The following is a 144,179-nucleotide window of genomic DNA, read 5'->3' as shown; positions in this document are numbered from 1 at the left end:
ACCGGAAAAAGAGCGCAGGGGACAAAGCCGCAGGGGCCTGGTCTGAGGGTATGCTAAGGCCCAAAGCAAACTGTGAATAGATAATTGTAAATGGTTTGGGGAATGTAAAATATATATGCCAACAAAAGGGGGGGACGGGACACAGCCACAGTTGTAATGAAGACACTTGCTTGTTGGTGTTTTTTGGCGTGGCTTTATAATTTGTAATTTATGATTTTTGGATATAAAATATGAAAATTCAATTTTTAAAAAAAGATCCTGAGAGAAATTCATAGAGGCGGGATTCTCTCAGCCCGGGGCCGGGCCGGAGAATCCTCGCGACTGGGCCACGCTGCCCCGACGCCGGATCGCGATTCTCCGCAGAGCAGAGAATCGGCACCATTGGCGCCGGCGTGGTTGGCGCGGTGGCGGTCGCGGACCGCTCTACGCGGCCGGCCCGCCGATTCTCGGCCCGAGATGGGCCGAGTGGCCATCGTGAAAACGCTGAGTCCCGCCGGCACTGTCCACACCTGCTCGCAGCCGGCGGGAACTCTGCGTGGAAGGGTCGGGTGGCGGCCTGGGTCGGGTCGGGTGGGGGGGGGGGGGGGGGGGGGGGCTCCGACCCCGGGGGGGCCTCCGATGCGGACTGGCCCGCGATCGGGGCCCACCAATCGGCGGGCCGGGCTCTCAGTTCCCTGGCCTCTTTTCTTTCGCGCCGGCCCCTGTGGCCCTACGCCATGTTGCGTCGGGGCCGGCGCGTTGAAGGAGGCCACAGCACATGTGCGCGATGGCGCCACTGCGCATACGTGGATCCCGCGGCGCCCAGTTCGCGCCGGGATCGGCAGCTGGAATGGCGTGAACCGCTCCAGCGCCGTGCTGGCCCCCTTTAGGGGCCAGAATTACTCCTGGCAGCGGCCCGCGTTTACGACGGCGTTTACGATGGCGTGGGATGGGAGAATCCCACCCAGGACCTCTACAGTGCAGAAGGAGGCCATTTGATGTATCGAGTCTGCACCGATCCTTTGAAAGACCACCAACTTAGGCTCAATCCCCAGCCCTATTCCTGCAACCACACCCTAAGGGGCAATTTAGCATGGCCCATCCTCTAACCTGCACATCCTTTGACTATGGGAGTAAACCGGAGCACCCGAAGGAAAACCCACGCAGCCACTGGGAGAACGTGCAAACTCCACACACACAGCCACCTGAATTTGGGATCGAACCCGGGTCCCTGGTGCAGCGAGACACCAGTGCTAGCCAGCGTGCAGCACTAAATTGATTTGTGTTCCTTCAATCCTCATTCAGGTAAATGGACATCACAATTTGGCACCACTTTAATGATATCCAATGAAATTAGAAATACGGCTGGTGTGTTAAATGGGTGTCAACTGGTATGTAATAGGTACCCTCATGAGCTTTGAGTTACGACATATACACAAACCAATTGGGCAGAGTGGAGGGAGTATCACATTGTATTAAACCTGTGCTGTTCCAGCACTGACATAGTGTAGGTATGCATTCCACATGAACTGCACAACCCTGTGACATTTTTAAAACCTTAAAAGTCTGTTTTCTCCCCAGTCCATTTGAAGTCTGTGTTTTGCCCTGTTAATTAGGGGTGCCAACATTCCAGAATTGGCCTGGAGTCTCCAGGAATTGAAAATCAATCTCCAGGATACTGCTTTGTGCATTCCTGAAGAAAGATTATCGGGGTATTTAACAATGATTGTTTTCATTTCCATTTTCCCGGAACATTTTCTTTACCAGATGTAGAAATATTGAAAATGGGCGATAAGGCGGTGTGGCTGATAGTCAAGCTGACGATTAAGCATCATCCAATTTGGGAAATGAGTCTTTTTGCTTTCCAATTGGTGTAGGAAGGCAGTCCGCACAAGGATGGATGCGTTGGAGACTAATGGTTGGAGTGTGGCAGCAAATCATGTGATGATACCTCCAGAAATATATTGAATCTCAGTTGGCAACACTTTTGGTGATTGTTTTTCCTCTGATAGCTGCTGACATCTCTGAACACCAGGTGACCATTTAATGAAAGCAAATAGCCTCGAAAGGGTATTTATAAATTTCCCATTCCACATCTGAGCTTTTATATTGTGAGGAGCTGTGGCAACAGATGGGGTCACTTCTGCATTGTTCAAAATTTGAATTCCAATTTAGCTGGCTGCAAACATTGTGCAGGCAAATTCCATCAATAAACATCAAGACAACCAGAGGCAATGGTTGCCAACAGGGAGTTGTACTGGATTGCCAAGTATCAAAACAATGGCAGTTACACAAAATTAAAAATGCTTGCTAATAGGGGAACATTCCGAAAGCAAGTAATTTGAATAAGCTCGCTTTCGTAAATTGAGTCACTTTTACAAATAATTCAGCTGAGCTGTTAAAGCAAAAATGATAATCAATACAAAATGGATGCCAGCGAGTTAGCTGCTAACTGTTTTGCAACCATCCTTTCTGTTTTGTTTTAGGCCATTGCTCTATCTTGGTTTAAAAATCTTTACGCAGTTTGGAGCATGCGAATTTTTAAACTGTTCAAAAAAGACTCTAAGATCATGGCTGCAGATCATCGAGACCAATTATCATGCATCGAATTCATATCACAATTCAACACACGCAGCTGATGTATTGCACGCCACAGCGTATTTCCTGCGAAAGGACCGAGTCAAGGTAACTCTTTATACTTACTGATCAAATACATTGGGATCCTAGAATTTTGTTACAATGGACTACAATGGAACATAGAAATATTTTGATTTCATTTCTTTTTTAAAAAAATATGTTGATTAAAAAATGTTCAGAATAAACACAATCATTCAAAACAATTAACCAATTTTACACAATAAAAGAACAAGACTAACAAGCAAATGCACAAATTAACTTAACCTCCTAACAGTTGATGGTGATTAGCTCCTCAAAAGAGGAAATGAATGGCTGCCATCTTAGGCAGAATCCTTACACCGATCCTCTCATGGTCTACTTAACCTTCTCTAAATGTAAGAAGGGCATGAGGTCACACAACTGATGTGTTGGGTGTTCTGGATCACAAACAGGTCACCAACACTGGAAGTGGTGCAACTCTATTTTATTATAAGGTTAACTATATTAACATACTTGAACTGTGGGTAAATGCAATACCAGCTTTAACTGTTGACCCTTGCCTAGTCCTAACCAGGTGATGCACTCAGCACATGGTGAATGTCTGTGTTGCAGGCTGTGAGCTCTGTGCTCCGAGCTGGCTGCTACTAGAATGAGCGGGAACTCTCCTGTCCCCTGTCGTTATAGTGCGTGTGCTCTCACTGGTGATTGGCTGCGGTGTTGTGTATGCTGATTGGTCCCACTGCATGTCCATCAGTGTGTGTGTGTGTGTGTCTGCACCATAATATACTGGTGTATATCATGACACCCACCTCACTCCGGAGTCAGCTATTTTCACCAAGAGAGATTGCCCAACAGATACATAACAGATACAGCAACCAGGCCCACCCAAGATAGCCGCCAAACCAAATCACAAGACTAAACAGAGAAAAATCTGCAGCACCATCAGCACTGACCCATTAGCTAACTCTTAGGTTAATAGGGAGGCTCGCAACTTGAGTGAAGTGAAGAAAAACAGTTACAAACAACAAAACACTAAAACCATTAGGCTCCAACAGGGAACTATACATTTTCATATCAGAACATAACCCCATATGAAACTAAACCCTAAATCTAAGCCCAAACAGAAAAAGCTCAACCCCAACAAGTACAGGAAAATGCAAAAATAAACATGGAAATCCAATTCAATATACCCGTCCCCAACACCCAAAAATGTAATCATACCACGCCCAACTTGCGCTTCTTAACAAAGGAGTCCACCTCTCTTGGCACATCAAATAAATAGTCCTGTCCCTGGGTACAGCCCACCAAATCAGATCTCACTTTTGTACAGAGTGGCCTGGGCTTTGTTAAACGCAGCCCGCTTCTTTGCCAGCTCAGCTCCTACGTCTTGGTAAAACCTAATGGCATTGCCTTCCCATTTGAAGTCAAGGTACTCCCTCTCCCATCTCAGAACCTGCTCTTTCTCTTTGAAGCTATGGAACTTCACTACTACTACGCATGGTGGAGCCTCAGGACAAGGCAAGTGTCGGAGTGCACGGTGGACTCGGTCCAACTCAGGAGGTGAATCCAAACCACCATCTTCCTGAACATCTCAGCAAAATACTCTGTGGGCATTGGGCCTTCCATCCCCTCTGGCAGCCCCACAATTCGAATGTTTTGCCTCCTGGACCAATTCTCTAAATCATTTACCTTGGCCTTCAGCGATTTATTTGCTTCAGCCACCAGTGACATCTCCGCTTCTCGTGGGACAATGTGTCTAGAAAGGGCCACTTCCATATCTTTTATCGTGGCTCCATGGGCTTTCACTGTTTGTTGGTCTTCTCCAGAGCCACTAGGCTGGGGGCCAAGGCCTCCTCGGCCATTAGTGGAGCGGCCGAAGGTCCAGAGGCTGCCTCCACTATTTTTATCTGCCGAAAAGCTCTCAGAGGCCTCCAATTCTGTCGACGAACGTCTACTGTCTGCCTTTTTTCTCCTGACCTTTCTCTGGACATTTCACCTATATAGGATCTTTATCCCATTAATTGTGAGGGTTTCCAAAGGAAAATACCCCTGAAACTGAGAGGAAAGGGGCAAAAAGTGCAATATACTAGTGGGAACTGCCTCGTGCACGTCTTCCTTCTACATTTTGCCACCATAAATCCATTTTGATTTCATTTCTACAATGTGCAATCAAGACTTATTTGAATGACTCCCTTCCTGCATTTTTATATTTCTTTGGATGGTCTAATTCAGCATAATTGCTGATTATTTTGACTTTTGGATGCTCTAATTCAGCATAATAATTGCTGATTATTTAGACTTTTGGATGGTCTAATTCAGCATAATAATTGCTGATCATTTTGACTTTGGCTACACTAAATCAACAAAGTTTCAACTAATGAGCCAATGGGTTATGGTAAGGTGGTGCGGAGGTAGCTGGAAGACAGATGGAGGCAGTGGCATATTGTGACTGGACTAGTAATCCAGGGACCCAGAGTCAGGCTCTGGGGACCCAGGTTCAAATCTCGCTATGGCAGATGGTGAAATTTGCATTCAGTTTAAAAAAGAAATCAGGAATTAAAAGTCCAAAAATGCCCATTAAACCATTGGCAATTGTTGTAAAAACCCCATCTGGTTCAATAATGTCCTTAAGGGAAGGAAATCTGTCGCCCTTACCTGGTCTGCCCTGCATGTGACTCCAGACCGAAATGTGGTTGACCCTTGGGCAAAAAATGCCAGCCCAGCTAGTGACGCCCACATCCCATGAACAAATAAAAAAAATTACCTTCAGAGCAGAAATCAGTGTCGTGAGACAAGGAGGACATGGGAGGAGTCAAAGGACACAGGAGCATCATATAGCATGGGGAGCAAGCTGATGGCTCAATGCCTAGTGAAGTTTGATTTACCTTCATTTACCTATAAATCAGAATTGTATTTTCAATCAAAAGAATATTTCATTTGTTAGCAGCATTGTTCTCTTGGCCAGAGATAATTTATTTGCCGTCAATTTAAGATTGGTGAACTAGAAATTCATTTTCTTCCATTTTTGGACACTGGTGCTGCTATTTGCCAGCTTCCCACGCCTGATCCCATTGGGGCAGGCACATTTGGTGCTGTCTCTTCACTTGCCTGGCCGTAGGGTTCGGCTGAGTGCCCCCATGTTACATGTCTGCAGGAAAGCTCAAGAGGGGACCATGCATTGTGTGTGGCTTGTACATGTTCCAGCAGGCCTGTACCACTCAAAAGTAGCCTGTCTGTCTAGAAGGGGAGCTAACTCCATATAAGGAAGTTGTTTTGACTGCCGGTAGTGCAATGAGAAGCTGCAAAAAACATGAATTTGAGGGGAGCCAAGGGGCCCTCTAGGGACACCTGCCTCAACAGCAGAGTCTAATCTGGAGAAAATGGCAGCAATACCACAAGAAGGTCAAGAACCTCATGCAGCTGGTCAAAATCAGTGATTGCATCTTTAAAGGGCATCCCACACCCATCAAACCGCCAACTTCTCAAGCTGTTTACTGCACCAAAGCTACATTACTGCCATCAGCAGTCCCCAGCAATCAGAATTCAGGCCCATCATTAAGATGCTTCCTCTCACCATCATGTATACACCTTCCAGTGTTGTGAACCTCACACCCACTTCTCGCAGCATCCACGCAGCTTTGGAGAGCACATTACCCATGCAAAGTGCAATACAATCACTGACATTTTTCCCTTCCATTTATGGGCAAGGTAACGCACAACCATAGGGAGTGGAGTGGAACCAAGAGAAGGAAGGTACACCTGCATCACCTGAGACCTCTGCAGGAGATCATATTCCACATCATGGGCTGACTGCGAAAAAGCCCAGGGCATCTGGCCGCATTGTGAACACTGATGATGACAGTACGTTATACCCCTTTTCAGCTCATGGCTCACCCTCAATGTGCTACCTGGTGGAAAGGGCAAGCAGCAGTGACCTGGACTTCTTGCTTCCCACTGTATCCCCATAACCCCACCCCCAATCCTGCTCTGCTGATTTATTTTGCTGTCAAACACTGAATGGCTGCCTCCTGGCCAGCTCCATCAGCCTCAGGAGGAGGAGAGGAGCAGCACCATAACTCCGATGAAGAGACAGCATCACCTGACCTGACACTAACAACCAGCATTAAGATATTTCCCCAATCGAAACTTGAGAAGGTAGTTTAGTGTTGTGATCTCTGCATAGAACATAGAACAATACAGCGCAGTACAGGCCCTTCGGCCCACGATGTTGCACCGAAACAAAAGCCATCTAACCTACACTATGCCATTATCATCCATATGTTTATCCAATAAACTTTTAAATGCCCTCAATGTTGGCGAGTTCACTACTGTAACAGGTAGGGCATTCCACGGCCTCACTACTCTTTGCGTAAAGAACCTACCTCTGACCTCTGTCCTATATCTATTACCCCTCAGTTTAAAGTTATGTCCCCTCGTGCCAGCCATTTCCATCCGCGGGAGAAGGCTCTCACTGTCCACCCTATCCAACCCCCTGATCATTTTGTATGCCTCTATTAAGTCTCCTCTTAACCTTCTTCTCTCTAACGAAAATAACCTCAAGTCCATCAGCCTTTCCTCATAAGATTTTCCCTCCATACCAGGCAACATCCTGGTAAATCTCCTCTGCACCCGTTCCAAAGCTTCCACGTCCTTCCTATAATGAGGTGACCAGAACTGTACGCAATACTCCAAATGCGGCCGTACCAGAGTTTTGTACAGCTGCAACATGACCTCATGACTCCGGAACTCAATCCCTCTACCAATAAAGGCCTTCTTCACAACCCTATCAACCTGGGTGGCAACTTTCAGGGATCTATGTACATGGACACCGAGATCCCTCTGCTCATCCACACTTCCAAGAACTTTACCATTAGCCAAATATTCTGCATTCTTGTTATTCCTTCCAAAGTGAATTACCTCACACTTCTCTACATTAAACTCCATTTGCCACCTCTCAGCCCAGCTCTGCAGCTTATCTATATCCCTCTGTAACCTGCTACATCCTTCCACACTATCGACAACACCACCGACTTTAGTATCGTCTGAAATTTACTCACCCACCCTTCTGCGCCTTCCTCTCGGTCATTGATAAAAATGACAAACAGCAACGGCCCCAGAACAGATCCTTGTGGTACTCCACTTGTGACTGTACTCCACTCTGAACATTTCCCATCAACCACCACCCTCTGTCTTCTTTCAGCTAGCCAATTTCTGATCCACAATTTCTGATCCACATGCATGTGGTAAGTCATCAGGCACTAGTGGCTACAACCAGGCCAGGGGGAAGTTAATTTATGTGAGGTTGCACAGAAGTTCTTCTTTCTTTTTTTAATAAATTTAGAGTACCCAATTCATTATTTTCCAATTAAGGGGCAATTTAGCGTGGCCAATTCACCTGCCCTGCACATCTTTGGGTTGTGGAGGTGAAACCCACACAGACACGGGAAGAGGGTGCAAACTCCACACAGTCACCCGAGGTCAGAACGCATCTGGGACCCTGGCACTGTGAGACAGCAGTGCGAACCACTGTGCCACCATGCTCAGATTGTGGAGGTACCCATCAATTCCCAACATCATGTACGGCTCAGGGGAAAAACTGTAATTTAAAGTGGAATCACATCACAAAGGTATGCAGGTTGTCGAAAAAGAAGACTTCATCAGTTCGACGAATGGAGATGCCTCTCCCGGAGAGTGAGGTGTGAATTGTGTATAGCATTATTGATGGTAAAGGTCATTCTCAGTTGAGATTGTGAGCACCTCAGTTCACTTTTCATTGCTGTCAGTGTGAAATTGAGTGACAAATTCTACCATTTTTCTTTTGCAACTTTTTCTCCCTCCTGCGCCAGATTCTCTACAAGCTTGCAATGACTCGTTTCTAGCAGTTCTGGGAACAATAACAGTGCTAACACCCTAGACAGGTTCATATTCAATGTAACCAAAACCTGTTCAAACTAGAAGACCCCACTGGAGCACACAAAATGCACCCATGACAGACTCTACACGATGGTAGTCTTCCTTATTTATCAGATTTGGGTAAATCAAAGACTAAGGGGTACTGTCATGTTTCTTGCATCAGTATGTCAGTTCCACCAGGATTGCAAAATATGAGATGGTTGCAGCTTGCAACCTGTGCCAAAGTGCCACAGGAGTTGAAACGACCTGAAACAGATGGTATCCTTGAGTAAACTGACTCATCACCATGGCTGTCACACCGAGTCATTTCCCCATGTAAATATGGCAAAAATAAACACCGCCGACCTTAAGGTGGCTAATAAAGCAATAATTCCAGACAAGTATTGACTTACTACAATCTGAGAACTGTCAGCATAATTTCCTGGATCATGAATATGCAAACATGCAAAATAGGAGCAGACGTTGGCCACTCGGCCCCTCGAGCCTGCTCCGCCATTCAATAGGATCATGGCTGATCTGTTTGTATTTTGCGTTCCTCATTTTCATCCACCCCCGATAACCTTGGATTCCCTTGCCTAACAAGAATTTACCTACCTCTGCCCTAAAAATATTTAGTGACCCCGCTTCCTCCGCCTTCTGAAGCAGAGAATTCCAAAGTCACGCAACACTCTCCTCATCTCTGACCTAAAAGGGTGACCCCCTTATTTTAAACAGTGCCACCTAGTTCTGTACTCACCCACAAGAGGAAAAACCTTTCGACGTCCACCCTGTCAAACCCCCACGTCCACCTTGTCAAAACCATTCAGGATCTTATATACTTCAATCAAGTCACACCTCACTCAACCGTTGGCAGCACAGTGGGTAGCACTGTTGCTTCACAGCTCCAGGGCCCCAGGTTCGATTCCCAGTTTGGGTCACTGTCTGTGTGGAGTCTGCACGTTCTCCCTGTGTCTGCGTGGGTTTCCTCCGGGTGCTCCGGTTTCCTCCCACAAGTCCTGAACGACACGCTGTTAGGTGAATTGGACATTCTGAATTCTCCCTCAGTGTACCCGAACAGGCGTCGGAATGTGGCGGCTATGAGCTTTTCACAGTAACTTCATTGCAGTGTTGATGTAAGCCTACTTGTGATAATAAAGATTATTAATTAATTAATTAATTAATTAATTAATTAAACTCGTTTGTACAATTGTGCTGTTGGATGAAGATGTAATGACAGGGTTTTTTCTGGTGGCTTTTATTGTAAAGTGTTGTCCAAGAGGACTGTTGTCTGGTGAATCTATCAGACATTTTGACCAGTTTATTATTAAAATGTTTATCCATGTGCTCTTACTTATGAGACGAACAAAGGGCAAAAATAGGTTCGCAGGTTAACCCAATTTTATTCACAAGCAAATCTCAAATCTCTTGTACAAAACAACTCTTAATTCTCTTTCTCACAGCTACTCTATGCAGCTGGCTATTACTGTAGCCTTGTTATGTAACTCCATTTTATTTGGGTATTACAATCCTCAAAATTAATCACACAGGATGTAAGTCAGACTCACTGCTGAGCTCTAGGTATTACCTGTACTTAGTGAAGGAGACTGCCCAGGCTATGATCACTCGATACAGATATCTTCTTCTCTGAGCTCCAAGCTCCGGGCCCCTTCTTCTGTGATGGTTTTTCTTGGGATGCCCATGTTGTCGTTGATGATGTGTTCTGATGTTCCTTCTTTTATGCAGGTTCTGCTAGCGCTGAGTCATAGATATACACCCACACCTGGCCTGCGTTTTATTGTCCCATCAAGACTTAAATTCATTAATAGAAATAAACAGGGTACTCCTGTTCAGCCAGGGTGATTGAATCAAGATCCATTGTCCTCTGAAACACTCTTGTCTGACCAACTATTAGCCCATTATGGAGTCTGATTGCTTCTTTGTTTACTGTTCATTCAGCTGCAGAGCTGATCTCCTCTACTTCAAAGTTAGTGACGTATTCATAGCATGATCTTTTGTCCTTTAGTGTTAATGTGATAACTACTGTAAGTGGATAATCACTACGTTCCATATAGCGATAATGAGTTCCTGTGTTGACTTGAGTGCTATGGCAAGTGGCCAGTATCGATTTCAGCCGGGGCCTTATTTGACAGTTCCTATTTTTCGGCCAATGTATCTTTTCCCCTCTTGTCAGCCTGTTCCCAGCGCCACAGGACACCGTGATGTGTTGTCCCAGAATAGTGAAGCCATGCTAATGAAGTGATGACTTCCCAAGGGAACCAGAGTTTGCAGAATTGCTTGTGGACAGCCCACCTGGAGCAAGGAGTTCCTGGATGCCTCCGACCTGCCTCCTCCTCCTCATCATCTTCTTTCTCTTCCCTCCCTTGCCACTGAGCCGGAATCATGATGCCTGGTGGCAGTGGCTGTGCTTCCATAAAGTACCATGAGGATACAGCAGATCATCATGGACTTAGAGACAGTCTCTGGAGAGTATTGTTGGGTTTCTCCTGAGCAATTTAGGAAGTGAAACCATTGTTTAATAATGCTGATAGTCCACTTCACAAATGTTTCTGGTGACTGCATGTCTTTTATTGTTTGCCCATTTTCCTCACATGATCAGATAATAAAATGTAGTCTTCAGCCATGTGTGGAGGGAGGTTATTCCTTGGTTACGAGCAGCCAGTCGCTGGACCTTCATTGTGACCCGGTAGCAATGCGAATAGCAGGCTGTTTCAGCTTGAGGGCATTATGGCTGTCGCCAGGATTGTGGACATTCACCAACATGTTGGTTTGTGCGTGATCACATACCAATAGCACTTAAATGAAGTGAAACACATTGTGGTTCCTGTCCCTCTCTCCATTGGCATCCAAGGGGTGGCAGTGGCATTGTGGTATAGTCACTCGACTCTTATCGAAAGACCCCGAGTAATGCTCTGAGGATCTGGGTTTGAATCCCACGTCGGCATATGGTGGAATTTGAATTCAATAAAAAATCCTGAATTAAAAGTCTCATGATGATCATGATTCAAATCAACTGTTGTAAAAACCTAACATCGTTTAGGGAAGGATACCTTTACCTGATCGGAACTACATGTGACTCCAGGCCCACAGCAATGTGGTTGACTGACTTCTGAAATGGCCTAGCAAGCCACTGAGTTGAAGACGGGAGCTCACCACCACCTTCTCAAAAGCATCCCATAAATGAATTTTTAGAATTCTATAAGGCCAACAAGGTCACATATTAGGAAATCTAATATCACGGCAAAGCCACATGGCATCTCTGCTTGCCGGCTACTTAGAGAGGAAACAATTAACTCTGTTCTCTTGCATTCATGGTCTCTTTCACCTGGTGTCATCTGTACAGTGAACTGGGATATGTTCGCTTAGTCACCTGTTCCTGCCTGGAAGGATACAGTCACAAAGATGTTTAGAAAGGACAAATACTCTGCCCTCTCTTCACGGATGCAGCAACATTCCCTGCCAAATATAGTAACTCACCACAACATCACCCAAAACACTCCACAGCACTTGCATAAACTTTCTGGTAATGTAAATATGTCATATTTCACTGCCAGACCCTCTAAATAGCACTAATTTGGGGTTCTCCGTGTAGCTGAAAGCATGTTTAGCTGAGGGTGATTAGAATGGCTTTCCGTAAACCTGCACAGTTCAAGTGTCAAAGGCATGCATCAAATCAGCCATTTGACATTGTAGTCTGCTGAGGGTTGAGAGCTCTGGTGTATTCACAACATACGCCTTCCCAACATGGAGAACCATCTGCGCCTCCTCAGAAATTGCCAAAGAGTATGGCACGTACCATTTTTGCCATTCAGGCCTTCTGTGGCATTGGCACCAGCAACACGACAGAGCCCAATTTCAAGCCTATATGCTCAACATAGACATGTGTTGTACTTTTTAAAGCTATTTTCCATTGTATTTGTGAGATTTATGTACTATTGCTCACTGAATATGTGCACGAAGGAGTTCTACATCAAGAAGTTAACAACGTGCTGATCTTGAGACATAAAGGGTTAAAAGTAGGGATGATGGAACATGATGAGTGTAGTTGTTAAAAATGGGTTCTCAGAGACAAGCTGCGATTTAGGGCAAACAATGATTTGATCATGAGAGGACAAACAAAGCATTTAAACGTCACCGCACAGTAAAGAGGATTTTGTTCATTATCTAACAGACTCTGTAACTTCTTTAGAATCCAAAGGGTAATTCCCTTTCTCATTGCATTTTTTGAATATATTTTATTTTGGTATATGACAATAATTAGACTTCATATTACTATTTACTATTTAATTGAGGGACACGGTGCGTAATGGTAATGTGATTGCACTAATAACCCAGAGACCCAAGGTAATACTTTGAGGGCATGTGCAAATTCCACCATGGTAGCTGATGGAATTTAAATACAATTTATGAATATGGACTTTTTTAACGTCTCAGTAACGGTGACCATGAAACAATTATCGACTGTCGTAAAGATCCATCGAGTTCATTAATGTCCTTTATTGAAGAAAATCTGCTATCCTTACCAGTAATGTGGCTGACTCTTAACTGCCCTTTGAAATGGCCTAACAAGCCATTGTTATGGGCGATGGGCTATGTTATGGGCTATGATTTGCTGGCCTTTTCAGCAATGCCCACATCCCATGAAAGAATGAAGAAAATAAATTGCTAACAAAATATTGCTTGCGTTGATCTATAAACTTCTGCTCTGTGCAATGAAACCTTCCATTTGAACGAGAAGCAGTGTAGTGCAACACTACTCCAAATCCAGTGAGGAAATGAGATGGCAAGTGAGGTAGGATGTTAAATCTTCAGAAACAGAGGCCACAATATTATAGCCCTGCCACAGTGTGTCTTCCCCGCCCCGGCTATTTAAATTGTCATTTACTTCAGGGGACCATAATATCCTGCCGGGACGGAAGGGCTCTAAAGTCCTGGCCAAAATTCTGCAAAGACATAATATAGCAGAGGTACAACCCCTGGATAGGGAAAAATTAAAATTGCCCTTTGACGAAGGGTAAATACGCTTAGCAGTTTTAACAAGTTATCATGTGTAATTTAAATTATTGTGACAAGTCCTTCAAATACCTAACAGTATTTTTATCATTATTTTGGCAGTCTTTTCTATTTTTAGGTGCCTTGCATCTCTTATGGAAATGGTAATATTTTATTATTTGCATCAAGCAAATTACTAATGCTTTCATTTATAATTGTCTCAGGAATTGCTCATTATTGTATAATAGTTATAATTCCGCCAGGCCCCAGCTAACGTTTTCTTTTCATCTTGGTTTTGTACAGTTGTTCATTTATTGCTGTGTTTCCAGGGGAGTTTGGATGAGTTGGATGAGGTTGCAGCCCTCATTGCAGCAACTGTGCACGATGTGGACCATCCCGGGCGCACCAACTCCTTCCTGTGTAATGCAGGAAGTGAGTTAGCCATACTGTACAACGATACAGCGGTTCTGGAAAGTCACCATGCCGCCCTGGCTTTCCAACTTACAGCTGGAGAAGACAAGTCCAACATCTTCAAGAACATTGAAAGGTTAGATTCACTGATCAACAGATTGTCAGACAATGGAAAGCCCTCAAAGTCAGTATGTTCATTTAGTTTGCCCAATAATACAATCTCTATTCTCTACTGGTTTGAATTTAAGAGCTACTTTCCAGAGGAAGGCCAAAAGTTCACATCATAATATCAACATTTTGCATTTATATAGCACCTTTAATTCAGCAAAATGTCTTAAGGTGCTTCAAAGGGATGTAATCATTCAAACAGTGACATTAAGTCAAAGAAGGAGATTTTCAAAAAAAAGTAACTAAAAGCTCCCTCAAAGATGTAAACCCTCAAAGGAGGGGAGAGAGATTTAGGACGGACTGTTTTATTTTTCTTTCACGGGATATGGGTGTCTCTGGCTGGGGACCAATAATTAGAGCCAAATCCATGGGAAGGAAAAGTTGTCCGCCAATCATAATTGATGGAGCATCACAATTCGACATTAAAAGGGAACCATAATAATTAGATATACATGTTAAATGCACTGTTGCTGGAGAACAGCAGCAAGACTTTGCCACAAGATTTAGCAACAATAAAATATCAGTAAGTCATCACACATCCATTTTCTTTCCCTCCAGGAATCAGTTTCGAACGTTGCGACAAGCAATCATTGACATGGTCTTGGCGACAGAAATGACAAAGCATTTTGAACACGTGAACAAATTTGTGAACAGCATCAACAAACCTATGACTTCTATTGAGGAAACAAGCTCAAATGTAAGGTCATCATGATGTGTCAATGACATGAAATACACTGCCAGTCAGAATTAAGACTATCCGCGGTGATAGGGATAACAGGCCCAAAAAGTCAATCTATTCCATAAAATGTATCCACATTATTAATGTACAAGTGCCATCCTTAATTGATTTCTAGGCAGTAATTTAATCTCAAGGCTCATTGGCATTTTGATTATAAACTGCACAAGCTTCCTGCACATAGTAGATGACATTAGTTGAGCCTTTTTATTAGAGTAATGTTCTATGAATTTACCCAGGCTCACATCATTCCTCGGTTCTGACATCAGTATCTTAGAAATATACAAACATTAAAAAAACCACTATTTATGCCTTGGATGTGGGCGACATTGGTTTCCGTTGAGAAGATGGTGGCTGGCCTACTTATTGATCCTACAGTGCTGTTGGATAAGGAGATTGACGATTTTGAGCCAGGAGCAGTAATAAATGTCCAAATCAGCGTGGTCTGTGGCTTGGACAGGAAACTAGAGCTGATGGTTTTCCGATGAATCTGCTTTCTTCGTTCTCTTAGACAAAAGTTATGGACTTGGGAGTTGCTGCAGTCTGTCTTGTAGATAATATACATTACAATCAGGATAGGCCAGTGGTGGAGGGATTGGATGTTCAAACTGATGGTTAAAGTGCTCATCAAGCAGACTACTTTGTAGAATGTCCATTTTCACTCGCATAATATTTCTGATTGACCATTCTGCAGTCAGGTGGCAGGGACAGACACTAGTCTTCAATAATTAATTCTAGAAATTGTAACCATCAACATAGTACAATAAGATAATTGTGTTTTTACTGGTATTCTCTGAGCAAATTAGTTTGCTATGTATTTCATTTTATGGCAAGAAATGCAAGTTATTGTTCTGGATATAAATGCCACAATTTACAAAAGATGCAATCCTGGCAGAAATGCATGTTTGTTTATGTTACATTATTGGAAAACGATACTTGTGCAAATGCAATGGGAGTTGTTCCCCCCGCCACCCCCCCCCCCCCCAAACTCAGGAGAAAGTGCCTGAAAATATGGCATTTTCATTCCAGGATGGTGGGCACTAATTAGAGTTGGGTTCTCTGCCCTGGAAACAGTTTGGAGGCAGCAACGAGTCTGCCTGATGCCAAGGCAGGCTGTTTAAAGGACCTACTTCAGTGCTCTTTGAATTCATTCCAGTGTTTTATTTAATATTGGGATCTTAGCCAAGTCTCACTGGCTGAGAGCCCAGGCATTCATTCGTCTGTTGAAATAGCTGTGCCCAAGAGAAAACATTGTTTAATTGGCAGTCCACATCATCCCAATTCGGGGCATATACGTTTACCATGACCACTGGCATCCCCTCCAACTTGCCACTGACCATCACATTCCTACCCCCCCGGATCAGCCACAATGCTCTCCACCTCAAACACCACCCTCTTATTGATCAACACCGCCACTCACCTCGTCTTCATATCCAGCCTCGTGTGGAAAACCTGACCCACCCATCCCCTCCTCAGCCTCATCTAATCCCCCCAAATTCAGGCGTGTCTCCTATAAAAACACCATGTCCGCCTTTAGACTCCTCAGATGCGTGAACACACATGACCATTTAACCGCCCAGTCAATCCCCGCACATTCCAGGTGACCAGCTTGGTTGGGGGGCACCCTGCCCATCAGCCATACCCCTTCTTGGGCCAGCCCCCGGCCAGTGTCACCCGCTCCTCCAAGCCTGCCCTCAGATATCCACCGCCATCTCTCACTTCCCAACCGCGCCACACCAACCGCACCCATGTCAGCAACCCACCCCCCTCCACCCCCAGACAAAGAACCAACCCCCCCCAATGCCTTCTGCCTGATGACCCCCCACTTCACTTCCGTTAACTAGCCCACCCAGCTAGCATGGTGGCCCCTGCCCAAAGCCTCTAACCTCTCCATCCCCCGCCAGTCCACCCCTCCCCCTCCAGTCCACCCCTCCCTCCCTCCCCCTAACCACCAACCATCAAAGGAGAACAAAAGGCACACTCATCATCACCGCTCCCCCATCAAAACCCACCCTGAACTATCCACCCCCAACATTCTACCTTACGGTAGAAAGCTCCTCTCCAAAGTTCAATACCCTCACACTCCTCCCAGTCCATGGTCTCTCATAAAGTTCATCGCCTCCTCTGGCGAGTAAAAAAAACCTCCTGCTTCTGATGAGTCACTCACAAGCGCACAGGGTACAAAACCCCAAACTTCCTGAAGAGGGCAGCCTTTACCCGGTTGAACCCGGCTCTCCTCTTCGCCAACTCCGCACCCAGGTCTTGGTGGACTCACAGCTCACTCCCTTCCCAGGTGCACCTCCTGGACTGCCTTGCCCATTTCAAAATCTTTTCCTTGTCCAAGAAACGGTACAACCGCACCACCATCGCCCTCAGCAGCTCCCCCACCTGTGGCTTCCTCCTCAGTGCCCTGTGCCTCCAATCCACCTCGAGCGGCCAATCAAAGGCCCCCTTCCCCATCAACTGCTCTAGCATCCATGCCACATATTTGGCGGCCTCCGCTCCCTCGATGCCTTCAGGCATCCTAACTATCCTCAAATTCTGTCGCCTGGAGTGATTCTCCACGTCCTCCAACTTCTCTCTTAGCTTCTTCTCGCTGTCCACCACCTTCCTGAACTCCATCACCAGTGAGGCCATCCACTCCTCGTGCTTCCCCATCACCTCCGCCACCTTCTGTATCGCCAGGCACTGAACTTCCAGCCTCTGCCCCAATTTCTCAATCGCTGCTCTAAGCGGCTTCACCCCCTTAGCCAGGTATTCCAAGGCCTCCTTCCTCTGCTGCAGGAACATATTATTTGAAAACTCCACCAGCTGCTCTGTCGACCTCTGGGCAGGCAGCGCTGCCCTCTCGCCCTCCGCCATCTTAACCTGTGTCACACCACGAAAACATTCCTGCTCCAGTTGCTCTCTCTTTCTCGCCACGCTCCCCGTCCTCTGATCCATATGCCAATCTCACCAGAGGAGTATTACCTTCCCTAGACACTCACAAATCTCTGGTACTCAAACCCCCCCCCCCATACGGGTGGGGAAGGAGCAACAAAATCCACCTTGAGTGGGAGCCACCAAATGTACGACCACTCACTCCATGGCCACCACCGGAAGTCCCCATTTCCCCAGAACTTCTGCCTGACTCCAGTTGAAGGTACAGCTGGAGAATGGGTCACCCCCAGAACGTCAGGGTCAACCAATGAGAGGGGAGCAGTATTAAAACCTCAAAAGCAGCTTTAACCTGCAGTCGGGCCAACATGTTGACAGAGCAATAAGAAGAAACGCAAGATAGTTCTTTAAAATGTGGGTTTAACCTTGTAACCTAAATTGCTGCAACAGATTTAAATGGTTGGCAATTATATAAATGACTGATTTTTGTTCCAGAGTGAAGGCAGTGATGGTGAATGTTCGTCCAGTATAAAGAACTCAATTGACGACAGACTGCTCATTAAACGCATGTTGATTAAATGCGCTGATGTCGCGAACCCTTGCCGCTCTGTGAAGTTATGCGTCGAATGGGCTGGGAGAATTTCTGAAGAATATTTTGCTCAGGTAACATTGCAATATTTCCCCATTGTTTCAGGTTGGGTGGAATCAACATGCTTAAACTGAGCCCCGATGAGTGGAAGCTGATAGAAAGAAGTTGATCTGTTATGTTCTTCTTCTTGATGTTATAACCTTTCCAGTTTACCTCAAGGTTCTTAATGTATCCCTGTTGGAAGTATGTTTTCACAGTGAAATAAGTGTAACTGTCAGCATTATTTTTTAATGTTTCCACACTCATGTGGTTGGGAATAAAATGCTCAACTTTATTTAAATTTAGCCATAAGGAGAAAGCCCAGGTTCAATCCATTTGTGCTGACTGAGGTAATCTCAGCCAGGGAAGCTGTTAGAACACTGCGGTTGGCCTCAGTGCCCAAGGGATAGGAAATTGCCAGGGTCCCCATTCGTGATTGATATACAATGCCGGTGTGCATGTTCAGATGCTGGCTGAGAAGGGCCAGTTAACACTCACTGTAAAATGACTTGAACAATGGCCACAAATAATGGGCCAACTACCAGAAAGAAACTGGAGCCCATAAAAATGCCGAGGGAGGGGGAAAGAGTTAAAAGTATAGACAAAGGCATTTAATCTGTATTAAGTGGTGTTAAGAACGCCGCTGCTGTTAAATGTTAGGGTATCCCAACACCCAGAAGGGTAACTTAGAACACCAGTTCTCAGTGGTGTATATTTTCAATGTGGTATACTGTTAGAAAAGATATGCAAACAAGGGAAGAATAGTCCAGTTGTTTTGTGATCAATTAATAAACAATAGCTGGTTAGCATCGCTGTCTCACAGCGCCAGGCCCCGGTTCGATTGCAACCTTGGGTGACTGGCTGTGTGGAGTTTGCACGTTCTCCCTAGTATGCACAGATTTCCTTCGGGTGCTGCGGTTTCCTCCCACAGTCCAAAGATGTGCAGGTTAGGTGAATTGGACATTGTAAATTGCCCCTTAGTGTCCAAAGGTTAGGTGAGGTTAATAATCTAATAATCTTTATTAACGAAACAAGTAGGCTTACATTAACATTGCAATGAAGTTACTGTGAAAATCGCTTAGTCGCCATACTCCGGCGGGTACACTGAGGTCAAAATTCAGAATGTTCAATTCACCGAACAAGCATGTCGTTCGGTACTCGTGGGAGGTAACCAGAGCACCCAGCGGAAACCCACGCAGACACGGGGAGGATGTGCAGTAACCCAAGCCGGGAATCGAACCTGGGACCCTGGTGCTGTGAAGCAACAGTGTTAACCACTGTGCTACCGTGCCGAAAACAGTATGGTTATGGTTACGGGGGGTATTGTAGGGGATTGAGTCTAGATAGGGTGCTCTTTCAGAGGGTCGGTTCAGACTCGAAGGGCCAAATAGCTTTCTTCTGCACTTTACGGATTCTACGAGTTATTAACTTAAAAGAAAAAAGGACAATAATACACTACAACAGTACACATAACAACACTGATGGCTATACACACACATTACATGAAGCTATACCTTTGTTCCTACGTTTCCTGAACACTGGGATGCCCCTTGTTCCAAAATATATAAAGTATTTTATAACTTAATGAGCTAAATCCAGCAGATAATTACCACACACAGGTTGTTTGTCCATGTTTAGAAAAACACCTTCAGTTTCAGCAAAGGAACAATCTTCTCGGTTCGGGTTTTGGATTTTAACTAACTGCTCTTTTAGAAATAACCTGTTTTCAGGGGAGACTATTTTTGGCAGCTGGGTGTGGCTGTGATAGCAGTGCTGCTACTGTCTCCCTTTCTCCAGTTATTGTGCTTTGGAGATATATCATTCTTTCCCTTTGATGTTGCCCACCCTATAAACCCAGCTTCACTTATCTCTCTACTTTGAAGTTACCTCTTCTATGCCCCATTGTTTTCCCCTAGTCACATGGGTAAACACTTGCTTTTCTCACTGGTATTCTAACTCGCATATCAAAACACCCCTTCGGACAGCTGCCCTTAGCAATTCCACTTTTTATTCTGTTTTAGCCTAATTTTATTTATTAACCTTAATTTTCCCCAATTCTTAACAGTGGAATTATCTGTGCATCTGTTTTAATTGGAAAAAAGGCCAAGCGTAATTTTCTCATTTACACGTTGAGTGGGAGCCTTGCCTACTCGGAGTGCATACCAAATATTCGCTTTCCAATATTTACATATGCTGTATGGGCGAGTGGGGCTCCCTTACCCTTATAGGACATCAAAGTCAGATTGTTTAAATCACCATGTTTGAACATTTTAACCTTCCTCACATTGGCCATTAGTCTTTAGTTTAGTTTTTATTACACAAAGCTAAATTACAGGCTTGATGCCCGATGCATCATTATCTGCTTTATTCATGTAACAATTAATATTAATGCAACAATTACTATCTTTGTCAACAGACAGATGAGGAGAAATGCCAAGGTCTGCCAGTTGTGATGCCAGTCTTTGATCGGAATACCTGTAGTATTCCAAAATCGCAAATATCGTTTATCGATTATTTTATAACTGACATGTTTGATGCTTGGGATGGTAAGAATGTCATTTTGATTTTTTAAAGTAATTTATATTGCATTTTTAAGTTGATTTTAATACTCCGGGTTGTATACTTCTAAATTTCAATCTTGTTATACTTCTAACAAGGGGAGACAGTGGCACAAGGGAAGACGGTGGTACAGTGGTAATGTCACTGGAGTAGTAATCCAGAGACATAGTGATTAGCCAGAGCATTAGCTCTGGGAACCCTGGTTCAAATCTCACCACGTTAGAGGTTTGAATTTTTAAAAAAATTTTTTTTTAAATCTGACCATGAAACCACTGTCGTAAAAACCCATGATTCCCTAATATCCTTGAGGGAAGGAAATCTGTCATCCTTACATGGTGGCCTCCTGAAATGGCCTAGCAATCCACTCAGTTCAAGGACAGTTAGGGGTGGGCAGCAAATGTTGGCACAACCATCAATGCTCACATCCCATGAAGGAATAAAAAATAATGCATTCACTGCAGCTCAGAGAGAGAATCTGAATTTTCCAGGAATTTTGACCCTAAGACTTGGTTATTGGTGGGGTGGAAACCCTGTTCATACTTTTTAAATAGGGTGTTTGCACACTTTTGGAAAGTTATGTCAAAGGAAATTCAGAACCATCATTTACCTTTTTTTTATTTTAGAGTACCCAATACTTTTTTTCCAATTAAGGGGCAATTTAGCGTGGCCAATCCACCTACCCTGCAGTTCTTTTTGGGTTGTGAGGGTGAGACCCACACAGACACGGGGAGAATGTGCAAACTCCACACAGACAGTGGCCCTGAGCCAGGATTGAACCCGGTTCCTCAGCGGCGTGAGGTAGCAGTGCTAACCACTGTGCCACCGTGCTGCCCTAACTATAATTTACCTTGATTGTAGTGTCCACCTATTATGCATCTGGGAGCAATTACTATTTAGCGGAATAACTTTAAAATGTTTCTTCTGGAATGCCACAGGTTCACATCAGGGTGATTAGTCATGGAGATTTTGTCCACTTTTAACAAAACATTAAAATATTCAGTTACGACCCTGCACAGAATCACAGAACGATCACAGCAAACCTTGGGCACGTATGCAGCCACATGCTATGAAGGAGGGGAAAATGAACACAAACATTTTGCACTTTCTTTCATAGCTAGTTTACTTCCTATCGGCAGGTATTCGATTTCTGGTACATATGAGTATAGTGGAAATTATACACAGGTGTATAAATGCTAAATGAAAGACCTAACATTGGAAGATAATGCAAAATACCTTACACATGCAGTAACTCAGAGTAATACACCAAAGCTGTGTTTATTTAAAAAGGCCAGGTTGCCTTTGTTCACTATATTACGTTTCTGTGTTTTATTTGAAAATATGATCTTGTGCTTGTTGAATTAAGTAATTTTCAATAATTTAGAAATTATTTTCATGTCATTTCAACTGTCTGCTTTTCAGCATTTGCAAACCTCCCCAAGTTAATACAGCACTTAGCTGAGAACTACAAGTACTGGAAAACCCTAGATGAATGCAAGTGCAAAGGTCTGCGACCTCCACCTGATCTTTGAAGGAAAAGGTGAAAGGACAACATATTTTGTTTGCCATCCTCACTTCAACTCGTGACTGAAGCAAAGCCATTAAGAGATTCTATTTTAGTTCAAGTGACTGTAAATTTGTAATGTAACCTAAATCCTCCACAATGCAGGGACACCTGATGTACAGTGTGCAGGAAATTATATTGAATTTTCATGGTGGGGTCCCACTTACAAACTGAATAGCACAGAACTCTCGAATTTCTACACCGACTTTGTCATGGTTCAAGTAAATTTTAGTAACATTCCTGAAGAATATCCGCAGAGTATGGAAAAGAAGTGGTACATCTTTGTTGAGGGAAGGCACAATGAATGCAATTATCACCCCAAAACCGCACGTGTAAGTAAGCCTTTCATTTCCTATAAGAGCTAGGAGCAATGGTCTATCGATATTCACCAATTTGTCATTGTTTTTAATCAATAACAGTCGGGACATTAAGGCATCTGTGAGCAGTGGTAGGTTTACATATTCTATAGATACTTAACATGCAAATAAATCTTTTCCCCAAGTGAAATGGAAAAAAAATCAGTTCAACACAATATTGTGAGAGGGTGATCCCTTAATTTATGTCACACTGTATAGTCTGATTTGATATTTTAAGTTATACTTTTCAAGGCCTTACTTAATCTGTGCCAAAAACCTGACGCCAAGCAGTTGAGATCAATTTATTTTCCAGAATGTGATTGAATGTACCAACTAAATTATTTCTTCAATCCGTACTGATTTATGTGGAAATATGCACTAAAACCTGTGGGTTTCACCTACATTAGTTTTCAGTTCAATATGTGCAACAACCCCTACATTTATGTATTTATGAAGTATTCTGAATAAAGCCACAAGATAGTTAAGAATGAGATGGCCATTTCTCTCATCTTAGCTCACTCATCCAGGTGTATGTTAACGTCCCCCTATTGCTGTACCCATATTGTTTCTTAAATGATTCCTGGGCTTTTGCCTCCACTATTGGAGGTGGGGGTGTTGTGGTTCAGTGTGTTACATCCCTGCCTCATAGCCAGAAGCTCTGGGTTCAAATCCCACTCCAGGACTTGCTGGCCAAGGAAGGTGTGTTCATAAGGTGGTCAAACAGGTTGAGTGTCAGCCAATCAGGTTGTAAATCCTTCCAATACATCGATAGCAGATGGTAAGAACAGGAGAGTTTCTTGTTCAGCTGTACCAGTGTGTGGTGGTGCCCCTCAAGCTGTAGCTGCTGGTGAACTGTTCCAAGGGAATGTGAGCCATGGAAACAAACATAACTGCGGGCTTTGGCTGCCTCGTGTGCCACTAGATACGACAAAACCAAAGTGTTCTATCAAGGGGCATGTTCCATGTATTAATCACTGTGACAAATACAGATATTAATCCTGAATTTGCCTTGTACTAGTTGGAGGTGGTGGGGCTTGTCACGTTCATGCAATTTATTTGAAATGAATTTTATAGATTTCGATTTTCCATATGATTAACTGTCTTAAGTATGTAAAATCGGTTTGATGCCACCTGTCAAAGCTGAAAAACTCAGATTTCTCCAAACCTTCTTCTTAACTCTGGCCTCTGACACTATGGATCAACCATATAGTTCTTCTCTGCACTGCCTCTAATACTTCCTTGGGTCTTGATATCGAGAACAAGACACAGTACTCGAGATGCAGCCTGACCAGAATACTGCAGTTTGATCATGATGCCATTTGATTTCTATTCTGCTGTTTTCGGTACATGGTTTGGGAATGTATTGCTTTGTTGACTGCTCCTCTGCATTGTTTGTATGTTCAGAACTGCAGTTACTCAAACACCTCCTTCGATATCATTCTGAGCTATTTCAATACTATTCACAAAGCACATCAATCATTTTTTGCCCTTTCTTTCAAGTTGAAAGTGGATGGAAATGCAATGTGTGTATACAGAAGTATTCTATCAGTTGCATTCAATGTGAATACATTGGCAGGAACTGTGGGATAAAAGAACATGTGAGAGAAAGACCCATGTGGAATGGGGGCTGGATATTCTGAATCTGTTACAGTTAATGGGGTGACCAGGCAGCATGCTGTAGTCACAACTGCAAACAATCTGAGACTGAATTCACAATGAGAAAAGTAAACACATGAAGGACCAAAAACAAAATTACAGGTAAAGCAAGTGTCAACCTCTAATTAATGTGAAGCATACAAAAACTATTGTGTATGTACATAGAAAAATTGCAACAAATATATAATTGGTTATCGACAGTGCCATAGTAATTGTGTTCACTATTGGGACAATATGTACAACAATAAATATAAATAAATACAATGTTGTTTTATCAATGTATCTTAGTGTGCTAAAATTGCTACCTTTTACCATGCACTGGTTTGCATCATATTGGCGATGAGGTTTGGGTGGCCCCATCATTTGAGGCATGCTCCATCGGGTAGTATTCTGGCTCAGCAGATATCATTGTTGCACAGAGCTTCAGAAAGGTCTCCAGAGCACTTGAGAGAGCTCCAGGTGGTTACATCCCGGAGCAACATAAAGCAAAGTTGCTGACTTCCCCTCAATGTGGTTGAACTGATTGATTTGAGAGTTTACCAGTTCTTTCAACTGTTAGTGACCTAATTGCCCTAACATAACGCAAAGAAACACAGCTTCTGCCCTGTTTTCGGATCACAGATCTATGTAGGCATTTGTAATGGTAATTTCTAATCTAGAAGGTGAATATTCTTCCATGAAACCAGAGGTTGGCAGTGGGGGCCTCATGCAGCTACATGTCCCCCAACAAGGATAGCTTGTATAGCGTGTCTTGGAGAAAGCCTTAATGAGGATCCAGTAACAAGAGATGGACCTTCTAACCAAGTGGCAGAATGGCGATGATGGTTTCTATTCTTCTCCTGCTGCCCAGAATTCAACATCCCCTGATCATCCTCTGCCACTGAGTTAGTTTAAACCTGTAGGTTGGACACAGCAGAGCTGCTGAAAGTAACTCATACATTTGCATGAAGGGCGCTATTCAAATAATAACTTTATAGAATTTACAGTGCAGAAGGAGGTCATTCAGCCCATCAACTCTGCACCGGCCCTTGGAAAGAGCATTCCACTTAAGCCCTCCACACTATCCCCATAACCCAGTAACCCCATCCAACATTTTTTGGACACTAAGGGCAATTTATCATCGCCAATCCACCTAACCTGCACATCTTTGGACTGTGGGAAGAAACCGGAGCACCCGGCGGAAACCCACGCAAACACTGGGGGAATGTGCAGACTCCGCACAGACAGCGACCCAAGCTGGCATCGAACCTGGGACCCTGAAGCTGTGAAGCAACTGTGCTAACCACTGTACTACCGAGCTGCCCTTATTCAGCTAAATGTTATGAAGACTGTATTCAAATTATTTTTTTTCTATAAAAGAGAAAAATCTTGCATATATACAGTGCCTTGTTCCACCATAGGATGTTTCAAAGAGCTTTAAAACCATTGATATAATTATTGAAATAAAGCCAGAGTTGTAATGTAGGAACAAAGAAAAGTGTTAAAAGCATCTCTGGATGGATTGAGTTTATAATAATAATATTATAATTATTAGTCACAAGTAGGCTTACATTAACAGTGCAATGAAGTTACTGTGAAAATCCCCTAGTCGCTACACTCCGACGCTTGTGCGGGTACACTGAGGGAGAAATCAGAATGTCCAAATCACCTAACAGCACTTCCTTCAGGACTTGTGTGAGGAAACCAGAGCACCCGGAGGAAACCCATGCAGACACGGGGAGAACGTGCAGACTCCACATAACGGGAATCGAACCCGGGTCCCTGGCGCTGTGAAACAACAGTGCTATCCACTCTGCTATTATGCTGCCCCTCTTGGCAGGAATGGGATGGGCAGGAAGTGGGTAGGTTATTATGTTAATGCTGGTCTTCCACCCTCCCGTTTTAACGTGGATGAATTAATCGAGGCATTGAAAGGACATCCATACCAGAGAAGCTGGGGCCTAATTTCAGTGGCAAAGTCATGTCCTGATGACATGATTCAAGATGTGCTCACCATTTTAACCATGAGCCTTACTAGGGCATCACAGTCATGAACCCGATAATGAAAGCAGGCAGCAGCCACGATCCCGGCCACAGGCGGCTGAGATAAAATAAAATTTGAACTAGGCTCCTTGTGGACTGCATGGGAGGAGAAGCAATGATACTCCTGGCCTTACAGGGAGTAAGGCCTCCCCTGCTCCAGGTTATCCCCTACTCCTTTCATATCTTATGATTCCCCTTACCCTCACCTTTTAATGCATAACTTCCCCTGCTGGAGATCATATCATTGGCCCAAAATCCCCACCCACTGCACACCATCAGTGATATCATTCCCAGAAAATTTGGGTTGCGAGCGGTATCAGGATACAAATGAGGTCCAGGAGTTAACATTTCCCTAGCGTTGATCTCCCAGGATTGGACAGTTAGTTGCCTTCTTTGGCTCAGGTTAAAATCTCTTACCAAAATATTTGGATTCAAAGAACAGGAAAGTTTGAGGAATGGAATGCTACTGTTTTCTGATCATGTATGTACTTAGACCATTAAAAAAAAGTTTGTTTGCATCTTATTTTAGAGCTTGCTTCCTTATCTTCAGGTATTAAACTATTTTAGCAGTCATTTTGGAGTTTATGTCAGGTTTTCACACAAGATGAATTTAGAGACTTGATACTTCAGTAAACAGGATGAGAATGTTTCCTCTTGTGGGTGAGTCCAGAACTAGGGGCCACTGTTATAAAATCCAGGATCGCGCTTGTAGGACAGAGATAAGGGGAAATGTTTTCTCTCAGAGGGTTGTGCAACTTTGAAACTCTCTGCCTCAGAACGAATGTGGAACTTGAAACACAAACACCAGCCATGATCTGAATGATTGGTGGAGTAGGTTTGAGGGGTTGAATAGCCTACTTCTGCTCCTATTTCATGTGCTCATAATTGGATGGATAGGATTGCGCATCATCATAGCAGCTCTTTGCCAAGAAAGCATTTTTCCTACTGACCTTGTGGCAAGGAAACAATAGCATGAATTGATGTAGAACTTATTGCAGTTGGCAGGGCTATGCCAAGTACAGGATCTATTCAATGGCACATATAAAACCCTCAAGGAACTTAAAAATAACTTATGGCATATCTGACATATATAACACATGGCTTTGATTCCATGAGTGTGCAAGTAGTGTCAGACCACAGGAATTGAATCATGTAGGTAAATTTGTGATAAGCAGCAGTCATGATGGCTTTATTTTACACCAGACGAGCATCCCAGCACCATTTCCAAGATCAAGCTGTCAGAGGATGGAACAGCAACCAAGACAACTGACCAGAAACTAAAGGTAAATTCATTGAGGCTCATCCCTCCCCGGAATGCTATCAGAACATTGCAGGTCAGTATTCCACTGCTTGGACAGTACAGACGGGGACCTGCACTGCAGTCCTGAGAGAAAGTGATAAAAATATATTTGCGCCATTTTGAGTTTTGTAATTTAGGGATAGGAAGGGGATCAATAGGAAAGTAAGCCAACAGGCTCTGAAGAGGAGCAGAGAATGTCAGGAACCTATGATTCTCCGATTTTCAGGCTATGTCCAGAGGATCCGTGGCGTTTTACGTGGGAAAAATCAGTGGTGCCCCAGCACCGATCCTCCAACTGGTGAGGGGCTAGCAGCCATGCCGGGTAAAACTCCAGGCCTCCACGAATTAAGTGGCCGAAGAATTGCCGAGTCCGTGGCCGCACAGGTGCATGGTGACAACCAGCAGCGGTTGCGGCGTAAAAGATGGCGGCAGCCGTGCGCAGACCCAATAGTGCCCTCCGGGACACCCCCCGGCCACCCCCCAACAGTTCCCCCAGCCCTCGCCGAAGCTCTCCTGCCCAGCAGCACGGCTCCCACCCGACTATGGCGGCACTGGACACACTCCGCAGCCATCACACTGGGTTCCCGCACGGCTAGGACCATGCCTTCGTGAACGCAGCTCTTCGGGTGCGGAGCATCAGGGAGGGCCTTCAGGTGACGTTCTGAGGCCATCTCAACAGTGTGAGAGTGCCAGGAAACACACAGCTAAACGCGCTTGCTATGGGACTTTGTCCCCACTGAGTTAAATCGTGCCCAAAGTAGTTGAACAAGGTACTGTTCAGGAGAATTCAAGGGAAAAGCAGATACAGTATTCTGAGTTAAAGAAGCAGCTACAGTAACCAGATTTTATGTGGGAAAGCAGACCTCCGAGGTAATTCAGAAGTTTGGTGTCATCTTAATATTCTGGGAATTTATAGTTAAAGCAATTGTGAAGAGTTTGTGCAGCAGTTGAGACAAAGAAATCCTGGAGGGGGCTGTGTAAAAACTGGATGTGGTATCTCTTGTTAAAAGTGGAGCAGAAGCTTTATTTGACAGCATTGCTGGAAACCTGGAATGGATTCGTAATGCAAACCACAGATGGAAAGCATTGATGGGAAAGAAGATTTTCAAGCATGTTCTTTTGGGAGTGGAGTTTAGAAACTCTTGTGACAAACATCTGGGGGGGATTTTGTGGAAAAATTCACAGAAAATCACTTGGGTTCAGAGTGCAGTGTCTTACCACAGCCAGCCAACGTGTGTTTAAAAGGAATTTGTGCTACTGAGACTATTATAGCCTAAGATTACTTTGTTAGCTGTGTTAACCTTATCTGTGAACAATCTGTGTATATTTGTGAAGCTAAGTTGGGGATGGGGGGACAGGAAAGAGTGAAGGAACATTATATTATAATCAAAACTTTCATGTATGAGAAATGTTGTTTCTTCTTGTTAAATTAGTTAGCGGTCCTATGACTGTGTTCCTTCATGTTTTATGAAAAATGTAATTCCTTTGAGTCAGCATTACATTCTGGGATCTTCCTGTCCAGTTATAACATCACTGGGATCGTAACAAGAGAAATGAGCATGACTGATGTGTAGAATGATCAATTTTAAACCTGCTCCTGTGGTCTGTATTGTGTGTTATTTCTCAGTCTGTACTACAGTATCCTCATTAACAACTATGCCCTACCTAACCGTTGCTAGTACTATTAAGATCACCTGCATCCCACCACTTATAGCTATCACATGTTCCTTGCTATAATAAATATACACAGAATATTCCAAAAGTGTAACCAGTTTAGTTCCCGAGTACACAAGTTTGGTACATCTGATTCATTGACTCTTTAACCTATGATTTTTCTATTGCCTACTGCACGCAAGGTACCAGCAGTAGTAAATATTTTACTAAAATTTGGATCCCGATCTCTTCTTTCTTTGCTGCACCATGTAGGATGTCATTATCATAAGCCTAACCAATCAGTAAACACAATGCACAACAAAACTTGCATAGTTGTTGAGTGGACAATATCAGAATGAACTTACCACTATATAACTGCCTGTTGTGCCTCATGTCTAAGAACAACAAACAAAGAACAAAGAAATGTACAGCACAGGAACAGGCCCTTCGGCCCTCCAAGCCCGTGCCGACCATGCTGCCCGACTAAACTACAATCTTCTACACTTCCTGGGTCCGTATCCCTCTATTCCCATCCTATTCATGTATTTGTCAAGATGCCCCTTAAATGTCACTATCGTCCCTGCTTCCACCACCTCCTCCGGTAGCGAGTTCCAGGCACCCACTACCCTCTGCGTAAAAAACTTGCCTCGTACATCTACTCTAAACCTTTGCCCCCTAGTAATTGATCCTTCTACCCCGGGGAAAAGCCTCTGACTATCCACTCTGTCTATGCCCCTCATAAGAGTTCAAAGATGCCTCCAGGTCTGGGTTATTGAGTCTAAGTAAAGTGACATTTTCCCAATTTGACAATAATGGACGACTTGAATATTTGCTGGGCTAGATAGTTGCCAGTTCCAATACTATTTGGATATGACTTTCATTACAAAAGTATTGACTGTGCCACCATCTTTTGGGTAGTTGTCACATCAGCCAGTGACTGCGTCATTTCCCTCTGGGACTGAGCCATCTCCCTCTATGACAGCCAGCACCAGGGCAATGCCGTTGACATTCAGCCATGGCCTGCTGTTTCACCCCCAACCGTGTCTCCCCCCCCTTCCCCCAAGCTACACCGCGCACCCACACGAGAAGTCGGTCGTTGTCAAACCTGTCCCTAGCCCCTTTAGGACTGCTGCTGAATCGAAGAGGCTCCTCTGCTCTGTTGTTGCCACAGCTATGTAATAGTGTTTTTTCTTACGTTAATTCTCCATTTGGAGAGAGAGTTTTGGGGGTGGGGGAAAAGCAAGGATGCTCCTGCATATTGGAAAGCGTCAGTTAATTGTGTGCATATTGTGTGCCCCCTGGTTGTCCTGCCACCCCTTATGTTTTCCTCCGTTCCCTACCTTGGTTAAGTATGTGTGTGTGTCTGCGTGCGTGCCCACGTGTCTGGGTGTACGCACGCATGCCCTCGTGTGCACGCGCACTGATCCAGCTCTGTTCAGGGGTGGGTGTGAGCGAGCAACGTTTGGTGGGCTTTCTGGGGGAAGCTGAAGGAAGGACTGTGTACTTTGAAGCTGATTGGAGGGAAATGCAGACACACAAACTCTAGGCAACACACTTAGTCCATGGCTGGTGTAAAATAAAATAAAGATGTTTAGATGAAAAAAAAGATGTAGGTTGAGATGTAGGGACATGGATAGAATGGATGGGCAGGCACTCTTTCCCAGGGTGGAGGGGGTCAGTCATCAGGGGGCATAGGTTTAAGGTCCACGGGGCAAAGTTTAGAGGAGATGTGCGAGGCAGGTTTTTTATGCAGAGGGAGGCGAGTGCCTGGAATGCGCTGCCAGGGGAGGTTGTGGAAGCGGATACATTAACGGCATTCAAAAGGCGTCTCGACAAACACATGGATAGGATGGGTATAGAGGGATACGGCATAAGGTAGTGCTGAGGGTTTTGGCAAAGATTAGTATCATGACTGGCTTGGAGGGCCAAAGGGCCTATTGCTGTGCTGTATTGTTCTTTGTTTATCTATAGTGACATAGGATGCCATTTGTGGCTTTGATGCTAAGGTTTTGGTGCTAAGGCGGGGAAGAAACCTGATTGGGGAAATTCAAACATGGAATTCCAGGAAAGATGTGAACAGATTTGGGAGGTTACAACATGTTTAAGTACTTGAGGCTAAGGAAAGTTAGAGATGAGATAATAGTTTTCAAGAACAGAGTTGTCAAGTGCTTTTTTACAGAGAGGAGAGCGGGCCAACACCCGAAGAGAGGGAACCAGTTACAATTTTGGTTAACCTGGGGCCAGGAGGGGATGTTAGGTAATCAGTGGTTTGTGTGAACAGAATCCTGAGAACAGGAGGTGGGTTTCATGGACAAAATGAGCTAAAAGAGGACACGAGCCAAGATAGGAGGGAAACTAGAGAAAGATGCAAGTTCAGGGCTAGCACAGGGAGTTTGGCCTAGTGGAATAGTGGAGGGGAATGGCATGACAGAGGAAGCAGATTTGTATTGTAGACGACTCCCACAGGGAATTCTTTCCTCACCTTCACCCAAACTGATTCTACATCCTGATCTCCTGAATCAAGGTCATCTCTAACTATTGCACCAATGCCATCCTTGATTAACAGTGCTACCCCACCACCTCTCCATTGCTTCCTATCCTTCTTGACTGTCATTTACCCCTCAATTTTCAGGACCATTCCTCCTGCAGCCTTGTCTCCTGAGTGGCTATCTGACTATATTTATTTACTTCAATGTGTGCTATAAACGTGATTACTTTTGTTATGAATGCTATGCATATTTAGACACAAAGCCTTTCGTCTTTTTACTATCTTTAACATCTAGTCTTGATTTTTTGGCATTCTTAGTTTTTTTTTCTCTGTCCCATCCTGCCATTCTCCAATCCTCATTTCCCATATTACTGTGCTCCTCTCTTCCCTTATCTTTATTGCACAATGCAGACGTTTCTGTGCTACCATGCTGCCCATAATCGAAATAAACTCCCGCCTAACCATTGATTTGACGTTTCCGGAGCACCCCGCCACCAAGCCCCACAAAACGTCAAAAGGGGGTCTCCAACAACCACAGAGAGAAAAAACAAACACCTCTTCCAAAGTTCAATGCCCTCCTCCTCGTGTCAGTCCATTGCCCCTCAGAGATTCTGTCACCTCCTCTGGCGTTCTAAAATAATGTTCCCAATTCTGGAAGGTCACCCAAAGGCGGGCTGGGCACAACATCTCAAACTTAACCCCCTTATTAAAAAGAGGGCAGCCTTGACCCAGTTAAGCCTGGCCCTCCTCTTCGCCAGTTCTACGCCCAGGTCCTGGTACCCCCGCAGCCCGTTCCCCTCCCAGGTGCACTTCCTCGTCCATCGCAAAATATTTTCCTTGTCCAGGAAACGGTGCAGTCACACCACCATTGCCCTTGGCGGCTCACCCACCTGTGGCCTCATCAGCTCGGTCGATTGCCCCCTCCCCCATCAACTTTTTCAGCATCTTGGCCACATATGTGCCAGTGTCCGTTCCATCGATGCCTTTGGGTATCTCCACAATCCCAGGTTTTGTCTCTTGGAGCGGTTCTCCAGATCCTCCACCTTCTCCTTCCGATGCTTTCGGGTCTCCCCCATCTCGACCACCAACAAGGCGAGCTGCTCCTTGTGCTCCCCCACCATCTCCTCCACTTTCTGAATCACCTGGCCCCGGGACTCCAACCACTGCTCCACGCAGTCAATCCCACTCTACCACCCTGGCTAGGTCCTTCTGGGGTTCCCTTCTCTGCTGGCTGAACTTCTCGTTCAAGAAGTCCACCAGCTGCTCCATCAACCACTGGGCTGGCAGGACAGGCCCTTTACCCTCCGCTCTCTTGACCTGTGGTGCACAAAGGTTTTCCTGCTCCACCAGCTCCCTTCTTCTCAACCACATCTGGTCCATGGATCCATCCACCAACCGCATCAGTGGAGTCTCACTTTCTCCAGTCATTCCTGCACATTTTTTCATCCAAACGTCCACCGTACGAACGGGGAAAAGATCAAAAAAATCCACCTTGAGCGGGAGCTGCCAAATGAGCGACCACTCACTCCATGGCCGCCAACGGATGTCCAATATAGGAGTGACTTGATAGGTCAACACAGCAGGTAGGCAATAGGGCTAAAGAGGCACAATGATCCAGGTGAACATTCATCATTTTAATTCCAGGTACATTACACAGCAGATCTTCCAAGACTTTTGCCACCAAAGACAATGCACTCTCAAATTTCAGATACGCACCAACAACAGGTCAAGCTTTGAAAAATTTACCATGTTTGCAAATATTTTGTCAGGCCCCTGACTTTTGTAATGTGAAACGTGGACAATGTTACATTTAACATTCATGTAACAATTTCAATGATGATTTAACATTCATGTAACAATTTCAATGATGAAAAATATTTCAGCCAAATGCTTTAAAACATACCACTATTTTATGCCAAAAGATTATTACCACACAGTACAAATTTTCTATTATGTACAGTTAATAGATAAATATTCTGAAATCATGGATAAGCAAAATGTAATACTCAGTAGACTATTTGCAACATTTAAGATTATGCAAACCCAGAACTAGTGACAGAGGTAATAGTCAGTGCTTAACAGAAAATCTACTTACAATTTTAGATTTACATAATCACTCCACAAGTACTCTGTTAACATCTCGGCAAGTCTTTGAAACCTTAATGTCATGCAGATATAGAATTATACTTGCTGCAGGTCACTTGGGGACATTTAGTGCAGTCATATAATATTTATATTATACACTTCACAATGAAGCAGCATATTGCTCTTCCTGTTCTAATTTTTGAAATAATTTCTTGCTCCGAAACTGTGACTCCATCTCTCCATCTTTCCATAAAATTATGAGGTGATCTGTAGAACAAGTTACCATTCCATGATCTTTAAAATATAGGAACATCTGCGAATTGATCAAAAGAAAAAACATAATTTAAGAAGCAATACAGATGGTTAAAGGGAAATCAGCCAAAGCTTTAGAATTGATTTTAAAGGTACTTTCTAAGATAACAGTATGATAATGCTGTCATGTATTTACTTTCATTTTAGAACAAACACTTTACATTTTACTGGAATACACTTTCCCTAATATAGGTTTAAGTAAATGGTGGAAAAGATGGAATGAATGTAATTGGCTGGCTGGCTGTACTGGAACACATATAGTCACCGCAAAAGTTGAGTATCGACAAGACTTTTGATCTGAATATTTACTACTCATAGATATGAAGGAAACAATAGTAGAACTTGTGATAAAGACTGACTGTTTAAGGATATGAATTGGTGATTTTACAGACTCAATTGATAAGTTCATAAGAGAACAAGGGCGGCACGGTGGCACAGTGCACTGTTGCTTCACAGCACCAGGGTCCCAGGTACGATTGCCGGCTTGGGTCACTGTCTGTACAGAGTCTGCATGTTCTCCCTGTGTCTGGGTGGGTTTCTACCAGATGCTCCAGTTTCCTCCCACGAGTCCCAAAAGACGTGCTGTTAGGTTATTTGGACACTCTGAATTCTCCATCGGTGAACCTGAACAGGCGATGGAATGTGGCGACTAGGGGCTTTTCACAGTAACTTCATTGCAGTGTTAATGTAAGCCTAGTTGTGACAATAAAAATTATTAATTGGAGGCCGAGACAGCAGGCCTGAGGCCAGGGCACTATGAAGGGAGGGTGCTCCATGTCAGATGGCTCCCACCTAGGAGGAAGAAAGAAGGCTGAAGCCTGGTCCCAGGGGAGCTCTGGGTGAATGCAGAGGAGAAAGAAAGAAGGTTTAAGAAAGTTTGGGGAAAGTTTTTTTTTCTCTCCCCTTTTTTTTTTTCAAAAAAAGAAAAAGTCAGATTGATGAAGGACTGGAGGGTGAAGGGGGAGCGAGGAGAAAAGAAAGAAGATAAAAAACAATAAGCCGCTAAAGGATGCGAAGAGCAGCGTCGAAGAAAGGAGGAAACGCGGGTTCGCCGCTGAAGGAGAAGACAAGCAAAAGTGTTGACAGGATGGCGGAAGCCGAACTGCGAGGCAGGGCCGCACTGCTTACAGTGGAGAAGATGACCGAGGTGATGGCGGTGGGGCTGGTAAAACAGTTTGCGAGGCACATAGAGGCCTTGAGGAAGGAGACGGCGGTCGTGTTGAAGTCATTAGTGGAGGAGGCAATCGGCCCGGTGAGGGTGGCGGTGGCAAAGGCATCAGCCGAGGTGAGAGAGCAGGGCGAGAAGATGAAGGAAGTGGAGGAGGCCGTGACACGACACAGTGACCAGGTCACCTTGATGGGGGACGAGCTGCGGAGGGTGGTGGAGATTAACAGAGGACTCCGAGCAAAGCTGGAAGACTTGGAAAACCGCTCAAGGCGGCATAATTTGGAGGTAGATAGGAGGTATGCAGAAGATGGGGACCCAGCAAAGCTGGAAAAGAGGAAGGAACTACAGGCGAGCTTCGACCGACTGTCCACCAGGAAGGCGGTGCACCAACTGAGACGAGCAAGGGGTGTAGTTTATGAACAGGCAGGTTAGCTCCGGAGGGAGGCAGCAGCAAGGGAAATTCTTCAGGTGAGGGATAGGGCAGGGACGTTGGTGGTGGCTCAGGTGCTGATTAACAAGGTTTTTGAGGAGTTTTATGAGAGGTTGTACAAGTCAGAGCCACCCGGGGGAGACCGTGAGATACAGGAATTTCTAGATGGGTTGGAGTATCCGAGGCTAGGGGAGGGGGACAGGGCTACATTAGAAGGAGCAATAGTGGAGCAGGAGATAAAGGATGCGATTGGGAGGATGCAGTCGGGGAAGGTGACAGGGCCGGATGGGTTTCCGGTGGAATATTATAAAAAATTCAAGGACAGGTTGGCACCCCTGATGGTGGGGATGTTTGAGGAGGCGATAGGGAAGGGGGTGTTGCCGCAAACCTTGAGGCAGGCATCGATTTCACTGTTGCTAAAAAAAGATAAGGATCCGACGGAGTGTGGGTCGTATCGGCCCATATCACTTCTGAATGTGGACGCAAAAGTGTTGGCGAAGGTACTGGCGGGTAGGCTGGAGGAGTGCCTCCCGAAGGTGATAGGGGAGGATCAGACGGGGTCCGTGAAAGGGAGGCAGCTGTTTTCGAACATTAGGAGGGTTTTGAACGTCGTTATGGCACCGGCGGAAGGGAAGGAAACAGAGGTAGTTGTGGCATTGGACACCGAGAAGGCGGTGACCGGGTAGAATGGGGGTAACTGATGGCAGTGCTGGAGCGGTTTGGGATTGGAAGTCTACCTCCGGGGTCTCGCTTCCACCTTGGCTGACGGCTCCGGGACCTGTTCTTCTCCGGAGGCACACGAGGAGCCATAAAACGGACCCCCTGGTCGAGAAGGTCCGATTACTACACGCAAACCCCAGTTACGCCTACGTCGAGTACCCCGACGGCAGGCAAGATACGGTTTCCCTCCGGGATCTGGGACCCGCTGGTTCCCCCACTCCCTCGCAGCTCCCATGCAGGACCCAGCACCCACTACAACACAACCCCATCCCGGCCCCACTCCCCGTTGGTGGGCACCTACCACGCGCCCCCCCCCCCCCCCCCCCTACACACCTCGCCGGCGCCGGCACCGCTACCCCCAGCCCCAACTATTCCCCCTGCGCCCCGATCCCCTACCCAGACTCGGACCAAGGCTCCGACCACCGTGCTCCCGGACATACCCTCAACTAAGATGTCTCAACTAAGATGTCCGTGTCCGCCGCACTACCGCCCGAGCACAGGAGGTCGATAAGGACGATCAGGCCACCGAGACGAATGGACTTATGATGGCACTTCACCCTCGCCGGACTTTTTTTTTTAAAAAAAGGGGTGAATGTGATGAACGGTTACTGTATTACTGTACCCTTATCATGTACGGTGATGTCCCCTTTAAGACCGGGCTTGGAACCCTGGGGGACTCCGCCTCTGGCTCCGCCCACCTGGGAGTCATATACAAGGGGCCGTCTTGTGGGCGGTACCCAGTTAGCACCCGTCTCGGCACCAGGATAGTTCTTAGCTTATTAAAGCCTTCTTTACCGTTTTACTTTCTAAGCGTCGTTATTGAGGGTACAACAACAGGAAACTATGCAACCATACAAAACCAAAACCACTCCAACTTCAGACATTGAGTTTCAGCATGCAGAGGGCACTTGTTGTGCAGCTCACTCTGAAATTGGGCTCCAGGTCATTGTAGACTCCTTCGAAGCATATATGAGAAATATGACCTTTCATTAAACACCTAGAACAGCTAAGGTCCTCTTCCAACCAACTCCCATAGCAAAACAACTCGCCCGTCAGGTACAACTCGCCTGGCAGGTAAGGTAAACTGCAAGTTCCTGGTAAATGTGGACCATTTTTTGTATCTTGGGAACCTCCTCTTAATGAAGAGGGACAATACCAAATCAATAACTTACAGCAGTGGACATTTCCTAATTAACATTTGAAGTACTCCATCAGTTCTCCTCTTAACCTGCTTTGAAATAATGAAAAGTGTGCAATTTCTCCACGTTTATCTTTAAAATTTCTAAATTCAGGAATAGCAGCTCATGTAGCAAAGGAAGCAGAAATCAGCAGGCATTCCAGCAGAGTGGTCCCATAACTCCAGCAGCAGTCTGCCAGAGTAGTCATGCATCAAGGATTCCAGGAAAGTCTCCCATGAAACTGTAAATATAAGCAGGTCGGAAGATATAGGTACAGCACAGGAACAGGCCCTTCGGCCCTCCAAGCCTGTGCCGACTATGCTGCCCGTCTAAACTAAAATCGTCTACATTTCTGGGTCCGTATCCCTCTATTCCCATCCTATTCATGTATTTGTCAAGATGCCCCTTAAATGTCACTATTGTCCCTGCTTGCACCACCTCCTCCGGCAGCGAGTTCCAGGCACCCACTACCTTCTGTGTAAAAAACTTGCCTCGTACATCAACTCTAAACCTTGCCCCTCGCACCTTAAACCTATGCCCCCTAGTAATTGGCCCCTCTACCCTGGGGAAAAGCCTCTGACTATCCACTCTGTCTATGCCCCTCATACTTTTGTAGACCTCTATCAGGTCGCCCCTCAACCTCCGTCGTTCCAGTGAGAACAAACAGAGTTTATTCAACAGCTCCTCATAGCTAATGCCCTCCATACCAGGCAACATCCTGGTAAATCTCTTCTGCACCCTCTCTAAAGCCTCCACATCCTTCTGGTAGTGTGGCGACCAGAATTGAACACTATCCTCCAAGTGTGGCCCAACTAAGGTTCTATACAGCTGCAACATGACTTGCCAATTCTTATACTCAATCTTATTGCCAATGAAGGCAAGCATGCAGTATGCCTTCTTGACTACCATCTCCACCTGTGTTGCCCCTTTAAGAGTAAGGGAGGAGAATGTGGCTTCTCCAACAGTGAGCTTTGTGCATGAGCAGTGGGCGAGAATACATCCACAGTGAGACACAGCCAAAGTGTGGCTATTGGGAATCTAAAACAGAGTGAGAATTCGGTGCAGAGCGGGAAGAGGTGCTTTTTGCTTTTTCTCCTTGCTTTGTTACTTTTAAATCTTCAATGAGTGGTCCTGCCCTGCTTCAGCAGTTGAGGCACCAAAGGAGAGAGTGGATTGGTAAGTAGTGGGCAAAGTCGGTAAGTCTTCACTACTTTTATCACTTATGGTTTGAAAATACTTTGTGGTTTATAATCTTTAAGGGCTATAATTGGTAGTAACAAGAGCCATAGAGAATTGGATTTAATCTAATACCAAGCATCTGGGTTTATAATCTGTAAGGGCTATAATTGATAGTAACAAGGGCCATAGAGAATTGGATATAATCTGATACCAAGCATCTTCCAAAGGTTTAATTTAAAGGGGTAAGTCATTGAGGTCTATAGCACAGGTCTGGCACAGAAAAGGCCCTATAGCCAGTCACTTCTGCGCCAATCAAAAGTAACCACCTATTCTAATCCCATTTTCCAACACTTGGTCCATAGCCTTGTATGCCTTGGCATTGCAAGTGTACATCTAAATACTTCTTAAATGTTATAAAGGTCTCTGCCTCCACCATCCTTTCAGACAGCAAGTTCCAGATTCCCACCATTCTCAAGTTAAAAATATTTTAAAAAAATAATAATAGTCTTTATTGTCACAAGTAGGCTTACATTAATACTGCAATGAAGTTACTGTGAAAGGCCCCTAGTCGTCACAGTCCGGCACCTGTTCAGGTACACAGCGGGAGAATTCAGAATGTCCAAATCACCTAACAGCACATCTTTCGGGGCTTGCGGGAGGAAACCGGAGCACCCGGAGGAAACCCATGCAGACATGGTGTGAATGTGCAGACTCTGCACAGACAGTGACCCGAGCCGGGAATCGAACCTGGACTCTGGCGCTGTGAAGCAACAGTGCTAACCACTGTGCTACCGTGTAGGAAGCGTGTCCAACTGCAGCTACTTGCTAACTGCATTTCAGAGCTGGAGCGGAGGGTGGATTCACTGTGGAGCATCCATGATGCTGAGCAAGTCATGGATAGCACGTTCAGTGAGGTGGTCACACTACAGGTGAAAGCTGAACAGGCAGAAAGGGCGTGGGTGACCAAGGGAGTGGGTGACCACCAGCCAGAGTAGAGAAAGGAAGGCGGTACAGAAGTCCTGTAGTCATCTCCCTTGCTAGTAGATATACATTTTGGATACTTCTAGGGGAAATGACTGTGTTGTGAAAGCAGTGGCAGCCGACTTCATGGCGCCATGGGTGAGTCTACTGCACAAGAGGGGAAGAGGAAGGATGACAGAGCTATAGTGGTAGGGGATTCAATTGTAAAGGGATCAGACAGAAGTTTCTGCGGCCGCAAAAGGATGATTTTTACCTCCCTGGTGCCAGAGGCAGGGATGTCAACGACTGCAGGGCAAACAGACAGATATTGTGGTACACATTGGTACCAAAGGCAGGAAAGGGGATGAGGTCCTGCAAGCAGAATTTAGGGAGCTGGAATAAAATATCTTTTTAAAAAAAAATAATTTAGGGGAGCAAGTAAGTAGATTAAAAAAACAGAACCCAGAAGGTATTAATGTCTGAATTACGTCTGGAGTCACGTGCTGGTGCATATAGAAATAGGAGTGGATATAAAAATGATCATAATTACTGCTAAACATCCTTATTTTTGCAGAATGTCTAATTCCTCAATTATAATTTTAAAAATTAAAACTATGGGACTGAAGTTTGATTGTTTAATACTGTAGCTTCGAACTACATCTCATCATTAATTTCACCATCTGATGATTTCAAAGAGACAGATAAAGTGCTTTAACCTCCTGGTTTGCTGTTTTGAGGATACTTCAATTGCTTATCCGGATTGCTGACATCACTGCTGCTGTACGCCTGGGAATATCCTTGACTTGGCTACAGATTAAAACTGTCATTGGGAAAAGGGAAGTCTCCACCATGGAAATAGCTAGATTAACTTAAATTATCTTGTTTTAAAATTACATTGTTCCAATGCGGCTGAAAGCCTCTTTGTCCTTTTGGTAGGTGAAGCCACGCACTGGCAAACCACTTCCCCTAGGCCCAACAAACGTCAGTCAGTATTACCAGTCTCCTCAGATGGGTGCGAACACGGATGTGCCCTCAACCAAAGGTCAACTCATTTTGCCCCCACAATCTGTCCTGCAAACTTCACCATGTTTTCATCTCAAAAATCTTTTAGAACTTTCCTATGTATTGAATTGCAAGTACATCGTTACCAGAATTTAAGTCTACCTGCCCAATTTCATGCCTAATACATGCTCTCTGCAATGCCAGTCCCCTCGCTCAGAATCAGAGAATCAATCTTTTCAGAGAATCAATGAAATTTACACGGTGGTAAAAGCAAAGCATTGTGGATGTTGGAAATAAAATAAAAACAGCAAATACTAGAAAAACTCAGCAGCTCTGGCAGCATCTGAGGAGAGAGAAACAGAGTTAACGTTGAATCTGTACAAGTCATATACACCCGAAATGTCAACTCTCTCTCTCCACAGATGCTGCCAGAGCTGCTGATTTTTTTCGGTATTTTCTGTTCTCACAGTAGCTTTCTAGATCGCTACAATAGTCACCTGTCTCCATCCATCCTCATCCCAATGGTAAATAAACTGAAACACTGAAAAATTCCATTGCAAGGTAGTGTGGGCAATAACTTAAACTGAAGAAGTGCGCATGCTGCTTGATTACTTACTCGCACTGCACCCGAATGTCCAATTAAATCACCAATTAACTCCAGTGTCTTTAACACTGAACATTCCAACTTGCGTTTTGCCATCTGGTTTTGTTGCTTGTTTGGCCTGCCAATTCCCCACATGTTAAAAAGTCCTGAACAAATACAATATAAATAAGCTCATTACATTACCTTCATAACTAACGGTCAATAAATGCATAAAAGTAATGACTATCCATGCAGAGGCAGAATGTACAGTAGAATGTTACTTCAGAGACTTAATCGGAAAGAAATTGTTAACAATTGGTAGGAATAAGGCTTCACCTGATGGGCACTAAAAAAGGAAATGTCAGTGTAACTATGGCTTATTTGGCATAATATGGACTCATACGTCTGTCAAGAGATAAGGTGTTAAAAGGTGCATGGCTATTTAGGTAGGCATAGTAGCTTGCACTGTTGCTTCACAGCGCTAGGGTCCCGGGTTCGATTCCTGGCTTGGTCACTGCCTGTGCAGAGTCTGCACATTCTCCCAGTGTCTGCGTGGGTTTCCTCCGGGTGCTCAGATTTCCTTCCACAAGTCTCGAAAGACGTGCTTGTTAGGTGAATTGGACATTCTGACTTCTCCCTCAGTGTACCCGAACTGGTGCCAGAGTGTGTCGACTAGGAGATTTTCACAGTAACTTCAGTGCATAGTTAATGACAATAATAAAGATAATGATAGATCATAGATCATAGAATTTACAGTGCAGAAGGAGGCCATTTGGCTCATCGAGTCTGCACCGGCTCTTGGAAAGAGCACCCTACCCAAGGGTAGGATAGGAATTGGGTTTCTCTTTTCAAAACTATTCTGGATGAATGAAAGACTGGAGGAGAAAACTAACATTCCCCTAGAATAGCTAAAAAAGCAAAACATAGCACCCAATCCGTTTGTTACTTTACACTACATCTTAAACCAAGCCTTCAGTTTGGAAACAAGAATACCTCTCATTGTACTTTGTGGAGTTTCCACCCAATTCTACTGTTTCTTTTAGCTATAATTTGGCCAAGATCAACACAAAAGATCACAGACTCTTGAGTACAATTTGCATTTCAATGGAAAGAGGGCACAATCTCAGTTAATTAATTGCCACTGGGAATTTCTGCGAACTGCATTTTGCTTGTGTAAGCAGTCTGGGAGGGATTAAAAATCAAACTGGTTCTTCTGGGTGTAAAGAATTAAACAGTACATTTTAAAAACTTTTAAATATGATTTTTAATGCACTGCCCAGCAGGGCTGATTAATGGTAGATGTTGTATTTGTTTATATACGGCATTTATATTGTGCCATTATTTTGTGCAATATGCACCACTCCAAAAGCACCCTCAACAAATTATTAATTGAAAATTACTAGTATTTGCACCAGTTACGGCGACACGGTATCACAGTGGTTAGCACTGCTGCTTCACAGCTCCAGGGTTCCGGGTTCAATTCCAGTCTCAGGTGACTGTGTGGAGTTCGCACTTTCACCCAGTGTCTGCGTGGTTTCCTCCGGGTGTTCCGGTTTCCTCCCACAGGCCAAAAGATGTGCAGGCTAGGTGGATTGGCCATGCTAAATTGTCCCTTAGTGTCAAAAAGGTTAGGTGGAGTTACTGGGTTACGGGGATAGGATGGAGGAGTGAGCTTAAGTAGAGTGCCCTTTCCAAAGGCCGGTGCAGACTCGATGGGCCGAAAGGCCTCCTTCTGCACTGTAGGGTTTCTAGAATTCCCTTACTGCAACCATTTAGGCAGAAGATTCGTGAGTCAAAATAACAGATTAAAGAAAACAAAATCTCAGTTTAACATTCAATTTAATCATTTCAATTTTTGATCAAAATTTATCAAAATATTTAACATAGTTTGTTGGGGTGAGTGTATATTCTGTGTACGATGTGGCACAGTGAAGTGCCTGCTCCCACCATTGATAAAAGCTATTGGGCCATCTTGAGGCAGCTTGCCAGCTCCCTCTGGGCCAATTTGGGTCAGATGAAGGAGCACTCAAATACATCCTGGGGTCTGTGGAAGGCAAACAATAGTCGTCAAGTAGTGGGGACACAGAAGCAGAATTCCTGATCCTCTTATTGTCACATTAAGGATAAAAGAGAAAAAAAGTCCCTTTAAACATCAGTTAATCAGCTGCTGAAATTCCACTAAGGCCACTCTTCTCTAGAACCCGTTGCAAACGTGGGCACAAGAACTGAATTAGAGGTGGAGTGACAGTGACCTGTTTTTCACATCATGTCACCGAGGAAGACTAATTAAATTGGTCAATGCGGATCAGGAGGGAGAGATCGCACGTGACTGGAGCTGTTCCTGGAGGCCAATCAAGTCAGATCCAGCATATCACAGTAAGGGGCCTTTAGGGTAGAGTCTTAGGTCCAACCACCTTCAGCTGCTAGGTCAATGATCTTTCCGCCATCATATGGTCAAAAGTGGGGCTGAGGCTGCTGATTGTACCATTCAGCTCCAATAGCAATTCCTCAGACAATGAAATTGGATGAGCTGGGCAACATCAAGGCCGGGTCTGGTAGGTGTCAAATACATATGTGCCCTGCAAGTGTCAGGCAATGGCCATTGCCAGCAAGACTTCCCCACTTCCTTTGAAATTCAAGGCTACCCACTTCCTTTGAAATTCAATGTCATTAACTTCATCAAATCTCTGATCAACATCCAGGGGGTCACCATTAGGCAGAAACTGAATTAGACCAGCTGCATACCAGACCTGAATCTGTGCATTCTGCTGTGAACAGGTCATCTCTCAACTCCCCAAAGCCAGAAACATGGTGAAGGGGTTGAAGTTCTGGAACTCCCTACCTAGCGGCATTATGGATTGCAGCAGTTCAAGGAGGTCCACTGCTCCCTGCTTGAGAACTACTAGAAATGGGAAGTGTCAGTTGTAACAGCTGAATTATTTCTAACCATGCATATAATATAAAGCTACACTAACCTGATGTGGCAGGTTCAGCTGGAGGAAGCTCCTGCAATTCCCAGAGGCGAACACTGCCATCCTCAGAGCAGGACACCAATTGGCTGGAAAACATATTCAAATGTAGGTAATAATACTTTCAGAGTATGGGGACAACCAACAGCTACATTTGACAGCAAAAAGAAAATTGGTTTTGTTGTTACTCAATGTGTATTAAATGTTAATTACCGCATATTAACATATCCCACTCCTGACATTCACCTTTTGGGGTTTAGGTGTTTTAGTAAGCTCAGAGAAGGAGGCAAAAGAGGGGGAGGTGTGGCGCTGCTAGTCAAGAGCAGTATTACGGTGGCGGAGAGGATGCTAGATGGGGACTCTTCTTCCGAGGTAGTATGGGCTGAAGTTAGAAACAGGAAAGGAAAGGTCACCCTGTTGGGAGTTTTTTATAGGCCTCCTAATAGTTCTAGGGATGTAGAGGAAAGGATGGCGAAGATGATTCTGGATAAGAGCGAAAGTAACAGGGTAGTTATTATGGGAGACTTTAACTTTCCAAATATTGACTGGAAAAGATATAGTTCGAGTACAATAGATGGGTCGTTTTTTGTACAGTGTGTGCAGGAGGGTTTCCTGAAACAATATGTTGACAGGCCAACAAGAGGCGAGGCCACGTTGGATTTGGTTTTGGGTAATGAACCAGGCCAGGTGTTGGATTTGGAGGTAGGAGAGCACTTTGGGGACAGTGACCACAATTCGGTGACGTTGACGTTAATGATGGAAAGGGATAAGTATACACCGCAGGGCAAGAGTTATAGCTGGGGGAAGGGCAATTATGATGCCATTAGACGTGACTTGGGGGGGATAAGGTGGAGAAGTAGGCTGCAAGTGTTGGGCACACTGGATAAGTGGGGCTTGTTCAAGAATCAGCTACTGCGTGTTCTTGATAAGTATGTACCGGTCAGGCAGGGAGGAAGGCGTCGAGCGAGGGAACCGTGGTTTACCAAGGAAGTGGAATCTCTTGTTAAGAGGAAGAAGGAGGCCTATGTGAAGATGATGTGTGAAGTTTCAGTTGGGGCGATGGATAGTTACAAGGTAGCGAGGAAGGATCTAAAGAGAGAGCTAAGACGAGCAAGGAGGGGACATGAGAAGTATTTGGCAGGAAGGATCAAGGAAAACCCAAAAGCTTTCTATAGGGATGTCAGGAATAAGCGAATGACTAGGGAAAGAGTAGGACCAGTCAAGGACAGGGATGGGAAATTGTGTGTGGAGTCTGAAGAGATAGGCGAGATACTAAATGAATATTTTTCATCAGTATTCACTCAGGAAAAAGAAAATGCTGTGGAGGAGAATGCTGAGCCCCAGGCTAATAGAATAGATGGCATTGAGGTACGTAGGGAAGAGGTGTTGGCAATTCTGGACAGGCTGAAAATAGATAAGTCCCCGGGACCTGATGGGATTTATCCTAGGATTCTCTGGGAGGCCAGGGAAGAGATTGCTGGACCTTTGGCTTTGATTTTTATGTCATCATTGGCTACAGGAATAGTGCCAGAGGACTGGAGGACAGCAAATGTGGTCCCTTTGTTCAAAAAGGGGAGCAGAGACAACCCCGGCAACTATAGACCGGTGAGCCTCACGTCTGTAGTAGGTAAAGTCTTGGAGGGGATTATAAGAGACAAGATTTATAATCATCTAGATAGGAATAATATGATCAGGGATAGTCAGCATGGCTTTGTGAAGGGTAGGTCATGCCTCACAAACCTTATTGAGTTCTTTGAGAAGGTGACTGAACAGGTAGATGAGGGTAGAACAGTTGATGTGGTGTATATGGATTTGAGCAAAGCGTTTGATAAGGTTCCCCACGGTAGGCTATTGCAGAAAATACGGAGGCTGGGGATTGAGGGTGATTTAGAGATGTGGATCAGAAATTGGCTAGCTGAAAGAAGACAGAGGGTGGTGGTTGATGGGAAATGTTCAGAATGGAGTACAGTCACAAGTGGAGTACCACAAGGATCTGTTCTGGGGCCGTTGCTGTTTGTCATTTTTATCAATGACCTAGAGGAAGGTGCAGAAGGGTGGGTGAGTAAATTTGCAGACGATACTAAAGTCGGTGGTGTTGTCGATAGTGTGGAAGGATGTAGCAGGTTACAGAGGGATATAGATAAGCTGCAGAGCTGGGCTGAGAGGTGGCAAATGCAGTTTAATGTAGAGAAGTGTGAGGTGATTCACTTTGGAAGGAATAACAGGAATGCGGAATATTTGGCTAATGGTAAAGTTCTTGAAAGTGTGGATGAGCAGAGGGATCTAGGTGTCCATGTACATAGATCCCTGAAAGTTGCCACCCAGGTTGATAGGGTTGTGAAGAAGGCCTATGGAGTGTTGGCCTTTATTGGTAGAGGGATTGAGTTCCGGAGTCGGGAGGTCATGTTGCAGCTGTACAGAACTCTGGTACGGCTGCATTTGGAGTATTGCGTACAGTTCTGGTCACCACATTATAGGAAGGACGTGGAGGCTTTGGAGCGGGTGCAGAGGAGATTTACCAGGATGTTGCCTGGTATGGAGGGAAAATCTTATGAGGAAAGGCTGATGGACTGGAGGTTGTTTTCGTTGGAGAGAAGAAGGTTAAGAGGAGACTTAATAGAGGCATACAAAATGATCAGGGGGTTGGATAGGGTGGACAGTGAGAGCCTTCTCCCGCAGATGGAAATGGCTGGCACGAGGGGACATAACTTTAAACTGAGGGGTAATAGATATAGGACAGAGGTCAGAGGTAGGTTCTTTACGCAAAGAATAGTGAGGCCGTGGAATGCCCTACCTGCTACAGTAGTGAACTCGCCAACATTGAGGGCATTTAAAAGTTTATTGGATAAACATATGGATGATAATGGCATAGTGTAGGTTAGATGGCTTTTGTTTCGGTGCAACATTGTGGGCCGAAGGGCCTGTACTGCGCTGTATTGTTCTATGTTCTATGTTGCACAAGGCTTTGAGGATAATTATTGAATTATAGATTATAGATAATTATTAAATGAGCAATGCAACATGTACCAGACACTTAAGACAAGAACATACTAAGTAAAGTTTCCACAGATGCATAAAATGGCAATCTATATTAAAAATGACTGGATTTATGCATTCTTCATTCATGTAAAAATTTAAAATGTGAATCTAAAGAAACCAATGTCTGAAAGCTGCGCAAAATAACTTTATTTCAAATGGAAATGGAGGGCTTCTTCTGAACTGAGTTTAACTGCGAGACTAGAGTCCAAGTCAATTACCATATAAATTTGCAGAGCCGTGTAAAATGAACCAAAATTAATATCAGTGCATCTTAAGAGAACGATGAAGATGCATTAAATGTAGCTAGAAATTGAGGAAAACTCAAATTTTAGTATTTTATTTGTAACCATCCTTCTGCACTTTGTAAAATCGAAAAGAATGCTGCTTTATCCATAATAGGTCAGTATAAAATTTGCAATCAAGTTCCATACTTATTTGGTAACTTTGCAATGTGCAACACACGTGAATCATGTGCCAGTTGCTGATATGCAATCACTGTTTTTGTCTGAAGATTATACACGTAAATTCCAGTCCCGATGGCAGCAAAAATGTTCTACAAAAAAAAAAAAAAAATACAAATTCACCACACAGATTAATTGGTTTAACAGCACATCTTTATAAAGAAGATTGGAATCTACACTGAAGAATTAAGAAAACTGCGCAATGATTGATTTAATGAATAGTTTTGAATCACAGACAAAGGCAATCAACGTTTTTAAAAATGGGGACAAGTGAGAGAAAGGTGATTTTGCAAATATTAAGTCATTCCTACTTTTACGTGACTCAATTAATTTTATTTAATGTTCTTCCCATTATACTTCAGTCAAGAAGTGACCAGGTGTATAAATGAGGGCAATGCATTTGACTAGTCTATTTGAGACTTCAGCAAGGTGTTTGATAAGGTCCTACAAGGGAGACTGATAGCGAAGGTAAGAGCCCATGGGATCCAAGGAAATTCGGCAAATTGGATCCAGAATTTGCCAAGTGGCATGAATCAGAGGGTGATGGTCAAGGGGTTATTTTTCTGACTGGAAGTCTGTGTCCAGTGGGGTTCCACAAGGATCAGTGTTGGGGCCCTTGCTATTTGTGGTTTATATAAATGATCTAGACATGAATGTAGGAGGGAAGTTTGCGGATGATGCGAAAATTGGTGGGGTGGTGAATTGTGAGCAGAATAGCCTTAAGATTACAGGAGGATATAGACGGGCTGATCAGTGGCAAATGGAATTCTATCCGAATAAGTGCGAGGTGATGCACTTGGGCAGGACAAACAAGGCAAGTGAATATAGGATGAACAGCAGGACCCTAGGAAGCACTGAGGATCAGAGGGATCTTGGTGTACATGTGCACCAGTTCCTTAAAGTAGCAGAGCAGGTGGTGGATAAAGTGGTTATGAAGGCATATGGTAAACTTACATTTTTTAGCCGGCAGAGTTTAAGAGCAGGGAGGTTATGCTGGAACTGTATAAAACATTGATTAGCCACAGCCAGAGTATTATGCGCAGTTCTGGAATCATCATTATAGAAGGAACGTGATAGCACCGGAAAGGGTGCAGAGGAGTTTTACCCGGATATTGCCTGGGCTGAAGGGGTTTAGTTATGAAGAGAGATTAGATAGACAGGGGGCTGTTTTCCTTGGAGCAGAGGAGTCCGGGGGGGGGGGGGGGGCACAATTGAGATGCATAAAATTATGAGGGGCAAGAGACTTCCGGTGACGATGATTTGCTGAGTAGATGCACATCAGGTGACTCTCCTCCAGACCGTAACCAAATAGGCACTTTTAGGCAAATTTTGCCCAAAGATTCAAAAGTAACTCACCCTTAATCGAGAAAAGAAAAGGAATAGAACCAGCATGCCACAAATGGGATCTCAAGAGGCCGAAGGGATGGCAGGAGCAGAGAAAAGCACACAAGCAACAGGCAGACGATCCGGCTGACCCACGGGGGGAGGGGGCCCTGGCCACCCAAGCGAAAGGGAGACCGCCGACCCGAGCATCAGCCTCCCCTCCACCACCTGGAGACAGATGGAAGGCATTCTTTATGAAGCAACTGGCCGCGATGAGAGAAGCAATAAAAGGTGGAAATCCAGGTGGCGGTCATGGTGACAGCTACAGAGGCAATAGTCACTCTGCAAAAGCGATTAATCTATTGGGGAAGAAGGTGGAAGCGCAAGAAAAAATGATCGAGGAGCTGGAGAAGGCGTCGACAGACCAGAGCCTTGGAGTCAGAAGTCAAAAGGTTGGTGGTGACCCAGGTGAACCGGAGGGAAAGTCGAGGACCAAGAGAATAGGTCTTGACGCAGAACATTTGAATTGTGGGACTGCAAGAGGGGATCGAGGGCAGGGATCCGACGGGCTACATCGCCCAAACACTGGGCAACCTAGTCGAGAGAAACAGTTTCCCCAACACCTTGGAGATCAACAGAGTTCACAGGTCGCTCTGACCGAAACCCAAGGCAGGGGAACAACCGAGGGCGATGGTCGCAAAACTACATCGATATCAGGATCGTGAGAGGATCCTGAGGTGGGCTAGACAGGCCAAGGTGAGTAGCTGGGAAGCTGGGTCTATAGTAATAATAATCTAATAATCTTTATTATTATTGTCACAAGTAGGCTTACGTTAACACTGTAATTAAGTTACTGTGAAAATCCCCTAGTCGTCACACTCGGGCGCCTGTTCGGGTACACAGAGGGAGAATTCAGAATGACAAATTCACCGAACAAGCACGTCTTTCAGGACTTGTGGGAGAAAACCGGAGAGTCCGGATGAAACCCACGCAGACATGGGAAGACCGTGCAGACTCCACACAGACAGTGACCCAAGCCGGGAATCGAACCTGGGACCCTGCCACTGTGCTACCATGCATCAGGACATGGGGCGGACTTGGGAAAATGTAGGGCCAAATTTAATCAGGCGAAATCAGCCATGTACAAGAACGGGGTAAGATTCATAATGCTATTCGCAGCCAGGCTCTGGGTCACATTCCAGAATAAGGAACACTATTTCAACACCCCGGTGGAGCTGGGCGAGTTTGTTCAGTCAAACGGCCTGGATAAGGGGCAGGTGGGGCAGCACTGAAGGCAAAGCAGAGGAGGAAAGAGAGAGAAAAAAATAACCTAATTGGCACATGATATGTTTGCGCGGGACTATGCTGCCTCACTTTGATCAGAAAGACCAGGTCACTGGGAAGGGCGAGGTCAGCAGAACGCAGGTGAGGGTGAGGCATAGGTAGAGGGAGCAGATAGGCAGGGGTCGGATCAGCCCCGGAAGGGGGCCCACCGCACTAGCAGGGATAGCTAGCGCAGGAAGACGGACAGCAAGTGGGCCACAGCGTACCTCCCAGCTGAGAGGGAGCGTCTGGCTGGGGGAACGGGGGGACCACAAGGGGAAGAAAGGGTTGGTTTTCAGATTGGCTTCAGCAGGTTAAGGTACAGGTTGAGAGAACAAGATGGCACCGCAAGCAGAGGCTTTGGAGGGTCCTGAAACAAAGAGAGACCCCCCCCCCCCCCCCCCCCCGAGTGCAGGGAGGCACCCATGTGGTGTACACACAGTCGGCGGCCATGTTGGGTGCCCCCTGGACAAAGGGAAACTCTGGAGCACAGGGGCCTGACCTCATGGCGAGAACAGTGACTGCGGCCATCTTGGACTGCCCCCTAACAAAGGAAAACTGCGGAGTGCAGGGGTGCGTCCACCAGGTAAGTATGGCCGATCCCACAGGAACGGGGGGACAAAAATCCCCCATCAGAATTATAACCTGCAATGTCAGGTTAAAAGACCCAGTGAAAAGATACAGAGTCGTCGCCTACTTAAGAAGTTTGAAAGCCGATATAGCTTTCCTGCAAGAGATACACCTGAGCAGTCGGTCAAGGAAGGGCTTGGTGAAGGAAGGGCTTGGAGGGACAGACGTATCACTCGTGTTACGGGAGGAGGGCTAAGGTTGTAGCCATACCGATAAGCAAGAGGATGGTGTTCACGGCGATAAGGATGGCTAGGACCAAGAGGGAGGGTATGTCATGGTCAGCGGTGTCCTAGACGGGACAGCGGTAGTTCTGGTAAACATGGACAAGCCCAACTGGGACAACACGGACTTCATAAAAGAAAAACTTTGGCGGAAATCCCTGACATCGACACACTGACTGATCATGGGGGCAACGTCAACTGTGTACAGGGCCCACTGACGGACCGGTCAAACGGGGAAAAAGACAGGCATGTCTAGGGAACTGGAATCTTTCATGGAGAGATGGGGGCAGTAGACCCCTGGCGGTTCCTACACCCGAGTGAGAAGGAATTTCCATTCATTTCGCCGGTGCACAAAGTATACACATGTATTGATTTCTTTGCAGTGGGGAAATCGGTGCTTCCAGAAATAGCAAGGGCGAAATACTCCTCGATAGTCATCTTCGACAACGCTCCACACTACATGGATGCGAGGTTGGAGACGGGCCGTGCCCAATGCCCCGTGTGGAGGCTGGACACGGACCTTTTGGCCGACAAGGTCTTCTGCCAGAAAACATCACAGGCCATAGGCAAGTATGTGACTAACCACCAGAACAGGGAGTCTCACCTTCCACGTTTGGGAGGCACTGAAGGCTGTGATTAAGGGAGAGATTATAGCGTACAAGACACGTAGAGACAGGGCGAGAAGGCGGCTAGGCAGCTGGGCACCTCCATCTTGGAGGTCGACAGAAAGTACTCCGAGGCCCCGCCATAGAGCTGCTAACGGAGACGAAAAAGCTGCAAGTGGACTTTAACCTGCTATCCACCAGGAAAGCAGTGCACCAACTCTGCCAGACACGGGGGACTTTCTACAAACACAGAGAGACACCAAGCAGCCATGAGCGCAGGTGAAGGATAGCAGATGCAGACTGGTCGCCAAACCAAAAAAAGGTCAACCAAGCATTTGAGGCCTTCTACCGAGGACTGTACACCTCTGAGCCCCCCCGACTGCGACACGGGGATGAAATGGTTCCTTCGTGACTGGACATGCTAGTCATGGAGGACGATAGGCGAGGGAGCTGGAAGCACCAATAGGACTGGGAGAGATCATGGAGAGCATCAACTCCATTCAGGCGGGGAAGGCGCCGGGAACCATTCGCATCAACCCTGGCCCCACACCTACGGGAAATGTTTGCAGATTTGCCAGCGGGGGAACCCTGCCTCCAAGATGAACATAGGCCACGGTATCGCTGATACCCAAAAAAGACAAAGACCCGATGGAACGTGGATCATATAGACCCATTTCGTTGCTCAATGTGGACGTGAAGATACTCACTAAATTCCTGGCAAAGAGACTGGAGAACTGTGTACCAGAGGTGGGCACAAGGACCAGATGGGCTTTGTCAAGGGTAGACAGCTAACTGTGAACATCAGACGGCTGCTGAATGTAATAATGACTCCATCCAGGAAGAGAACACCAGAGGTGATCGGCTCCCTGGACACAGAAAAGGCCTTTGACAGAATAGAAATACCTCATTGAGGTACTGGAGCGATTTGGGAGATGGACAGGGTTCACTCCTGTACAACGTCCCCAAGGCAAGCGTTCAGACCAGTACCACCAGCTCTGAATACTTCCAGTTGCAGAGGCACCAGGCAGGGATGCCCACTCTCCCCGCTCCTTTTCGCCCTGGCAATCGGACCCCTGACGATCGCTCTGCGAGACGCAAAAGATTGGAAGAGCATCCGAAGAGGAGGCAAAGAGCCCAGAATCTAACTCTATGCGGATGACCTACGCATCTATATCTCAGACCCACAGAACGGCCTGAAAGTAATCATGAAACTCCTGGAAGAGTTTGAGGCCTTCTCGGGCTACAAACTCAACTTGGGCAAGAGTGAGGTATTCCCGGTGAACCCAAACAGGGGAGGGACAGAGCTGGAGGATCTTTCATTCAAACTAGCCCAAAGTATATTCCGCTACCTGCAGATCCAGACAGCCCACGACTGGACACGGATCCACAAGTGGAATCAGACCAATCTGGCGGAGGAAGTTAAAAAGGACCTATAGAGATGGTATGCACTCCCTCGTGCCCTGGTGGGGAGGGTGCAGACGATCAAGATCAACGTGCTCTTCCTGTTCAGATCCATACCGATCTTCAACCCAAAGGCTTTTTCCAAGGGATAGACAAAATGATCATGGCATTTGTGTGTGCGTGTGTGTGGGGGGGGGGGGGGGGGTAAAGAGAACAGACATGGGTGGCCTGGCCCACCCGAACCTGCAAGACTACCATTGGGCAGCCACAGCAGAGAGGGTGATGGGATGGATTGCGCTGGTCAAGGAGACACAGCCTGAGTGAGTGAGACATAGACAGAGTGAGAATTTGGTAATTTGGTGTAGCAAGGTAACCAGGAAAGGTAAGTGGTTAATCTAATTGTGCTGTTTTTCAGTTAAAAGTGCAGTGTAGATTAGTGTCTGATTGGCTGAAGCTGCCCCCACCCCAATTGCTGAGAGGCAGTTATCTGGCAGTCACCTGAGGCCTGTTAAGGGGCACAAAGGTACACATTGTATTCTTCTCTTTGAAGTTTTAGTGTGTCATCCTAAAGTCTGTATAAAAGAGACAGAAAGCGCACTTAGTAAGCGTTGCACTGGTCAAGGAGACACAGCCTGAGTGAGTGAGACACAGACAGAATTTGAAACTTGGTAATTTGGTGCAGTGAGGTAATTCGGTGAAGAGTGGGAGAAGGTACTTTTTCCCGACTGTTTTGTTCTCTCTCTTTCTTCGGGCCTAATTTCGGGAGCCGTTCGGAGGAGGAGGAGCAGTCTCTGAGTATAAAAACCTAACGGTAACTTCCTGTTTTCCACTTTTTTTCCCCCAAAAGTGACGTCAGAGGGAAGTTGTGATCTGATTGGGTGATAGCAAATCTGCCCCAAATTTTTTTTAAAAACACAGCTAAACTCGTAAACTTAAATTAAATTAATTAATTAGTGATGGCTGGTCAGGTGATGTGCTTGAGCTGCTTGATGTGGGAGCTGGCAGATCCCATTGCGAGCTGCAGCGACCACATCTGCAGTAAGTGTTGGCTGCTCGAAGTGCTCCGGCTCAGAGTTGATGAGCTGGAGTCTGAGCTTCAAACATTGAGGCACATCTGGGAGGGGGAGACTTACCTGGATACTGTGTTTCAGGAGGCAGTCACACCTGTCAGAGCAAGTCGTTTAAATCCTGCCAGTGGCCAGGGCCAGCAGGGTGTGACTGCAAGTCAGGCAGGTAAAGGGAACCAGCAGTCAGGAACCTCAGCCCTTGACCCTGTCCAACAGGTATGAGGCACTTGCTCCCTGTGTGGATGCTAAACAGGGCTGCAGGAAGGATGAGTCAGCTGACCAAGGCACCATGGTTCAGCAGACCATTCAAGGGGAGGGAGTAAATAGGCAAGTTGTAGTTGTAGGGGATTCTATTATCAGGGGGATAGATAGTATCTTTTGTGAGCATGATACAGAGTCCCGCATGGTATGTTGCCTGCCCGGTGCTAGGGTGCGGGACATCTCTGACCGGCTTGAAAGGATATTGGAGAGGGAGGGGGAGGATCCAGTTGTTGTGGTCCATGTCGGTACCAACAACATAGGCAAGTCTAGGAAAGAGGACCTGTTTAGAGATTATAAAGAGCTAGGATTCAAATTAAAAAACAGGTCCTCAAGGGTCATAATCTCCAGATTACTGCCCAAGCAACGTGCAAATTGGCATAGGGAGGCAAGAATAAGGGAAGTTAACACGTGGCTGAAAGAGTGGTGTGGGGGGGGGGGGGGGGGGGGGGGGGGGGGGGGGGGGGGGGGGGGGGGGGGGGGGGGGGGGGGGGGGGGGGGGGGGAGAAAGTCAGGGAACCAAGAGGTGAAGTAATCAGTGGGAAGCGTAGCTGCTTAGGAATACAAAAATGCACGAAAAGACAGAACTCAGGAGAGGTTACGATAGTCCCCATCTCACAAAATATGACACAGTGTATGGAAAGGCTCAGTAAACCAAGGTCCACTACACTAAGAAAACAAAAAGGGACAGTCAATAGAGAATTAAAGGTGCTATATTTAAATGCGCGCAGTGTACGGACAAGGTAGATGAGCTTGTGGCCCAGATTGTGACTGGCAGGTATGATGTGGTAAGCATCACAGAGACGTGGTTGCAGGGGGTTCAGGACTGGCATTTAAACATCCAGGGATTCACAACCTATCGAAAAGACAGAGAGGTGGGCAGAGGGGGCGGGGCTGCCTTGTTAATTAGGAATGAAATTAAATCAATAGCACTAAACAACATAGGGTCAGATGATGTGGAGTCTGTGTGGGTAGAGTTGAGGAACCACAAAGGCAAAAAAAACCATAATGGGAGTTATGTACAGGCCTCCTAACAGTGGTCAGGACCAGGGGCACAAAATGCACCACAAAATAGAAAGTGCATGTCAGAAAGGCAAGGTCAGTGATCATGGGGGACTTCAATATGCAGGTGGACTGGGTAAATAATGCTGCCAGTGGACCCAAGGAAAGGGAATTCATTGAATGTTTACAGGAGGGCTTTTTGGAACAGCTTGTGATGGAGCCCACGAGGGAACAGGCCATTCTGGACTTAGTGTTATGTAATGAGCCAGACTTGAATAAAGATCTTAAAGTAAGGGAACACTTAGGAGGCAGTGATCATAATATGGTAGAATTCAATCTCCAATTTGAAAGAAAGAAGGTAGAATCAGATGTAAAGGTGTTACAGTTAAATAAAGGTAACTACAGGGGCATGAGGGAGGAACTGACGAAAATCGACTGGGAGCAGAGCCTAGTGGGAAAGACAGGAGAACAGCAATGGCAGGAGTTTCTGGGAGTAATTGAGGACACAGTACAGAGGTTCATCCCAAAGAAAAGAAAGGTTATCAGAGGGGGGATTAGGCAGCCATGGCTGACAAAGGAAGTTAGGGAATGCATCAAAGCAAAAGAGAAAGCCTATAATGTGGCAAAGAGTAGTGGGGAGTCAGAAGATTGGGAAGGCTATAAAAACAAACAGAGGATAGCAAAGAGAGAAATAAGGAAAGAGAGGATCAATTATGAAGGTAGGCCAGCCAGTAACATTAGGAATGATAGTAAAAGTTTCTTTAAATACATTAAAAACAAACGGGAGGCAAAGGTTGACATTGGGCCGCTCCAAAATGACGCTGGTAATCTAGTGATGGGAGACAAGGAAATAGCTGAGGAACTAAATAAGTACTTTGCGTCAGTCTTCACAGTAGAAGACATGAGTAATATCCCAACAATTCCGGAGAGTCAGGGGGCAGAGTTGAATATGGTAGCCATCACAAAGGGGAAAGTGCTAGAGAAACTAAGAGGTCTAAAAATTGATAAATCTCTGGGCCCAGATGGGCTACATCCTAGAGTTCTAAAGGAGATAGCTGAAGAAATAGTGGAGGCGTTAGTTATGATCTTTCAAAAGTCACTGGAGTCAGGGAAAGTCCCAGAGGATTGGAAAATCGCTGTTGTAACCCCCCTGTTCAAGAAGGGAACAAGGAAAAAGATGGAAAATTATAGGCCAATTAGCCTAACCTCGGTTGTTGGCAAGATTCTAGAATCCATTGTTAAGGATGAGATTTCTAAATTCTTGGAAGTGCAGGGTCGGATTAGGACAAGTCAGCATGAATTTAGTAAGGGGAGGTCGTGCCTGACAAACCTGTTCGAGTTCTTTGAAGAGATAACAAATAGGTTAGACCAAGGAGAGCCAATGGATGTTATATATCTTGACTTCCAAAAGGCCTTTGATAAGGTGCATCACGGGAGACTGCTGAGTAAAATAAGGGCCCATGGTATTCGAGGCAAGGTACTAACATGGATTGACGATTGGCTGTCAGGCAGAAGGCAGAGAGTTGGGATAAAAGGTTCTTTTTCGGAATGGCAACCGGTGCCGAGTGGTGTCCCGCAGTGTTCAGTGTTGGGGCCACAGCTGTTCTCTTTATATATTAACGATCTAGATGACAGGACTGGGGGCATTCTGGCTAAGTTTGCCGATGATACAAAGATAGGTGGAGGGGCAGGTCGTATGGAGGAGGTGGGGAGGCTCCAGAAAGATTTAGACGGTTTAGGAGAGTGGTCCAAGAAATGGCTGATGAAATTCAACGTAGGCAAGTACGAGGTCTTACACTTTGGAAAAAAGAATAGAGGCATGGACTATTTTCTAAACGGTGACAAAATTCATAATGCTGAAGTGCAAAGGGACTTGGGAGTCCTAGTCCAGGATTCTCTAAAGGCAAACTTGCAGGTTGAGTCCGTAATTAAGAAAACAAATGCAATGTTGTCATTTATCTCAAGAGGCTTGGAATATAAAAGCAGGGATGTACTTCTGAAGCTTTATAAAGCATTAGTTGGGCCCCATTTAGAATACTGTGAGCAATATTGGACCCCACATCTCAGGAAGGACATACTGGCACTGGAGCGGGTCCAGCGGAGATTCACACGGATGATCCCAGGAATGGTAGGCCTAACATACGATGAACGTCTGAGGATCCTGGGATTATATTCATTGGAGTTTAGGAGGTTGAGGGGAGATCTAATAGAAACTTACAAAATAATGAATGGCTTAGATAGGGTGGACGTAGGGAAGTTGTTTCCATTAGCAGGGGAGACTAGGACCCGGGGGCACAGCCTTAGAATAAAAGGGAGCCACTTTAGAACAGAGATGAGGAGAAATTTCTTCAGCCAGAGAGTGGTGGGTCTGTGGAATTTATTGCCACAGAGGGCGGTGGAGGCCGGGACGTTGAGTGTCTTTAAGACAGAAGTTGATAAATTCTTGATTTCTCGAGGAATTAAGGGCTATGGAGAGAGAGCGGGTAAATGGAGTTGAAATCAGCCATGATTGAATGGTGGAGTGGACTCGATGGGTCGAATGGCCTTACTTCTGCTCCTATGCCTTATGGTCTTATGGATACAAGAACCGAACATGGAATGTGAGAGACTGGAGTAGGGTCCTCCTGCAAGGGAATGACCCTCCGGGCCCTCACCACAGCAGCGCTCCCACCCCCCTGGCAAAATACACATCCTGCCCAGTGGTGGTAGCAGCATTGACAACATGGAACCAAATGAGGCAACATTTCTGTTTAACAGAGATGTCCCGCAAGGCCCCCATCTGCCATGCTGGACGCCACCTTTAAAAAATTGAGACAGGACGGGATGACGCTAGCAGCCAGGGATTTTTACATGGGGGATAGACTCGCAACCCTCGATGAACTAACGGAAAAACTGGAGCTACCAAAAGGACAGGAGCTCCGGCACCTTCAAACACTTCCTCCGCAAGGAGACGACGAGGTACCCTAGGATCCCAAGAGACACACTACTGGAGGAGCAACTAAACATGGACAGTAAGGAGAGGGGAAACTGTGGGGACATGTACGGATGACTGTTGAAAAGGGCAAGGACACCATTGGACGGAGCAAGGCAGAAATGGGAAAACGAACCCGGGATGGAAGTGGGTTGGGGACTCTGGAACGAAGCACTAAGTAGGGCCAACTCCACCTCCTCCTGTGCTATTGTAAGTCTCATGCAGTTTAAAGTGGCGCACAGAGCTCACCTAACTAGAACCTGAATGAACAGGTGGAGATTCAATGCGAACGATGCCAGGGAGGCCCGCCCAACCAGGCCCACATGTTCTTGGCATGACTTGTCGGGTTCTGGACAGCCTTCTTCGAGGCGATGTCCAAGGTTGTGGGGGTGAGGGTGGAGCCATGCCGGAGAGTCGCAGTCTTCGGGGTTTCAGATCAGCCAGAACTACATATGGGGAAAAGGGCCGATGCCCTGGCTTTTGCTTACTTAATCACCTGCCGGAGAATCCTGCTCGGCTGGCGATCAGCAGCACCACCCACAATTGCAGACTGGCTGGCAGAGCTGGCAGAATTTCTCCACCTAGTGAAGATCAAGTACACCATCTGAGGGTCGGACGAGGGATTCCACAAAGCATGGAGGCTATTCATCAGCCTGTTCCAAGACCTGTTCAAAGCCAATAGTGATTAGGAAGTAAGGGGATTGGGGGGGGGGGGAAAAGAGAGAGAGGGGGAAGAGAACCAAGGAGGGCAGACAGGAGCACACAAAGTGGAGAGGGATTGCAGGGAGGGGGGATGCAAGGAAGGAACCCAGGGGAGTAGCGCAGACACAGGAAAAGAGGGAGGAGGGGACAGTGAGCCCCCCCGCAGACCCACAAAGACAAGAACCGCATAAGAGCAAAGTAGAGTAATACGACGCCCAAGGCGAAAGAGGGGTGCCAGGAACGATCCCGACTTCAACAGGGGGGGGGGGGGGAGAAGAGAGGAGCAGGGAGGGGGGCAGCAGAAGGGATGTGTGTAAAATTTGTACAAAAGAATCATACCTTGTAAATACTTGATTTGGTTTATTGTCACATGTACAGAGGCACAGTGAAATGTATTTTTCTGCGGCCGAGGGAACTTACACAGTACGTACATACATAGTAGACAAAAGAATAATCAACAGAGAACATTGACAAATGGTACATCGACAAACAGTGATTGGTTACAGTGTGGAACAAGGGGTCAAACAAAGCAAATACACGAGCAAGAGCAGCATAGGGCGTCGTGAATAGTGTTCTTACAGGGAACAGATCAGTCTGAGGGGGAGTCGGCGAGGAGTCTTGTAGCTGTGGGGAAGCTGTTCCCATGTCTGGATGTGTGAGTCTTCAGACTTCTGTACCGTCTGCCTGATGGAAGGGACTGGAAGAAGGCAATGCCTGGGTGGGAGGGGTCTCTGATAATGCTGTCTGCCTTCCTGAGGCAGCGGGAGATGTATACAGAATCAACGTGGGGGTGGTAAGCTTGTGTGATGCATTGGGCTGAGTTCACCACACTCTGCAGTTTGTTGCAATCTTGGACCGAGCAGTTGCCATACCAAGCTGTGATGCAGCCGGATAGGATGCTCTCTATCGCACATCTGTAGAAGTTTGTGAGAGTCGATGCAGACATGCCAAAGTTCTTTAGCGTCTGTAGGAAGTAGGGACGTTGTTGGGCTTTCTTGACTGTTGCATCAACGTGAGTGGACCAGGACAGACTGTTGGTGATGGTGACCCCCAGGAACTTAAAACTTAAATATAATGTGCCTTTTATGTTAAACTGTTATGCTGTAAAAATTGGAAAATGCCAATTAAAATATATATTTTGTAATTATTAGGGGCATAGATGGAAATAAACTTTTCCCCTTGGTGGAGGGATCAATGGCCAGAGGGCATAGATTTAAGGTTAAGCAGCAGGAGGTTTAGAAGGGATGTGAGGGAAACCTATTTCACCCTGAGGGTGGCGGGAGTCTCGGGCGCACTGCCTGAAAGGATGGTGGAGGTAGAGACCATCATAACATTTAAGTAGTATTTAGATGTGCACTAGCGATGCCAAGGCATACAAGGCTATAGGCCAAGTTGCGGCAAATGGGATTAAAATAGTTGGTTGTTTTTGACTGGCGCAGACATGATGGGCCAAAGAGCATTTTCTAGGCTTGAGACATCAATAACTCCATGAGGAGAAAAAAAGCTACACAAATTGTATATTTCTCAACAAAGCTACTTACTACTAGAACAACAGCAAGTTATTTTTCAATGGCCTTATCATTAGAGCCAGCAGATGGCCCTTTTTTACTCTATTCTTAATGCTGTCAATCAGCAATATAATTACATTTCAAAAGAAATCGATCCTGAATATTAAATGCATGTTTTATTAAATGACTTTGAGATAAATTGCATTGACTTTTACTTTACCTCTCTATCTGAAGACAGGTGATGGATGCAGGTTTCATGCTGGTTTGGGGTCAGGGATATCTTTATTTCAGCAGGTTTGTCAAACTGTGGGGCAGCATTCCAGAACTGAGATTCAGATGCTTGAACTGACCAATCCAGGCTGTCCCAAATTATTAACTCACCAATGTGGGATCCAGTTGCAAATGTATTATCTATAAATAGAAACATATTCACTCTGGCAAAATTCCAGTGACACCAACAAAAACAACAACAAGTTGGTACAAGACATAGGGGCAGAATTAAGCCATTCGGCCCATCGAGCCTGCTTCACCATTCAATCATGGCTGATAGGTTTCTCATCCCCATTCTCCTGCCTTCTCCCCATAACCCCTGATCCCCTTATTAATCAAGAACCTATCTATCTCTGTCTTAAAGACACTCAGTGACTTGGCCTCCACAGCCTTCTGCGGCAATGAGTTCCACAGATTCACCAGCCTCAGGTGAAGAAATTCCTCCTCATCTCAGTTTTTAAAAAATATATATTTTATTCAAATTTTTCAGCCAAACAAAACAGTACAAAGGTTTTTCCCCTTTTACAACAATAAAACAATATAAATAACAGTGACCATTTTTAACAAATAAATAAATAATATATTAACTAAATGGCAACTGCCATAACAAAAATAATAACTCTCCCAAATAATAAAATCAAACAATCCAATATACATAACCAAGTACAAATATCTATACAAAAACACCCCTGAGGACCCACCCGAGCACCCCCCCCCCCAACCCACCCCTCCCCCCTCCCCCCTGGGTTGCTGCTGTTACCTTCCCATTTCCTTTATCGTTCTGCGAGGTAGTTAATGAACGGTTGCCACCGCCTGGTGAACCCTTGAGCCGAACCCCTTAGTGCAAACTTTATCCGTTCTAGTTTTATAAACCCTGCCATGTCGTTTATCCAGGTCTCCACGCCCGGGGGTTTGGCTTCCTTCCACATAAGCAATATCCTTCGCCGGGCTACTAGGGACGCAAAGGCCAAAACATCAGCCCCTCTCGCCTCCTGCACTCCCGGCTCCTCTGCAGCCCCAAATATAACCAACCCCCAGCTTGGCTCGACCCGGACCCCCACCACCTTCGAAAGCACATTCGCCACCCCCACCCAGAACCCCTGCAGTGCCGGGCATGACCAAAACATGTGGGTGTGGTTTGCTGGGCTTCTCGAGCATCTCCCACACCTATCCTCTACCCCGAAAAATTTACTGAGCCTTGCTCCGGTCATATGCGCCCTGCGCAAAACCTTGAATTGTATCAGGCTAAGCCTGGCGCACGAGGACGAAGAGTTTACCCTACGTAGGGCATCAGCCCACAGCCCCTCTTCAATCTCTTCCCCCAGCTCTTCTTCCCATTTTCCCTTCAGCTCATCCACCATGATCTCCCCCTCGTCTCTCATTTCCCTGTATATATCCGACACCCTACCATCCCCCACCCATGTCCCTGAGATCACTCTATCCTGAATCTCCTGCGTCGGGAGCTGCGGGAATTCCCTCACCTGTTGCCTCGCAAAAGCCCTCAATTGCATGTACCGATATGCATTCCCTTGGGGCAACGCATATTTTTCCGTCAGCGCTCCCAGACTCGCAAACGTCCCATCTAAGAACAGATCCCTCAGTTGCACAATCCCAGCTCTCTGCCATGCTCTAAATCCCCCATCTATTCTCCCCGGGACAAACCTATGATTATTTCTTATCGGGGACCGCACCGAGGCTCCCGTCATTCCCCTATGTCGTCTCCACTGCCCCCAAATTTTCAGTGTTGCCACCACCACTGGACTTGTGGTGTATTTCTTTGGGGAGAACGGCAACGGCGCCGTCGCCAGTGCTTGTAGGCTGGTTCCTTTGCAGGACGCCATCTCCAATCTCTTCCACGCCGCTCCCTCCCCTTCTCCCATCCACTTACACACCATTGAGATATTGGCGGCCCAGTAGCACTCACTTAAGCTCGGTAGTGCCAGTCCCTCCCTATCCCTGCTACGCTGCAAAAACCCCCTCCTCACTCTCGGGGTCTTCCCAGCCCACACAAAACTCATGACACTTTTCTCTATTTTCTTGAAAAAAGCCTTCGTGACCATCACCGGGAGGCACTGAAACACAAAAAGGAATCTCGGGAGGACTACCATTTTGACCGCCTGCACCCTACCCACCAGTGACAGGGGCACCATGTCCCATCTCTTAAAATCCTCCTCCATCTGTTCCACCAATCGTGTTAGATTAAGCCTATGTAAGGTTCCCCAACTCCTGGCTATCTGAATCCCTAAGTACCGGAAATCTCTTGTTACCTTCCGCAGCGGTAAGTCATCTATTCCCCTGCTCTGCTCCCCGGATGCACCACAAACTCACTCTTCTCCATATTCAATTTGTACCCCGAGAATTCCCCAAACTCCCCGAGTGTCTGCATTATCGCAGGCATCCCCTCTATTGGGTCTGCAACATACAGCAATAAATCATCTGCATACAATGATACCCGGTGTTCTTCTCCTCCCCCGAGTACTCCCCTCCACTTCCTGGAGCCCCTCAGTGCTATGGACAGGGGCTCAATTGCCAATGCAAACAGTAACAGAGACAGGGGACACCCCTGCCTCGTCCCTCTATAAAGACGGAAATAGTCAGACCTCTGCCTGTTCATGATCACACTTGCCACCGGGGTCCTATATAGCAGCTGTACCCATCCAATAAACCCTTCTCCAAAACCAAATCTCCTCAACACTTCCCACACGTAGTCCCACTCCACTTTGTCGAATGCTTTCTCGGCGTCCATCGCCCCCACTATCTCCGCCTCCCCCTCTGGTGGGGGCATCATCATCACCCCTAGCAGCCTCCGTATGTTCGTGTTCAGCTGTCTCCCCTTAACGAACCCAGTTTGATCCTCGTGGACCACCCCCGGGACACAATCCTCTACCCTCGTCGCCATCACCTTGGCCAGGAGCTTAGCAGCTACGTTCAAAAGGGAAATGGGCCTGTAGGACCCAGACTGCAGCGGGTCTTTTTCCTTCTTCAAAAGTAACGATATCGTCGCCTCCGACATAGTCGGGGGCAACTTCCCCCTTTCCCTGGCCTCATTAAAGGTTCTCGTCAAAAGCGGGGCCAGTAGGTCCATATATTTCCTATAAAATTCCACCGGGAACCCATCCGGTCCCGGGGCCTTCCCCGCCTGCATGCTCCCAATCCCTTTTACCACCTCCTCCATCTCAATCTGTGCTCCCAGTCCCGCCCTCTCCTGCTCCTCCACCTTCGGGAATTCCAGCTGATCCAGGAAATGCGTCATTCCCTCCTTCCCTTCCGGGGGCTGAGCCTTCTACAACCTCTCATAGAATGCCTTGAACACCCCGTTCACGCCCGCCTCCCCCCGTTCCATCTCTCCCTCCTCATCTCTCACCCCACCTATCTCCCTCGCCGCTCCCCTCTTCCTCAATTGTTGGGCCGGTAGCCGACTCGCCTTCTCTCCATACTCATACTGTACACCCTGTGCCCTCCTCCACTGCGTCTCTGCCTTACCCGTGGTCAGCAGGTCAAATTCCACATGTAACCTTTGTCTTTCCCTGTACAGTCCCTCCTCCGGTGCCTCTGCATATTGCCTGTCCACCCTCAGAAGTTCTCTCAACAATCGCTCCCTTTCTTTACTCTCTTGCTTCCCTTTATGTGCCCTTATGGATATCAGTTCCCCTCTGACCACCGCCTTCAACGCCTCCCAGACCACTCCCACCTGAACCTCTCCGTTGTCATTAAGCTCCAAGTACCTTTCGATACACCCCCTCACCCTTAGACATACCCCTCATCCGCCAATAAGCCCATATCCATTCTCCAGAGTGGGTGCTGTTCTTTTTCCTCTCCTACCTCCAGATCTACCCGATGTGGAGCGTGGTCCGAGATGGCTATGGCCGTATACTCCGTCCCTGTCACCTTCGGAATCAGTGCCCTTCCCATGACAAAAAAGTCTATCCGTGAATATACCTTGTGAACATGGGAGAATAAGGAGAACTCCTTACTCCTAGGCCTAATAAATCTCCAGGGGTCTACTCCTCCCATCTGCTCCATGAAGTCCTTAAGCACCTTGGCCGCTGCCGGCCTCCTCCCGGTCCTGGACCTCGACCGGTCCAGCCCTGGATCAAGTACCGTATTGAAGTCTCCCCCCATTACCAACTTTCCCGCCTCCAGGTCCGGAATACGCCCCAACATACGCCTCATGAAGTTTGCATCATCCCAGTTCGGGGCGTATACGTTCACCAGAACCACCGCCTCCCCTTGCAATCTGCCACTCACCATCACGTATCTACCCCCACTGTCCGCCACTATGGTCTTTGCCTCAAACAGTACCCGTTTCCCCACTAAAATAGCCACCCCCCTATGCTTCGCATCTAAACCCGAATGAAACACCTGCCCCACCCATCCTTTACGTAGTCTGACCTGGTCTGTCAGTTTCAGGTGAGTCTCCTGCAACATAACCACATCTGTCTTTAATTTCTTTAGGTGTGCGAGTACCCATGCCCTTTTAATCGGCCCATTCAGCCCTCTCACATTCCACGTGATCAGCCGGGTTGGGGGTTGGGGGGCTCTCTACCCCCCCCCCCCCCTCCCCTTGTCGACTAGCCATCCCCTTTTTTAACCCAGCTCCTCACCCGGTTCCCACGTACCCGTATATCCCACCGACGGTGCCCTCCCGTCTCAACCACCCCGCCCCATAACAGCTCCCCCTTCCCCTTAGCAGCAGCAACCCAGTCACCTCCCCCCCCCCCCCCCTCCCCTCCGCTAGATCCCCCTCTAGCGTAGTTACACCCCCCATGTTACTCCCAGAAGTCAGCGAACTCTGGCTGACCTCGGCTTCCCCCCTTGTCCTCGGCCCCTCACTGTGCGAGGCCCCCTCCTTCCTGCGCCCCTGTTCCCGCCATAATTACCATAGCGCGGGAGCAAAGCCCGCGTTTCCCACTCGGCCCCACCCCTAATGGCGCAGTTCCCTTCTCCTCCCCTTTCCTTCCCACCGGTGCCCACAGTTCCTCATCCTCCGCCCCGCCCCCCCCCCCCCAAACGAGGGGAAGAGAGAAAAGTTACAGAATTGAAAAATTTACAAATTGAAAAAACATCCCCCCCTTCCCCGCCCCACATAATCACCCCACCACTTTATCCCAGAAACTCTTTCTCTCGCCAGACTATTCCAGCTTCTCGTCCACAATGAATCCCACCGCCTCTTCTGCCGTCTCAAAGTAGTGGTGCTTCCCTTGGTGTGTGACCCACAGTCTCGCCAGTTGCAACATTCCAAATTTAATCTTCTTTTTGTGAAGCACCGCCTTAGCCCGATTGAAACTTGCCCTCCTTCTCGCCACCTCCGCACTCCAATCCTGATATACACGGATCACCGCGTTCTCCCACCTACAGTTCCGAGTTTTCTTCGCCCATCTTAGGACCATCTCCCTGTCGTTGTAGCGGTGAAACCTCACCATGATGGCTCGAGGTATTTCTCCAGCCTTTGGTCTTCGCGCCAGAACTCGATAAGCTCCCTCCACCTCTAACGGACCCGTCGGGGCCTCCGATCCCATTAGCGAGTGAAGCATCGTGCTCACATATGCCCCGACGTCCGCCCCCTCTGCGCCTTCGGGAAGACCCAGGACTCTTAAATTCTTCCTCCTCGAATTATTCTCCAGGGCTTCCAACCTCTCCACACACCTTTTATGCTGTGCCTCGTGCGTCTCTGTCTTCACCACCAGGCCCTGTATTTCATCTTCATTTTCAGCGGCCTTTGCCTTCACGATCCGAAGCTCCAGCTCCTGGGTCCTCTGCGCCTCCTTTAGCCCTTCAATCGCCTGTAGCATCGGGGCCAACACCTCTTTCTTCAGCTCTTCCACGCAGCGCCGCAGGAACTCTTGTAGCTCCGGGCCCCATACCAAACAGCCACCTTCCGACGCCATCTTGCTTCGAGCTTCCCTTCCTTGCCGCTGCTCCAAAGGATCCACTGCAATCCGGCCGCTATCCTCTCCTTTTTCCATATATATCCGGGGGGATTCCCTTCTATTTCACCGCAGTGATTTTGGCCGTTAAAAATTGCCGTTGGGGCTCCTATCAAGAGCCCAAAAGTCCGTTCCAACGGGAGCTGCCGAAACGTGCGACTTAGCTGTTCATCGCCGCACCCGGAACTCTCATCTCAGTTTTAAAGGATCGTTTCTTCAGTCTGAGGCTGTGCCCTCGGGTTCTAGTTTCTCCTACTAGTGGAAACATCCTCTCCACGTTCACTCGATCTAGGCCTTTCAGTATTCTGTAAGTTTCAATGAGATCCCCCTCATCATTCTAAATCCCATTGAGTATCATTGTGGTAAAACTGATCTTTGATCTTAGTTCAGGCAGACAGCTTAAATTAAATCTTCCCAACAGAATTTTTTTTTCTTTGATGGGATGTGGGCATCGATGACTAGGCCAACATTTTGTGCACATCCCCAATTGCCCTCGAGAAGGCGATGGTGAGCTGCCTTCTTGAACCGCTGGTGTCCATGTGGTGTACACCCACTGTGCTGTTAAGGAGTTCCAGAATTTTGATCCAGCAACAGTGAAGAAAACGCAATGTAGTTGCCTTAAGAGGCAGTTCAGCAGAGGTTCACTAGATTGATTCCAGAGATGAGGGGTTTGTCTTATGAAGAGAGATTGAGCAGTTTAGGCACATACTCTCTCGAGTTTAGAAGAACGAGAGGAGATCTAATTGATGTATACAAGATGATAAAAGGTATTGACAAAGTAGACATAGAGCAGATGTTTCCTCTTGTGGGGCAATCTACAATGAGAGGTCACAGTCTTACGATAAGGGGTTGTAGATTTAAAACAGAGATGAGGAGAAATTGCTTCTCTCAAAGGGCTGTGAATGTATGGAATTCGCTGCCTCAGAGTGCGGTGGATTCTGGAACATTGAGTAAATTTGAGGAGCTAGACAGATTTTTAATTAGCAATGGGTTGAAGGGTTAGGGAGAACGGGCAGGAAAGTAGAGTTGAGGCTGAGAGACGATTGTATTGAATGGTGGAGCTGGCGGGAGGGGCTGAATTGCCTACTCCCGCTCCTTGTTCTTATGATCTTATATATAAGTCAGGGAGGTGAGAGATTTGAAGGGCACTTGCAGGTGGTGATGCTCCCATGCATCTACAGTCCTCGGCCTGCCGCTGGTTTGGATGGTGTTGTCAAAGGAGCCTTGGTGAATTGCTGCAGTGCATCTTGTAGCTGGTACACACTGCTGCTACTGTACATCAATGGAGGAGGGAGTGAACGTTTAAGGTGGTGAATGGGGCGCCAATCAAGGAGGCTGCTTTGATGTCCGTGTGGAGTTTACACATTCTCCCCGTGTTTGCGTGGGTTTCGCCCCCACAACCCAAAGATGTGCAGGTTAGGTAGATTGGCGACGCTAAATTGTCCCTTAATTGGAAAAAATGAATTGGGTAAGCTAAATTTATAATAAATAAAAAATGAGGCTGCTTTGTTTGGATGGTGTCAAGCCTCTTCAGTGTTTTTGGAGATGGATCACACACTTGGCACTTTCTGTCTGAAGATGATTACAAGCGCTTCAGCTTGTCCTTTTTAACAGATGTGCTGGGCTCCCCCATCCTTGAAGATGGAGATATTTGTGGAGCCTCTTCTCCAGTTAGTTGTTTAATTGTCTATCACCATTTACGACTGATGTGGCAGGATGGCAGAGCTTAAATCAGATCTGTAGGATGTGGGATCACTTAGCTCTGCTTATTATATGCTGCTTACACAGTTGGGCATAAATAGTCCTGTTTTGTAGCTTCACCAGGTCGATGCCTCATTGTAGGTATGCCTGGTGCTGCTCCTGGCATGCCGTCCTACACACTTTATTGAACAAAGGCTGAATTCTTCTGAAAAACTCTACAAATCCTTGGATCTTGCTACTAAAATCAGCAACTAATCTCCTCCTGAGATTCAGAAGAGGAAAATTACATCGGGGAAATTTCAAAATTCATCTTCAGGCTACCATCAGAAATCACTACAAATCTTGAACAAACCCAATTTCCTCAATAGCACTTTGTCAATTTGTACTGGGACTTTCCCCCAAAAAGACGGCTATGACTCTAGCCACCCAACTATAGATAGTACAAAGACTCACTATCAAACCAGTTTTCCATGGTACTGAAACCATCCTCCGAAGGGGATAAGAGGCCAATAACAGAGCACCCAAAGTTCTAGCGAGTGGTGGTACTCACAAAGGAACGGAAGATCTAGAGGTTACGATTTTAAATTTGATGGTATGGGGGACCAAAATCCAATATAGGTCAATGAGGAAAGGTGTAATGGTTAATCAAAACTTCATACAAGATAGGATCTAGGCAGTATGGTTTAAAGATGGAGGACAGAACATAAGAAATAATGACAGTCGTAGCCTATTCAGCCAGATCACTGCTGATCTTTTATCTCAACTCCACCTTCCCACAACTCCATCTTCCCACGCTATCCCAATATCCCTCAATTTAGTATCCCAAAATCCAGTGTTCTCTGTCTTGAATATGCTCAACAGCTGAGCATCCAGAGTTCTCTGGCAAAGATAGAGGGACAAACAGAGAAGCACTGGAATAGTCAAACAATGTGATGATGAGTGTTATAGCAGCAATTGAGCTTCAGTAAGAGTAGAGATGGACAATGTTATGGGAAGTAAACGCAAGTAGTCTTTGCGATAGAGAGGATATAAATTCAGTAGCTGATCTTCGGGTTGAATTTTATGCTGAGGTTGTGAATAGTCTGGTTCAGCCCGTGACTGTAGCTGGGACGAGAGATGCAACCTGCGAAGCAGCTACAGAGTTTGTGCCAGAGGCCAAAGGCTTCAGCCTTCTCAATGGTCAATTGTAGAAAATTTCAGTTCACCTGAGATTTAATATCAAACAAGCACTCTGACAAAGAGAGTGGAAGGGTCAAGAGGGGAGGTGGCAAATTAGAACAGAATCTCAGTGTACAAATGCAAACTGAATGTCTGCAGTTGATGTCAGTGGCATAGTGTAGATAAGGGAGCCATCGATAGACACTTCAGAGTTAACAGCAGAAGGTGGGAAAAGGTGACATTGTTGGATTCTCTCAGGGTAGGCTTGTGAAGTGTGGAACCAAATGGTAATCCCACTGAGATGAACAATTGAAAAAAGTTATTGAAGGAGGAAGGTGTAGTCAAGCAATAAGATGAAGAGGAGAGGGATAATTGACTGTGCTCTAAGTCACATTTGTAATGTTGGTTTGGGTCATTTTGCTGCTGTAGCTGGGACAGAAAGCTGACTGGAGAGATTCCAACATGGAGATGCAGGTTAAGAAAGCCACTGATTCAAGGAGTGACAAGGAATTCAAGATTTGGGTGATTGTATACAAAGGCCTCAATGATTTTTTTTTAAAAGAGCGGTGATGACAGTTTTATGGTGTCAGAGAAAGAACCATTTATAATAAAAATTAGCACAAGAGCCAGGAATGGAAGTTGGGTGGCCAGCTGCTTATTCAGAAAAGGACTAGAGGGAGGGGTTGAGTCCTGTGTTTGGAGAGGGTGTGAGGGCAGATGGGAAAAGGATAGTTGTTCAGCGATTGGGTAAAAGCTCCTCCCTCCCCCAGAAAAATTTGAAGCAAAATATTGAAAATAAGGACTATTTTCCAATTCTTCAATTTATTCCTTTGCACACATTTTGAATTGCTACAACAGAAACTAAATTAGCATAAGCTCTGAAAGAGTGTTTTGAATATTTTTCTAATTGATTTTGTAGAGCTGTGCTTTTAGCAAGCAATTTGTGTTTATATTTCCAGACTTCATAACTTAATTTCTGAATTGTAATAGACCTTTTTATTCATACCATCAGATATGCTTTTATATAAAGCAGCTCAACTTTATAGCAGAGGTTATACAAGTCTAGAAGATGGATAGAAACATGTCAGCAAGATCAACAGGCACCAGATTATCCTGCAATTCTTACACACCTACTTACCAATTATACATAATAACTGCCCCTGTTTTCTCCAGGTCAGCAGAACAGAACCTCATCAAAAATAGCAAGGGCACTGTGATAAGCCTGCAATATAGGGAAGGTGCTGCCAGTAGGTCACAGCATCATCACTGCCCTCAAATTTTATGTTTGCTCAGAGCCAGCCAGCACTGAAACATCAGATACTGCACTGGCTGCATATGCATCAAAAGTGTGACTGATAACACATCGCTCAACACTCGTCTTCTTTCTAACTGAGCAGTATAAAATGCATCTTCAAGTGGTGCATTCCCCAAATTGAAAGGCATCAGATATAAGTGAGCAACGACATGGGCAATGAAAATGGAAAGATCTGGAAGACAATCAATATTTAACACAGGCATGCGATAAACATCAGATGGATAGGCTACATTTTGCAATTTCTGTGACCTAGTACTATTGGTTCGTCCTAAGTAGCAAGGTCTTGGTCTTCTCTTGCACCCATGCCCAAGTTCAGTGTAGTCTGGCTGTGCCACCAAGCATGGAGCACCATTGCCCTCGGCGCAGGCTGCACTTGAGGGACAATCAAGGCATAACACCTTGAATCAATCCATGCACCAACAACCTCATGAGCCAAACATGGGTTTTGCACCCATTGCTACCGCCTCAGACTCCACTGCGGCCCGGACATTCTTTACACATTGTCTCCTTTCACTGTATGTAGTCAGTGCTCAGTTGGGGTTCCGGCTCGATTGGGATTCCGTCATAATCACTTGGTTCCTGACCTCGTTATAGTGTTAAATTTACCCTAATAGCGTTTGTTTTAAAGATTTGCCTCTGTATTTTGTACTTTCTATAGTGCATGGCTCTGGGTTACCTTCTGTACCCCAACAAAAGTATTGTACCAAACGGACATGCACCTGCAGCTGAGGAACGAACCATCAATGCATCCAAGCCACATAACCCCCAATGAAACAAAATTAATTTACCATTTATAGTGATTAGTGCTCTAATATCATCTTCATGGTTCGACAGTCTTCTCATCTCAATAATTTCCCAAGCTTGAGTTTCTGACGACAATGGTATCAGCTTGAAAATAACTGGAAATGGCAAAGTACAGTAATATGAAATAACCTAAACAAGTTTTTAGGTCTATTTTAAAAATGCAACATAGCAAAAACAAAATTGATTTCTGTAGCAAGAATAATTTTGAATTAACATGGATAATTTTCAAGTTAGAATGATAAATAAAAATGCAGCTGATAATTTTTCTTTTTGGATTTTGGTTTAAATTAGACAGGAACACACTTGTGCAACTTTAGTAAAAATCTTACCTACATCCTTCCTGACCACTGCAGCAATGTTATTTTTCGGTAGTTCGATCATTGAGCTCACATCTGTTTAAAAATATATAAAAACAGATATAAGAATTGTGCTAGGCGGCAGATATATCAACCAGTCGCTTGGTCGTACAGAACTCAAAAATTGCTCAACAGAGACATGTTGCCAGTTTTCCGTCTTGCACTCATCGGGACAAACACAAGAATGCCAAATTTCAAACAATCACAACAATCTATACTACAGGAGAAAAGGGTGTTGACTGGTTCACAAGTCAACTCTGACTGGCCATGTGTTGCAATGGAAAATGCAACGGGAACTGTTGGCTGCCCAAACTACCCAGATTACCCAAATACCTAACCTTGGTCCTTTACTATTTCTCATCTGCATGCTGCCCTTCAGTGATACTATCCCAAAATTAACCAAGAGGTATGTGGAACGACACTTAATTCTATCTCACCACCAACTCCTTGAACACTGAACTGTCTCTGCTTGGCTGACATCCAAAATTGGAGTAGAAGTACCCCTCAAATTGAAAACTGGAAGACTAAAGCCATTGTCTTGGTTCTCGCCATAAACTCCATTCCCTGTCCAATGTTTTCATCCCTGATAAATGCCTTAAACTGAGCAAGACCATTTGCAACCTCAATGTAACAACAACAATCTCTCCCTCAACGTCAGCAAAAATAAGGAGCTGGTCATTGACTTCAGGAAGCAAAGTATCGTACACACTCCTGTCAGCGTCAATGGTTCAAGATGGAGATTGTTGACAGCTTCAAATTCCTAGGTGTGCACATCAACAATCAGTCCTCGTCCACCCGTGTCGATGCTACGACCAAGAAAGCACAACAGCTCCTATACTTCCTCAGCACATTAAGGAAATTCAGCATGTACACATTGACTCTTGCTGATTTTTGCCTGTCTGGCTGCATCAGCCTGGTATGGCAACTGGTCGGCCCAAGACTGTAAGAAACTACAGAAAGTCGTGAACACAACCCAGACCATCACACAAACCCATCTCCCAGCCATTGACTCGGTCTACATCTCCCGCTACCTTGGGAAAGCGGGCAGCATAACCCGCTCACCCGGATTATTCTCTCTTCCAACTTCTTTCATCAAGCAGGAGATTCAAAAGGCTGAGAGCACGCACCAATTGGTTCAAAAACAGCTTCTTCCCTGCTGAATGGCTCTCTTATGGACTGAACTGGCTCCTCACACATCTTCTCCACTGAGTAGTACTACACTCCATATGCTCACCCGATGCCTGTGCATTTACGTTGTGTATTTATGTATGCCCTGGGCGGGATTCTCCGAAATGGAGGCAGAGTGTTTGTGCCGTCGTGAATGCCGTTGAGGTTCACGACGCCGCGAAACGGCCCCTATCCCGACCGATTCAGGGCCCGATAATGGGCTAGGAGCGGCGCCGCGTCATTTACACGCGCCAGGCCTTGGCGCCGCGTCAAGGCGGCGCCGCATACATGACGCAGCCGGCGCTGCATAACTGGCGTCACCCACGCATGCGTGGTTGCCGTCCTCTCTGAGTCCGTCCCGCAAGAAGATTATGTCAGACGGATCTTGCAGGGCTGCGGAAGAAAGGAGGTCCTCCTTCAGAGAGGACGGCCCGACGATCGGTGGGCACCGATCGCGGGCCACAACCCATTTGAGGCCCCCCCCGGTGCAGGATCCCCCCTCCTTCCCCACCTCCCCCCCTCCCCCCCCCGGGCAGGCCGCCCCCCCTCCCCCAGCGTTCCCGCGCTGTTCCCGCCGGCAGCGACCAGGTGTGGACGGCACCGGGGGGAACCCGCCGCTTTGGGCTGGCCGATTGGCCCATCCGGGCCTGAGAATAGCAGGGGTGCCGGAGAATCGCCATTTTGGGTGTCTCGGGCGATTCTCCGGCCTGCGCCGCGCGGAACTCGGCGGGGCCGTTCTCGCCGCTTGGGAGAATCGCGGGAGGGCGTCAGACCAGCGTAGTGGGAAAATTTGGCGACCCAGGCAATTCTCCCAACCGGCGCGGGAGCGGAGAATCGCGCCCTCTATATTTTTCCATGTATGGAACGATCTGTCTGGACGCAGAAAAATACTTTTCATTGTACCTGGGTACAAGTAACAATAAATAAAATGCAATCCAATGCAATGTTATGTTTGACTCAAATTCTGCACCAAGACTGCCTACTTAAACCTCTGCAACATCACTCTACTCGGGCCTTCCGTCATCTGCTGCCACATCCCTCCTACACAATTTTGTTAACAGTAGATTTAACTATTCCAATGCTGCCAAGGCCAGTCTCCCATCTTCCACCCCACATAAACATTTGCTCAACCAAAACTCTGCTGCCTGTATACTAACTCATTCCAAATCTGATTCACCCATCCCCTCTTTTTTTTAAAACCCATTTATGGGATGAGAGTTTCACTGGTTATGCCACCATTTGTTGCCCATCCCTAATTGCCCTCGAGAAGGTGATGATGAGCCACCTTCCTGAATTGCTGCAGTCCATATCATGGAATTACAACCACAATGTTGTTCGGAAGGGAGTTCCAGGATTTTGACCCAGCGACAGTGAAGGATTTCCATGTCTGGATGGTAGCTTCTTGATATCATACTTAGTCAAATGCTGTCTTAATGTCATAGGCAGCTACTCTTCAGCACTTCTGTCTAAGCTTAGACCAAGGCTGCAATGAGGTCTGAAACCCTGGGGCAACCCAAATTGAGCAAGTGAGCAGGTTAAGTGTCTGTTGGATAGCACTGTCAAATAAATCTTCCATCGTCCATCACTTTGCTGAGGGAAGCCATTTGATCACATTGGTCAACAAGTAACCATCCTGTCTAATCCCATTTTCCAACTCTTGTCCATAGCCTTGTAGGTTACGGCACCTCACGTGCATGTCCAAGAACTTTTCAAATATGCTACGGTTATCTATGTATTTATATTGATTTCTGTGAAGCAGTACTGAAGCCGCATTGAGCACTGTATAATGATATATGCATGATGTTCAGATTATCTGAATGGCCATAGATTAGGAGAGGGGAATGTGCAACGACACTTGGGTGTCCTCGTACACCAGTTGCTGAAGGTAAGCATGCACGTGCAGCAGAGTACGGGAGCAGGGCTATCTTGCTGCAATTATACAGGGCCTTGGTGAGGCTACACCTGGAATATTATGTGCAGTTTTGGTCGCCTCATCTGAGGAAGGATGTTCTTGCTTTAGAGGGAGTGCAGAAAAGGTTTAGCAGACTGATTGCTGAGATGGCAGAACTGATGTAAGAGGAGAGATGGATCAGGGTTCAGAAGAATGAGGGAGGATCTCATAGAAACCTTTAAATACTAACAGGACTAGACAGGGTAGATGCAAGAAGGATGTTCTCAGTGGTGGCGGTGTCCAGAACCAGGGGTCACAGACTGAGAATAAGGGATAGATCATTTAGGACAGGCATGAGGAGAAATTTCTTCACCCAGAGAATGGTCAACCTATGGCATTCCCTACCACAGAAAATAGTTGAGGCTAAAACATCGCAAGTTTCAAGAAGCAGTTAAAGCACTTGGGGTGAAGAGGATCAAAGGACATGGCAACACATGGGGAACCAGGCTATTGAATTAGATGATCAGCTATGATCATAATGAATGGCAGAGCGGGCTGGAAAGGTTGAATGGCCTTCTCATGCTCCTATTTTCTATGTTTCTGTGATAACTGTTCGCCATTCCTGACTGGATAGGGCAGGACTGCATAGCTTTGATCTTTCCCATTGTTTGTAGGATCGCTTTGCCTGGTCTATTTCATGCTGTTTCCATTGTTCAGTATGTAAGCAGCTCATTGTTGTAGCTTCATTGGGTAGGCAACTTATTTTAGGTATGGCTGCTGCTGCTCCTGGCAAGCTTTTCTGCACTCCTCATTAAACCAAGATTGATCCCCTGGCTTGGTGATAATGGTTTGGCATACCCTTCACTCTATCATGAGTTCACACGTTGTGATTGATACAATTCTTCTGGTGCTGATGGCACACATCATTTCATGGATTTTGAGCTGCTAGATCTGTTCTGAATCTACCATATTTCACATGGTGTTAATGCCACACATCACGATGGAGCATGTCTTTAGTGTCAAGATGGGACTCACCGCCACAAAGATCATGCCATGTTCATTCCTACTATTGGGGGGCACAGCAGCACAGTGGTTAGCACAGTTGCTTCACAGCTCCAGGGTTCCTGGTTCGATTCCTGGCTTGGGTCACTCTCTGTGCGGAGTCCGCACGTTCTCCCCGTGTCTGCGTGGGTTTCCTCCTGGTGCTCCGGTTTCCTCCCATAGTCCAAAGGTGTGCAGGTTCGGTGGATTGGCCATACTAAATTGTCCTTAGTGTCCAAAAAGGTTAGGAGGGGTTGTTGGGTAACGGGGATGGGGTTGAGGTGTGGGCTTAGGTAGGGTGCTCTTTCCAGGGGCTGGTAAGGACCCGATGGGCCGAATGGCCTCCTTCTGCACTGTAAATCCTATGATTACTGGCAAGGAGAGATACATCTGAAACAGGTAGATTGGCACGGGTGAAGTAGGATTTTTCCTCTTGTTGGTTCTCACCACCTGCCACTGACAAATGTGCACTCAATGACTCGGTCAATAGTGGTGCTACAAAGCCACACTTTGTAATGGATACTGAAGCAGCACATCCATTCAATACCCTTGTTACCCTCAGTACTACTTCCAGTGGCGTTCAATATGGAGAAGTGCTGATTCACCAGGTGGGGGAAGGCAGCAGGTGGCAATGTGCAGAGTTCCTTGCCCTGTATTTGCTAACCTTCACTGGCATCACTTCAGTATTCAAGTTCTCAATCTTGTTCACATTCCCTCTATGGCCCCACCCTTCCTGATCTGTGTAGCCTTCGCCAACTGTATAAGCCATTGAAATTTCTGGCCTCCTGCGCATCACTGATTTCAATCACTCTGCAACTGGCAGCTGTGCTTTCAGCTGCCGTGGCCCCAAAGCTCTGGATTCCCTCCCTAAATCTCTCTCTTCCTTTCCCTTCATTTAACATGCTCTTAAAAATATACCCCCTTTGATCAAGCTTTTGCTCATTTTTCTTGATTTCTCCTGCAGTCCTGAGTGAGAAAAGATTTCAAAAATGTTTTTATTGATATCATTCTTGTTAAATAGCTTCCAACATTTCTGAAATGTTCTATATAAATGTAAATCGTTAATGATACAACAAAAGGTTAGTTTGGTTTTATAAATCAATTTCCCCGTGCAGAATTGGTGCGAAGAACAATCTCATCAATCCAGTTTCTTGAAAGATTATCTTCGAAAGCAACATATTTGCCATCAAAAGTGAAACACAAGGGAATTTCTGAACAGCATTTTGAAATAATACCTGCATCTTTAAAGCAAGTTGTTTTACAGAGCAATTCTGCTTGACAGTTCCAAGTGCATACTTTATCTCCTCCAGACAGCCACACATCAAGTCTTTCAATAATCATCAGACACTGCCAAAATAAGCCAAACAATAAAGTTACAAACATGATGAATTTTAGCACTTTAGTCTACCGTGGATATATCCATATACAACTTTTACAAACATTATTCTTTCAGGGGATGTGGGCTTTGCTGGCTAGGCCAGCATTTATTGCCCATCCTCAACTGTCCTGGAGAAAGTGGTGGTGAGCTGCCTTCTTGAACCATTGTAGCCCATGTAGTGTAGGCACACCAAGAGTGCTGTTATGAAGGTGGTTCTAGGATTTTGACCCAATGACAGAGAAAGAACCACAATTTAGTTCCACAGCAAGACAAACTGTGACTTGGGAGGGAAACCTGCAGGTGGTGGTGTTCCCATGCATCTGCTGCCCTTGCCCTTCTCGGTGGGAGAGGATACAGGTTTGGAAGGTGCTGTCGAAGGTGCCTTGGTGAGTTGCCGTAGTTTATCTAATACATGGTAGGAAGGGTCCTTTCTGCTCCTTCTCGTTTATTACAGCACAGGAGGCCATTCGGCCCATCGTGTTCATGCCAGCCCGAGGACACCCACGTATGCTTTCTAATCCCAGCTTCCTGCACCTGGCCCATTGCCCTGCAGCTTAGAGCACTTAAATTCCGATCCAGGTACTTTTTAAAAGAGTTTAGGGTCTCTGCCTCCACCACTAACTAGGGCAGCAAATTACAGACTTGCACTATTCTGTGTTAAAAAATTCTTCCTCATGTCCCCTCTACATATTCTGCCACCTACCTTGAATCTATGTCCCCTGGTTCTAGAATTCTCCACCAAGAGAAACAATTTTATCCTGTACACCCTTTCTCTTCCCTGCAGAATTTTGTACACCTCAATTAAGTCACCTCTCAACCTTCTTTGTTCCAAGAAAAATAACCCCAATTTATCCAATCTCTCCTCGTAGCTACACTTTTCTAGCCCTGGAAACGGTAATCATGGGTGATTTAAACATGCATTTTGACCGGATTAATCAAATTTGCAAGGGAGCCTCAAAGGAGATTTCATAGAGTGCATGAGGGATTGTTTCTTAGAGCAATATGTTATGGAGCCTTTTCCTTCTTCTGGCTTGTAACTGTTATCTGCAGGGAGAGATCTGTTAAATTTGAAAAAAAAATAACATTGAAAAAATAATGTAATTAAAACTTATCAATAAACTAGGTAGAGGAGTAACTAAACCCGAGGGCAGAGATTAGTATTTAGCATTTAATATTACAGTAAAAATCTAGTGTCAGGGCCATAGTTAATTGTAACTCAATTTAACAATAATTCATGTATTATTTTAAATTAACTAAAATTCATGTATTATTTTAAATTAACTAACTAGAGCTTAAATGTCATTCAGCAGCGTGCAGTGCTCCAACTGCGAGATGTGGTAGATCTGTGACACTTCCAGCATTCCAGTCGACTACATCTGCAGCAAGTGTAACCAATGGCAGCTCCTCACAGACCGCATGGTTCGGTTGGTGCAGCAGTTGGATGCACTTAGGAGCATGCAGGTGGCGGAAAGCGTCATAGATAGGAGTTATAGAGACGTAGTCACACCCAAGGTGCAGGCATACAGATGGGTGACCACTAGAAAGGCCAGACAGTCAGCGCAGGAATCCCCTGTGGTGTCCCTCTCTCTTACAGGTATACCGTTTTGGATGCTGTTGGGGGGGGGGGGGTAGCCTTTCAGGGGAAAACAACAGCAGCCAGAATAGTGGTGCCGCAACTGGCTCTGTTGCTCAGCAGGGGAGGGCAAAGTGCAGGAGAGCGATAGTTATAGGGGCACAGATAGGCACTTCTGTGAACGTGAAAGACTCCAGGATGGTATGTTGCCTCCCTGGTGCCAGGGTCAAGGATGTCTCTGAACGAACACAGGATATCCTGAAGGGGGAAGGTGAACAGCCAGAGGTCATAGTACACTTAGGTACTAACGACATAGGCAGGAAGAGTGATGAGGTCCTGCAGAAGGAGAAGGACCTCTAGGGTTGTAATCTCAGGATTACTCCCTATGCCACGTACCAATGAGGCTAGAAATAGGAGGATAGTGCAGCTAAACACGTGGTTAAACTGGTGGTGTAGGAGGGAGGGTTTCAGATTTTTGGACCATTGGGATCTCTTCTGGGTAACATCTGAACTGGAGGGGCACTGATATCCTGGCTGGGTGGTTTGCTAAATTCACTCGGGAGAATTTAAACTAGTATGGCAGGTGGGTGGCAACCAGAATGTGAGCTTAGAAGGTGTATTAACTGAAGGAGAAATAGAGAACCAAAATAAAAGAACAATATCACCCTGAGGCAGGGCAAAAAAAGGTGACAAGTGTGAAAAGGGAGGTGGTCAATGCAGGATTGAGGGTGTTGTACCTAAATGCACACAGTATACGGAACAATGTCAATGAGATTGTTGCGCAGATTGAAATTGGCCGGTACAATGTTGTGGGCATCACAGAGACGTGGCTGCAAGGGGATCAGGGCTGGGATCTAAATATCCAAGGATATGTGTCTATCGAAAGGACGTGCAGATGGGCAAAGGGGGCAGGGATGCATTGTTAGTAAGGAATGAAGTTAAATCTATAGCAAGGAGCAATATAGGATCAGAAGGCATAGAATCTCTGTGGGTAGAGTTGAGGAATCGCAAAGGTAAAAAGACCCTGATGGGAGTTATGTACAGGCTCCCTAGCAGTAGTAAGGAGGTGGGGCAGAAAATAAATCAGGAGATAGAAAAAGCATGTAAAAAAGGCAATATTACAAGAATCATGGGGGACTTCAATATGCAGGTGGACTGGGAAAATCAGGTTGGTAATGGATCCCAAGAAAAGGAATTTGTGGAATGTCAAAGAGATGGTTTTTTGGAGCAGCTTGTGACAGAGCCTACTAGGAAACAGGCAATTCTGGATTTGGTGTGTAATGAGGCAGACTTGATTAGGGAACTTAAGGTGAAGGAACCCTTAGGGAGCAGTGACCACAATATGATCGAATTTACCCTGCAGTTTGAGAGGGAGAAGCTGCAATCAGATGGAACGGTATTACAATGAAATAAGGGTAACAACAAAGACACGAGGGAGGAGCTGGCCAGAATTGATTGGAAAAGGAGCCTAGCAGGGAAGACAGTGGAACAGAAATGGCAGGAGTTTTTGGAGGTTATTCGGGAGGCACAACAGAAATTCATCCCAAGGAGGAAGAAACATGCTAAGGGGAGGACAAGGCATCCATGGCTGACGAGGGAAGTCAAGGACAGCATAAAAGCTAAAGAAAAAGCATACAAAATGGCAAGGATTAGTGGGAAGCCAGAGGATTGGGAAGCCTTTAAAAGCGAGCAGAGGACAACTAAAAAAGCAATAAGGGGGGAGAAGATGAAGTAGGAGTACAAGCTAGCTAGTAATATAAAAGGAAGATAGGAAGAGGTTTTTTAAATATATAAAAGGTAAGAGGCAAAAATAGACATTGGACCACTGGAAAATATGGCTGGAGAAGTAATAATAGGAAACAAAGAAATGCCAGATGAACTGAATAGTTACTTTGCATTAGTCTTCATGGTGGAAGACACCAGTGGCACGCCAGAGCTCCAGGAGAACCAGGGGGCAGAGGTGAGTGCAGTGACCATTACTAAGGAGAAGGTTCTGGGGAAACGGAATGGTCTGAAGGTGGATAAATCACCTGGACTGGATGGACTACACCCCAGGATTCTAAGTGATAGCTGAGGAAATTGTGGAGGCATTGGTGATGATCTTTCAGGAACCTTTCAGGCAGCACGGTAGCACAAGTGGCTAGCACTGTGGCTTCACAGCGCCAGGGTCCCAGGTTCGATTCCCTGCTGGGTCACTGTCTGTGCTGAGTCTGCAGTTTCTCCCCGTGTCTGCATGGGTTTCCTCCGGGTGCTCCGGTTTCCTCCCACAGTCCAAAGACGTGCAGGTTAGGTGGATTGGCTATGCTAAATTGCCCAAAGATTAGATGGGGTTATTGGGTTACAGGGACAGGGTGGAAGTGAGGGCTTAAGTGGGTCGGTGCAGACTCGATGGGCCAAATGGCCTCCTTCTGCACTGTATGTTCTATGTCATCACTGGAGGCAGGAAGGATCCCAGAGGACTGGAAAGTGGCTAATGTAACACCGCTGTCAGAAGATGGGAAATTTTAGGCCGGTTAGTCTGACTTCGGTCATTGGTAAGATTTTAGAGTCCATTATTAAAGATGAGAACGCGGAGTACTTGGAAGTGCATGGTAAAATGGGACTGAGTCAGCACGGCTTTGTCAAAGGGAGGTCATGTCTGACAAATCTGTTAAGAGTCTTTGAGGAAGTAACAAGGAAGTTAGACAAAGGAGAACCAGTGGACGTGATTTATTTAGATTTCCAGAAGACCTTTGATAAGGTGCCGATAGGAGATTGTTAAATAAGAGCCCATGGTGTTCAGGGTAAGATCCTAGCATGGATACAGGATTGGCTGACTGGCAGGAGGCAGAGAGTGGAGATAACGGGGTCTTTTTCAGGATGGCAGCTGGGGACTAGTGGTGTACCTCAGGGGTGGGTGCTGGGACCATAGCCTTTCACAATATACATTAAGACGAGGAAGGAATGGTAAGGTGAGGGAGCCTTGGATGACAAGAAAAATGGAGCTTCTAGTCAAGGGGAAGATTGAGGAAGCAAGGATCTGACTCGGCTCTAGAGGGTTACAAGGTAGCCAGGAAGGAACTCAAAAATGGACTGAGAGCTAGAAGGGGGCATGAAAAAGCCCTGATGGGAAGGATTAGGGAAAACCCCAAGGCGTTCTACATTTGTGAGAAATAGGAGGATGATCAGAGTGAGAGTAGGGCCGATCAGGGATAGTGGAGGGAACTTGTGCCTAGGATCTGAGGAGATGGGGGAGGCCCTAAATGAATATTTTACTTCAGTATTCACTAGAGAGTGGGACCTTGTTGCTCATGAGAACAGTGTGAACCAGGTTAATAGACTCAAACAGGTTGATATTAAGGAGGAGGATGTGCTGGAAATTTTGAAAAGCATCAGGATAGATAAGTCTCCTGGGCCTGACGGGATCTACCCAAGGTTACTACGGGAAGCGAGGAAGGAGATTGCTGCGCCATTGGCGATGATCTTTGCGTCCTCACTCTCCAGTGGAGTAGTACCGGATGATTGGAGGGAGACGAATGTTGTTCCACTGTTCAAGGAAGGTAATAGGGAATTCCCTGGGAATTACAGACTCATCAGTCTTATGTCTGTAGTGAGAAAAATATTGGAAAGGATTCTGAGAGATAGGATTTATGATTATTTAGAAGGACATAGTTTGATTAAGGATAGTCAGTGTGGCTTTGTGAGGGGCAGGTCATGCCTCACAAGCCTCATTGAATTCTTTGAGGATGTGACGAGACACATTGATGAAGGTTGGGCAGTGAATGTGGTGTATATGGATTTCAGTAAGGCATTTGATAAGGTTCCCCATGGTAGGCGCATTCAGAAAGTTAGAGGGCAAGGGATACAGGGAAATTTGGCTGTCTGGATACAGAATTGGCTGGCCGAAATAAGTCAGCGAGTGGTAGTGGGTGCAAAGTATTCCGCCTGGAGGTCGGTGACCAGTGGTGTCCCGCAAGGATCTGGGGCGAAATTCTCCCCCAACGGCGCGATGTCCGCCGACTGGCGCCCAAGACGGCGCCAATCAGACGGGCATCGCGCCGGCCCAAAGGTGCGGAATGCTCCGCATCTTTGGCGGCCTAGCCCCAACATTGAGGGGCTAGGCCGACGCCGGAGGGACTTCCGCCCCGCCAGCTGCCGGAAATGGATTTGTTGCCCCACCAGCTGGCGCGGAAATGCGGCGCATGCGCGGGAGCGTCAGCGGCCGCTGACAGTTTCCTGGCGCATGCGCGGGAGCGTCAGCGGCCGCTGACAGTTTCCTGGCGCATGCGCGGGAGCGTCAGCGGCCGCTGAAAGTTTCCCGCGCATGCGCAGTGGGGAGAGTCTCTTCCGCCTCCGCCATGGTGGAGGCCGTGGCGGAGGCGGAAGGGAAAGAGTGCCCCCACGGCACAGGCCCGCCCGCGGATCGGTGGGCCCCGATCGCGGGCCAGGCCACCATGGGGGCACCCCCCGGGGTCAGATCGCCCCGCGCCCCCCCCAGGACCCCGGAGCCCGCCCACGCCGCCTGGACCCGCCGGTAAATACCAGGTTTGATTTAAGTCGGCGGGACAGGCAATTTCTGCCAACCGGCGCGGCCCGATTCCCGCCCCCGCCCAATCTCCGGTACCGGAGGCTTCGGCGGGGGCGGGATTCACGGCAGCCAACGGCCATTCTCCGACCCGGCGGGGGGTCGGAGAATGACGCCCCTGTTCAGGGACCTCTGCTCATTGTGGTTTTTATAAATGACTTGGATGAGGAAGTGGAAGGGTGGGTTTGCAGATGGGGGAGTTGTAGATAGTGTTGAGGGTTGTTGCAGGTTACAACAGGACATTGACAGGATGCAGAGTTAGCCTGAGAAGTGGCAGATGGAGTTCAACCTTGATAAATGTGAACTAATTCATTTTGGAAAGTCGAATTTGAATGCTGAATACAGGGTTAAAGGCAGGATTCTTGGCAGTGTGGAGGAACAGAGGGGTCTTGGGGTCCACGTACATAGATCCCTCAAAGTTGCCACCCAGGTTGATAGGGTTGTTAAGAAGGCGTATGGTGTGTTGGCTTTCATTAACTGGAGGATTGAGTTTAAGAGCCGCGAGGTTTTGCTGCAGCTTTATAAAACCCTAGTTAGCCCACACTTGGAATATTGTGTCCAGTTCTGGTCGCCTCATTATAGGAAGGATGTGGATGCTTTGGAGAGGATACAGAGGAGATTTACCAGGACGCTGCCTGGACTGGAGGGCATGTCTTATGAAGAAAGGTTGAGGGAGCTAGGGCTTTTCTCAGTAGAGCGAAGACGGCAGAGAGGTGACTTGATAGAGGTGTACAAGGTGATGAGAGGCATGGATAGAGTGGATAGCCAGAGATTTTTCCCCAGGGTGGAAATGGCTGTCACGAGGGGACTTAATTTTAAGGTGATTGGAGGAAGGTATCGGGGAGATGTCAGAGGTAAGTTCTTTACACAGAGAGTGGTGGGTGTGTGGAATGCACTGCCAGCAGAGGTGGTGGAGTCAGTCATTAGGGACATTTAAGCGACTCTTAAACAGGCACATGGACAGCAGTAAATTGAAGGCGTGTAGGTTAGGTTGATCTTAGATTAGGATAAATGGTCAGCACAACATCATGGGCTGAAGGGCCTGTACTGTTCCAAGTTCTATGTTCTAATGATCTGGAGAAAGGAACTGAAGGCGCAGTTGCCACGTTTGCAGATGATACAAAGATCTGTAGAAGGGCAGGTAGTATTGAGGAAGCAGGCAGGCTTCAGAAGGACTTGGACAGGCTAGGAGAGTGGGCAACGAAGTGGCAGATGGAATACAATGTGGAAAAGTGTGAGGTTATGCAGTTTGGAAGATGAAATGGAGGCATAGACTATTTTCTAAATGGGAAGATGCTCAGTAAATCAGAAGCAGAGGGACTTGGGAGTCCTTGTTCACGATTCTCTTAAGGTTAATGTGCAGGTTCAGTCGGCAGTTAAGAAGGCAAATGCAATGTTAGCATTCATGTCAAAAGGGCTAGAATACAAGGCCAGGGATGTACTTCTCAGACTATACAAGGCTCTGGTCAGACCCCATTTGGAGTATTGACAGAAGTTTTGGACCCCGTATCTAAGGAAGGATGTGCTGGCATTGGAAAGGGTCCAGAGGAGGTTCACAAGAATGATCCCTGGAATGAAGAGCTTATCGTAAGAGGAACGGTTGAGGACTCTGGGTCTGTACTTGTTGGAGTTTAGAAGGATGAGGGGGGGGGATCTTATTGAAACTTACAGGATACTGCTTGGGCTGGATAGAGTAGATGTGGAGAGAATGTTTCCACTTGTAGGAAAAACTAGAAGCAGAGGACACAATCTCAGACTAAAGGAACGATCCTTTAAAACAGAGATGAGGAGGAATTTCTTCAGCCAGAGGGTGGTGAATCTGCGGAACTCTTTGCCGCAGAAGGCTGTGGACGCCAAATCACTGAGTGTCTTTAAAACAGAGATAGATAGGTTTTTGATCAATAAGGGGATACGAGGTTATAGGGATAAGGCAGGGGATAAGAAAAATATCAGCCATGATTGATTGGTGGGGCAGACTCGATGGGCCAAGTGGCCTATTTCTGCACCTCTGTCTTATGGTCATTAAGGATCCTCCTGGAAGGAGTGATCACAGCATGCTAGAAATTCAAATTCAGATTGAGCGAGAGAGGACAGATGGTAATTTTTGAGATTTTGAGAGAAAATTTGAGATCACTGCAAACCAGGGTCAGTAAACCAGAAATATATTAGCAGGAACTGCTGTTAACACTAAGCAGGTCAGGCATCACCAGTGGAGAGAAGAATGTGACATTTAGTGTTTTAGACTCTACGCCCTTTTGTTAAAAAAGGAGAAAGAAAAAATTAAGCTTGCAACCCTTGACAATTGAAAAGAAAAAGGGACTTCTCTTAAAGCGTAGGATGAGGCAAAGGGCAAAATGAATTTGAGCACCAGAACAACTTTGAAATAAAGTGAATCAGTCCTGAAGAGAAATGTTAAGAGCATGGAAGTGGCAGCTCATCCTTTTGAGTATTATCTCTTGGAGCACTGTCAGTAGTGATCGGGATAACACTGAATTGCATAGGGATCTGTAATCATAGATAACAACAGGTGGGATAGAATTTACTGGAGTACAGTTTGGGTAGGGTGCTCTTTCCAAGAGCCGGTGCAGACTCAAAGGGCCGAATGGCCTCCTTCTGCACTGTAAATTCAATGATAATCTATGATTAATCTAGGACAAAGGTTCGGCACAACATCATGGGCCGAAGGGCCTGTTCTGTGCTGTATTTTCTATGTTCTATGTTCTATGTTCAGAGGGTCGATGCAGACTTGATGGGCCAAATGGCGTCCTTCTACATTGTAGCGATTCTATGAAATTCAACTGGAATCCCTGTGGAATAAGTCACAAAGAGTGGGAAGGTATAACAATAATAATCTTTAATGTCTCAAGTACACTGCAATGAAGTTACTGTGAAAAGCCCCTAGTCGCCACATTCCGCCACCTGTTCGGGCACAAAGAGGGAGAATTCAGAATGTCCAAATTACCTAACAGCACGTCTTTTGGGACTTGTGGGAGGAAACCAGAGCACCCAGAGGAAACCCATGCAGACACAGGGAGAACGTGCAGACTCCCACAGGCAGTGACCCATGCCGGGAATCGAACCTGGGACCTTGGAGCTGTGAAACAACAGTGCTACCCACGGTGCTACCATGTATGGAGCATAGGCCTGAAAGAGTTCAGAGGCGGAGCAGCAGAGTGGTCAGAGAGAATAAAAATGCAAGGCCTTGTGAGTAGGCCTCAGTTGGAGAGCTCAGATATGAGGAGCACAGATCTGACGGAATTCAAGGGCAAAGCAGCAAGGTGGAGGCAACACACCAGGGAGAGAGGTCAAGAATATTAAAAGTGAAACACAAGGGAAGTCGCTGATTGGTCAATTGTTGGTGAGCTTTTGTTCAAAACATGTCTTTCATAAGTATTAAGTTTATTTCTGTTAAATTTAAGTCTAATAAAGAGGCACGGCTGGATGCCACAGTCCCATGAAACGTATATCTTGTACCATGTGGGAACTCCAGGACACTTCTTGCAGAGGTGGAAGGTGAGGAATGCAATAGCAATAGAGAGATTCAATAGTTAGAGGACAAACAGAGAAACAATTTTTGCAGCTGCAGACATGACTCCGGGATAAAACATTGCCTTCTCTGAGCCACGGTCAAAACTGTCACTGAGCACCTGTCAAACATTGATGGATGAGGGTGAACAGCCAACGGCAATGGTCCAAATTGCTACCAATGACATAGGCAGAAATAGGGATGAGGTCCTGCAGGCAGATTTCAGTGAGCAAGGGAAGAAATTTTAAAAGGACCTCAAGGTTAGTCATTTCTAGATTTTCTGGTGCCAGGTGCTGAAGTATACATAAATAGGAGGATAATACATTGAATGTATCCCCGACGAGATGGTACAACAGGGAAAACTTTGGACTCTTGGGGCATTGGTACTAGTTTTGAGGGACCTGCACAAGCCAGACTGGTTACACTTCAAAACAGCCAGGACCAATGTCTCGACGGGGAGGTATGCTAGTGCTGTTGGGGAGAGTTTAAAATAGCTTGGCAGGAGAATAGGTACCTGAGCAAAGATTCAGAAGGGAGAGAAACAAAGCTAGAAATGAAAAGTAGAGATTTAGTTAGCGAGTACGGAAGATCAAGAACCGAAGGGTGGAAAATAGACAAATGGAGTTGAGTGATTGGTGGTATGTACTTCAATGGAAGGAGTCTAATGAAGACAGATGAGTGGAGAGCACAGATAAACACTTGGAAGTATGACATCCCATAGCTATTACTAAAATGTGATTTAAACAGCAGGAATGACAGCTCAATGTTCCTGGTTACAGGATTTTCAGATGGATAAAGGGGGAGGGGAACAGGTGGGATGGGTAAAAATACTTGTAAGAAACAGCTGCGAGGAGGGATGCAGCTGAATTGCAAAAAAGGCAGTAATAGTAGGGGATTTCAACTATCTGAATATTAACTGGAACAAATTCAGTGTAAAAGATATTGAAGGCAACAGAATTATTAACATATACTCAAAGGAATTTGTTTTGCAGGTTGGTAGCAAATCCAACAAAAGAAGGGGCTATTCTAGTCTTAGTTTTAGGGAATGAATTGGAGATGGAAGGGGGATATGCAGAAGATCATTTTAGTTACATTTTGTGTTGTTATGGAAAGGGATAAGGTTAACCTAAGAGTAAAAGTTGTAAACTGGTGATAGGCCAATTCCACAAAGTCGAGATGTAACAAGGCAAAAGTGGACATGAAACAGCCATCTAACTACACAGAAGTTAACACTGCTGCCTCACAGCGCCAGGAACCCAGGTTCATTTCCAGCCTTGGGTGACTGTCTATGTGGAGTTTGCACATTCTCTCCGTGATTGCGAGGGTTTCCTCCAGATGCGTCAGTTTCCTCCCACAGTCCAAAGATGTGCAGGTTAGGTGGATTGACCAAGCTAAAGAGTTGCCCAGGGATGTGCAGGTTAAGTGGGATTACGGGGATAGGGCGAGAGTGGGCCTAGGTAGGGTACAGACTCGTTGGGCCGAATGATTCGATAAATCAGTGCCAGAGTAGACTAGTGTGAGGCATTTAAGAAAATAAAAAGGATTCAGAACAAATAGATTCATACAAAGAAAAAAATAGGGCAGGGCACCCAAATGTAGCAGCAAAGGGGAATAGAGAAAGTGCAGGGGTAAAATTGAAAAGGAAATTAAGGAAGTAAAAAGTGCAGGAAAAACATTGACGTAAAATTCAATGGACCCAAAGATACTTTAATACATAAAGAGCAGGAGAATAACAAGCAAAAATAAGAGGGCCAATTAGACCATAAACCTAAGTTGTGTGCGAAGGTAAAGGATGTGGGTATAGTTCTTAATGAATATTTGTGCCCCTCTTCACAAAAAGGGAGACGATACAGATATTTTGGTCAAATGTGAGTGTGAAATGTTGGATGGATAAACAGCCGAGAGAAAATATGAAGGTATTTGACATTCTTGAAAGTGAATAAGTGGACCTCCGGTGGCGGCCATGGTGTGAGTGGTTGCACATTTGGCAGCTCCCGCTCGAGGCGGTTTTGTTGGTCCTTTTCCCCGATTAACGGGAAGATGTTTTGAAGGAAAAAGGTGCAGGAGTGGTAAAGGAAGACTATACTCCACCAGTGAATGCATTTGTGGACCAGAAGTAGTTTCAGAAGAAAAGAGCAGCAAGAGCAAGAACCTCTTCCTGCGACAGAGGGAAAATTGGCAGAGAACAGGGGGTCGGCCCTACCAGCCCAATGGTCGATGGAGCAGTTGGTGGGCTTTTTGAATGAAAAGTTCAGCCAGAATAGGAGGGACGCTCTGGAGGACCTGGCGAAGATGGTAGACCCGCTAAAAGCGGGGATTGACCGTGTAGAGCTGAAGTTGGAGACCCAAAGACGGGCTATCCAGGTCGAGGGAACGAACGCAGGCCTTTATGTAGCCAAAATGCTGGAGAAACTGTTGGGGGAGGGGGCCTTCGACCGTCCCCTGGAAGTTGATCGGGCGCATAGGGTGCTGATGAGGAAGCCACAGGCCAATGAGCAGCCGAGGACAATGGTGGTGAGGTTACACTGATTCCTTGATAAGGAAAAGATCTTGAGGGGGGCCAGGTGGACGAGGAAATGTACCTGAGAGGGTAATGAGTTCCGGGTATATCAGGACCTGGGTGCGGAACTGGCCAAGAGGAGAACATGTTTCAACCTAGTTAAGTCTGCCCTCTTTAAGAAGAGGGTGAAGTTCAGGATGTTGCACCCGGCCTGCCTCTGGGTGACCCACAATAGTCCTGAGTGTTATTTTGGAGCATCGGAGAAGGCGATGGAGTTTGCTAGAGATAATGGACTGGCAGGAGGAGGACACTGAACTTTGGAGGAGGTGTTTGGGGATGTTGGTTCTCTCTGCCCCCCTTATTGGGGCGTTTGAGTTTTTTTCTGTTGTTATTGTCGTTATTTTCCTGTTTCTCTTGGGGGTTGGGGGGGGGGGGTGGTCGGAGGAGAACATTTTTTCACTCGGGGATCATTCTCCTTTGTTTTTTACGGGGTTCTCTGGTGAGATGCTGGAGGTTCGTGCTGGGTGAGTGCACCCTTTCTTTTCCTGTGTGTTTTTCTCTTTCTTTCTTAATGTTATTGTTGTTTGCACCATGGAGAGTGTAAGCAGGAGAAGGGGGAGATCATGGGCGGGGGCTGCCAGGCTAGCTGGGTGGGCTAATTCACAGGAGCGCAGTGGACGGTGAGCAGGTGATTAGTGTGCAAGGGGGAGGTTGGGATTGTTGTTTTGTTTGGGGAGGGGACTGCTGACAGGGGTGGGGCTGTAAAGTCCGATAGGAGGGGGCTGGCCCAAGAGGGGCTATGGTAGATCTGGGAGGGGCGGGGGTCAGCTCGGAGTGCTCGCCGATTGTGGTCTCGGGCCAGGCGCCGCACTGGGTGGACTTGCAAGTGGATCAGCGCCCGCAGTGGAGCTTAAATGTGGGACTATTAGTCGATGAGGTGCTTTGTGAGCACGTGAGCGCTACTATTCAGGGGTATGTGAGGCTGAATGAGATGGGTGAGGTCTTGGCAGTGGTCAAGGGGGAGTGTGTATCGATTCAAATGCATAGGGACTAGACGAAGCGGGCTGAGATGGCAAGGCTGGTGGATAAGCTAAAATCCTGCAGGTTGAGAGGTGTTCAGAGGCTCCGCAGGCTGTTGAAAGAGCGGCTGAAACTCCAGATGGAGTTTGGACTGGTGTCTGCATGTAGGGCAGCTGAGGAAGCCTGGCGGGGGTAAGAGGCAGTCTATGAACATGGGGAAAAGGCGAGTAGAATGTTGGCGCGGGGGGATCTGGCCCCGGGAGGTGCCCCCACAGTGGCCTGGCACGCGATCGGGGCCCACCGATCCGCGGGCGGGCCTGTGCCGTGGGGACACTCTGTTCTTCCGCACCGGCGGCTGTAGCGGTCCGCCATGGCCGGTGGGGAGACGAAGCCCTCTGCGCATGCGCTGGGATGACATCAGCACACGCTGGTGCTCATGCGCCAACTCGCGCCGGCCAGCGGAGGCCCTTCGGCGCCGGTTGGCGTGGCGCCAAGCCCCTTCCCGCCGGCCGGCAAGGCGTAACCACTCCGGGGCCGGCCTACCCCCTGAAAGTGCGGAGGATTCCGCAGCTTTGCAGCGGCCCGACGCCGGAGTGGTTCACTTCCCGCCGGAGTTGCCCACCCTGCCGATTAGGGCAGAATCCCGCCCATGGTCTTAGACCCGGTGGGGGTGAATGGGATATTTGAGGACGTTTACAAGGGGCTATATGATTCAAACCCCCCCGGGCTGGGGTGGAGGGAATGAGGTATATTTTAGACGGGTTGGAGTTTCCCAAGGTGGATGAGGACCTGGTAGAGGGGCTGGGAGAGCCCATTGGATTGGTGGAGGTGATGGAGGGTATGTGGGGCATGCAGGCGGGAAAGGCCCCGGGCATGGATGGCTTCCCGGTAGAATTTTATAAAAGGTTGTCGGGGGACCTTGCTGGTAAGGCAAAGGAGAACGGGGAGCTCCACCCCCCTCGTTGTTGCAGGCCTTGATTTCCTTAATTTTGAAGAAAAATAACGACCCGGAGCAGTGTGGGTCCTACCGTCCAATTTTATTGCTGAATGTAGATGCCAAGTTGCTGGCTAAGATCTTGGCCTCAAGGATTGAGGACTGCGTGCCAGGGATGATAGGGGAAGACCAGAGGGAATTTGTAAAGGGGAGGCATCTGTCGACCAATATTAGGCGTTTGTTAAACGGTATGATGATGCCCACGGAGGGACAAAATATGGAGGTAGCGGTCGCTATGGACGCGGAGAAGGCCTTTGACTGGGTAGAATAGGACTACTTGTGGGTGGTGCTGGGGCGGTTTGGGTTCGGACAGGAGTTTGTGGATTGGGTCCGTTTGTTGTACCGGGCGTTCTGAAGGTGTGGGGACAGTGGCGTCAGCACCTGAGGTTGGAGGGTACCTCGGTTTGGGCACCGATCTGTGGGAATCATATGTTCACTCCGAGTGGGCTAGACGCGGGGTTCCAGGGGTGGCGGCGGGCAGGGATTGAACTGTTTGGAGACCTATTTGTTGGGGGCAGCTTTTCTAGCTTGGAGAGACTGGTAGAGGAATATAAGCTGCCCAGCGGGAATTGTTTCCGGTACTTGCAGGTGAGGGACTATGTGAGGAAGCAGGTGCCATCCTTTACCAACCTGCCGCTCCCAGGGTTGAAGGACAAGGTGGTGTCGAAAATATTGGTGGGTGAGGGTAGAGTGGCGGAGACTTACAAAGAACTAATGGATTGGGAGGGCGCCCGAGGTAGGGGAGGTTGGCGGCAGGGAGAATGGACGGTAGAGTGGTAGATATTTACTTGCTATGTGAATTCCTGTTTGCTCTCTTCGTGGTTGTGTTTCATGTGTATATATAGAACATAGAACAATACAGCGCAGTACAGGCCCTTCAGCCCACAATGTTGCACCGAAACAAAAGCCATCTAACCTACACTATGCCATTATCATCCATATGTTTATCCAATAAACTTTTAAATGCCCTCAATGTTGGCGAGTTCACTACTGTAGCAGGTAGGGCATTCCACGGCCTCACTACTCTTTGCGTAAAGAACCTACCTCTGACCTCTGTCCTATATCTATTACCCCTCAGTTTAAAGTTATGTCCCCTCGTGCCAGCCATTTCCATCCGCGGGAGAAGGCTCTCACTGTCCACCCTATCCAACCCCCTGGTCATTTTGTATGCCTCTATAAAATGCCTTAATAAAAACATTTTTAAAAAAGAAAGTGGATAAGTCACCAGGCCCAGGTGAAAACGTAAAGGCAGCCGAGGGGCGGTTTAATCAGTTAATTGTAGGGCGGCACAGTAGCACACTGGTAAGCACCGTTGCTTCATTGCGCCAGGGATCCGGGTTTGATTCCCGTCTTCGATCACGGTCTGTGCGAAGTCTGCACGTTCTCCCCGTGTCTGCATTGGTTTCCTCCGGGTGCTCCAGTTTCCTCCCACAAGGCCCGAAAGACTTGTTTGTTAGGTGAATTGGACATTCTGAATTTTCCCTGTGTACCCGAACAGGCTCTGGAGTGTGGCGACTAGGGGGTTTTCACAGTAACTTCATTGCAATGTTAATGTAAGCCTACTTGTGACACTAATCATTATTATTATAATAATTGTGAGGGGCTTACACAGAGGGGACAGGAAAAACCTTGTTCCTTTAGCAGAAAGGTCAATAACCAGGAGAGATATTTTAATGCTATTGCTAGGTTTTCGTGGTTGTGAGGGGGCATGGAAGCTGTCAAATAATTTTACACTTTAGAGGCTGGAACTCATCAACGTAAAGATGGCAGAGGCAGAAACTCTCATCACATTTTTACGAAATACTTGCATATGCATTTGAGGTGCCAAATATGCAAGGACACAGATCTAGAGCTGAAGGGTGGGCGGAGGCTCGATAGCTGTTTTTCAGCATTGCCACAATTGTCCAAACTGGAGGACAGTTGCTGAGAAAAGGGTGTAGCTGTGAAAGAAAGACTCACTGAGAACATAATGAAATACAAGAGGGTAACAGATAATACTGAAAGTGAACAGGGTAAGAGATTAACTGAAATCATGTTGCAGAGATGAGAACTTCAAGGTGAGCACCTCTGGAAGACAACAGACGTGATACTGAATTAAAGAAAAAATGCTGAAAATGCAGACAATTCCGGAACACACAGATCAGGCAGCACCTGTGGAGAGAGGAAGGTAAAGTCGCCATAATCCCAGATGACCATAAGCTGCATCCTCTTTGAGGGGGAAGAGCTGACTGGTGGTGATTTAACCCGAGGACCACCACACCTCAGGCAAGGGGCGAGGTTGAGAAGGCAGTCCTTCACGAGAGGAAGGTAGGATTAACATTTCAGGCCAATGACCTCTTAATGTACTGCTTGGTCTGATGAGCATTTCCAGAATTTTGTTTTTATTTCAGATTTCCAGTAACTGCAGCATTTTGGTTTCAGAAGAATTGACTTTTATGAATTTTCACCTGCAGCCACTCAACCAGAGATGCATTACATAATGGAGCTTTATACCCATCAGTATAAAACCTTTCTCTTACCTTAACGGAGGACTGAAATTCTGTCAACAAATAGATTTGGGTGCCAGTGTTTAAATCCCAGATCTTGCTGCATCAATAAAGGAAAAATCATATGAAATTAATTTGGAATCACTGAACTGCCTTGCTTTTCAAAACAGCAAACATTAAATCTCTCTTCCTAGGGATCCACTGCATCAGTCTTACTTCCCTGAAGGCTACTGCAGTCAAGTTGCTGACACAGTACAACCAAACGTGCTTAGCAATGCACTTAACAATTTAGGAACAAACCCATGTTGATACAGAACCACCCAGCAGCAGAAAATAAAATCACGTAGGCTGAGTGTTCAGTGTACCTGGATAATCATGCACTTATGCAAGGTCGCCAAGTGCCAGAACATCTCTTAGGCCTTTCTGAAGTTGCAACATTTTCACAAATTAATAGAGTTGCTTCAGGATGCTTCTCCAAAGGGGACATTATACAGTGACCTAGTTGCTAGGAGACTTGTCAAGACAAGAACATTCTGAAGACTATCCCTTCCACATGTAATTGGGAATACTTTGAACAACAGCACATTATATATACACTCTCGTTAAGTATGTTGACAATCACAAAACCCTGAAGAATTAAGGTGTTTGGTTCAGCACAATTAATTGTCTATCAATATAAATGCTGTAAGATAATCAGCTCAAACTTGCTCCATTAATTTACAGAGTGACTTTTAGCACAGAAACAAGCCACTTGGGTCTAGTATATATTGATGTTTTTCTCCACGTGCCACCTTCTCTTATCCCATTCTGCTGCTTGCTTTCCATGTTCTTTAATATTATTAGTTTTCAAGAAACTACATAATTAACTTACACAGAATTTATGGACTCTGCTTCAAGAACAGTTTGTGGCACAGAATTCAACATTTAACCAACCAATCGACTATTTTTCTCAAACCTTTTCAATACTTTTTGCGATGAGCGTAAATTTGTGCCCTCGTACTAAATTTCACCCATCCATTGGAAACAATCACAATATCAGAAACTGCCTTATTAGAACTTCAGATTTTCTTGGCTCAAAAGCACAATTTGCAGATGCCATCACATTTGGGGATAGTCAATACAGAGGAGGGCTGCAACAAATTACAGGAGGACATTAATAAACTTTGAGCGTGGCCAAATAATTGGCAAATGTGGCAAAACAGATAAATGTGAGGTCGGAAGAATAGGGAGGTCACTTATTACATGGCAGGTACAAGTCTGTAGCACAAAAGGAAAACAGGATCTCGAGTACAAATATATCAATCACCAAATCACATCAAAGGTTAAGCAAAGCCATAAAATAAAAACCCACCAAACACTAGGTTATATTTCTAGAGGGATAGAATTGAAGTCATACAATTAATTTACAGTGCAGGAGGCCATTCGTCCCATCGAGTCTGCACCGGCCCTTGGAAAGAGGACCCCACTTAAGCCCACACCTCCACCTCATCCCCGTAACTCCACCTAACCTTATTGGAAACTAAGGGCAATTTAGCATGGCCAATCCACCTAACCCGTACAACTTTGGACTGTGGGAGGAAACCGGAGCACCCGGAGGAAACCCACGCCGTGCAAACTCCACACAGTGACCCAAGCCGGGAATCGAACCTGGGACTCTGGAGTTGTGAAGCAACAGTGCTAACCACTGTGCTACCATGCGCCAGTGAGATTATGCTAAACGCATCAAACTTTGGTTAGACCACAAGAGTACTGCACGCAATTCTGGTCATCATATTTTTAAAAGAACATAAAGGCACTCGAGGGTGTGCAAAGACTTAAAAGGATGATACCAGATTTGCATGGTTATATGCATCAGGAAAGGATCAACAGGCTGGATTTCCTCTCTTGGAAAAGGGTAGAGCGGTGACTTAATAAAGGTATTTAAAATGATGAAGAGTAGGGCCAGCATGGTGGCACAGTGATTAGAACTGCTGCCTCATGACGCCGAGGACCCAGGCTCGATCCCGGCCCCAGGTCACTGTCCGTGTGGAGTTTGTACATTCTCCCCATGTCTGTGTGTGCCTCACCCACAACCCAAAGGATGTGCAGGGTAGATGGATTGGCCACACTAAATTCTTTTAAAAATAAATTTAGAGTGACCAATTCATTTTTTCCCAATTAAGGGGCAATCTAGCGCGGCCAATCTACCTACCCTGCACATCTTGAGTTGTGTGGCCGAAATCCACTCAAACACGGGGAGCATGTGCAAACTCCACACGGACAGTGACCCAGAGCCAGGATCGAACCTGGGACCTCGGCAGAGTGAGGCAGCCCGGCTAACCCACTGCACCACCATTCTGCCCTGGCCACACTAAATTGCCTCTTAATTGGAAAAAGAGAATTGGGTAGTCTAAATTTAAATATATATAGATGAAAGGTTGTGATATAGTAAATAGAGGGAGAATGTTTTCTCCTGTGGAGAATGCTTAACCAGGGACCACCAATAAATAATTCTGAATAAGCTCCGTCATCCAAAAAGTGGTAAGAATGTGGAACTCACAACCACGGAGTGTTGAAACAGATTGTATAAATGTAATTATGGGGAAACTACACAAGCATTTGACGGAAAGAGGGAATAGGTGGTCCTCTTGGAAGATTTAGATGAGAAAAGATGAGAGGAGGCTCAACTGGAGCATAAACATGGGAATGGTTTGATTGGGCTGAATGGCAATACATTCTATTTCATTTAAAAGCCCAATCTTCTGAAGTGCTCCCAACTGACAACCCCACCCCAAAAGATTATCATGAATACATTTACTAATAATTATTATACTGATTTATTTATTGATACACTGTTGGAAGGACAGGACTTTGTCTTCGACAATGTAATAATGTGATGCTAAAATGTAAACGGGCAGCACGGTGGCAATGGTTGGCACTGCTGGTTCACAGCGCCAAGGTCCCAGGTTCGATTCCGACCTCGGCTGTCTGCGTGCGTGGAGTTTGCACATTCTCCCCGTATCCACGTGGGTTTCCTCCAGGTGCACCGGTTTTCTTCCACAGTCCAGGTACGGTGGATTGGTCAGGATCGATTGTCCCCGAGTATCCAAAGGTTAGGTGGGGTTCTGGGGATAGGTAGGGGCATTGGTCCTAGGTTGGGTGCTCTTTCAGAAGATCGATGCGGATTCGATGGGCCGAGTGGCCTCCTTCTACAATGCAGGGATTCTAGGATTATATATTTGAACAGACCTCTCTGGTGTCAGGGAAATGCTCGTTCTTAATAAGTAACTTAAAGTTGAGAATCACATCAAAAATTATTATTGTCTAGAAATAACTAAACTGAGCTAATATATATATATATATATATATATATATATATATAAAACAATGGGTGGTTCAGATTAGGGTTCAAAAAACATGGGGATGCTGGGCGAATGCACCCTCAAAATGCCACAGTCTGTGAAAAAGGAGACGATAAAAATAAAGAGTCACCCATTTAAGACAGAGATGAAAAGACCATAAAATATAGGAGCAGAATTAGGCCACTCGGCTCATCGAGTCTACTCCGCCATTCAATCATGGTTGATATGTTCCTCATCCCCATTCACCAGCCTTCTCCCCATTACCCCGATCACCAAGAAATCCAGATTTGTGCTCGAGATGCTGTTACCTACAGGGCACAGACCAAGAGCTGGAAGGTGGAATTAGACAGAATAGTTCTTTCTTAGAATATAAGAACTAGGAGCAAGAGTAGGCAATTTAGCCTCTCGAGCTTGCTCCACCATTCAATACGATCATGGCTGATTTCATCAGGCCTCATCTTCACCGTCCTGCCTGTTCTCCGTAACCCTTCAACCCACTAATAATTAAACCTGTCTAACTCCTCCTTAAATTTACTCACTGTCCCAACATCCACCACACTCTGGGGTAGCAAATTCCACAGATTCACAACCCTTTGGGAGACGTCGTTTCTCTTCACCGGTTTTAAATTTGCCACCCCTTATCCTGAGACTATGACCTCTCATTCTAGAATGCTCCACAAGAGGAAGCATCCCTCCAAGTCTACTTTATTCATGCCTTTTATCATCTTATATACCTCAATTTGATCTCCCCTCATTCTTCTAGAGAGTATAGGCCTAAACTGCTCAATCTTTCTTTATAAGACAAACTCTTCATCTCTGGAATCAATCTAGTGAACCTCCTCTGAACTGCCTCAAATCTTTCCTCACATAAGACCAAAACTATGCACAATACTCCACGTGTGGCCTCACCAATGTAGCTTGTACAGCTGCAAAAACACTTCCTTATCTTTATACTTTATTCCTTTAACTATAATTGCCTACATTCCATTCGCTTTCTTTATTACCTCTTGTACCTGCATGCTAGTTTTCTGCGACTCTGGCACAAGGACACTCAGATTCCTCTACACTGGAGCATCCCGAAGCTTCAGAGACTAAGTTGCGTTTCCATTTTTCCGACCAAAATGGATGACCTCACACTTATCCACATTAAACATCATCTGCCACATTTTGGCCCACTCACCTAACCTACCTATATCCATTTGTAAGGTTCTTATTTCTCCCATCTATTTTAGTGTCATCTGCACATTTGGCTATAGACCTTCTCTCCCTGTATCCAAGTTGTTAATATAATAATCTTTATTAGTGTCACAAGTAGGCTTACATTAACACTGCAATTAAGTTACATTTAAAATCCCCTGGTCACCACACTCCGGCGCCTGTTCGGGTACACTGGGGAGAATTCAGATTGTCCAATTCACCTAATAAGCATATCTTTCAGGACTTTGTGGGAGGAAACCCAAGCACCCAGACGAAACACATGGGGAGAACATGCAGACTCCGCACAGACAGTGACCAAAGCCGGAAATTGAACCAGGGTGCCTGGCGCTATGAAGCAACAGTGCTAACCACGGTGCTACCATGCCACCCATTGTGCTACCGTGCCGTGTAATATAACAACACTGTGGGTGTACCTACAGCACATGGACTGCTGCAGTTCAAGAAGGCAGCTCACCACCACCTTTTCAAGGGAAATTAGGGTTGGGCAATGAATGCTGATTTAGCCAGCAACGCCCGCATCCCTCAAATGAAATGTTTTAAAGTTGGCAATATTAGCATCGTGGAAACCAAAGTGAACCCGAACTATAAGACTGCAAATCAGGTGTTAACAAACAGCGAATTAAATGTGTTGTTAGGAATTTGAAAATGGATCAGAGAACTGGGGCGAAATTCTCCGGAAACGGCGCGATGTCCACCGACTGGCGCCCAAAACGGCGCAAATCAGACGGGCATCGCGCCGCCCCAAAGGTGCGGAATGCTCCGCATCTTTGGGGGCCGAGCCCCAATTGAGGGGCTAGGTCGGCGCCGGACGAATTTCCGCCCCGCCAGCTGGCGGAAAAGGCCTTTGGTGCCCCGCCAGCTGGCGCGGAAATGACTTCTCCGGGCGGCGCATGCGCGGGAGCGTCAGCGGCCGCTGACAGCTTCCCACGCATGCACAGTGGAGGGAGTCTCTTCTGCCTCCACCATGGTGGAGACCATGGCGGAGACGGAAGGGAAAGAGTGCCCCCACGGCACAGGCCCGCCCGCGGATCGGTGGGCCCCGATCGCGGGCCAGGCCACCGTGGGGGCACCCCCCGGGGCCAGATCGCACCCCCCCCCCCCCCCCCCAAGGACCCTGGAGCCCGCCTGCGCCGCCTTGTCCCACCGGTAAGATGGGTGGTTTAATTTACGCCGGCGGGACAGGCATTTCAGCGGCGGGACTTCGGCCCATCTGGGCCGGAGAATCGCGCGGAGGGGCCCGCCAACCCGGCGCGATTCCCGCCCCCGACGAATCTCCGGTGCCGGAGGCTTCGGCAACCGGCGGGGGCGGGATTCACGCCAGCCCCCGGCGATTCTCCGACCCGGCAGGGGGTCGGAGAATCTCGCCCCAGAAAACTCCTCAACAAACTAAACGAATAAGCAGCAATGTACTTAAGCAGAATAATCATGCATTCTTCAGACCATATATTAGGATACAATGACTGTCTTATCAGAAGAGGCAGTAAGGAGATGACAGCTTTCTGGCTGTAATTGAAGCACCGATGGAAAAACAGCAATTGCTGTAATTGGTCTAGAATGGCCTCGAAGCTCATGAAGTCTCTCTCCAGTCTGCAGAAACAAGAAGTAGCTTTTTAAACAAAAAAATGAATTCATAAACCCACTTCATATAATTTGCACAAGTTCATCAATATCCAATGTAAGTAGCTTTAAAAGTTCCTGATCGGAAAGGTAAAAATCTCTTCGGAGTTGTAAAGCAGCAACTTGCTCCAGCTACGAAATAAAAGCAAATTACTATGGATGCTGGAATCTGAAACCAAAGAGAACATTTTCCAGCATTTTCTCTTTGGTTCCTCCGGCTACTGTTGACTTTGCCTGTCTGGCCTACTCCAGGCCCAAAGCAATATGGTTATCCCTGACTACCCTCTGAAATGGCCTCAAAAACAACTCAATTCAAAGGTACTTAGGGATGGGCAACGAACATTGGCCAGCAACACCCACATCTCATGAAAGAATTTGTAAAAATTAACTGCATTATTCACCTGTCCTACAGTGTTTGAAGATATGTGCACAAACCCCTCATGTCTCTCTTGTATGTCCTTTACAAGTATACCATTTGTCTTGAATTGTCTTTCCTTATTGTTTCTACCAAAATTTATCATGTCACACTTTCCTGCATTGAATTTCATCTGTTGTTTGCCCACCCCTTGCTACACATCCAGACTCATTTTGAAATTGAGTCTGGAAAGTGCAAGTCATAAATGAACAAACATAAAGCATTTCCAGTAGTGAACGCTGGGAAACACCATTGCATACCTCCCTTCAGTCTGAAAAATAACTAACCACCAGTTTTTTTTATCCCTTGGTGAATTTTGTTGTTATGCTGCTACTTCCATTTTTAATCGTTTAATTTTACTGTAACACTTTTTGAAAGTCCATATACCTAGCAAGTACCTTCATCCACCCTCTCTGCTCCTTCATCAAAAATATCAAATCAAGTCAAACATAATTTACTCTCAATAAAACCATGCTGGTCATTTTTTTATTAAAGTACATTTGTCTAAGTAGCTGCAAACTTTCTCCTGAATTGTTTCAAAAGTTTCCATACTATTGAAGTTAGTCTGATTGTAGTAAAATTGCATACAATTTCATCCTATCCTGTTGATAATGTAATGCAGTAACCTTTTTAAAAGATGTAGCTAAGCAAAGTGTTCATTGTTTTCTAACTTGATTGATTTCATTTCCTTGGACCCTTTTGTAACCAACACCCTTGTTCCTTTTAATTTGCTTTCTTGCGCCTATGCTTATTCACATTGAATTGCATCTGACATGCATTGGCTGAACTACTAAAAAATCTAAATCCTTCTGTATTTAGTTGTACTGTTGTCCATTATGATTTCCTTTTTGAGTACCTGCTAACTTGTACACTTGCCTATAATATCTGCCAAAATCTTTTATGAGAACAAGGGCTCCAAGATCAATCCCTTCTGTACCTGCTTTCCGGTCTAAAATTGGGCTAATTTATGGTTATTGCCCATTTTTAAGCCAACTTTATATCCAGCCACATACTCAAATTCTGATAACTCTCTCCTTTTAGCAATTCATAGCCAATGTTGAAACTTGTCAAAAGTCAATATAGCCCCAGATGACTATAGGCTGCTTTCCCATTTGAAGGAGAGAGCTGACTGGTGGTGATTTACCCCAAGGATCACCACGCCTCAGGTAAGGGGAAAGGTTGAGAAGGCAGGCCTTCATGAATAACCTCAGCTGGTAGGGGAATTGAATCTGCGATGTTGGCCTCGATCATTTTAGAAATCCAAACGTACAATAACTTGCTTACACAAGTTACTTGCAGCAATGTTTCTCATATACAAATTTATAAAAGATGCAACAAAATGGTATATAAATTTAAGACGTTGTAAAATGGAACCTGAATGGTCTTGTCTATGGTGTCCGTAATTGTGAGAAATTGTCCAGAACAGATGAACATAGCCCACTTTTCCAAAGCTGTGCGAAATGCCACTGAACATATATTGTCACCTAGTTCTGAAAGGTTGATTTTTGAAGATTTTCTTTACAACAGCCCTTTAATGTATTAATCTATCAGCTCTCCTATGTGTTTCATATTTTAAAATCAAATAGTGGAGTGATAATCATTTTTTCAATTATCCAGAATGTCTAATTTAACATGCAAAAAAGCACTTTTTTCATTCATTCAGGGATGCGAGGTGTGTGTGGTGTGCGCGGTGGTGTGTGCGGTGCCAGAAGTTTGACCCAGCGACTGAACAAATGGCGGTATAATTCCCAATTGGGATGGTGAGTGGCTTGGAGGGGAACTTCCAGGTGGTGGTGTTCCCATGTGTTTTCTGCCCTTGTCCTTCTAGATGGTCATGGGCGTGGATGGTGCAAAGGGGCTTTGTTGAGTTCATGCAGTGCATCTTGGGAGAGGCATAAACTGCTGTTACTGTGCATCAGTAGTGGAGGGAGTGAATGTTTGTGAATGGGGTGCTAATCCAGCACACTGTTTTGTCCTGGATGATGACAAGTTTCTCGAGTGTTGTTGGAGTTGTACTCATCCAGGCAAGTGGAGAGTATTCCATCACACTCCTGACTTGTAGATTGTGTACAGATGTTGGGGAGTTACTCACTACAGCCTCTACTTCCTAGCCTCTGACCTGTTTTTGTACCCACAGTATTCATTAGTCTAGTCCAGTTCAATTTCTGGTCAATGGTAACCCCCAGGATGTTGGTAGCAAGAGATTCACTGATGGCAATGTCATTGAATGTTATGGGGGTGATGATTAGATTCTTTATTGTAGAATCATTGAACAGAATCCTAGAATCCCTATAATACAGAAGTAGGCCATTCAGCCCATCAATTCTGCATCAGCCCTTGGAAAGAGCACCCTACTTAAGCCTATCCCCATAACCCAGTAATCCCACCTAACTGTTGGACCCTAAGGGGCAATTTTGCACGGCTAATCCACCTAACCTGCACATCTTTGGACTGTGGGAGGAAACCCACACAGACACGGGGAGAAAGTGCAAACTTAACACAGTCAGTCACCTGAGTCCGGAATTGAACCCGTGTCCCTGGAGCTGTGAGGCAACAGTGCTAACCATCGTGCAACCCTGCCGCCATGTCTTATTGGAGATGATCATTGCCTGGCACATGTGTGGCACAAATGTTACTCGCTACTGGTCAGTCTAGGCCTGAATAATGTCCAGGGCTTGCTGCATTTAGACATGGACTGCTTCAGTATCTGAAGAGTCTTGGGTGGTGAACATTGTGCAATCAGTCCATCTGATGGAAGGAAGGTTATTGATGGAAGTACCCTGAGGAACTCTTGCCATGAAGTTCTGGAATGGAGATGATTGACCTCCAAAACCATATTCCTTAATATCAGGTATGACTCCAACTAACAGAGTTTTTCCATGATTCCCATTTTACTAGGGCTCCTTAATGCTACACACTGTCAAATTCTGCCTTGCTGTCAAGGGCAGTCATTCTCACCTCACTTCTGGAGTTCAGCTCTTTTGCCCATGTTTGAACTAAGGTTGGAAGGAGGTCAGGAGCTGGGTGACCCTGATAGATCCCAAACCGAGTGTCAGTAAGCAGATTTACAAATGCTGCTTGACAGCACTGCTGATGACCCCTATCACTTTACTGATGATCAAGAGTAGAATTAACGAGGTGGTAATTGGAAGGGTTGGATTTGTTCAGCCTTTTGTGTCGAGGACATACATGAGCTATTTTGCACATTGCTGCTTCGATGCCAGTATTGTAGCTGTACAGGGACAGTTTGGCTAGGAATGCAAGTTCTAGAGCATACTTCATTACTATTGCCAGAACCCATAGCCTTTGCAGTACCCAGGGCCTTCTGCTGTTTTGATATCATGGAGTGAATCAAATTGGCTGAAGGCTGGCATCTGTGGGGACCAAGATGAATCTGAGGAGGCCAAGATGGATCTGTACTTCTGGTTGAAGATCGTTGCAAATGCTTCATCCTTATCTTTTGCACTGATGTGCTGGACTCTCCCATCATGGAGGATGGGAATATTCTGGTTAATTGTTCCACTGTCAATGTGGCAGGACTGCAAAGCCCGTGATCTGATCCATTGGTTGTTGAATCACTTGGCTCTGTCTGTAACTCACTGCTTATACTGTTTGGCACGCGAGTAGTCTTGCATTGTAGCTTCACTGGTTTGACACCTCATTTTTAGATATGTCTGGTACTGCTCCTGGGATGCCCTACTGCACTCTTCATTGAATCAGGGTTGATCCCCTGGCTTAGTGGTAATGGTCAAGTGGGGGATATGCCAGGCAATGAGGTTACAGATTGTGGTTGTGTACAATGCTGCTGCTGATAATGGCCCACAACACCTCACTGTTGCCACGTCTTGAGTTGCTGGATCTGTTCAAAACCTATCCCATTTAGCACGGTGGTAGTGCCATGCAAAACACGATGCAGGGTAATCTCAATGTAAAGACAGGATTTTCGTCTCCACAATAACTGCGTCGTGGTCACTCCTAGCAATACGGTCATGGACAGATGCATCTATGGCAAGCAGATTGGTGAGGATGAGGTCAAGTGTGCCTTTACATCTTGTTGATTTCCTTGCCATGTTAGTTCCCTCACTACCTGCTGCAGACCCAGTCCAGCAGCCACATCCTTTAGGACTCAGCCAGCTCGATCTGTAGTGGCACAACCGAGCCACTCTTGGTGTCTCTGCCAAGTGGTGTTCAATATGGAGAATTACTGGTTCATCAACTGGGGGTGGGAGGGCGTGCATTTCAAAAACTGCTGGAACTCTTTCTTTAGAAATAGATCATAAGTACTCATTCTTACTGACTATAGTTTACGTCTTTAGACTAGAGATGAATATTATCCTTAAGTCATAAATTACAAGGAGCTTGACAACATATACAATATTTTCAGGAAAAATACTTTCTTTTAAAAAAAACAGCATTTTTCTAACAATGAATAACCGTGCCGGTATTAAAGTCAAAACATGATAAGTTCATAAAATAGAATGATGCTTCAGGGTCCCAGGTTCGATTCCGGCTTGGGTCACTGTCTGTGCGGAGTCTGCACATCCTCCCCGTGTCTGCGTGGGTTTCCTCTGGGTGCTCCGGTTTCCTCCCACAGTCCAAAGATGTGCAGGCTAGGTGGATTGGCCATGATAAATTGCCCTTAGTGTCCAAAATTGCCCTTAGTGTTGGGTGGAGGTGTTGACTTTGGGTAGGGTGCTCTTTCCAAGAGCCGGTGCAGACTCAATGGGCCGAATGGCCTCCTTCTGCACTGTAAATTCAATGATAATCTATGATTAATCTAAGACAAAGGTTCGGCACAACATCATGGGTCGAAGGGCCAGTTCTGTGCTGTATTTTTCTATGTTCTACGTTCTCAAGGCCTTTAATGTAAATTTAAAATTACAGCAACCTCCATCACATGCAGTGACTTTAGTAAGCAAAAGTAAAGGATGTATAACAATCTTAAATATAATTAGAGGAGTCAAGTAACAACAAAAATTAAATTGTAGACTAGAAAAAGCTCATTCTGTAAATGTTCATTCTGAAATTAAGCAAATCGGGCCACACAGCTTAGCCATATGACAAGTAATGGGAAAATGCACCATCTTCTGGATTCCTTCTGTACTTTCAGTTACAGTTCTCAATGTCTGTCACACTCTGAATTCTTAAAAATTTGCAGTTTCCTGAAATTAGAATTATATCAAATAAACAAGGCTTGTATATAAAATTACCAAGTTTTGGAAATAAGGTTCAAATTTGGGGTCGTAAAAATGTCATTATCCCTTCCTATCTGCAGAGTTAGAAATGGTTCCTTCCCTTTTTTAACTTTACAATGTTAGCATTTTACCAGAATAATCTCTCTAGGTCCTAGTCACCCATTAATATCTTGTCCAAATGGTCATTTATTTAAGAGCGAACCGTGTCAATATCCATTAATAGGCTAATAGCCTATTAGCTGAACTAAAACCTTGCTCATCAGTCATTGTTCACGTAAAGAAAAAGTTGTTGATTGGCGATCAGAAACGAGGTTAATTTCCCTCCTTTCCCCAGGACACTCTGGCCCTCAACCAAAACTTTGGCTGTGATCAGCTAACTTAACACCGGTTGCATAAACCTCAGGCCTCCTGGTCTCCAGAGTTCAGTAACTAATTGGCCACGCCAAATTTCCATTCCAGAATTAAATGTCTTACGGCGGTTTTAACAAAATTAGACCAATCAATACTAACCTGAACATTCCACACAAACACAACACCATCATCCCCAGCTGAAGCAAACCTGCAAAGTAAGGTTAGAATACAACTTATTCTCTACAAATTAAATGCAGAAATTCATAAAGGCTGCAAACATTATTACAGCTGTACAACAAATCACTACAACAAACATTTTTCTAAAATCTTCTTTTGTGTGTGAAAGAAACCTTCCGATGAAGTAATTTACACTTAGTGGCATACTACATAAGGAATTATAACGGGGTTATGGGATTCAGGTGAGCGGGAGGTGAACACCAAGCAATTCTTCTGTCAATCCCAAGTTAAAATTGCAGTCAGAACTTAATGAAATTATCGGATCCTGATCTGCATACTTTTTTTTTTTAAAAAGGCCACTGCTGGCATTAAAAGTATGGATAAGAACACCAAACACAAGAAACAGGTGGTGTAGGCTATTCTGCCCTTTGAGCCCACTCCACTATTCAACGAGAACATGGCTGATCTTCCACTTCAACGCCATTTTCCTGCACTATCCCTGTATCTTGATGTTTTTAATATGTAGAAATCTATTGATCTCAGTCTTGAACATACTCAACGACTAAGCTTCCACAGCTCTCTGGGGTAGAGAATTCCAAAGATTTACCACCCTCAAATGAAGAAATTCTTCCTCATCTCAGTTCTAAATGCCTGTCCCTTAGTCTGAGACTGTGTAATCTAGTTCTATACCCCCAGCCAGAAGCATCCTTCCAACATCTACCTTGTTGAGCCTCTTTGTAAACTCCAGAGGAATAAAGAATTAGTCTATTTAACCTTTCTTCATAAGGATAATTCCTCCATCTCAGGAATTTGTCTGGTGAACCTTTGTTGCACTCCCTCTGTGACACATACATCTTTCCTTAGGTGCAGTTTCGCCAATGCTCTGTATAATTGCAGTGGACATCTTTACTCCTCAACTCAAATCTCTAGCCAACATTTGCCTTTTTAATTGCTCATTGTACCTGCTTTCAGTGACTCATGACAAAAGTTCCTTTGATGTTCAACACGTCACAGCCTCTCACGATTTAAGGGATACTCTAGGCTGGATTCTCCGCCGTCGGGATGCTCCATTTTGCCGGCAGCCCGGGGGTTTTCCAACAGCGTGGGGCGGCCCCACAATGGGAAACCCATTGACCAGCCGGCGAAACGGAGAATTCCACCGGCATGCTGAACCAGAAATCTGGCGCAGCGGGACGGAGAATTCAGCCCTCTGTATTTCTGTTTTTGCTACCTACCAAAGTGAATAATTTCACGTTTCTCTGCATTGCATCCCATCTGCCAAATTTGTGCCTACTCACTTGGCCTCTCCAAATCCCCTTGAAGCATCTTTGAAACCTCCTCCCAACTCACATTTCCACCAAGTGAATATGTAATCTGCAAATTTAGAAGTATTACAATTAATCCCCACATCCAAATCATTGCTACCGTTTGTGAATAGCTGAAGCCCAAGCACTGATCCTTGCAGTACCCCACTAATCTCAGCCTGCCAAGCTGAAAATAACTCAATTATTCCTACAAATTGATGCCAGTAGAATCTCCCCAATCCCATGTGCTCTAATTTTGTTTATTAACCTCATGTGGAACCTTGTCAAAAGCTTCCTGATAATCGAAATATACCGCATCCATTTGTTCTCTCTCGTTTATTCTGCAAGTTACATACTCAAAACAACTCCAACCAGTTTGTTTAAATGGATTTCCCTTTCATAAATCCATGTTGGTTCTGCCCAATCCTATCATTGTTTTCTAAATTTCCAGTTATCACATCCTTTATTATACAGTAAGAAGTCTTACAACACCAGGTTAAAGTCCAACAGGACTGTTTCGAATCACGAGCACTGCTCCTTCCTCAGGTGAATCAGGAAGGAGGAAGGAGCAGTGCTCCGAAAGCTAGTGATTCGAAACAAACCTGTTGGACTTTAACCTGGTGTTGTAAGACGTCTTACTGTGCTCACCCCAGTCCAACGCCGGCATCTCCATATCATGGCCCTTATTATACAGATTAGCATTTCCCCTACTACTGTTGGGATGCTAATAGGTCTGTAGTCCTCAGTTTTCTCTCTTCCTCCTTTCTTAGTGGGATTACATTTAGAACATAGAACATTACAGCGCAGTACAGGTCCTTCGGCCCTCGATGTTGCGCCGACCTGTGAAACCACTCTAAAGCCCATCTACACTATTCCATTATCATCCATATGTTTATCCAATGACCATTTAAATGCCCTTAATGTTGGCGAGTCCACTACTGTTGCAGGCAGGGCATTCCACGCCCTTACTACTCTCTGAGTAAAGAACCTACCTCTGACATCTGTCCTATATCTAGCTCCCCTCAATTGACAACTTCCAATCTGCAGGAACCATTCCACAGTCTATAAAATTTTGAAAGATGACCACAAATGATGTGAAACAGATGGAAAATGGTCATTAAGTCATCTGGGGGCAGCACGGTGGTGCAGTGGTTAGCATTGCAACCTCACAGCGCCGAGGTCCCAGGTTCGGCCCCAGCTCTGGGGCACTGTCCGTGTGGAGTTTGCACTTTCTCCCCGTGTTTGCGTGGGTTTCGCCCCCACAACCCAAAGATGTGCAGGGTAGGTGGTTTGGCCACGCTAAATTGCCCCTTAATTGGAAAAAATGAATTGGGTACTCTAAAAAAAAAATTTAAGTAAATCATCTGGGATATTTTGCTGCCCACCAATCAGATAGCCAGGCAGTGAAGGATATTAGTACAACCTTGTCTTTACACACAAGTTTTTATTTGCATAAACACATCTTACAAACATGCACCTCCAAATCCCAACATGCACAATTCCAGGCCGCTGCTATAAATATAAAACAAATGGCTGCCATATTTTTACAATTAACCATCTGATTAATATGCAATTAACACCATTCACCCAGTTTGGGTTGAAATTACCTTTAGATTTTAACAAGTAATGTTTTGATTATACTGTGAAATATTAGCCAAACAGTTTTAAATAACTTCAAACATTATTTCTGAATGTAAATTGCTTAGTTGCAAATGATTAACATTTGATAAGAAATCTAATTCTAAATAAAACAAAATCGAGTCTCAGTTTTGAATTGGCAAGATCTAATTCTGTTCAGGCTCAACAAATACTTCAATAGCTCTGTCCATTATTTTCATCATGCTAAATGTTCCTGGCATATAAAAGTGCAAATAACCATCTGAACTAGTGCAGGTAAATGTTCAGAATTACATTTTGAACCTGAGTTAATGGATTTGCAAAGACTGGTGACTTAGAAACATATTACCAAAGCTTGACTGTCAGCAGGCTTCTGCTCAAGCTTCGCTTTGCTCAATGGCCTTTCACCTTCATTGTTCCTGACTTCATGTCCAAAAGAAGATACAGGAAGAAGAAAATAGCAGCTGCCATGAAGGCTGAGACCAGGTCAATTTACCATCCCCTGAAGCAATGAGAAAATAGTCTACCTGCTGATTGTAGCTAAGGCCCAAAAGGACAACAAAAGCCATCTGCAAAGTATTCTATAAATGAGGGGATCACAGAGAACTCCAAGCATGAAACCCTGTTCACTGCAAGGTGCAGTGAAGGAGCATGCCCATGGAGAAGCTTAATTTAATGATTCTCACAAAGCTCCAATACTTGTGGCAAAAAAAAATAGCTAGCAGTGTAACTGGTTTCATAATATTTCAAGAACTTTAAAAATACAAAGCCAGTTATAATTTGCCTCAATAAGAAATGCAACCATACCAAATGTAATGCTGACCTTAACATTTTGACTTCACTAAAAGATTAGCAGTAGGAAATGATAGCCATGAGTTATTTTCTATATTAAAATATTTATTTCACAATTTAATTGATACTCTTTCTACACATATTTGTTATGATACCAATGACAAATTTAATAAGCGGCACGCTATTACAAAAATGACTGTGATCCATACAGATGAGAAAGGCCATATGGTCCATTTAGTTCACCTTTCCATAGAAACCTATAGAGTGTTTCCCTCTTCCCATCCCAGCCCCACGCCTTCCTCATCAGAGTGGCTACAGAAACAAAATCGATTTGTGTTGTAGGTTAATCCTCATTTCAAGTAGTTTCAATTCTGAAATCAGCCAATTTAGCATCACTGCAATTTTCCAGTGCATGGACTAGAAACCTCATACTTGTAACAATAGGGAATAATTATCAGACTACCAGATTGACCGAGCTAGACCAAATTAAAAGCGGTGATATCATACTCTATCCATACTGTCAATGTTTCCTGTGGTTGACTTCCGGGTGCGGCTATGCAGAGCTAGGTCGCATATTCAGCAGCTCCTGCTTGGAACGGACTTTTGGGCTCTTTTACAGGGCCCCCACGGCATTTGTTTGACATTTCCCGGTGTGGGAAGAAGGCTGCAATATTCCCCCGACAGTGTCCCCCAGGAAGGGTATGTCTCTGGGTTGCGAGACACGGCAGAAACAGTAAAAGATTTGGCTGCAACTGCAGGATAAACAGGGCCTCTTCCAGCATGCAGGTGGGGGAAGGGCAAGCTTAAAGCTGCAAGCTGACCTGAGGGCCTGTATCAAAGGTGAATTCTAGCAGCAGAGGGAACAACTGTGAAAAGACCTCATCAAGGCCACTGAAGGGACTTCCGGTTGCGGTGATGCCTAGCTAGCCGCACGTTTCGGCGGCTCCAGCTCCGACGGACCTTCGGGCTCTTTTAAGAGCCCCAAAGGGGAATTTTTCAACGACGCAACCCGGTGTGGGGTGTGTGAGAAGGGAGTCCCCCCCAAACGAAGGAGGAAAAAACCGGCGGCGGCGGCTGCAGCGCGAGGAATCGTCGACCAAAGGGTCAGAAAGAGAGAAGTACAAGATGGCGGCGGAGAAAGCGCAGGCGACATGGGGGCCTGAGCAGGATGAAATTGTGAGATGGTGCGTGGAGCTGCTGAAGAGGGAGGTGCTGACCCCGTTGCTACAGGCAATTGAGGGGCTCAAGGAGACATTAAAGACCCAGGAGACAGAGCTCCGCGTGGTGGAGCAGAAGGTGACAGATATTGAGGACGAGATCCTGGGCCTGGCGGTTAAGACTCAGACGCACGAGGCACTTCATAAAAAGTGTACTGAAAGGATCGAAGCCCTAGAAAATGGAGCGCGAAGGAAGAACCTTCGGATACTGGGTCTCCCTGAGGGTGTGGAAGGAGTGGACTGTGGAGCGTACGCAAGTACGATGCTGAGCTCACTGATGGGTGCTGAGGCCCCTACGGGCCCCTTGGAGGTGGAATGGGCACATCGGATCCCGGCGAGAAGACCAAAAGCGGGAGAACCACCCAGGGCGATAATCGTGCGATTTTACCGCCTTAAGGATAGAGAAGAGGTCCTGAGATGGGCTAAAAAGGTGCGGAGTAACAGATGGGAGAATGCAGTGGTACGGGTATACCAGGATTGGAGTGCGGAGGTGGCGAGAAGGAGGGCGAGCTTCAACCGAGCCAAAGAGGTGTTGCATAAAAGGAAGGTGAAGTTCGGGATGCTGCAGCCGGCAAGACTATGGGTCACGTATCAGGAGAGACACCATTATTTCGAGACGGCGGAAGAAGCATGGACCTTCATCAAAGAAGAGAAATTGGATCGGAACTGAGGGACTGATGCTGCAGGAAATGTTATTGTTAATGTTATGGTTGAAGTTAATTGAGAAGTAAATTGGGAAGGGGGGAGACATTGGGGAAATGTGGGCGCCGGTGAGGGGGGAAAGACGGGACATAGTTGGAGAATGAAGAAGGGGAGGGGGAGGGGAAAGGGAGCTGCGCCATAAGAGGCGGGTCAGGTAAAGGGATGTTCCCGCGCCAGAAAGAATAAGGCGGGAAGACAGGCGCAAGGCGGATGGGAGTTCCCCACACGGGGGGGGGGGGTCGAGGAGTGAGCAGGAGTAGCCGGGGTCAGTTGAAGTCAGCTGACTTACGGAAGTAATATGGGGGGAGCAATCATGCTAGAAAGAGATCTAGCGGGGAGGGGGAGGGGGGGGGGGGGGGGACAACTGGGTTGCTGCTGCGGAAATCCAAAAGGAAATGGCTAAAGAGTGGGTGGACGGGGATGGTGTGCGACGCTGGGGGAGCAAGCGGGAGCGCGGAGGCGGGATATGGGACTGGCCTAGAGAAGGTAATGGCTAGTCGACACGGGAGGGGGGCAGGTAGCCCCCTAGTGAGGCTGATCACGTGGAACGTGAGAGGCCTGAACGGACCGATAAAAAGGGCCCGAGTGCTCGCGCATTTGAAAGGACTAAGGGCAGACGTGGTTATGCTCCAAGAGACGCACCTAAAGGTGGCGGACCAAGTTAGGCTAAGGAAAGGATGGGTGGGACAGGTGTTCCACTCAGGACTGGACGCAAAGAATAGAGGGGTGGCCATTTTGGGGGGGGAAACGGGTAGCATTTGAAGCAAAGAACATCGTAGCAGATAGCGGAGGTAGATATGTAATGGTGAGTGGTAGGCTGGAGGGAATGGAGGTCGTGTTGGTTAATGTGTATGCCCCAAACTGGGACGATGCGGGATTTATGAGACGGATGCTGGGGCGTATACCGGACCTGGAGGTAGGAAACTTGATTTTAGGAGGGGACTTTAATACAGTGCTGGACCCGGGGCTAGATAGATCCAGCTCAAGGACCGGAAGAAGGCCGGCAGCGGCCAAGGTACTTAAGGGGTTTATGGACCAAATGGGGGGAGTGGATCCACGGCGATTTCTTAGACCTAGGGCTAGGGAGTTTTCCTTCTTCTCCCATGTCCATAAAGTGTACTCCCGGATAGATTTTTTTGTTTTGGGAAGGTCGTTGATCTCTAGGGTGGAAGAAGCTGAGTATTCAGCCATAGCGGTTTCGGATCATGCCCCACATTGGGTGGACCTGGAATTAGGAGAGGAAAGGGAGCAGAGAACACTCTGGCGATTAGATGTGGGACTGATGGCGGATGAGGGAGTGTGTGCAAGAGTGCGGGGGTGTATTGAGAGATACCTGGAGGTCAATGACGACGGCGAGGTCCCTGTGGGAGTGGTATGGGAAGCACTAAAAGCGGTGGTCAGAGGAGAGCTGATCTCCATTGGGGCCCACAAAAGGAAAACAGAGGCCAAGGAAAGGGAAAGATTACTGGGGGAGATTTTAAGGGTGGATAGGGAATTTGCAGAGACCCCGGAGGAGGAATTGTACAGGGAGAGGAGACGACTCCAGACGGAATTTGACCTTCTGACCACCAGAAAGGCGGAGGTACTGTGGAGGAAGGCACAGGGGAGGAGGTATGAATATGGGGAAAAGGCTAGTCGCCTGTTGGCTCATCAATTGCGAAAGAGGGCAGCAGCGAGGGAGATAGGAGGAATTAGAGACGAAAGGGGAGACACGGTGCGAAGGGCAGGAAAGATAAATGAGGTGTTCAAGACCTTCTATGAGGAACTGTATAGGTCTCAACCCCAGAGGGAGAGGAGGGGATGCGGCAGTTCCTGGACCAATTGAGGTTCCCGAAAGTGGAGGAGCGGGGGGTGGTAGACCTGGGGGCACCGATTGGGGTGGACGAGGTTATTAAGGGACTGGGAAGCATGCAAGCAGGGAAGGCCCCAGGACCAGACGGGTTCCCGGTGGAGTATTACAGAAAATATGTGGACTTGTTGGCCCCGTTGATGGTGAGGACGTTCAATGAGGCCAGGAAAGGGGGGACTCTACCCCCGACGATGTCGGAGGCGACGATATCGTTAATTTTGAAGAGGGATAAAGATCCGTTGCAGTGCGGGTCCTATAGACCCATTTCATTGTTGAACGTGGACGCCAAATTGTTGGCAAAGGTACTGGCATCGAGGATAGAGGACTGTGTCCCGGGGGTGGTGCACGAAGACCAGACAGGGTTCGTAAAAGGGAGACAACTGTATGTTAACGTGCGACGACTATTAGGGGTGATAATGATGCCCCCAGTGGAGGGGGAGGCAGAGATAGTGGCGGCAATGGACGCAGAGAAGGCATTTGATAGGGTGGAGTGGGAGTATTTATGGGAAGTGTTAAGGAGGTTTGGGTTTGGGAATGGGTTTATTAGCTGGGTTAGACTTCTTTATGGGGCTCCAACGGCAAGCGTAGTTACAGGTCGACATAGATCGGAGTATTTCCGACTATATAGGGGAACAAGACAGGGATGCCCGCTGTCTCCATTGTTGTTCGCATTGGCAATTGAACCTCTGGCCATGGCGTTGAGAGACTCCAGAAAATGGAGAGGGGTGTTTAGAGGGGGAGAAGAACACCGAGTCTCGTTATACGCGGATGACCTATTGTTATACGTGTCGGACCCAGCGGGGGGGGGATGATAGAAGTTATGCGAATTTTGAGGGGGTTCGGGGATTTCTCGGGGTATAGGCTAAACATGGGGAAGAGTGAATTATTTGTGATACATCCAGGGGACCAGAGTAGAGAGATAGAAGGCTTGCCTCTAAGGAAAGTGGAAAGAAACTTCCGATACCTGGGGATTCAGATCGCTAGGAGCTGGGGAACCTTGCACAGACTTAATCTGACACGGTTGGTAGAACAAATGGAGGAGGACTTCAAGAGGTGGGACATGCAGCCTCTATCGCTGGCGGGCAGGGTGCAAGCAATTAAGATGATGGTCCTCCCGAGGTTCTTATTTGTATTTCAATGTCTCCCTATACGAATCACTAAGACCTTTTTTAATAAAATAGAGAGGAGCATCACGAGCTTCGTGTGGGCAGGGAAAGTTCCGAGAGTAAGGAGGGGGTTCCTTCAGCGTAGTAGGGACAGAGGAGGATTGGCACTACCGATCTTGGGCGATTACTATTGGGCCGCCAATGTGGCAATGATACGTAAATGGATGATGGAGGGTGAGGGAGCAGCGTGGAAAAGACTGGAGAGAAAGTCCTGTAAAGGGACGAGTTTAGAGGCGCTGGTGACGGCGCCGCTACCGATCTCACCTAAAAAGTTTACCACGAACCCGGTGGTGGCGGCAACATTGAATATCTGGGGACAGTGGAGGCGACAGAGAGGGGTGCGGGGAGCCCTGGTGGGGTCCCCAATCAGGAACAACCATAGGTTCGCCCCAGGAAGAATGGATGGAGGATTTCAGAGCTGGTACCAGTTGGGAATTAGGAGGGTGGGAGATTTATTTATAGATGGGACTTTTGCATGCTTGGGAGCATTGGAGGAAAAGTATAAGTTGCCCCGGGGAAATTTCTTGAGATATATGCAGGTGAGGGAGTTTACTAGACAGCAGGTGAGGGAATTTCCATTGCTCCCGACACAGGGGATACAGGACAGGGTGCTTTCAGGGGTGTGGGTCGGAGAGGGCAAGGTGTCAGAGATTTACCGAGAGATGAGGGAAGAGGGGGAGGAGTCGGTGGGCGAACTAAAAGGAAAGTGGGAAGAAGAACTAGGGGAGGAGATAGAGGAGGGTATGTGGGCTGATGCCCTAAGCAGGGTAAATTCCTCTTCCTCATGCGCCAGGCTTAGCCCGATTCAATTTAAGGTGCTACATAGAGCACACATAACGGGAGCAAGATTGAGCAGGTTCTTTGGAGTGGAGGACAAATGTGGGAGGTGTGGCGGGAGCCCGACAAACCACGCACATATGTTTTGGGCGTGCCCGGCACTGGAAGGGTATTGGAAGGGAGTGACGGGAGTGATTTCACGGGCGGTGAAGGCCCGGGTCAAACCAGGCTGGGGGTTAGCTCTATTTGGAGTTGCGGAAGAGCCGGGAGTGCAGGAGGCGAAAGAGGCCGACGTTGTGGCCTTTGCGTCCCTAGTAGCCCAGCGCAGGATCCTACTCATGTGGAAGGAGGCGAAACCCCCCGGACTGGAGGCCTGGGTAAATGATATGGCGGGGTTCATTAAACTGGAGCAGATAAAGTTTGCCCTGAGAGGATCGGCTTAAGGGTTCACCAGGCGGTGGCAGCCATTTCTCGACTACCTAGGGGAACATTAGAGGGAAGACAGATGACCAGCAGCAGCAACCCAGGGGGAAGGGGGGGGGGGGGGTTTAGTTTAGTTTAGGTCAAAGATAAAGGGGTTTTGTTACTTGTATATTGTTAAAAATTTCTGTATTATTGTTGCGTTTGCTTTGTAAGAGGGGAAAAATTGTTGTTTGGGAAAAAAATTTCAATAAAACATATTTTTTTTTAAAATGTTTCCTGTGGTTGTAAATGGGAAATATTCTATGCTCCAGCACTGACATTCTTCAAACTAGGCGATTGGCTGACAGGGTAAATCTTAATAGCCTGAAGTATCATTTACTAGTCTTTTTAGTGCAGCACGGTAGCATTGTGGATAGCACAATTGCTTCACAGCTCCAGGGTCCCAGGTTCGATTCCCGACTTGGGTCACTGTCTGTGCGGAGTCTGCACATTCTCCCCGTGTGTGCGTGGGTTTCCTCCGGGTGCTCCGGTTTCCTCCCACAGTCCAAAGATGTGCAGGTTAGGTGGATTGGCCATGATAAATTGCCCTTCGTGTCCAAAATTGCCCTTAAGTGTTGGGTGGGGTTACTGGGTTATGGGGATAGGGTGGAGGTGTGGACCTTGGGTAGGGTGCTCTTTCCAAGGGTCGTGCAGACTCGATGGACCAAATGGCCTCCTTCTGCACTGTAAATTCTATGATATGATTAAGGTGGTAATATTTATAATTTGTACCATCTGAGCCATACCTTCACATCTTCTATCACTTAAAACCAATACATTTTCTCTCCCCAACCCCTCCATAACGAGGTCAGATAATATTAAACAAATGCTACGTTTTAAAATCGGGAAAAGAACATTTCTAGGCATTAGGTTTTCATTGAGAAAAGCATCAAAACAAGATGTAAATGCAATGTATTACAACAGTTATAGATCCCTTTCTGATCTAAATACACGTCAGCCATGGCTAACAAAATAAATTAATAGGATTCTTTCCAAAGAGAAGTCATATAAAGCTGCCAGAAAAACTAGCAAGCCTGAGGATTCGGGGCAGTTTTGAATACAGCAAAGGACGACCAAGAGATTGATTAAGAGGGAAAAAATAGAGTACAAGAACAAACTTGCAAGGAACATAAAAGCAGACTGGAAGAGCTTCTATAAGAATATAAAAAGAAAAGGATTAATAAAAGAAAAGGTCCTCGCTGTCCACGGGGATAGTGCCAGAAGACTGGAGAGTGGCGAATGTTGTTCCTCTGTTCAAGAAAGGGAATAGGAATGACCCTGGTAATTATAGGAATTAGTCTTACTTCGGTGATCGGGAAGATAATGGAAAAGGTCCTGAAGGATAGGATTTATGACCATTTGGAAAGATGCAGCTTCATCCGGGATAGTCAACACGGATTCGTGAAGGGTAGGTCTTGCCTCACAAATTTGATTGAATTCTTTGAGGAGGTAACTAAGTGTGTAGACGAAGGTAGAGCAGTTGATGTTGTATACATGGATTTTAGTACGCCGTTTGATAAGGTTCCCCATGGTCGGCTCATGAAGAAAGTAAGGAGGTGTGGGATAGAGGGAAATTTGGCCAATTGGATAAGTAACTGGCTATCACATAGAAGACAGAGGGTGGTGGTGGATGGAAAATTTCCAGACTGGAGACCAGTTACCAGCGGTGTACCACAGGGATCAGTGCTGGGTCCTCTGCTATTTGTGATTTTTATCAATGACTTGGAGGAGGGGGCTGAAGGGTGGGTCAGTAAATTTGCTGATGACACCAAGATTGGTGGAACAGTGGATGAGGTGGAGGCCTGTTGAAATGAAATGAAAATCGCTTATCGTCTTTAATTGCCCTGCCATTTCCTTGTTCTCTATTATAAATTTGCCCATTTCGGATTGTAAGGCAGAATTGTCTATATAGAATGGTACAGCACAGAACAGGTCCTTTGGCTCTCGATGTTGTGCCGAGCATTGTCCGAAACCAAGATCAAGCTATCCCACTCCCTGTCATTCTGGTGTGCTCCATGTGCCTATCCAATAACCACTTGCAAGTTCCTAAAGTGTCCGACTCCACTATCACAGCAGGCAGTCCATTCCACACCCTAACCACTCTCTGAGTAAAGAACCTACCTCGGACATCCCTCCTATATCTCCCACGTAGGCTTCAAATGAAGTTACTGTGAAAAGCCCATAGTCGCCACATTCCGGTGCCTGTTCGGGGAGGCTGTTACGGGAATCGAACCGTGCTGCTGGCCTGCCGCGGTCTGCTTTCAAAGCCAACGATTTAACCCTGTACTAAACAGCTTTATAAGATAATGAGGGGGATAGATAAGAGTGGACGTTCAGAGACTATTTCCTCGGGTGGATGTAGCTGTTACAAGGGGGCATAACTATAATATTCAGGGTGGGAGATATAGGAGGGATGTCCGAGGTAGGTTCTTTACTCAGAGAGTGGTTAGGGTGTGGAATGGACTGCCTGCTGTGATAGTGGAGTCGGACACTTTAGGAACTTTCAAGTGGTTATTGGATAGGCACATGGAGCACACCAGAATGACAGGGAGTGGGATAGCTTGATCTTGGTTTCGGACAATGCTCGGCACAACATCGAGGGCCAAAGGACCTGTTCTGTGCTGTACCGTTCTCTGTTCTAATATAGACAATTCTGCCTTACAATCCGAAATTGGCAAATTTATAATAGAGAACAAGGAAATGGCAGGGCAATTAAAGAACTACTTTAGTTTTGCCTTCACTGAGGAAGACACAAATAACATCCCAGAAATGCTAAGGAACGAAGGGTCAAGTGAGAAAGTATTACTGAAAAAACAAAAGTGCTGGAGAAATTTATGGGATTGAGAGCCGATAAATCCCCAGGGATTACATTTGCAGGAGGTGGCCATGGAAATAGTGAATGCGTTGGTTGTCATCTTCCAAAATTCTGTAGATTCATGAACAGTTTCAGCAGATTGGATGCCAAATGTAACCCCACTATTTAAAAATGGAGGGAGAAAACAGGGAATCACAGACCAATTAGCTTAACATCAGTAGTAGGAAAGTGCTAGAATCTATTATAAAGAATGTGATACTAGAAAATACCAACACGATTAGACAATAGACAAAGTCAACATGGATTATTGAAAGGGCAATGATGTTTGACAAATCTGTTGTAGTTTTTTTTGAGCACGTAACTCGCAGAATAGATAATGGAGAACCAGTGGATTTGCAGAAAGCTTTTGATAAAGTCTCACATAAGTGGTTAGTGTGCAGAATTAAAGCACATGGGATTGGAGGTTAATATATTGGCATGGATTGAGAATTAGTTAACAGACAAGAAACAAAGAGTAGGAACAAGGAACAGATGGGTCTTTATCCAGAGCAGGCAGACGGTGACGGGTGGAGTCCCTCAGGGGTCAGTGTTTGGGCTCAAGCTATTCACAATATACACTAGATGATTTGGACAAGAGAAACAAATGTAATATTTCCAAGTGTGCTGACAACATAAAACTTGTTAGGAATGAGAGTGGTGAGGAGGATGTTAAGAGGCTTAAAGTTGATTTAGACAAGTTTAGTGAGTAGGCAAATACATGACAGATGCAGTATAATGTGGATAAGTGTGGAGTTATCCACTTTGGTAGGAAAAACAGAATAACAGAGTATTATTCAAATGGTATTAGATTGGTGTACAATTTTGGTGTACAAAGGGACCTGGGTGTCTTTGTACATCAATCACTGAAAGCAAGCTTGCAGCTGCAGTAAGCAGTTAAGATGGCAAATGGTATGTTGGCTTTCACTGCAAGAGAACTTGAATACATGAATACTTGAATACAGGGTCGTGGGTGCCTGGAACTCGCTGCCGGAGGTGGTGGTGGAACCAGGGACGATAGTGGCATTTAAGGGGCAGCTTGACAAATACATGAATAGGATGGGAATAGAGGGATACAAACCCAGGAAATGTAGAAGATTGTAGTTTAGTTGGGCAGCATGGTCGGCACGGGCTTGGAGGGCCGAAGGGCCTGTTCCTGTGCTGTACTTTTCTTTGTTCTTTGTTCTATGAGCAAGGATGTCCGACTGCAGCTGTACAGGGCCTTAATGAGACTGCACTTGGGAGTATTGTGTGCAGTTTTGGTCTCCTTACCTAAGAAAGGAGACACTTGCCACATAGGCAGTGCAGCAAAGGATTATCATATGAGGAGATTGAGTCAACTAGGCCTATATTCACTGGAGTTTTGAAGAATGAGAGGGGAATCTCATTAAAATGAATAAAATTCTGACAGGGCTAGCCAGACTAGATTCAGCAATAACGTTTCCTCTGGCTGGGGGTGTTCAAGAACAAAGGGATTACAGTCTCAGGACACAGTGTAAGCCATTTAGACTGAAATAAGGAGAAACATCTTCACTTGAGAGTAGTGAACTTCTGGAATTAGAACATAGAGCATGGAACATAGAACAGTACAACACAGAACAGGCCCTTCAGCCCACGATGTTGTGCCGACCATTTATCCTAATCTAAGATCAACCTAACCTACACTCCTTCAATTTACTGCTGTCCATGTGCCTTCCAAACTGCATAACCTCACACTTTTCCACATTGTATTCCATCTGCCACTTCGTTGCCCACTCTCCTAGCCTGTCCAAGTCCTTCTGAAGCCTGCCTGCTTCCTCAATACTACCTGCCCTTCTACAGATCTTTGTATCATCTGCAAACTTGGCAACCGCGCCTTCAGTTCCTTTCTCCAGATCATTAGAACGTAGAACTTGGAACAGTACAGGCCCTTCAGCCCATGATGTTGTGCTGACCATTTATCCTAATCTAAGATCAACCTAACCTACACGCCTTCAATTTACTGCTGTCCATGTGCCTGTTTAAGAGTTGCTTAAATGTCCCTAATGACTGACTCCACCACCTCTGCTGGCAGTGCATTCCACACACCCACCACTCTCTGTGTAAAGAACCTACCTCTGACATCTCCCCTATACCTTCCTCCAATCACCTTAAAATTATGTCCCCTCGTGACAGCCATTTCCACCCTGGGGAAAAGTCTCTGGCTATCCACTCTATCCATGCCTCTCATCACCTTGTACACCTCTATCAAGTCACCTCTCTGCCTTCCACTTCTGAGTGCTAAATTGGGGAAAGGTCAAGTATAACAAAATTCAGCAGGAGCTAGGGAATGTGGATTGGAGCAGCTGTTTAAGGGTAAATCCACATTTGAAATGTGGGAGTCTTTTAAGGAAAGGTTGATTAGAGTGCAGGACAGACATGTCCCTGTGAAAATGAGGGATAGAAATGGCAAGATTAGGGAACCATGGATGACGGGTGGAATTGTGAGACTAGCTAAGATGAAAAAGGAAGCATACATAAGATCTAGGCGACTTAAAACTGATGAAAATTTGGAGGAATATCGGGAAAGTAGGACAAATCTCAAACGCGCAATAAAGAGGACTAAAAGGGGTCATGAAATATCTTTGGCTAACAGGGGTTAAGGAAAATCCCAAAGCCTTTTATTCGTATATAAGGAGCAAGAGGGTAACTAGAGAAAGGATTGGCCCACTCAAAGACAAAAGAGGGAATTTATGCGTGGAGTCAGAGGAAATGGGTGAGATTCTTAATGAGTACTTTGCATCGGTATTCACCAAGGAGAGGGATATGACGGATGTTGAGGCTAGGGATGGATGTTTAAATACTCTAGGTCAAGTCGGCATAAGGAAGGGGGAAGTTTTGGGTATTCTAAAAGGCATTAAGGTGGACAAGTCCCCAGGTCTGGATGGGATCTATCCCAGGTTACTGAGGGAAGCGAGGGACGAAATAGCTGGGGCCTCAACAGATATCCTTGCAGCATCCTTGAGCACGGGTGAGGTCCCGGAGGACTGGAGAATTGCTAATGTTGTCCCTTTGTTTAAGAAGGGTAGCAGGGATAATCCAGGGAATTATAGACCTGTGAGCTTGACGTCAGTGGTAGGCAAACTTTGGAGAAGATACTGAGGGATAGGATCTATTCACATTTGGAAGAAAATAGACTTATCAGTAATAGGCAGCATGGTTTTGTGCAGGGAAGGTCGTGTCTTACAAACCTAATAGAATTCTTTGAGGAAGTGACAAAGTTAATTGATGAGAGAAGGGCTGTAGATGTCATATACATGGACTTCAGTAAGCCGTTTGATAAAGTTTCCCATGGCAGGTTGATGGAAAAAGTGAAGTCGTATGGGGTTCAGGGTGTACTAGCTAGATGGATAAAGAACTGGCTGGGCAACAGGAGACAGAGAGTAGTGGTGGAAGGGAGTGTCTCAAAATGGAGTACGGTGAATAGTGGTGTTCCACAGGGATCCGTGCTCGGACCACTGTTGTTTGGGATATATATAAATGATCTGGACGAAGGTATAGGTGGTCTGATTAGCAAGTTTCCAGATCATACTAAAGATTTGTGGAGTTGCAGATAGCGAGAATACAGCAAAATATAGATAGATTGGAGAGTTGGGCAGAGAAATGGCAGATGGAGTTCAATCCAGGCAAATGCGAGGTGATGCATTTTGGAAGATCAAATTCAAGAGCGGACAATACGGTCAATGGAAGAGTCCTGGGGAAAATTGATGTACAGAGAGATGTGGGAGTTCAGGTCCATTGTACCCTAAAGGTGGCAATGCAGGTCGATAGAGTGGTCAAGAAGGCATACAGCATGTTTGCCTTCATCGGGCGGGGTATTGAGTCGGCAGGTCATGTTACAGTTGTATAGGACTTTGGTTAGGCTACATTTGGAATACTGCGTGCAGTTCTGGTCACCACATTACCAGAAGGATGTGGATGCTTTAGAGAGGGTGCAGAGGAGGTTCACCAGGATGTTGCCTGGTATGGAGGGTGCTAGCTATGAAGAAAGGTTGAGTAGATTAGGATTGTTTTCGTTGGAAAGACGGAGGTTGAGGGGGGACCTGATTGAGGTCTACAACATTATGAGAGGTATGGACAGGGTGGATAGCAACAAGCTTTTTCCAAGAGTGGGGGTGTCAATTACAAGGGGTCACAATTTCAAGGTGAGAGGGGGAAAGTTTAAGGGAGATGTGCGTGGAAAGTCTTTTACGCAGATGGTGGTGGGTGCCTGGAACGCTTTGATAGCGGAGGTGGTAGAGGCGGGCACGATAGCATTATTCAAGATGCATCTAGACAGATATATGAACGGGCGGGAACAGAGGGAAGTAGATCCTTGGAAAATAGGCGACAGGTTTAGATAAAGGATCTGGATCGGCGCAGGCTGGGAGAGCCAAAGGGCCTGTTCCTGTGCTGTAATTTTCTTTGTTCTTTGCTCCACTGAGAAAAGCCCTGGCTCCCTCAACCTTTCTTCATAAGACATGCCCTCCAGTCCAGGCAGCATTGTGGTAAATCTCCTCTGTACCCTCTCCAAAGCATCCACATCCTTCCTATAATGAGGCAACCAGAACTGGACACAATATTCCAAGTGTGGTCTAACCAGAGTTTTATAAAGTTGCAGCAAAACCTCGCGGCTCTTAAACTCAATCCCCCTGTTAATGAAAGCCAACACACCATATGCCTGCTTAACAACCCTATCAACCTGGGTGGCAACTTTGAGGAATCCCTCTGTACTTCCACACTTCCAAGAATCCTGCCTTTAATCCTGTATTCAGCATTCAAATTCGATCTTCCAAAATGAATCACTTCATATTTATCAAGGTTCAACTCCATCAGCCACTTCTCAGCCCAACTCTGCATCCTGTCAATGTCCTGTTGTAACCTGCAACAACCCTCAACAATATCTACAACTCCACCAACCCTTTGTGTCATCGGCAAACTTACTAACCCACCCTTCCACTTCCTCATCCAAGTCATTTATAAAAACCACAAAGAGCAGAGGTCCCTGAACAGATCCTTGTGGGACACCACTGGTCACCGACCTCCAGGCGGAATACTTTCCATCCACTACCACTTGCTGTCTTCTTTCGGCCAGCCAATTCTGTATCCAGACAGCCAAATTTCCCTGTATCCCATGACCCCCTAACTTTCTGAATGCGCCTACCATGGGGAACCTTCAAATGCCTTACTGAAATCCATATACACCACATCCACTGCCCGACCTTCATCAATGTGTCTCGTCACATCCTCAAAGAATTCAATGTCGCTTGTGAGGCATGACCTGCCCCTCACAAAGCCATGCTGGCTATCTTTAATCAAACTATGTTTTTCTAAATAATCATAAATCCTATCTCTCAGAATCCTTTCCAATATTTTGCTCACCACAGACGCAAGACTGATGGGTCTGTAATTCCCAGGGATTTCCCTGTTCCCTTTCTTGAATAGGGGAACAACATTCGCCTCCCTCCAATCATCCAGTACTACTCCACTGGAGAGTGAGGACGCAAAGATCATCGCCAATGGCGCAACAATCTCCTCCCTCGCTTCCCGTAGTAACCTTGGGTATATCCCGTCAGGCCCAGGGGACCTATCTATCCTGATGCTTTTCAAAATTTCCAGCACATCCTCCTTCTTAATGTCAACCTGTTCAAGTCTATTAACCTGGTTCACACTGTTCTCATGGGCAACAAGGTCCCTTTCTCCAGTGAATACTGAAGCAACGTATTCATTTGGGGCCTCCCCCCCCATCTCTTCAGACTCTAGGCACAAGTTCCCTCCACTATCCCTGAACGGCCATACTCTCACTCTGATCATCCTCTTATTTCTCACATAAATGTAGAACACCTTGGGGTTTTCCCAAATCCTTCCCGCCTAATTCTCTACATCAGAAAGCTATGGAGGCCAAGTCACTTAATATATTTAAAGTAGATAGATTTCTAGACTCTAAAGGCATCAAGGGGTATGGGAAGAGCGTGAGAGTATGGCATTGAGATGGAGGATCAGCCAAGATCATATTGAATGGCGGTACAGGCTCGAAGGGCCGAACAACCTACTCCTGTTCCTATTTTTTATGTTTCTACCGCATGCACAATTTATCAATTTTTCAATTAGAAATGCTGTACGTCTTCAAAGAGAATTGGAAAGATTCCGTAATATCGGAATTATGAAATTTTCAGACTTTGCGTAAACCTTTTTTTAAAGCTAACCTGAGATCATCAATCCACGCTATGAATCGAACAATGTCACTGTGGCCTTTTAGTACCCGTAGTTCTGTGTAGGGATTCTGCGGTTGTTCATCTCCTATGCATAGAACCAGAGACTTCTAAAATATAGAAGCAAAATTATTAGTTCCAAAACCATTACCAAAAGTGGCAAGGGATGATGGCAAGAGGATGACTGCTGAGCACCGTAGCAACTGAACTGAATTTGGAAACTTCAAAGTGCAAACATTATTATTAAGAAAGATGGAAAAGATAAAGTCGAATACTATGTAATAATGACATTATTATGCGGAGTCATTTGGAGGAATTCCAATACCAGACATCTTCAACACAGAAATGTAGGAAAAGTAAATGTAAAGGTACCTTGATGAAAATAAAATTTCAACTAGGAAAGTATTTGGAAAATCATTTGTCAAAAACTTTTCTCACCCAGTGTTTCCAAAACCTTTTCTAATGCAAACCCACTTTATTCCCACACACGTGGTTCGATCCCAGAGTGAACATTGTTGGGATGGAGGTTCAAACGGCAGGGATACAGGCACAACAAAAAAAAACAACTAAGGCATCTACCATTTTGCAAGTTCTGTTCGTGTCTCTGCACATTGGATTAGGCCACGGCCATAGGTAAAAGTGTCTTATGTATTTAAAAAGAGGCCTCACAGCCAATTTCAGCACAGTCAAAACTAAGTAAGTCCCTGCTCCTTAGCCGCCATTGCTGCCTCAGAGCTTGTGACCCCCCCCAACTGCTCGTCAGACAACCCCACTGAGAGTTATGGCCCACAGTTTGGGAACCCCATGTTCCATTCACAATATACTTAATAATGCAAAAGGTAAAACTAGAATGGGGAGTTTCTGCAAATATTCCTGCAAATTATTTGAGAAAATTGTAAAATGTTCGCTACTTGGTAGATGCACAAAGTATACAAAGTGATCTGCCACAGAATAAGAGATTTATACAACACCTCCACTGGCTCCTGCACGTCTCTGCCTCCCAACAACCACCTCAGCATCTCTCAGCACTGGAAGAAAAGGGATACAAAGCATCTTAATGCTATTATGAACTGGTGACAGTAATCATCCATAACCTTTAATTCATCCAAAATATGTCAATACAGTGGGAAGGGAGATTGCGCAATCATAAAATTTGATAATTAGCAAATTCAACAAAAAAGAAACCAGATTGAAGCTCAGTAGCAAATTTCTGAATTATGTTGTAACTAGTGCCTCCAAAAAGGCATAAATTGTCAATTCAATTCAATGCTTGACTGTGGCTTGAAAGATCACCAAGTCAAGAAAGTTCCCGTTCAAAGGAAACATTTTTGCAGAAACAAGGGGCGAAATTCTCCGGAAACGGCGCGATGTCCGCCGACTGGCGCCCAAAACGGCGCAAATCAGACGGGCATCGCATCTTTGGAGGCCGAGCCCCAACCTTGAGGGGCTAGGTCGGCGGCAGACGAATTTCCGCCCCGCAGCTGGCGGAAAAGGCCTTTGGTGCCTCGCCAGCTGGCGCGGAAATGACATCTCCGGGCGGAGTATGCGCGGGAGCGTCAGCGGACGCTGACAGCATTCCCACGCATGCGCAGTGGAGGGAGTCTCTTCTGCCTCTGCCATGGTGCAGACCGTGGCGGAGGCGGAAGGGAAAGAGTGCCCCCATGGCACAGGCCCGCCCGCGGATCGGTGGGCCCCGATCGCGGGCCAGGCCACCGTGGGGGCACCCCCCCGCAACCCCCCCAGGACCCTGGAGCCCGCCCGCGCCACCTTTCCCGCCGGTAAGGTAGGTGGTTTAATTTACGCCGGCGGGACAGGCATTTTAGCGGTGGGACTTCGGCCCACCCGGGCCAGAGAATCGCACGGGGGGGCTCGCCAACCAGCGCGGCGCGATTCCCGCCCCCGCCGAATATCCGGTGCGGGAGACTTTGGCAACCGGCGGGGGGGGGATTCACGCCAGCCCCCGGCGATTCTCCGACCCGGCGGGGGGTCGGAGAATTTCGCCCCAGGTGTGGAAATGGCAACTGGAGATGACTTAACAGATTTTCATTCTCTGCAGTGAGGCACCCTAGAGCTCACTATTTGAATGAATATTCCAGCATTGATGCCACAAAGAAAAATGCAATTCATAGAAATTACAGTGCAGAAGGAGGTCGTTCAGCTCATCGAGTCTGCACTGGCCCTTGGAAAGAGCACCCCACTTAAGTCCACGCCTCCACCCTATCCCCGTAACCCAGTAATTGTGGGCAAGCTCCACATGATTTTTCATTCAGTAATTTTAATTGGCAAAAGCTTTTAGCCATTGTACTCATGGCTGCAAAATGTGTGCTTACGTGTACTCAGTAGGCAAGGTTCTGCATAAGAAATACTGGTCTTGGATTTGGTAGGGCGGGGTGTAGAAATAGGAACATTGTCAATTCACCTCCAATATTTATTTACCATCTGCAGCCAATGCTACAGATATGACTAGAAATGTACTGCTCATCTCAGGCCTGCTCATCTCAGGCTCAAACATGTGTCAAACCTTGTTGCGCAGAATAGATAGCACCAATGCATTAATTACCAGCTCCTGATAGTCCTCTTTTATATGATTAATTAGAATAATTTCTATTAAAAGAATGGTCAATCCGTACAATTTCCATCAGAACCCACTAGGTTAGGATTAAGAGCCAACTGTATTCTAAGGGAGTCATCAAGCACTGGAACATGCAGAAACCTAACATTGTACAACATCCCAACAGGAGCATTATCAGACAAAAATCATACATTAGAATATATTAGAACAGGGGACCAAACGTTTGGTCAAAGAGGTCAATTTTAAGGAACATCCTAAAGGAAAGAGTTGACCAGAAACCAATGTAGGTCAGCAAGCACAGGAGTGAGAGGCTCAAAGTTAGAAAAGGGATAGCAGAATTTTGAATGAGCTTAAGTTTAGAAGCTGGAAGGTCAGAGGTTAACCAGGAAAGCACTGGAATAAACAGATCAGGAGGCATCAAAGGCATGGATGAGGGTTTCAGTCCCAAACGCGCAAAGGAAGTTATTTGACAGGCTAGAGGGGGAAGTAGCAATCTTGGTGATGTAGACAATATGGACTTTATGAAATACATAAGAGGATAAAAGGGATAATATAGAACGATTCATGAGGAATCTTCACAGCAAGGCAAAAGGTTTGGACAACAACTTGATACATTCTTATTATTAGTAGATATTTTGTGATCGTGCCGACCATAAGTCAAATCAAAGAAAATTATCCTCAGTGCATCAATCTTGCTAGAGTATAGGGTCCAGTTAATCGCAAAATTAGACAGCTGCAGCCTTGACAGTGTGGTCGGCAGCTTTATAATAGGGGAAACCTATTGAGATGCTACCTAGATGCATAACAGATTAGTAATGCACAAGGAATGTGTTGACACAATAAATTGTAAAGATTCCAAATAGGTACGGGGCGGAATATTAATAGTACTAATAGTTGTGCAGAATTTCAGCCGAAATGTTCCACTTTATCAACATGGTACATATGGTCAATCTCTGCTCATGCCCGTTTTCATGCTTCACTTGAGCCTCCTCCCATCCGTTCTTAGCCAAACCTACTAAAGTAACCATCTTTTCACTTGTCTCTCAAATGCATCGATACCATTTATTTCAACCAATCCCTACGGACATCAGCTTCACACTTTGGGTAAAGAGGTTTCTTCTGAATTCTGTACTGGATTTCTTGGTGATCATCTTTTATCGATAATCTCTAGTTATGCTCTTCCCCATAAGTGCATAAGACCATAAGACATAGGAGCGGAAGCAAGGCCATTCGGCCCATCGAGTCCACTCCGCCATTCAATCATGGCTGATGCAGCTTACCAAGTTTCAACAGATTTAGCATAACTTCCCTACTTTCAATGCTATTCACCTACAGAAATATAGCCGAGTGTTTGGTTTACTTTTTTGATGAAATGTGGAACAACTTTTAGTGATTGATGTATTTGCAGTCAGAGATCTTCTTGTTCCTCTGTACCATTAGAATCATATAGAATTTACAGTGCATTAGACTTCCATCTACCAAGTAGTAAGTGACCTCTCTATTCTGCCTACTAAAATGTAACTATTTAATCATGTTGAACTTAATTGCCAATTATTTGTCTATTTTGCAAGTCTATTAACGTCTTCCTCAGCATCGACTATCCTCCCTAATTTGGTATCATCTACCATGTGATGATACCCAAGTACTTGTCCAGTTCACATCTGAATGCAATACCCGTGTATATATTCTTTTCATACTTTCTTACCTATTTTAAATATTAAAAAGTGTTCACTAATAATGCACTAATTTACATTGTGTGAATCACTGCATTTTTAGCTAAAAGCTCAACTCCTAGCTTTGAGGTTCTTCAGTAATCCCAGAACTCTCAGCCTAGACATAAGGTTAAAGTAAAACAGCCACCTTTAAAAAGGGGCATTTCAAGTTATTTTTAACAAGATATCAAAATTCTTCAAACCAAATATTTCAAAGCTTCTTAGCCGTATCAGCATAAATATTAAATTATTTGCATGTATCACTGTTGCAGTGTAGGAAAGATGGCAGACTTTTTTTTATTCTTTCATGAGATGTGAGCGTCGCAGGCAAGGCCAGCATTTGTTGCCCGCCCCTAATTACCCTCGAACTGAGTGATATTTTAAGAGTCAACCACATTACTGTGGGTCTGGAGTCACATGTAGGCCAGAACAGAAAGGACGGCAGATTTACTTCCCTAAAGGACATTAGTGAACCAGATAGGTTTTTACTACAATTGACAATGGTTTCATTAGACTTTTAATTCCAGATTTTTATTGAATTCAAATTTCACCATCTGCATGGCAGGATTCTAACCTGGTTCCCAGAGCATTACCCTGGGTCTCTGAATTACTAGCCCAGCGACAATGCCACCGCCTCCCACACACCAAGGTCCCACAAACAGTAGAGTGATGAGCAGATAATTGGTTGTTGTGATGTTAATTGAGGTATAAATATGGTCGAGGAAACTGGGTACAACCTCCTGCTCTTCTTCAAAATAGTGCTACAGTTCTTCTCCACTTCACTTGAAAGGGCCTTGGTTTACCATCTCAACTGAAAGGCTGCACCTCCGAGATTGCAGCAGTTCGTCAGTTCTGCATTGGAGTATAAGCTTTGTGCTCAAGTCTTGCAGCAGGACTTGTATACTGAAGCTTCCAATTCGGAGGCAAGACTGCTACCAACTGAGTCGCCAATGAAACCGACAAGTCAACAATCTACCTCCTGCAATTCAAATCTGTTTAAACTAAATGATCTGATCCAAACACTCAACCCTCACTTTGCTAAATTATTTACATTGCATAATTCAAGTTACTGAATTTCCAACTCAAAAAAGGATAATCAGGAATGGATATACTACTGTTCAACGTTCTCCTGCCAAATGAGAAATCTAGTTATGCCATGATTCTGCATTGGAATTCAGATACGTTTGAAGTGTAGCTAAAAGCTCGATAAATAATTGTTCAATGCTCTGTGCATCTTAAGTAGTCTTAAGTCATTTATTTCAACATTAAGAATATTTGAATACAGCAGAACATAGCTGATTCAAAAGTTACATTCTTACTAAACAGCAATGCACAGTCTTTAAAACTCTCAGTCTGTTTGCGATCTAAGAATTTGAGACTTTAACACCGATTAATGCTTGTTCTCTTGGTGTCCCCCTATACTAACCTACGACATTGACTTCTATTTTTTGAAAGATAACGGGCCCATTTTGCAATCTCAGGCCTGGAAGTTTCAATCCCTGTTGGTTCTGGATCAATAACTAGCAAAAAAATTATCTCAGTTCCAGATCCACACTGAAAGTTCTCACAAGCCAGGCACAACGCCAGACTTCATTTTTATTTCTTGTTCAAACAGGCATCAGAAAAGCACAAAAGCATCAGAGCCAAACAATAGGTCAGCAGGCCAGATAAAACAGGCTTACCTGCTTGAAAAGAATGCATTAAACCTCTCGAGACCCTTGTGGAAGGAAAGGAAAGGAATTGCTATCTGCTGTATCATTACAACTGAACTGCTGAAAAATAAAACTGAACTAAATAAGGTTCCGATTCACACCCTTGCTATGAAAAATGTGCAGTTAGGACTGTAAGCTGAACTAGATGTCCAAATTGAAAGTAGACTGAATAGGGTCACAGAGCTCTCCCATTATTTCAGCTGGTTTATCGAGTGAGCAGCTGAAACGTATGGACAGCGAAGGCCCCAGGTTCTGTTCATAGCCAATTCAGCACTACAGGCCTCAAGGTCGTCAATCTGAAAAGTTAACGCTGTTCTCTGCCCAGTTCTTGCCTGACCAGCTGAGTGTTCACAGCATTTTCGATTTTTATTTCAGATTTCCAACATTTGAAGTATTTTGCTTTTGAAGTACTTTCACCTACCTACCTGATTGATTCAAATATCATTTGTAAAACAATTGCAACTGAACAGGTTCCTTTCGTCTAATTAATCTCAGGTCAACCCAATTTAAAGAAATTTCTTCGCAGGAAGCAACTGGGAACACAGGTCAGATTTTGTGCCCTAAAGGGACTGCCCAAACCAAACATAAATCCTTCTTTACAGAAGGCAAATTTCATCAGGATAGCCCCTTGAATCTTCCTTAATAAATTTAAACGTGGTCATGCAAGGTCCCACAACCAGAAACGGGATGAATGGCCAGATAATCTGCTTTTTTTCCTAGGTTACTGGTTGAGGGATAAGCGTTGTTACACCAACTCCTTATATTTCTTCAAATAAGGAGGATTGTTTACATTCACCAAAGAGTGGAAATGGAGCCCGTTTACTACCTCATCTAAAAATAAGGCACCTTTAATAGCACAACAGTCCCTTAGTACTGCACTAAAAGGTCAGCCTAGATTTTGTGATTGAAACCATATGACCCAATTCGGAGACAAGTACCCTTCCATCTATTCAAGTTGACATTTCTTGCAAGGAATTACCTGTGCCTTCTGCTTTGAAATCTTTGTAATCCCCCGGGGGGGGGGAGAGAGAGGAGGAGGAGGAGGAGGAGGAAAGAGAGAGTGAGAGAGAGGAGGACGATCAACTTTTTTTCCAAATAATTGCCACAAGTGAAGCTGGGTTTTAAAGACACAAAAATAAAATACTTTGTGCCAGTACTTCACAAATCCACTCCAATGAAATGAGATAGGACCAGTCTTACGATTGTAGTCACTTAGTCAGCATCACAGACCTAGGATCAACATACTGGTACATGGAACCATTAGGTGAAGTTGAAGCCAATAGTTCCTTGCAAATATTCCAAGAGTCAGTGGTATGCTTAACACAGCCACTGGTATAGACTATAAACAACAGCAAAGATTGGTGCAGACGCGATGGGCCAAATGGCCTCTTTCTGCACTGTCGGGATTCTATTCTATGATCTATATATATGTTACACAGATGCAAGTGCTACAATTGTTAAAACTATTTCATAAATTTGAACAGAAGAATCTATTATCCAAATGAACTGAACAAGCTGAAAAGAAAAATACATTTAAGGCCATTAACAGAACAATGAAGGGAAATAATTTTTTTAAATCCAGAAATGTCTATGTCCTAACAATCTTCCATCAGTAAGAGGCTAGAAGTAGAAACCATTATGATTTAAGCGGAAAGTAGATAAATACTTGAAAAGGAGAGATTACAGAGAAATAACCAAAATAAACAGTTCTTCCAGAGAAAATAAAAAAGTTTTGTGTCAAATAACGTCCTGTGCTGCAAAATTATATGATTCTATAAGGTGATTAAAAAGTATTGAATGCTGAAGACAGCATTTGAAGAAATAAACATTTTTGAATTGATTTAGCAGTAACACACAGTTTGAGAAAATACTCACCCATTGCTGTGATAACAAAACAAAAATGCAACTCCAGGGTTCCGCCAATTCTTTCTGATGTGTGTCAGCAGGAATGGTCACTTGGAACCAGTCTGACTTCATAAATAGGCCTACATACAGCAAGTTCATCCCTCATGTGATAATTTTTCAAAGAATATTTTGGTCTACTTGCAGGGCATATGAAGGATGCAATGGGCAGTAAAATCAATATTTTGCAATTCGCTCCTACATATTCAACATTCACTATAATTTTCCCAGTAGCTATGATGAACAGTTGGGAAAAAATCATACATGATAATAATGCCGACCCATTTGCTGGTGGAACCTTTTGATCTCTCCTACACATCACAATCAGGAGAAAGAAAATACGCTATGCTCTATTCCATTGAAGTCATTAAAGAGGACTGCAAGGCCGAAAGGTTGAGGATCAAGTTTAATCCTCTCACACACAGCGATCCTACCACCAGCTCTTCCCAACACTACTATTTGTTTTTAAATTGTCAGCTTTTTTGCCTCCACTACTCTGTATGAACATTTATTCCACTGGTTAAACACTTTGTGGGAAGAATCCCCTGATACCAGGTTTCAAATCTCTTGCACCTATTTGAACAACACGTTAAGTTATTTCTTGTGTGCATTTAACAATCTTGTTTACTTCTTTAAGCTCACTTCTCAAACATCTTCTTTCCTTTTTCTGAAATGCCCAATTCCCCAGCCTTTCATCATAACGCAGCCCCGGCACTGGGACTCAGCCTAGTAGCTCTTCTCAGCACTGTCTCCAACACATGAAAGTCTCGGTCATTTTTTAAGATGTTGTATTGAACATATGATCCAACCAGAGCACAGGTTTGATCATTACTTTATCCAATTTGTATTCTACTGTTTCCAGTTATCTTTTAAGCATCCTGCTAACCTGATTCATTGTTGCTCCTCAATCTTTGGACATGATTAATCTCTTTCAACTTCACCTTCAGCTATTTCACCAACAAGACCTTGCGTTTATTTAGCACCTTTACTTGGAAATACATCATCCTTCTTCCATCAGCTTTGGGCCTAAATTGTGAACTCCCACTGTAACAGCACTGTGGTGTATGTACACCACACTGACTGCAACACTTCAAGGCAGTGGCTCCCACAATCTCCTTGAAGGTAATTAGGGATGGGCAATAAATACTGATCTTGACACATCCCATGAATGAATAAATCAAACCTACAACATAGGAAAACATCCCTTTGCAGAAACATCAGTCAGAATGTGACAATTAGTAGAAGAACAAGAAATTGGGCAGGGTGACTAAACCTACTTCTTTGAAAAAAACCTCTGAAGAAAGATATTGAAGAAAATATAAGAGACGGACAGACAGCAAGGTTTATTAACAGAATATCAAAGCTTTGGGCCTAGACAGCTGCAAATGGTGGTATCAAGGGAGGGAGGATGGTGCAGGAGGCAGGAGTTGGAGGGACACATTTCTCAGAGGATTGCAAAGTGGCATGAAGTTACAGAGAAAAGGAGGGGCAAAGCCACAAAGAGATTTGATGATGTGAATGAAAATGTTTAAATATCCCTTTGATTGCCCTTTTAACATGTTTCTGCATTTTCATCCTTGGGATTTCCATCACTTTTCACCCTGCAGCATTTGTACAAGTCATTTTCCCTCTTCATTTCACTTTTCATTTGTTTGTTAATCCATTTAAGATCACAAACAATTACTAGGTCATGGTAAGCATTTCCTCTTGAGGTTTTCTTAACATACTGGGTGATCAAATATTCACAAGGGAAAATGAGCGTTATGCCCTCCCCACACAAATACATCCTAACTAAAATCAATATTATGTTATAGGTCCACCAACAGTAAACCACTTGGGTCTTCCATATGTATACTGGATTGATTGAAATTTCCCATTGAAATAATTTTCCTATGTTCACATACTTTATTGATCAATGTTTTTCTGATGCTGACCTGAGGTCTATAGCATTCCCTTAGTGTTAGCTTTGATTTTTTTGTAGCATTAGATTTTGTTAATCAGAATTGCTCATTCCGTAGCTTTCTACCTCCTACAGGATCGATTTATTTTGCCCCTCAGGATGTCCCCGACATCTAGAGTTGTACTGGGTCTGTTCCTGTCTACTCTTGAGTTTTTAAACACTTTTATACCCACCAAATGATTTTAATCAATAGAATCATAGAATGGTTACTGCACAGGAGGAGGCCATTTGCTCCATACTGTCTAAGCTGGCTCTCTATAAGAACAATTCATTAACTGTCCCATCTGTTCTGCAGGCCTGAAATTTTCTGCTCTTAAAATAACTTCTCTTTTGAAAGCTATGATTGTAATTACCTTAATCACATTCTCAAGCAGTGGATTTCAGATCCAAAACTACTCATTGCACAACATCGCTATTGCTTCTTTTGGGCCGGTCTTAAATCAGGGTCCTCTGGTTCTGGATTCCTTCACCAGTGGGAATAGCTTCCACACACACCTCCCCTCCCCCCCTCCCCAACCCAATGACTCCGCCTAGACCCTCATAATTTGAATACCTCTATCAGATCTCTTCTCAACCTTTTACTCTCCAAGCAGAACAGCATCAGCTTCTCCGATCTATCTACTTAACTGAAGCTCTTCATCCTATTGAATCCTGTCTGCATTGTAATACCTTCACATCCTTCCTAAAATGTGGTGCATGAACTGAACACAATACTCCACTTGAGGCTGAAACAGCATTTCATATGAGTTTATCAAAACAATCCAGATGTGTGGTCTCTCAGGGGATCACGAGATGTGGGGAGAAGGCAGGAAAGTGGAGTTGAAGCCCAAGATCAGCTATTATTATACTAGCAGAGAAGGTTCAATGGACAATATGGTCTCCTCCTGTTCCTATTTCTTATGATTGTTTCCTTGCTTTAGTGTTCTATGTCCCCAGTTACAAAGCCCCAAAACCCTATATGCTTTATTAACCGCCTTCCCTGCTACCTTCAATGACTTGTGTATATATAATCCCAGGTCCCCCAACTCCCAGTTAGAATTGTGCCCTTTATTTTATATAGCCCAAAATGAATCACTTCAGATTTCTCTGCATCAAATTTTATGTCACTTGTCCACTCATTCCATGACCGACGTCCTTTTCAAGTCTTATACAATCTTCCTCACAGTTCACAGCATATCCAAGTTTTGTATCATCAGCAAATTTTGAAATGATATCTTATACACCACTGTCTAGATCATTAAGATAGTTATAGTGCAAGGGCAATTAGGGATAAGTAACAAATTGTTGACCAGTGATTTGCACATTCCATGAATGAATGAAAACCCTTCCTCCAGTCCAAAAAGTTATGTTCACTACTAGTACTTTTTTCTGTCAATCAGTCAATTTCGTATTCATGTTAGTACTGTCCCTTTTATTCCATGAGCTCTCTAACCTTGGTAACAAATTTGAAGTACGGGGTTAGCGCTGCTGCCTCACGGCGCCTTGGACCCGGTTCAATCCCGGCCTCAGGTCACTGCCCGTGTGATGTTTGCACATTCACCCCATGTATGCGTGGGTCTCACCCTCACAACCTAAAAGGATGTGCAGGTTAGGTGGATTGGCCACACTAAATTACCCCTTAATTGGAAAAAAAGAATTGGGTACTCTAAATTTATTTTTTAAAAATTTGAAGTACAACTTTATCAAATGGCTTTTGAACTCCCATACACCACATCAACAGCATTATCCTCATCGACCCCCTGTTATCTCATCAAAAATTTCAAAACAATTTAACTGAACATGGTTTTCTCTTAATAAATTTATACTGCCTTTTTTAAATTAACCTGCATTTACCCAAGTGATAGTTATTTTTGTCCTACATCATTTACAAAAGGTTTCCTTACCACCGAGGTTAAGCTAACTGGCCTTTACTTGCTGGGCTTATCCTTACTTCATGCCTAACGTCACTAGTCAATATAGGCATTGCAATTCCAGCAGCTCCACAAACTTTAAAATTGGCCTTACCAGTAACCTCATAATTAGGGCCCGAGCCATTTGCTCACCTTGCACGCTTGATGCCGAAACACAACTCTTCAAAGTTAGCCTGTGGGATAATGGCTGTATCATTGCTTGCTGTAATTTGTGCAGATGCATGAATGAGCCTAAGAATGCCATTTTCAGGCCCAAAAGTGCCCAGTCTACATCAGATTGTCCTGGAAGGATAACATGTCTCATAAATTATCGCTTTGACTGCCAATCTTTGATTCAAATTTACCTGGGCATGATCATTTCTTATCCCATTGCAGTCTGCCCTCCTCAATTAATTATTCTTATCCTGGATTGCACCTCGTCCTTTTCCATAGTCAGCCTAAACTTTATGATATAATGATCCTTGTCCCCTACATATACCTGAGCCACATGGTCCACCTCATTGCCAAGAAACAAGTTCAGCACCTCCTTTCTTGTTGGAACGCTTGCACCTCTCTTCCCTTTTTTGACCCAGTTGATATTAGAATAATTAAAGCTCCCATTATAACCACTCTCATTATTACACTTTTCTGAAGTACCTTTGCAAACTTGCTCATCTACACCTTTCTGGCTAGTTTTTAGCCGACAGAATACACCATGCAAAGTAATGATACGTTTATTATTTCTTAACTCTAACCAAATAGCTTCAGTCTTTCACCCCTCTGGGACAGCTTCTCTTTCCAACACTGCAGTGTTCTCCTTAATCAATACTGCGATCCCTTCTCCTTTCATTCCTTCCTATTTTTCCTGAACACTTTATATCCAGGAATATAGTGCACAGTCCTGTCCTTCTTTGAACCAGGTCTCCGTCATGGTCACATGATATTCCCAAATGGCTATCTGCACCTACAGTTCACTCCTCATATTCACCACACTCCGCGCATTCATACATGCACAATAGCCCTCATTTAGATTGGATTACATTCCTTCTTACTATGCCTAATACTTCACTATTTCTTACTCTTGTACTATCGGTCTCGCCCAGTTCTTGTGCACCTCAGTGTTCCTTTCCAATATTAACTCCTGGTTCCCATACCCGTTTGTTTAAACACTTCCTTGTAGCGCGGTTTGCCGAAGCCACTGGAAAATTGGCCCCAACTCTATCTAGGTGCAATTTGTCCATGCTATACAGATCCCATCTCCCGAGACCTGCCCCAATGTCTCAGGAATCGAATCCCCTCCTTCCTGTACCATCTCTCCACCCACGCATTCATCTGCTCAATCCTCCTTTTTCTATACTCACTTGGACATGGTACAATGAGTAACTCAGATTACTACTTTGAGATCCTGCTTGATAGTTTCCTTCCTACCTCCCTAGACTGTCCCAATTTAACCTGCTCCCTAACCATCAAATTCCCAATCATTATTTACTTTCCAATCTTCCTTGTGCACCACCCAGCTGAGCTAGCAGTGGTGCCATGGACTCGGATCTAGCAACATTCCCCAGACGAACCAGCACTCTCAGAATTGAATATTGGTTAGAGTGATATACACTCAGGGGATGCCTGCATTTATAATAACAATCTTTATTAGTGTCAGAAGTAGGCCTACATTAACACTGCAAGGAGGTTACTGTGAAAATCCCCCAGTCTCCACACTCCGGTGCCTGTTTGGGTACAAAGAGGGAGAATTCAGAATGTCCAATTCACATAACAAGCACGTCTTTCGGGACTTGTGTGAGGAAACCGGAGCACCCGGAGGAAACCCACGCAGAGACAGGAGACGGTGCAGACTCCGCACTGACAGTGACCCAAAAGGGAATCGAACACGGGTCCCTGGTGCTGTGAAGCAATAGTGCTAACCACTGTGCTACCTGGCCACCCCTACCTACCTCATCCTTCTCGCCAGCCTGGTAGTCACACATATTCCCTCAATGCCTTTGGATCCTTAAGCTGCAGAGTGATTGCATCTGTAAACATGCTATCCACAAAGCTCTCCGCCTGGGGAGTGCGCCACAGTGACGCCAACTGCTGCTCAAGCTCTGAAACCTAGAGTGTGAACTGCTGCAGTTGACGATACTTTCTGCACAAGTGGATTTCCAGGGCATGAGATGTGTCCTTACATTCCCACATGTAACAGGATGCACACTCCACAGATCCAAGATGTTCTGCCATGGTTCTGTTTAATTGACAATGAAACTTCCTACACAAATAAATGAAGACACAGCTGCTAGTCACAAATTAACTGCTTCGTCTGAGGATGTCATCATTTTATAGGGAGGTAAATTACCTATTATCTACAAAATCTTAGATTGTAATTTACTGCAAAATATAGCTATCATATAGATCTCATTAATTGATAGAACACCGATTGTAATTCTATGATAAATTATTAAATAATTAGATCCTCTAGATCCAGCAATAATTCCACTTCGTAGTTCCCTGGGCAGCATTGCATCGCAGTATCCCATTTCTAGATCTTTGTCTATACATGTATTTCAGCTCTGCAGAAGGGGAAGTATTAACAAAGGTGCACTTAGTTAATTCTCAAAAGTACACCAAGCGAGCTACAGACTAGTTTAAAGGGGATGTAACTGCTTGCAGATACACTTACCTGACGTGTCCCAGGCTGGAGGGGAAGGGAGATCTGCCAGCGGGGGTGGGGACAGTCAGACTGCAAAAGAGCCTAGTTGGGGGTTGGAGGTTCTGAGTGAGGGGGGAGGGTGGGAAGGTTCTGAGTGAGGGGGAAGGGGGAGAGGTTCTGAGTGAGTGGGGAGGTTCTGAGTGAGGGGGGAGGGTGGGGAGGTTCTGAGTGAGGGGGGAGGGTGGGGAGGTTCTGAGTGAGGGGGGAGGGTGGGGAGGTTCTGAATGAGGGGGAGGGTGGGGAGGTTCTGAGTGAGGGGGGAGGGTGGGGAGGTTCTGAGTGAGGGGGGAGGGTGGGGAGGTTCTGAGTGAGGGGGAGGGTGGGGAGGTTCTGAGTGAGGGGGGAGGGTGGGGAGGTTCTGAGTGAGGGGGGAGGGTGGGGAGGTTCTGAGTGAGGGGGGAGGGTGGGGAGGTTCTGAGTGAGGGGGGAGAGTGGGGAGGTTCTGAGTGAGGGGGGAGGGTGGGGAGGTTCTGAGTGAGGGGGAGGGTGGGGAGGTTCTGAGTGAGGGGGGAGGGTGGGGAGGTTCTGAGTGAGGGGGGAGGGTGGGGAGGTTCTGAGTGAGGGGGGAGGGTGGGGAGGTTCTGAGTGAGGGGGAGGGTGGGGAGGTTCTGAGTGAGGGGGGAGGGTGGGAAGGTTCTGAGTGAGGGGGAAGGGGGAGAGGTTCTGAGTGAGTGGGGAGGTTCTGAGTGAGGGGGAGGGTGGGGAGGTTCTGAGTGAGGGGGGAGGGTGGGGAGGTTCTGAGTGAGGGGGAGGGTGGGGAGGTTCTGAGTGAGGGGGGAGGGTGGGGAGGTTCTGAGTGAGGGAGAGGGTGGGGAGGTTCTGAGTGAGGGGGAGGGTGGGGAGGTTCTGAGTGAGGGGGGAGGGTGGGGAGGTTCTGAGTGAGGGGGGAGGGTGGGGAGGTTCTGAGTGAAGGGGAGGGTGGGGAGGTACTGAGTGTGAGGGGAGGGTGGGAAGGCTCTGAGTGAGGGGGAAGGGGAGAGGTTCTGAGTGAGTGGGGAGGTTCTGAGTGAGGGGGGAGGGTGGGAAGGTTCTGAGTGAGGGGGGAGGAGGGAGAGGTTCTGAGTGAGGGTGGGGAGGGAGGGTGGAGATGTTCTGAGTGAGGGGGAGATTCTGGGGAAGAGGTCCGCAGTATCACGGCTCCTCACACCCGGGAGATGTGAAGCACCACCAACGCTGTCAGCTCGGCCCCTATCCGAAGAAGAGACGACCAAGCAGAGCGGAGTCTGCGCAGAACAGTCCCAGAAGCTTCAAGCACTGAGCGGCACCAAAACAAAACTGAACGCTGCTACCGCGCAGACTCCTGCAGTGCCGGAAGTGACGCCAAGGCAGGCGGCGCGGGAAAGGGCTCGCGGGGCCAATGGGAGTGAGTGAAGAGCACGCGGCCCAGCAGCCTCATTGGTGACCTCAGGGTGTACGGCCATTCAGCCCGTCCAGCCTGCTCCATTGACTGAACCCTCTCAACTCCATCTGGCCAGGAAGACAGATTCCGGGCGAAAAACATACGGGGCATTTCTTTGTACCGGTGTTACCCGGAAGGTGGGGGCTGGAGTACTTTTTTTTGGGGGGGGGGGAATGGAGGATAGAACCATAGAATCCCCCCACTGCTGAAGGAGGCCATTCGGCCCATCGAAGCTGCACCGACCCCCTGAAAGCACTCTACCTAGGCCCATCTCTAACCTCATAACTCCACGTCTTGGGACACTAATGGGGCAATTTAACATGGCCAGTCCACATAAGTTGCACATCTTTGGACTGTGGGAGGAAACCGGAGCAGACACGGGGAGAAAGTGCATACTCCACACAAGAGGAGTCGATTTCGGCATGAGAACAGCTGGTGAGTCAGTTTCAGCAGGAGCAGTGCGGAAGTGGTTGCTGGGAGGTAAGTCTGTCCTTTAAAAGCACTTGTCTTTGCAGGGGCAGGCCAGTCGATTTCGGTGGGAGTGGAGCTGGCTGGTTAGTCAATTTCAGCAGGAGCTGAGAATTTTTCTTTTTTTTAAATTAGTTTTTTAGGCGGGAACAGGAAGTCGGCCCGCGGACTTCTGGGAAGACCCTCACCAATAAATTCTGGTGGAGACATGTAGTGTCTCCCACCCGCCCTCCTCCTCTAACCTAATAATAAAACCCATTGGTCTGAGGTAAGTACCATATTTTATTATATTATTATTATTTTTTATAAAAATTTAATTTAGTTGTTAGCCAGATCTTGGTAGAAAGTTAGAGGAATGGCAGGGAAGGGAGTGCAATGTTCCTCCTGCAGGATGTTTGAGGTGAGGGATGCAGTTAGTGTCCCTGCTGATTTTACCTGCAGGAAGTGCTGCCATCTCCAGCTCCTCCAAGACCGAGTTAGGGAACTGGAGCTGGAGTTGGAAGAACTTCGGATCATTCGGGAGGCAGAAGGGGTCATAGATAGCAGCTTCAGGGAATTAGTTACACCAAAGATTGGAGATAGGTGGGTAACTGTAAGAGGGACTGGGAAAAAGCAGTCAGTGCAGGGATCCCCTGCGGTCGTTCCCCTGAGAAACAAGTATACCGCTTTGGATACTTGTGGGGGGGACGACTTACCAGGGGTAAGCCATGGGGTACGGGCCTCTGGCACGGAGTCTGTCCCTGTTGCTCAGAAGGGAAGGGGGGAGAGGAGCAGAGCATTAGTAATTGGGGACTCTATAGTCAGGGGCACAGATAGGAGATTTTGTGGGAGCGTGAGAGACTCACGTTTGGTATGTTGCCTCCCAGGTGCAAGGATACGTGATGTCTCGGATCGTGTTTTCCGGGTCCTTAGGGGGGAGGGGGAGCAGCCCCAAGTCGTGGTCCACATTGGCACTAACGACATAGGTAGGAAAGGGGACAAGGATGTCAGGCAGGCTTTCAGGGAGCTAGGATGGAAGCTCAGAACTAGAACAAACAGAGTTGTTATCTCTGGGTTGTTGCCCGTGCCACGTGATAGTGAGATGAGGAATAGGGAGAGAGAGCATTTAAACACGTGGCTACAGGGATGGTGCAGGCGGGAGGGATTCAGATTTCTGGATAACTGGGGCTCTTTCTGGGGAAGGTGGGACCTCTACAGACAGGATGGTCTACATCTGAACCTGAGGGGCACAAATATCCTGGGGGGGAGATTTGTTAGTGCTCTTTGGGGGGTTTAAACTAATGCAGCAGGGGCATGGGAACCTGGATTGTAGTTTTAGGGTAAGGGAGAATGAGAGTATAGAGGTCAGGAGCACAGATTTGACGTCGCAGGAGGGGGCCAGTGTTCAGGTAGGTGGTTTGAAGTGTGTCTACTTCAATGCCAGGAGTATACGAAACAAGGTAGGGGAACTGGCAGCATGGGTTGGTACCTGGGACTTCGATGTTGTGGCCATTTCGGAGACATGGATAGAGCAGGGACAGGAATCGATGTTGCAGGTTCCGGGGTTTAGGTGTTTTAGTAAGCTCAGAGAAGGAGGCAAAAGAGGGGGAGGTGTGGCGCTGCTAGTCAAGAGCAGTATTACGGTGGCGGAGAGGATGCTAGATGGGGACTCTTCTTCCGAGGTAGTATGGGCTGAAGTTAGAAACAGGAAAGGAGAGGTCACCCTGTTGGGAGTTTTTTATAGGCCTCCTAATAGTTCTAGGGATGTAGAGGAAAGGATGGCGAAGATGATTCTGGATATGAGCGAAAGTAACAGGGTAGTTATTATGGGAGACTTTAACTTTCCAAATATTGACTGGAAAAGATATAGTTCGAGTACAATAGATGGGTCGTTTTTTGTACAGTGTGTGCAGGAGGGTTTCCTGAAACAATATGTTGACAGGCC

General features: G+C 45.8%; 2 protein-coding genes across 8 annotated transcripts in view; one reads left to right on the top strand and one right to left on the bottom strand.

Annotated features, from left to right (window-relative positions):
• The window catches only part of pde8b (phosphodiesterase 8B), a 642,529-nt gene extending 617,806 nt beyond the window's left edge, over nucleotides 1-24,723 (top strand). For all 3 annotated transcript variants that reach the window (XM_072516021.1, XM_072516020.1, XM_072516019.1), the window contains exons 18-23: nucleotides 2,466-2,664; nucleotides 13,827-14,044; nucleotides 14,635-14,773; nucleotides 18,185-18,352; nucleotides 20,734-20,863; nucleotides 22,296-24,723. In XM_072516021.1, the coding sequence (XP_072372122.1) occupies nucleotides 2,466-2,664; nucleotides 13,827-14,044; nucleotides 14,635-14,773; nucleotides 18,185-18,352; nucleotides 20,734-20,863; nucleotides 22,296-22,405 (964 nt within the window). In that variant the 3' untranslated portion in view covers nucleotides 22,406-24,723. The remainder of the gene's footprint in view (nucleotides 1-2,465; nucleotides 2,665-13,826; nucleotides 14,045-14,634; nucleotides 14,774-18,184; nucleotides 18,353-20,733; nucleotides 20,864-22,295) is intronic.
• An 8,810-nt stretch (nucleotides 24,724-33,533) lies between these two features.
• Nucleotides 33,534-140,591, bottom strand: wdr41 (WD repeat domain 41). 5 transcript variants are annotated; one of them, XM_072516013.1, is made up of 14 exons: nucleotides 140,359-140,588; nucleotides 126,912-126,968; nucleotides 125,935-126,050; nucleotides 106,977-107,025; nucleotides 100,695-100,826; nucleotides 94,714-94,776; nucleotides 77,875-77,986; nucleotides 72,514-72,576; nucleotides 72,169-72,279; nucleotides 61,230-61,420; nucleotides 47,969-48,090; nucleotides 44,505-44,587; nucleotides 41,563-41,696; nucleotides 33,534-34,310 (listed from the first exon to the last, which is right to left on the bottom strand). In XM_072516013.1, the coding sequence occupies exons 2-14, from the start codon at nucleotides 126,957-126,959 to the stop codon at nucleotides 34,158-34,160; spliced, it is 1,377 nt and encodes a 458-aa protein (XP_072372114.1). In that variant the 5' UTR covers nucleotides 126,960-126,968; nucleotides 140,359-140,588; the 3' UTR covers nucleotides 33,534-34,157. The 5 variants fall into 5 exon arrangements, with proteins under 5 accessions (XP_072372114.1, XP_072372119.1, XP_072372115.1 ...); XM_072516018.1 differs by lacking the exon at nucleotides 41,563-41,696 and having other exon boundaries at nucleotides 140,359-140,591; XM_072516014.1 differs by lacking the exon at nucleotides 140,359-140,588 and having other exon boundaries at nucleotides 94,714-94,780; nucleotides 100,650-100,826; nucleotides 126,912-126,933.
• Between the last annotated feature and the right edge of the window lie 3,588 nt (nucleotides 140,592-144,179).

The sequence above is a fragment of the Scyliorhinus torazame genome, chromosome 9, assembly GCF_047496885.1.
Source record: "Scyliorhinus torazame isolate Kashiwa2021f chromosome 9, sScyTor2.1, whole genome shotgun sequence".
Classification (NCBI taxonomy): Eukaryota; Metazoa; Chordata; class Chondrichthyes; order Carcharhiniformes; family Scyliorhinidae; genus Scyliorhinus; species Scyliorhinus torazame.
This window is presented reverse-complemented; position numbering and strand designations above follow the sequence as displayed.

Coding starts and splice junctions, on each gene's coding strand:
- wdr41 (XM_072516013.1), bottom strand. CDS start 126,959: ATGCTGAGGTGGTTGTTGGGAGGCAGAGACGTGCAGGAGCCAGTGGAG. Junction 100,827..106,976: donor TGTTTGTGTGGAATGTTCAG/GTTAGTATTGAT, acceptor TTGTTTCTGCAG/ACTGGAGAGAGACTTCATGA. Junction 72,577..77,874: donor AACTTGCTTTAAAGATGCAG/GTATTATTTCAA, acceptor ATTTTTAAACAG/ATGTGAGCTCAATGATCGAA.